This window comes from Eucalyptus grandis, chromosome 3, assembly GCF_016545825.1.
Source record: "Eucalyptus grandis isolate ANBG69807.140 chromosome 3, ASM1654582v1, whole genome shotgun sequence".
NCBI classification, from domain to species: domain Eukaryota; kingdom Viridiplantae; phylum Streptophyta; class Magnoliopsida; order Myrtales; family Myrtaceae; genus Eucalyptus; species Eucalyptus grandis.
Genome location: NC_052614.1, coordinates 1,022,227 through 1,164,188, shown reverse-complemented (window position 1 = coordinate 1,164,188; position 141,962 = coordinate 1,022,227). Strand labels below are relative to the sequence as shown.

General features: G+C 38.4%; 16 protein-coding genes and 1 pseudogene across 17 annotated transcripts; 9 read left to right on the top strand and 8 right to left on the bottom strand.

The window, feature by feature from the left end:
- Positions 1-487: 487 nt before the first annotated feature.
- LOC104435970 lies at positions 488-1,976 on the bottom strand (annotated as a pseudogene).
- Positions 1,977-5,960: 3,984 nt separating this feature from the next.
- On the bottom strand, positions 5,961-7,379 carry LOC104435971 (probable xyloglucan endotransglucosylase/hydrolase protein 23). The gene is made up of 3 exons (XM_010048696.3): positions 6,959-7,379; positions 6,667-6,860; positions 5,961-6,530 (listed from the first exon to the last, which is right to left on the bottom strand). The coding sequence occupies exons 1-3, from the start codon at positions 7,238-7,240 to the stop codon at positions 6,131-6,133; spliced, it is 876 nt and encodes a 291-aa protein (XP_010046998.1). The 5' UTR covers positions 7,241-7,379; the 3' UTR covers positions 5,961-6,130.
- Positions 7,380-11,792: 4,413 nt separating this feature from the next.
- LOC104435966 (probable xyloglucan endotransglucosylase/hydrolase protein 23) lies at positions 11,793-13,175 on the bottom strand. Its single transcript, XM_010048690.3, has 3 exons — positions 12,778-13,175; positions 12,484-12,677; positions 11,793-12,381 (listed from the first exon to the last, which is right to left on the bottom strand). The coding sequence occupies exons 1-3, from the start codon at positions 13,060-13,062 to the stop codon at positions 11,982-11,984; spliced, it is 879 nt and encodes a 292-aa protein (XP_010046992.1). The 5' UTR covers positions 13,063-13,175; the 3' UTR covers positions 11,793-11,981.
- A 1,276-nt stretch (positions 13,176-14,451) lies between these two features.
- LOC104435965 (probable xyloglucan endotransglucosylase/hydrolase protein 25) lies at positions 14,452-16,152 on the bottom strand. The gene is made up of 3 exons (XM_010048689.3): positions 15,628-16,152; positions 15,319-15,512; positions 14,452-14,980 (listed from the first exon to the last, which is right to left on the bottom strand). Exons 1-3 carry the CDS (start codon positions 15,916-15,918, stop codon positions 14,596-14,598), a joined length of 870 nt encoding a protein of 289 aa, XP_010046991.1. The 5' UTR covers positions 15,919-16,152; the 3' UTR covers positions 14,452-14,595.
- Positions 16,153-20,299: 4,147 nt separating this feature from the next.
- Positions 20,300-21,860, top strand: LOC104435963 (probable xyloglucan endotransglucosylase/hydrolase protein 23). Its single transcript, XM_010048688.3, has 3 exons — positions 20,300-20,720; positions 20,985-21,178; positions 21,302-21,860. Exons 1-3 carry the CDS (start codon positions 20,427-20,429, stop codon positions 21,705-21,707), a joined length of 894 nt encoding a protein of 297 aa, XP_010046990.2. The 5' UTR covers positions 20,300-20,426; the 3' UTR covers positions 21,708-21,860.
- Positions 21,861-25,525: 3,665 nt separating this feature from the next.
- LOC104438754 (two-component response regulator ARR12-like) lies at positions 25,526-29,260 on the top strand. The gene is made up of 8 exons (XM_010051935.2): positions 25,526-25,543; positions 26,057-26,216; positions 26,682-26,834; positions 27,224-27,571; positions 27,761-27,837; positions 27,930-28,551; positions 28,804-29,036; positions 29,231-29,260. Exons 1-8 carry the CDS (start codon positions 25,526-25,528, stop codon positions 29,258-29,260), a joined length of 1,641 nt encoding a protein of 546 aa, XP_010050237.2.
- Positions 29,261-33,051: 3,791 nt separating this feature from the next.
- On the top strand, positions 33,052-34,780 carry LOC104435962 (CASP-like protein 2C1). Its single transcript, XM_010048687.3, has 3 exons — positions 33,052-33,371; positions 33,523-33,664; positions 34,420-34,780. Exons 1-3 carry the CDS (start codon positions 33,214-33,216, stop codon positions 34,672-34,674), a joined length of 555 nt encoding a protein of 184 aa, XP_010046989.1. The 5' UTR covers positions 33,052-33,213; the 3' UTR covers positions 34,675-34,780.
- Positions 34,781-54,082: 19,302 nt separating this feature from the next.
- On the bottom strand, positions 54,083-54,586 carry LOC104438753 (zinc finger protein 2). Its single transcript, XM_010051934.2, has one exon. The coding sequence runs from the start codon at positions 54,584-54,586 to the stop codon at positions 54,083-54,085; it is 504 nt and encodes a 167-aa protein (XP_010050236.2).
- Positions 54,587-63,865: 9,279 nt separating this feature from the next.
- On the top strand, positions 63,866-64,815 carry LOC108958082 (aspartic proteinase CDR1-like). The gene is made up of 2 exons (XM_039308523.1): positions 63,866-64,254; positions 64,440-64,815. The coding sequence occupies exons 1-2, from the start codon at positions 63,866-63,868 to the stop codon at positions 64,813-64,815; spliced, it is 765 nt and encodes a 254-aa protein (XP_039164457.1).
- A 1,916-nt stretch (positions 64,816-66,731) lies between these two features.
- On the bottom strand, positions 66,732-71,949 carry LOC104435961 (glycosyltransferase BC10). 2 transcript variants are annotated; one of them, XM_039310305.1, is made up of 12 exons: positions 71,441-71,949; positions 70,867-71,201; positions 70,111-70,161; positions 69,432-69,532; positions 69,256-69,327; positions 69,094-69,184; positions 68,848-68,928; positions 68,511-68,570; positions 68,309-68,431; positions 68,004-68,042; positions 67,783-67,915; positions 66,732-67,155 (listed from the first exon to the last, which is right to left on the bottom strand). In XM_039310305.1, exons 2-12 carry the CDS (start codon positions 71,170-71,172, stop codon positions 67,088-67,090), a joined length of 1,125 nt encoding a protein of 374 aa, XP_039166239.1. In that variant the 5' UTR covers positions 71,173-71,201; positions 71,441-71,949; the 3' UTR covers positions 66,732-67,087. The 2 variants fall into 2 exon arrangements, with proteins under 2 accessions (XP_039166239.1, XP_010046988.2); XM_010048686.3 differs by having other exon boundaries at positions 70,063-70,161; positions 71,441-71,947.
- A 10,570-nt stretch (positions 71,950-82,519) lies between these two features.
- Positions 82,520-82,897, top strand: LOC104438752. The gene has a single exon (XM_010051933.1). It carries the CDS (start codon positions 82,520-82,522, stop codon positions 82,895-82,897), a length of 378 nt encoding a protein of 125 aa, XP_010050235.1.
- A 3,297-nt stretch (positions 82,898-86,194) lies between these two features.
- Positions 86,195-87,034, top strand: LOC104438751 (zinc finger protein ZAT5-like). The gene has a single exon (XM_010051932.2). The coding sequence runs from the start codon at positions 86,195-86,197 to the stop codon at positions 87,032-87,034; it is 840 nt and encodes a 279-aa protein (XP_010050234.2).
- A 777-nt stretch (positions 87,035-87,811) lies between these two features.
- LOC104435960 (mitochondrial outer membrane protein porin 4) lies at positions 87,812-92,781 on the bottom strand. The gene is made up of 7 exons (XM_010048685.3): positions 92,637-92,781; positions 91,813-91,885; positions 90,768-90,835; positions 90,163-90,273; positions 89,932-90,018; positions 89,324-89,532; positions 87,812-88,454 (listed from the first exon to the last, which is right to left on the bottom strand). The coding sequence occupies exons 2-7, from the start codon at positions 91,859-91,861 to the stop codon at positions 88,154-88,156; spliced, it is 825 nt and encodes a 274-aa protein (XP_010046987.1). The 5' UTR covers positions 91,862-91,885; positions 92,637-92,781; the 3' UTR covers positions 87,812-88,153.
- A 1,045-nt stretch (positions 92,782-93,826) lies between these two features.
- On the bottom strand, positions 93,827-94,951 carry LOC104435959 (hydroxyproline O-galactosyltransferase GALT3). Its single transcript, XM_010048684.3, has one exon. The coding sequence runs from the start codon at positions 94,910-94,912 to the stop codon at positions 93,947-93,949; it is 966 nt and encodes a 321-aa protein (XP_010046986.3). The 5' UTR covers positions 94,913-94,951; the 3' UTR covers positions 93,827-93,946.
- Positions 94,952-106,101: 11,150 nt separating this feature from the next.
- On the top strand, positions 106,102-107,967 carry LOC104430429 (glutamate receptor 2.3). The gene is made up of 2 exons (XM_018867109.2): positions 106,102-106,309; positions 106,607-107,967. Exons 1-2 carry the CDS (start codon positions 106,102-106,104, stop codon positions 107,965-107,967), a joined length of 1,569 nt encoding a protein of 522 aa, XP_018722654.2.
- Positions 107,968-108,654: 687 nt separating this feature from the next.
- Positions 108,655-109,601, top strand: LOC120291252 (glutamate receptor 1.4-like). Its single transcript, XM_039308367.1, has 2 exons — positions 108,655-109,031; positions 109,117-109,601. The coding sequence occupies exons 1-2, from the start codon at positions 108,741-108,743 to the stop codon at positions 109,477-109,479; spliced, it is 654 nt and encodes a 217-aa protein (XP_039164301.1). The 5' UTR covers positions 108,655-108,740; the 3' UTR covers positions 109,480-109,601.
- Positions 109,602-126,392: 16,791 nt separating this feature from the next.
- LOC104431262 (glutamate receptor 2.7-like) lies at positions 126,393-128,699 on the top strand. Its single transcript, XM_039308518.1, has 3 exons — positions 126,393-126,471; positions 127,265-127,672; positions 127,954-128,699. The coding sequence occupies exons 1-3, from the start codon at positions 126,393-126,395 to the stop codon at positions 128,697-128,699; spliced, it is 1,233 nt and encodes a 410-aa protein (XP_039164452.1).
- Positions 128,700-141,962: the final 13,263 nt, after the last annotated feature.

Below are 141,962 nucleotides of genomic sequence, written 5' to 3'. Positions count from 1 at the left end.
GTACCAAAATACTATGCCATACACTACTTGTCCAGGTGCACTAAAAGAATAAGTGGTTTATATCTTTTGTACCGGTCATACAAAGTTTACATTCAGGCTTCATTCGTTTTGCGGAAAATAATTTCTAAAAAAATGTTTTCCAAAGTTCCAACGTTTATTTCACAAAAAAATGAATTGCTTGGGGAAAACATTTTCCATGAATGAGGAAAAAAAGTCTTTTAAACTAGGGAAAAATGTTTTCCACTTTTTCTTACTTGGTTTCTCTTATCTCACACTCTTCCAAGCCTTCATTTCCTCCTCCTCCTCTCCCCCTTTTTTATTTTTAAATTCGAATTATTTTTTCTTTTCTTTTTTTCTTTTTTTTTCTTTGTTTTCCCTCTTCTTTGAGGGTGATTTTTTCACTTTACTAAATTAGCCGTGGGAAAATCCTTATAGACAGTAGAAATAGCATTGCTTGGAGTATTTATTGTATAGATTACAAGACTGATTACAAGACTTCGAACCTACACTTCGGGGTCATGTAAAAACATGTGTACTGAGAATCACAGCAATGCTATGAAATCCAAGATGATTTTCTGTTTCATTTAATAAAGACAAGAATGTGACACGTGTCAAAGAATAAAAGAATATCAATTGCTTCTCGACGAGAGAGAGAGAGAGAGAGAGAGAGAGAGAGAGAGAGATTAACAGATTGATAGAATCGGCTCCAAAAAGGGAAAAAAACGAATAGAGAATTTTCTACAAATCCTATGTCTTGTGTAGTTTAGGACATGGAGCACTCAGGAGGGAAGCCCTGGGGGAATCTTTTGGCATCCGTGCAGTAGTTGTAGATCATGTAGTTGCTCTGCACCCACTTGAGCCTCTCTTGGCTTGTCGAGTCAAGCTCTTCTGCTAGCCATGCATTACCATCCGAAGAAGATGAAGACGAAGTGCAAGATGACGACCCAGATGACCAAACGCAGGCGTTATCGGCGTTGAAGTTCCTGTAGGAAGCAGTGAAGGGCGCTTGCGTCCAGTCCGTCTTCACGAGCCCGCCTCTGGTCGCCCAGTCGTCCGCGTTCCAGAGGCTCGAGAATATCCTCATGGGCTGGGCCTTGGGGAAGGGAACACCGATGGACTCTGCGTTCTTGAACTCTCTGATGGGAGTCCCGTCCACTGAGAATCTGCAATGGTCGCGCACAAAGGTTTTTGAGTAAATGCCGCAGAGAATAATGTAGCGCAATGTAAATGCAAGTAAGGTCGCATTTTGAGCTTTTCAGACTCTTACATGATGCGTTGTGGATTCCAGAGGATGGAGTAGGTGTGGAAATCAGCAGTTGGGTCGAACCAGAGATAGAATTGCTGCTCTCGGTTACCCTTGCCTTGGCTGAACACGTTGGTGTGGAGAATGTATGGATCGCCGCTCAAGTTCCCCAAGAACTCGAAGTCTATCTCATCCCACGCCGACCCGTTTGAAGATAACTGTAGAATAACAACATAGCAAAAATTAAAAATCTGATCGAGAAAAAAAGAAGGAAGCTTGAAGATAAAGGGGCACAAACTGATTAAGAAGGAGACTTACATAGTATGCGGTGACGGTGCCAGCGGAGTTGCCGGGAACTAGCTTGAGCTGCATGTCAATCTTGCCGAACAAGTACTCGTTCTTGGACTGGAAGCCGGAGCCGGAGGCCTTGTCGAGGGAGAGAGTGAGGAGGTCGCCGTTGTTGAGGATCTGAGCTCGGCCATCACCCCAGGTTATGTCGAAGTCTTGATAGAAGTTGCGGGCGGAAGCAAACGTCCCCAAGAAACGACCACGAGAAGCAGAGTGGCGATGCAAAGCGAAGAAGTAGAAAGGGAGGCCATATTGGGCGTGTTCTGTCTGCTGCTGCTGCTGCTGTAGTTGAAGAAGAGAAGCAAATCTCAATGAGATGATATGAGAGTGAGGACTGAAGAGGAGAGAGAGATGTGGAGTGTTTGCGTTGATCGATGAAATGGGAGAGATGTGGAGATGGTATTTATAGCTTCGTACCGAAGATGAAGATGGGAGAAAACGTGTGAGAGATGAGGAGAGGCAACGAAGGATTGGTGGGAGTCAACCCCCCACGCTAACTCAGCTGTGGACAGTTGGCTTCCAATATAGAAGTTGCTTTAAAAAAGAAGAGGACAAACAGTGACACTACCACTACCAACGCACGTCCAGCATGCAAATAAATTATGAGGCAACGCGGTTCGAGACGACATGGAGCTTCCCCACACGGAGACGGGCTCTATCGTCTGTTCACCACCAGCTACTAGGGGTGAGCATGGTCCGGGTTGATTCGGGCCATCCTCTAACCCTGTGACTCACCCATACTGATGTCGGTCCTCAATTTTGGGACCGAGGACCGACCCTATTATTGAGGCTGGGGAAGGACCTGGGGACCGACCCAATGGGTTCGGTCCGGTCCGGTCAACCCGAGACCGATCAATAATTTTTTTCGTCTTATTTTTTATACTCCCTAAAAAAGTAAACCTACAAATTCAAATTACACATCCATCGATAATGCGGCATTGTGCAACTAAATTATAAATACCAATACATATTTAGTAAATTTAAGATGACACAATAATAAAAATTCCGTAGCTGTTAACCGCTCATCGAGATATGGGACAAGATGGAAAGTTCTTGTAATCATCTATCTTTAATATTCATAACACCATATGCAAAAGCGTTTTCTTGCATTTGATTGTAGAGTCCACTCAACCAAAAAATGAGCTTCACACCACTTGACTAGCAAATCACCGTAGCAACTACAGTATTACTCTACTCTTAAAAAATTTATACCATTTGACACAAATTGAAAAATAAAGTGCAGCTAAAATTCATTAATAAAATACAATTAAACCATAAAAAGTTCAAAATACTTAATATAAACCATGAATATATAACTTTACATTTTGTTAATTCACTTGAACTTCTAAATACCCGAAAACAAAACAAATGACACATAATTAATACTCAACAAAAGTTTTAAATTGAAATTATTATTAGTTCTATTGATATAACATCTTAATATAATATAATATAACAGACATTTTACTTAGGTTTGAATATATAAAAGAATTATAAATAATATAATATAATATACAGGGTTGGTCCAGGGTTGGACTGACCAAAAACTCTTAGGATCGAGGACCAACCCGCACAGTGTTGGTTCTGGAAATTCAGGATCAAGGACCGACCCGGTCCCCTTGGGAACCGGACCAAGACCGGCAGGGTTGGGCCGGTCTAGGGTCGGTCCAGGGTCGACCCTAGACCGCTGCTCACCCCTACCAGCTACATGCTTCACCATGAGCGGTCGCTGCTTTTCCTTCACCTAATGTCGGTGGATCTCATATGGAGGGGTACGTACCTTCTTCCCGTGCACTATAATTTGCATACATTAGAGATCACGTCGACTATCATCTTCGTGTATCTTAGGCAGAGACATTATAGGAGAAGCATCTAAAAACTTTCATGGAAAGCAAAAGTCCGTTCTCTTTCGACACCAAAGAGCGGACATATTGAAAACTCGTACTCTTTGAGAACCCACATGTCTCCTCCCACTATTCTACATGTACGATTCGGGAATGCGTTCTATCTAGATACATTCCGATTCTATTTTATTTTTCTCATTTCTTACCTTTTCAAATTTAACTTTGCTATTTCACCTCAACTTAACATACAACACCTCAAATCTTTGGAGAGAATATAATAAATTACATTTAAAATTGTTCAGATTATGCATGCTTTTTTGGTTCTAAAATGTAAAAAAAGTTCGGCCGAATGTTGCGTTGGCTCAAGTCAATCAATTTTTGTTAACTTCACTCGGGTTAACCTCTTTATTTGTTCCTCGGGTTTACACCTCGGTTCAATCAAAATTTTTTGACGGAGATTGCAAGTTGAGATCATGAAGAGAATTCCGTGCAGCAAATGTCTGCAGAGGCACCCGAAATCCTCTGTTTCAGATCCTTTCTTATCTTTCCCTCTATTCAATTTTTATTTCCTTTAAATTATTCGTGTATTCGTGTTCTGTCTCTTTGTTCAACTTATATTTCTCTCTGATTTAAAAGAGTCGATTATTATCACCTTTTTTCAGAAATTCCGCATATTGACAATTTGCAAGGATGGTTTGAAAGGATAAGTACAAGGAGTTTTCTTTTACTGGTGATTGGTGCATTCTTTTAGCTGGGAAAAGAAGATGGAAATGGACTTTGTTTGGTTGGAGGAAGGTAATCTTCAGGTTTTGCCTTATATATATGCTTTGACGTCTTGAATTTGCAGCAGCATTATGCCGATGCTTCTTTGGTTGTGCAATTTGTATGGATGACAAACTTAGGATTTGAGTGATTATCAGGAAGATTCTATCTGAAGCTATCTGTTGACGCAATCCACTGCTAACTATTCGAGCTCACACCAGAATCAAATATTATCTCTAGCTCGCATATGACTCACAGTATAATCAAGATATTCGCATGATATCCAATCCGAGATTGATAACGTTACCAGAATCACCACACAATCAGAATCTACGCATAATATGTAATCCTTGATTGATTCAAATATTATCTTCATTGGTGGTTACAAATTTTGTTGTCAATATCTATCTCTAGAGATTCTTTCTATATTTATATATACACACACACTTTTCTTATGTCTTCTATATTCTCTGTTTTCTTTCTGCATCTCTATTTCTGTCTTGGTATCAAAAAGGCAAAAGCCCATCGATCTAAATACGAGTGACTCAAATTCCTCTGCAAATTCCTCCTCTGCCGAACAAACAACTTTACAACAATCCCAGCCTTCCACTACAACCATCACCAGACCCACAACTCCTGCTGCCACAATCTCTGGTCTCCTTTCTTCTCCATCCTTCGGAGAACGCCTAGACGGAACAATTTATGTGATTTGACGTACACAGACCTAGGGCTTCCTCTCTTCAGCTAGTTCATTTTGATGTTTGGGGTCTGCCTCCTGTTTTATAAATATTACGGCTGTTTTATTGATGACTTTTATTGATTTACTTGGCTTTATCCCCTCGCATCTCAAGATCAATTTTTCAACATTTTTAAAGCCTTTCATGCCCTTATGAAGACTCAACTTCAGTGCAAGCTTTAGATGATTTAGTGTGATGGAGCACCCGAGTTCTTATCCTCTACCATGCACTCTTACCTTCTCAGTCATGGCATTCATTGGCGCATTTATTGTGCATAATCTCTATTTCAAAATGGGACCGTTGAATGCAAGCATTGCCAATACAGTGGAAACTGGCCTTGGTCTCATGATGAGTCTGCTCTTCCTTGTCATCTCTGGGAATTTGCTTTTGAGACTGCAGTTCACTTGATCTCCCAACTCCTGTTCTAGACAATTTGTCTCCTCGGAAGGTTCTTTATGATACTACTCCTGTTATATCTCACTTACAAGTGTTCGGTTGTGCAGCATTGCCATTAGAGTCCCCGAAGCTATTTAACATTAGAGTTTGTGAAATCAGCTAAGAGTACCGTCAGTTGCGGGAGGGGTTGCAGGCACACAGTACGATTTTTGGATCCTAGTTTGCGGCACCTTGCTCTTTAAGTTGGGTTGACTTGAGGTTGATCGGCCGTAAATCATGGTTGATTCTGTGTTGGAGTCAAGGATGTTCTTTGAGTTTGCAGATTTGGAAAGCTTGTCTGGTCATGATGGTATTGTGATGATCGGTTTTCTATGTTTGATCCTTCTGTGGAGCACAAGGACCAGGAAGAAAGTCGACCAAATCAGTCCCTCGATGAGGACATCGGAGTTGAATTCAACATAAAAACAGAACTTGTTCAACGTAGCGTTTATCTAATTTTCTGAGCTACGACGGCGTAATCAATTGTGTCATCAGTTTCATATTCAAGGCAGGAGCTGGCCTGTAAAATCCATTTTCATTCCCTTAATTTTGTTCTGTGTTGTATCCACTCACTGAGTCGCAGCAATACTATGAAATCCAAGATGATTTTCTGTTTTATTGAGTAAAGATAGGAATGCTACAATCGTCAAAGAATAAAAAAATATCAATTGCTTCTCGGCCACAAAACAAATTAATAGAATTGGCTCGAAAAAGAAGAAAAAGAACAGCGAATTTTTTACAAAATCAATGTCTTGTGTCGTCTAGGACATGGAGCACTCGGGAGGGAAGCCTTGGGGGAATCTTTTGGCATCCGTGCAGTAGTTGTAGATCATGTAGTTGCTTTGCACCCACTTCAGGCTCTCTTGGCTTGTTGAGTCGAGCTCTTCTGATAGCCATGCATTACCATCCGAAGAAGATGAAGATGAAGTGCAAGATGACGACCCAGATGACCAAACGCAGGCGTTATCGGCATTGAAGTTGCTGTAGGAAGCAGTGAAGGGCGCTTGTGTCCAGTCCGTCTTCACGAGCCCGCCTCTGGTTGCCCAGTCGTCCGCGTTCCAGAGGCTCGAGAATATCCTCATGGGCTGGGCCTTGGGGAAAGGAACGCCGATCGACTCTGCGTTCTTGAACTCTCTGATGGGAGTCCCGTCCACTGAGAATCTGCAATGGTCGCACACACCGGTTTTTGAGTAAATGCTACAGAGAATAGTGTAGCGCAATGTCTTAACCAAAAAAAAATAGTGTAGCGCAATGTAAATGCAAGTAAGCTCGCATTTTGAGCTTTTCAGACTCTTACATGATGCGTTGTGGATTCCAGAGGATGGAGTAGGTGTGGAAATCAGCAGTTGGGTCGAACCAGAGATAGAATTGCTGCTCTCGGTTGCCCTTGCCTTGGCTGAACACGTTGGTGTGAAGAATGTACGGATCGCCACTTAAATTCCCCAAGAACTCGAAATCTATCTCGTCCCACGTCGACCCATTTGAAGATAACTGGGGAATAACAATATAGCATAAGTTAAAATCGAATCAAGAAAAAAGAACGATGCTTGAAGACCAAGGGGCACAAACTAATTACCGAGGAGACTTACATAGTATGCGGTGACGGTGCCAGCAGAGTTGCCAGGAACAAGTTTGAGCTGCATGTCAATCTTGCCGAACAAGTACTCGTTCTTGGACTGGAAGCCGGAGCCGGAGGCCTTGTCAAGGGAGAGAGTGAGGAGGTCGCCATTGTTGAGGATCTGACCTCGGCCATCTCCCCAGGTTATGTCGAAGTCTTGATAGAAGTTGCGGGCGGAAGCAGAAGTCGCCCAAGAAACGACCATGAGAAGAAGCGCAGCTCTACAAAGCGAAGAAGTGGAACGAGAGGCCATATTGGGCGCGTTTTGTTTTCTGTTGTTGCTGCTGCTGTAGTTGCTGAAGAGATGCAAATGCCAATGAGATGATTTGAGAGTGAGGACTGTAGAGGAGAGAGAGAAGTGGGGGTTAGTTTTGCTTGATGAAATGGGAGAGATGGGGAGGTGGTTTTTATAGTTTCGGGGGCAAAGATGGAGAAGGGAGAAAAGCGTGTGAGAGAAGAGGAGATGCAAAGAAGGATCAGTGATGGTCAAACCTCTACACCAACTCAGCTGTGGACAGTTGGCTTCCAATATAAAACTGTTGTCAAAAAGAAGAGGACAAACAGTGACATTACCAACCCACATCCACCACGCAAATAAATTATGAGCGGACGCGGTTTGGGACGACGCGAAGCTTCCACACCCACGCCGACACAGAGATGATCTCTATCATCTCTTGACCGGCAGCTACATGCTTTACCAGGAGCGCCCGCTGCTTTTCCGCCAGCCAATGTCGGCTCTCATAGTCAATTCATTTATTCTGAAAATTCATGAGCTAACCCTACAACAAGGTCATAATGACCCGATTTGATGGAGGCGGAGAGTGGTTGTCAGGGTCAATGGATTCGGATAAGAAGTGGCTATCAGGGTCAAAAGATTCAGATAAGAAGAGGCTGTCAGAATTCTAGAACGGCGACGGAGGTATAAATAAATGGAATTCCACACCTAACATGGGAAGAGTGTGTCTAGAATATAATTGTGAAAACTAGAATTAATTATTTTTGATGTAACGGTATTAGCATTCTTTAATTAACTCACTCGAGGTATTTTCTTTTTAATTTACCCAACTTCAAGTCTTACGGTTTTGTCTTTTATTCTAGGGGGTTAATACTCTGAAAAACCCCAAACTGGTATATTTGTGACAAATTTACTATAAACTATTTTTGTTACCATGAAAAACCTCAAACTGGTATATCTGTAACAAATTTACCCCGACTGACTATAAAAAAACCCTAAAATGGTATATTTATGACAAATGTACCCCAAACTAATTTATTCGACTGCAAAAAATCTCAAAATGGTAAATTTGTGACAAATATACAATTTGCTAAATTGGATTAATACTACAAAAAAAATCACAAAAATTGTAAATTGTGACAAACGAAGCATAAAATCCTAAATTAGTATACTGGTCAACTGTCACGTGTCATTTAAAATAATAATTTGAGAACAAAATTTAATAAAAACTAACAGAGGGTAAATTTGTCACAAGTGTACTAGTTTGGGGTAAATTTGTCAAATGTATACCAGTTTAGGATTTTTGGTGGTAAAAAAAATAGTTTTTGGTAAATTTGTCATAAGTGTACCAGTTTGGGGTTTTTCAGGATATTAACCCTTTTCTAGGAGGTCACACATTTTGATATTGTTCTAAATTAAGTGTGATTAACTTTAAAGTTTCAAAACAAAACTTGCTATTATGTCAAAGGATGTCTCCGTGAGTTAATTCCAAATATATCCCAGGCACACTCTCTCTCTCTTCAGTATGCAATTCAGTTTTTTCTTACCTTCTTCGCCATCCTAGAAGGTTGATAGGAGCTGCTTCTTGTTTGAGCTCTTTGGCCCATGCGGTCACTTCCCATCCTTGTCGGACCAGGTCGTTATAGGCCTACCAACTATTGTGTGGCTTGTCCCCAAACAACACATCCACTAGAGGTGGTTATACTCTAATATTATGTCATCCCTAAATTGAATCACGGAGGCATTTTTTGATGTAACTATAATTTTTGGAGTTTGACCAAGTCAAATGTCAAAAAGTACAAAAGTTGAACAATCAAAAAAGCAAATGAAAAAGAATGGACTCAATTTTATAGGGATCGAGAGCTTATGTAGAAAAGGGAAAGAGAGAGAAAGAAAGAAAGAAAAGAAAGAAAAGAAAGAAGATTGAAAATAGAGGGAAAGGGGAAGAAAAAAACTCATGCGTACACACCTTGGAGATCTCATCAAATTGTATTTACTTCGGTTTGCAACACTCGATAAGTGCACACACCCTTCATTTGTCTAATTGGAGTAGTTTTTAAAATTATGGCACAAATTAAAAGTTTCGAAATTTGAGTCATAAAGTGCAATTTTTGAGTTAGTTGAGTTTTGAGATTTCATAAAAATGATGGATTATGATGTTGTGGAGCCATAGGATTTGATGAGTCATTTTGGAGCAACCGATTTGTTGGAGCAAAATTTTACGACTTCGTTTGCGAGTTCCATGCTACGAATAGCTTAAATAATCGCTGTGGGTGTGCGATTTGTTGACGCGTAAGAGTTGTTTTTGTTAGCATTTAAGCATAGTTTAACTGATTTGTAGTTGTTATAGTATTTTACTTGGTTTTGACGTCAATTCTCATCTAATTGTTAGGATTACGAGATTACCGACGCATATAGTTACGCTTTTGGCATTCTCAAGTGAGTGATGGTATTTCTGTTATGAATTTGTAAACTCATGTCTTGAAAATGATATTGATTTGAGTATTGTATGAGTTATTTAAAGCATGTTTGTTGCATAAAATCTATATAAGATATTTACTATCTTTTGGTATTTGAGAATGTTTTGAAAAATGTTTTAGGAAATAAGTTGCAAAAAGTAATATATATGTTTGATGAATGGAGTTGAGAGTGATTTTGAGTATTAAATTGTGAAATACTTTATAAAATGCATTTTATTTGATAAACGAAGTTGTGAATGGTGATTCGATTTAGTTTATGAAACTAATTTACAAGATGAATTTTGAATGTTGATTATGGTAATAGAGGATAATAATTCGCTGCTTAATATAATTGTGGACTTGGTTAGAGGTTTTTGGGTATGCATATTGATTTTAGGATATCATTCTAGGCCATGGAGAACTTGACAACGGGAATCTTGTTCGCTTTGTCACAGAATGATATGTACGATCATTATTAGATATTTGAGCATGAATATGGTCAATAGAATGGGCCGTTGACATGTGATTTGAGATTAGTTGATGGAATGGACCATCGTCGTTTGATTTGATGTGATATTGATCAATGGAATAGATATCTATGATTTAATGTTTTTTTTTTTGTCAGTCCTACGCTATTCCTACTCTACACTTACTCTTAGATTTTTGCCCTACCTCTTGCAGGGCGTGGGAGTCGAAACCCACTCCTGAAACTTACGCGTCTCCACCCCCATCCCCCTTGAGAAGGTGGGGATTTGAACTCCTTACCTCCCCCTTCCATATTTGAAGGGTGGCCACTAGGGCGAATCCCAGTGGTTATTCAATGTTGTTGATTTAGATGATTTTTGATATGTATGAAGTTTTGTGGAAAGATATAACTTGTTTTTTTGTATTGTACATGTACGAATTAGGGTACTTGAAATTAATGTGTACTTTAGTATTTTATTACTCACATAACCGCATATTTCATTGTTCATTTTGACTATATGAGTACGTATATTCGCTCCGACCAAATTGTTGCTAAAAACAATTCTCAACAAACCCTATGGCTTCATGACACCATAAACTATTATTTTCATGAAATTCCATAACTCAATAACTCAAAAATCAGATTTTGTGGATTAAATCCTACCACCTAAACCCCAAAATCAATCCGATTGGAGGAACGAGGGATGCGAGTACTTACTAAATGCTGTAAATTGGAGTTGAATCATTTTTTTTTTTAACCTGCTCGTGCTCTCGGTCTATTTAAGAACCGAGCGTCCCCTTCTTTTCTCTTTTCTTCTTTGACTTTTCAACCTTTATTTTCTTTTTTCTTTTTTTGGTGCCACCACCCAAATTTTACAATTGTAGCCCGTCTCCACGGGCAATAAGTTTGCAACTTCGTTTGGTCGAATGAGGTGACACGATTATGATGAGTGGGAATAAGGTTCTCTCGTCGCTATTTGAGCTGTAACAGGTAATGTAGTGGAAGGCTGAAAAAGTGCGCAAGGAATTGTGGACTGAAAAACGAATGTGGCTTCAAGTTGGGATGATCATGAGTCAGGAGTTAGAAAAGGACAAACTATTTTTGTTCAGAACTATATATAAATGATTGATATATTTGAAGCTTTAAGTCCCTGAAACTATTTAACATTAGAGTTCGTGAATTCAGCTAAGAATGCCATCGGTTGTCGGAGGGATTGCAGGTTGCCCACTGCACGATCTATGGATCCTAGTTTGCGGCACCATGCTCTTTAAGTTTGGTTGACTTCAGATTTATCAGCCATATATTGCGGTTAATTCTATGTTGGAGTCAATGATATTTTTTGAGTTTGCAGAGTTGGAGAGCTCGTCTGGTCATGAGGGTATGATGATTATCGGTTGTCTACGGTTGGTACTTCCGTGAAACACAAGGACCAGTAAGAAATGTCGGCCAAATCAGTCCCTTGATGAGGATACCTCAGCGTAAAAACAAGACTAGCTCAATGTAGCGCTTATCAAATTTTCTGAGCTACAACAGCGTAATCAATTCTGTCATCAATTTCATGTTCAAGGCAGAAGCTAGTCTGTAAAATCCATTTTCATTCCATTAATTTTGTTCTGCGTTGTATCCACTCACCAAATCGCAGCAATGCTATCAAATCCAAGATGATTTTCTGTTTTATTGAGTACAGACAAGAATGTTACACATGTCAAAGAATAAAAGAATATCAATTGCTTCTCGGTAGCAGAGAGAGATTAACAAATTAATAGAGTTGTCTCGGGAAAAAAACGTAAAAAAAAGAAAGAGAATTTTCTACAAAATCAACGTCTCGTGTCGTCTAGGACATGGTGCACTCAGGAGGGAAGCCCTGGGGGAATCTTTTGGCATCCGAGCAGTAGTTGTAGATCATGTAGTTGCTCTGCACCCACTTGAGCCTCTCTTGGCTTGTCGAGTCAAGCTCTTCTGATAGCCATGCATTACCATCCGAAGAAGATGAAGACGAAGTGCAAGACGATGACCCAGATGACCAAACGCAGGCGTTATCGGCGTTGAAGTTCCTGTAGGAAGCAGTGAAGGGCGCTTGCGTCCAGTCCGTCTTCACTAGGCCGCCTCTGGTCGCCCAGTCGTCTGCGTTCCAGAGGCTCGAGAATATCCTCATGGGCTGGGCCTTGGGGAAAGGAACACCGATGGACTCTGCGTTCTTGAACTCTCTGATCGGAGTCCCGTCCACTGAGAATCTGCAATGGTTGCCACAAAAGTTTTAAGTAAATGCTGCAGAGAAAAGTGCAGTGCAACGTAAATGCAAGTAAGATCGCAGTTTGAGCGTTTCAGACTCTTACATGATGCGTTGTGGATTCCAGAGGATGGAGTAGGTGTGGAAATCAGCAGTTGGGTCGAACCAGAGATAGAATTGCTGCTCTCGGTTGCCCTTGCCTTGGCTGAACACGTTGGTGTGAAGAATGTAGGGATCGCCGCTCAAGTTCCCCAAGAACTCGAAGTCTATCTCGTCCCACGTTGACCCATTTGAAGATAACTGTAGAATCACAACATAGCAAAAGTTCAAAATCTGATCGAGAAGAAAAGAAGGAAGCTTGAAGATAAAGGGGCACAAACTGATTAAGAAGGAGACTTACATAGTATGCGGTGACAGTGCCTGCGGAGTTGCCAGGAACGAGCTTGAGCTGCATGTCAATCTTGCCGAACAAGTACTCGTTCTTGGACTGGAAGCCGGAGCCGGAGGCCTTGTCAAGGGAGAGAGTGAGGAGGTCGCCATTGTTGAGGATCTGAGCTCGGCCATCTCCCCAGGTTATGTCGAAGTCTTGATAAAAGTTGCGGGCGGAAGCGGATGTTGCCCAAGAAACGACCATGATAAGAAGAAGCGCGGCGGTACAAAGAGAAGAAGTGGACCGAGAGGCCATATTGGGCGCGTTTTGTTTTCTGTTGCTGCTGCTGCTGTAGTTGCTGAAGAGATGCAAATGCCAATGAGATGATTTGAGAGCGAAGACTGTAGAGGAGAGAGAGAAGTGGCGGTTAGTGTTGCTTGATGAAATGGGAGAGATGTGGAGGCGGTTTTTATAGCTTCGGGCCAAGGAAGAAAAGCGTGTGAGAGAAGAGGAGAGGCAAAGAAGGATTGATTGGTGGGGGTCAAACCTCTACACCAACTTGGCTGTGGACAGTTGGCTTCCAATATAAAAATGTTTTCGAAAAGAAGAGGGCAAGAAGCGACATTACCAACCCACATCCACCATGCAAAGAAATTATGAAGCGACGCGGTTCGAGACGACACGAAGCTTCCCCACACAGAGACGAGCTTTATCGTCTGTTCACCGCCAGCTACATGCTTTACCGTGAGCGGTCGCTGCTTTTCCCAAAACTCTTTATTGACCGAGAGTTGATGGATTGCCAGCTCTTCTTCTACCACAGATTTACCGGTCAGTGCTGCACCCGGTTCTACTTCCATTTGGATAACTCAACTGTCAAAAAGGTGGTAGGAGGAAACTGGGATTATAGTATTTTGGCCGCCATGGGAGAGAACTTAATTTGAGTTGTCAAAATAGAAGTAGTAGGAAACTAGGCTTATTCTCAATTCCAAAAGGCTTTGGTTGATTAAAAAGGCATGGATAACACAAAACTCATTTGAGCACACTGTTATATCTGATTATCTTCTCGCCTTCAATTTTCTTTTTTCCAGACTAGTTTGTCTAACTCATCAAAATCACCAAGTTAGGATGTTCAATGGCTTCCATTGGAAGTGGTTCCAAGAAAGCTCGTCACCTTCCAGCTTTGTCAACGAAATTCGCCGGATGACGATTTAGGATTTTTCGTGCTTTGAGGGAGACAGAGAATGAGCTCTATTTATTTTCAAATTAGGGCCAATTGAAGAAACCGAATAGAGAGTTATAAATTTCCACGTGGACTTATTGTATCAACTAAGTTAATGCAAGTGTCATTCAGTTAAGCAATTTCAAAGTGAAATTTGATGGCAACCAAGGAGAATCCATGTGTCACGTGTGTATCAGTTTAGAATTTTTTATGAGTCCAAAATGAATTTATCACAAGTGTATTGATTTTGAATTTTTCATAGTATCGATTGTACATCAATTGATTTCCCTTAAATTGTCTTAAATTATATTTGAATGCATATCCTCAATTCCAAAGGGCCTAGGTTGATTAAAAAAAAAACACAATTTATGTTTCTTATCCCAATGCACAAATCGGTGTTCCCTATTTAGGATCGCCTTTTCTTAAGGTACAATTACCATCCCAAATCTCACCAGACATTATTTTGTTGATGAGATTGGTCCTTTCTTTTTCATAAACCAAAGACCACATCACAAAATACATATATTCATATTAAGTGCTACACATCCAATATCAGCACATCTCTCGGGTTGCCATTATTCTTGCACACTATACACGCCACACATATAATACGACACCTCATAAGCTCTTTACATGATAGCACACTCGGGAGCAAATCCACTAGGGAAGCGTTTAGTGTCGGTACAGTAGTTATAGATCATGTATTCCCTTTGCACCGACTTCATTTTCGCTTGTCCATCTGCGTCCATCTTCGCCGTGAACCACCCCGGCTGGTCCATGGGGCCACAGGACGACGACCCGGAGACCCAAACGCAGGCCTCGGCGCTGAAGCTCCGGTAGGAAGCCGTGAACGGAGCTTGTCTCCAATCCGTCTTCACGAGGCCGCCTCTCGTGGCCCAATCGTCGGCGTTCCACAGCGTGGAGTGGAGTCTCATCGGCTGGCTCTTTGGGAAGGCCACGCCGTTTGACCCCAGGTTCCTGAACTCCCTGATGGGTGTGTTGTCCACGGAAAATCTGGAAAAATAGAGAGAAAAAAGCAGCATGCCAACTGTAATTATCTTCGAGGAGAATAAGCAAGAAGTAGCTTATAGCTGCACATAACTTTTTTTACACCAATCTTTGCAAATATTTCGGTCTAGCATTATTCAATTCCTTGAATGGTCGTGCGACTCAAGAGAAATTAGCAAAGCTACAAGTACATATGATTGATTAAAGTCCTTTCATTATGAGTAGATGATGTGATAAGTATATTCATGTTATTCAACAAAACTTGTAATTTTAATCTGTAGAACTTTTGTAAATCGGTCACTATATGATTCTAGCGTCATTTGGTAGATAATAAAATGCATTACATGATGGTCTGTGGATTCCAAAGGATCGAATAGGTGTGGAAATCAGCGGTGGGATCGAACCAAAGGTAGAACTGTTGCTCTCGGTCGCCTTTGCCTTGGGTGTACACATTGGTGTGCATCACATAAGGGTCACCGCTCAAATTCCCCAAGAACTCAAAATCTATTTCATCCCACGATGTCCCCTCCGATTTCAACTGCACAAACCAAAATCCACAACAACGAACTCGTCAGTTAGCGTATACCATCATCGCTAATTTCTTGTAATGATTAATTAAAAGATTGTGCACATATATATGTGCAAAGAGCTACGTAGTAGGAGGTGACGGTGCCGGCTGAATTCCCTGGGACTAGCTTAATTTGCATGTTGATTTTCCCAAACAAGTACTGGTTCTTGGATTGGAAGCCGGAACCGGAGTCCTTGTCGAGAGAGAGCGTGAGAACGTCTCCGGAGTCGAGTATTTTGGCACGTCCATCGCCCCAATTGATGTCAAAGTCCTTGTTGAAGTCACTCGCTCGAGCAACCAGCGATAAGCCTGACCAAGCCACCATGGAAAGTACACATAAAACCAAACCCTTCGCTTCGGATGAGGGAGAACCCATATTGATGGCGAAGTAGCTAGAAACTTATCCAGCGAAAGTGTCACGACGGAGATCTTTCGAGTGCATGTGCTTTGGCTCCTTCTTCCTTCTCTTCGGCTTATGGGTCCCCGCCTTATATATGGGAACGACGGGGATTTAAGAGGTGAGAGAGCGAGGGAGGATTTTAAGAGGGAAATGCCAAGTAGGGAGGAGAAGCAACAGATGGCGAGAGGGAAGGGAAAGAGGCCAGGAAGAAAGGCGAGAGGATGGCGTGGTCCCACGAGCGACCGCTCAGAGAGGAATCAATGGGACAACACTTGTTCGATTCCTGAGCCTGTTTCTGCTTGTCCAGAGCCCTCGCACTTATCTCGTGCCTCTCACTCACCGACACCGGGTTTGTCGGGCCCTGACCGTACGCCTTTGACATCTAATCTGCGGGCTGTTCATCCCGAATCTTCATACTCCACTCGAAGAAAATCCCCTGAAACGCACCAATTAAGCTTGGTATACCCCCCATATTTCCCATCGTATTATACCTAGACTCGATTTAATCTAATGTACATCGCCTAGAACGGTGTTATCGTATTGGAATGAGAACGTTAAGACTCTTAATTCACATCATTTTAGTTTCCTCAACATATAAGAAACTGCCACACAGTGCTTAATGCAAGCACATTAGTGCTATGCTTACTGTGCCAATTTCAAAAGGGAGATGCTTCTTTTATAATTAGAAGGTTTCAGGCAAATGGTAATAGTACGTAAACTCAATGAACTATCTACCACAAAAATATAAGCGAGTGTCGACTAATTTTAGGACTCCTTTCAAGGGGAGGGGGAAGTCCGCCACAGGACAAGAATCCCACTTTCTGAGGATTGGGGGGTGGTGGGCGCGTGTTGTTTTGGGGGGATTCTCTGCACGGTGCGAGACACCACGCGTTGCAATTTAAGCATGTCTTTCTTTCGTCGAATGCACAACATTATTCATCCATAATAAAATAAGTTCTTTTTCGGGGGCCAATTCAACCTACTACCACTACTGGATTATTACTCAATTAAATACAAGCAAGCTAGTGTAGACAAAGGTGGCTTTCTCCTTTACCTGATCAAAGAAAAGGACGACTAAACAAGCTGATCGCTAAAGTGATTGCTAGGTTAAGATTAAATTATTCCTTCCTTCATTGAAAACATCGGAAGGAAGAACGCTTCTTCGAATTAAATATCTTGATCAGTTGCATGTTTTCTTTGCTGTATGCTGCGGTTTGTAGGCCTAAACGCGTGTCGTCCGTAGCCGAACTTAATGTCGAGATGTGGTAATTGATGGTTGACTTGTGCGCCTCTTTCCTTTGCTTTAAGACCGACTCACTTAAGCTAAGACATATCGCATAGACACCTACGTAGGTTAATGCTTTCGCGACAGATGAAATCGGTCGGCGGCTACTTATATTAAAGAGTCAGAGACAGCCAACTACTCAAGAAGGATATGCATTTATAGCTTCAACCTTTTTCCCACTCCAAAACGCTTTTGTGGTGGACTTTGCTTGTTGCTTGCAAAAAGCTTTTTGAGATGATGTGCTTAAGTGGAACCTCGGACCTCTTGAGAAGTATCTTGTACAGTATTCGATGTGGAAAAGTGTAAGAAAAGTCAAATCTACTATATATTTATATGAATTTAGTCCTAAATTTTTTTTTTATTAGTACCAATTTAATCCTAAATCTTTTGATCTGGTGTCAGTTAAGTCATTTTAGCTAATCTTAGTTGGATATAACTGATGTAGATACTGATCGATTTACGTGGTACAAGCAGCGTTGACGTGGATAATTTTAATAATATCTCGATATTTTTTCGATTTTTTAAATTTTCATTTTCCTTTTCATTTGTTTTCATTATTTTCCTTCTTTGTCCGATTGGTTGCCGAGGTTGATGATTGGCAAGGGCCAATGAAGTTGATCTCACTGGCAATAGGCAAGGCCCAACCTTGTGGTCAAGGGGCTCAAGTCTTGCTAGTGGTTGGTCCGACGTTCGGTTGGAGTAAGAAGGAAGAGAAGGAAAAAAGGAAAAAAATAAAAAGGAAAAGGAAAAAGAAAATAAATAAAAAATTCGAAAAAATATTAAAATATTGTTAAAAGTCGTCAATGTTAGCATTGGCCGTGTTATGTAAGTTGGCTGGCATTCACATTAGCTATATCCGGCCAAAATTAGCTGGAATGACTAAAGATTTATGATTAAATTGTCACCACGTCAAAAGATTGAAATTAAATTGGAATCAATACTGGGACTTTTGTAACACTTTTCCCGCATATGATGCGATAGAGATGCACAATGAAATTGACTAGTTAGAAACAGTCGTCTCAAATTTCAAACACAATAATTGATGGGAATATATCGAATATGTCACATTAGCTATAAAACCGATGCATAGAATACTTTTTCCTAAGCCCCTATCGCATTTAATTGTGCTGGAGATTGGTAATGTTTTTAAGTACATCTTTGTATGTTCACAAACCGAGACTTAATTTAATTTGATTTTTTTAATAAGGTGCAATATGATGTCCCTCTCATGTATTTGTAATTTAAATCTTCTATACGAAAAAGGAAATTTAGTAATTTACTAGATAGAATATGTCTCCACACGTAGATCAACTTCGTTATAATTTTCGCGCATGCGAGGTCCATATCAATTACATATAAAAAAAAAAAATGCTAAGTCTCGGCCAATAATGTTGATATTTCTAGAAACCACTTAGATTCTATCTTTTGACGACAAGTCACCTCATAACATGCTCCAAGTCACGAAGATTTCGGTCCTGACATTGGCCTTTACATGGGTAGAGCTTTCTAGAAAGCATTCTGGGCTCTAGCCTTTGAGAACTTATATGCGTGTAATTCACAAAAAGTTATGGGCAATGTTGAAAATATTAAAAACGGTGTAAAACTTTATTTTTTTAGCCCCAAAAAAACTCCAAATTTAGATCCAATTTCAATTCTATCATAAACCTTTACTCCATCTCATAAAAATATCTTCAACTTTTGGTCGGGTAACAATTCTACTCTGAATTTTTTTTGTCTCATAAAAAATTATTAACTTTCACTTGAATCCCATATCAATCCCCATTAACCCTCCGTTCAAAATTTTTCTTAGTTATATGGTATTTTCACATCATTGCTCTGGTTTTTCTTTTTCAAATTTCATATCCAGGAAAATGTTTTTTGGAGATGAATTTCCATGTCAGCCCAAACAACACTTTATATAATATGAAATTTCAGTAAAAACTAGAGCAATTAAAGTTGGTTTTCTTCTATTGCTAGAGTCTTTATTCCATCTTATTTGGGGTTCTTTGATTTTGTGTTCAGTCTTTCATCTCTCATGGTCGGAGAGCTCACGCTTGGGACACTCGGCTCAAGACACTCGAATAGCTCGCTTTAGAGTTTCTCATCTCTCGGTTGTCAAGATAAATTTTGAATAGAGACTCAACATGGGCAATTTTGTGACTCGAGTAAAAATTGATGGTTTTTAATGGGGCAAAAAAATTTAGGACAAAATAGAGATTGGATATAAAATTAGTGATTTTTTATGGGACACAAAAAGATTTAGGATAGAATTGGGATTTCCCCTAAAAAGTTTGGAGTAAAATTGGAACTGGACTTAAAATTGAAAGTTTTTTAGGGTACTAAGCTTGATTTATAAAGTGATGCGCAAAATTGTTAAAGGTGTCTAAATATGATCAACTTATTCAAATATTTATCTATAGATTGGGATGATGATGATGATTATCTAAGACCCCAGCATTATGGAAGTAGTAATCACTGCCTCCATTAACAAATTTGCTAATCTGGCATGTTTTAATTGCGCTCCAGAAGCTGCTGGAGACAGCCCACTGGCCACGGCTCTCATGATTAGTCAGTCAATCGTGTAGCGCTTTCCAGTTTATAGCACGCGGTTTTGCACTAAGAGGAACCAATGAACTCGACGCGCAAGTCCTCATCCACAAAGGAGGACGGCAGGGAAGAAGCACCCGTTCTGCTTCTATAGCCTACCTGGGCCACCGGTTCCCACCACATAACACCCTCCCAGAAGCACCCCCGGAAATACCGGTTCCCACCACATAACACCCTCCCAGAAGCACCCCCGGAAATACCAAAAAGCAAAGGTCTTTTCGGGAGAGGCTCACGAAATGAATTTGTACTGGTTCGTCATCATTGATGATGACGACGGGGACCCTTTTGAAAATTGAAAGATGCGGGATGCTTTTTCGACCTTGGTTTTTGGTGTCCAGCTGTTAACTCTTCACCTCCTCCCCACCAACCAAAAAAGAATTAGCCAAATTGCGTTTTCCCATTTCGCAAATGGAACATTCCCCAACACGCCAAACACCTTCTATATAAATACCATCCCTAGCCTTAGCACCACCACCATCCTTGCGTTCCAAGTTCTTTCGACAACCCAAGAAAGTCCACCACCCACTTTCCCACACCTCCATAGTGTAAAGAAGTCCCACTTCAACTAAACCCGCGACTAAAGCGTTTGCCAATGCCCACCTCAATTTCTTCAAACTCATTTCCTAGGACGACCATGTTGGTCGTGTGCGCGATCCTCATCGGCTCTTCCGTGGTTGCCTTGGCCGGTAACTTTTACCAAGATTTTGATGTCACTTTCGGAGATGGCCGCGTCAAGGTACTGGATAACGGCCAGCTCGTCACCCTTTCCCTGGACAAGGCCTCTGGCTCCGGCTTCAAGTCCAAGAACCAGTACCTCTATGGCAAATTCGACACGCAAATCAAGCTCGTCCCCGGCAACTCCGCGGGCACTGTCACCACCTTATACGTAAGTTCGACCATCCTTTTCGTACAGTTTGGAAAAGACAAAAAAGAAAGAAATCATTATTTAAGCTCGTTTTTCGCTATATTGACGCGAGAAACTCATTCAATTTCGTTATAGAGAAACGCAAGTCTTATACCATAAAGATTCTAGCTCATGAGCACGATTGACTCGCTTTAACTAAAAATCCATCTTGGATCAATACGTAAGTAGCCAAAAGGGATTTCGATGAACAGTGCTAACGCAATTGATGTCATTCTTGTTACGCAGTTACATTCGGACGGGTCGACCTGGGACGAGATAGACTTGGAGTTCTTGGGGAACTTGAGCGGCGACCCTTATATCCTCCACACCAACTTGTACAGCCAAGGCAAAGGCAATAGGGAGCAGCAATTCTATCTCTGGTTCGACCCGACAGCCGATTTCCATACTTACTCTGTCCTTTGGAACCCTTTACACGTCGTGTAAGTACTCCTCGTCCTGATCATGAAAACCTTTGAACAAACAAATTTCCTTCTAAAATAACACCGATTTGAGGTCCTTCGCCACATAATGAATGACGGATCTCTTTCTGCTAAAAAAAACAGGTACTTTGTCGATGGGATTCCAATAAGGGAGTTCAAGAACTTGGATGCGGCGGGGGTCCCCTACCCAAAGAGCCAGCCCATGACCCTCTACTCGACCCTATGGGACGCTGAGGACTGGGCCACCCGGGGCGGCCTCGTGAAGACTGACTGGTCGCAGGCGCCTTTCACCGCCTCCTTCAGCGGCTTCAACGCGAGCGCTTGCGTCTGGTCCAACGGAGCCTCCACTTGCCCTTCTTCCTCGGCCGCCTCGGCGAAATACCCTTGGTTTTCTCAGCAACTTGATGCCGCGAGCCTGCAGACGATGAAGTCGGTCCAGCAGAAGTACATGATCTACGACTATTGCGAGGACACCAAGCGATTCCCTCAGGGCCTACCCCTGGAGTGCACGCTTAAGACCAAGTCATGAGATCATGCACATAAGCAAAAATATGATAATGTTCACACATATGCCTTCATATCATTAATTTGTCAAGTATTGTGATTAATTCGTACGCCGTGGATGTACATGAGACGTGCTCATGGTTTACCAAGTCAATAATATGTTTGATTAATTGGATGATGTGATGGGGTTTGGATGTGATTTATGTTAATAGATGGTGACTTCCGCTTCCAGGTTAGGTTATCTCATCGTCTTATAATTATTGCTTTTTGGACTAAGCATGGTTGCGAGGTTGTTGCGGGGAAGTATGAATTGCTGCCCAAAGGGGGTAGAGACCCGTGTCTTTACGTAAACGAGCGACAAAGAAATGTGGAAAGAGAAGCAACATAGATAGTATATATACCATCTTCTTTAATCGAATCAATAATTATCTAAGCAAGGCCCATAGTCCAAAGGATCTTGATTACGATTGTTTTTGGTATTATACAAGTATGGAAGGAGACGCCTGATCGATGACGATTCCCCTCTTGTCACATCTTGAATCCTACAAGAATAGAGTTAATGACATCTTTTGATGTGAGAGTGGGACCATCTCCAGATGTATGGTTTATGGACGAACTATGCAAAAACTGGCGAGCTTGTAGCAACAGAGTCCGACGAGGGCGGGGAAAAATAGTCGAGGCCAGAGGACTTGAACAAGGAATGGTTCCCGGCAGGATTCTAGGTTGGTGAAGGAGGCAGAAATGAATTGAAGTATGCATCAAAAAGGGAAAGAGCGATTCTAGAACATATATGTAAAAGTTGAAATTAACTAAAGGAAACGTAAACTTATCTTTGGAACTCTAACTTAAGCGTACTCAAGTGGAGGCAACTCTAGGATGGGTCACGCCAAGAGCCAAAATCATGAGACTCGGTATGGAACTGGTCAAATTGGATAGTACCTTGGTGAGATAATCTAGGGATGTCACATCTCTAGTCTCTATCCAAAGCAGCTCAAGAATTACTCCTTAACTTCCTCAACCTAGCTAATATCATTGATGAACTGCCTATTATTCCTCGATTCGTTTCAATCTCATGGTTGTAAAAAGTAAGGACTTATTTCCTGGTGATCTCCAAGGTCCATGTTATGGGACCTCCAATTAGTTAGGTAGCTGTAGATGGTTCTTGATTAATTATGTCCATTATGATCAATGGAACTTTTCCAAGCAAAGGTTGTAATGTAATGAAATAAAAAAAGAAAAGAAAAAGAAAATTATTTCACGTCTGTTCGGAGTGAATAGGATCTATTTATGCATCATTAGGTAATTTTGGTTTTATTTACCGAAACAAAAAACAATTCCAGTTTTGACTTAATTTCAACTAACTTTGATTATCAATGTTCCTTGGCTTATCTCTTAATCTTTTCAATATGTTGATTATTTGAAAATACTATATAGTGTAGATTTATGTATTATACCCAAAGATATATATGTAAACACTTGCTTTTCTTAAATTAACATACTTCTGTAACTTTAATAGCTGTAATGATATAGGCAATATGATAGTGCATCAAGGATATGTCCAGAAACTTTGTCGCGAAAAGACTCATTTTTATGCTTTCTATAAAAAAAAATGTTCAACTTATTCTTACGTTTCGACAAAACAAATTTATCCTCACATCAGTAGTTAGTTACTTTTTGATATTCATATACATAAGTCATTTATTATGAAATGGGTTAATACCATAAAAAAAAATTAAATCAATATACCTGTAACAAATTTACTTCAAACTAATTTTTTGACCACAAAAAATCTCAAATTGATACACATATGATAAATTTACTCTCAGTTAATTTCCATTAAGTTTTACTATCAAATTATTGAGTTAGATAACATATGAAGGGAGTACTAGTTTGAGGTTTTATTTTCTATTTGTCACAGATATATTAGTTTGTGGTTTTTCATGATATTAATTTAATTAAATGGAAACTAACATAAGGTAGATTTATCGCATATATATTAATTTGGGATTTTTTATGGTCAAAAAATTAATATAGACTAAATTTGTCAAATGTATACTAGTTTGGGGGTTTTTAGTGGTAAAAAAACTAACTTAAAGTAAATTTGTTATAAATGTATCGGTTTGAGATTTTTTATAGTTTCAGCCTTTATGGAATTGTGTAGTTCTTTTTCATGCACTCTCCAATTTATTGAATTAGATTGAAGGGATAATTACACAAATAGTTTCTAGAACTTTGGGGTAATGTAAAATGTTGTCCTTGAATTTTTAATTTATTCAATATGGTTATTGAACCTTGGCCTAATGTGAAATATCATCCCTTAACTTTTTATTTTTTCAATGTGGTCAATGAACTTTGGTACATGTTCAATCTAGTTCTTATATTATATGAAAATGTTCAATATTATCCCTGAACTTGAATTACTGAAACGACAACATTGAATATTTTCATAGATTCAAGGAAATAATTGAACATATTTCAAAAATTCAGGAGTTAACAAATTAAAAATTTAGGGACAAAATTATATATTAAGCTGCAATTTAGGTACGTTACACATGTATAGCGTCAGTTAGGAAATTGAAGGGGTAAAACATTTTTTTGTTATGATTTTCAAAATAAAGAAGCAATTCGAACAACTTTTTTTTTCTTCTATCTGTAATATTGATAGTAGCATGAGTACGTCATCAACAAGTTACTAAAAAAATTAGTTGATTGGTAAATTTTGTAAAATTAAGTTTGTTATACTAACTATTTAAGAAATCTATCAGAAATCTATCAACATAGTAAAAATTCATTTTTTGGAAACGGATCCGTAGAATTGTCCCCTCGAAAACAGAATTGCACGTCCATTATAGTTATATGCACCTATAGCCAAAAAAAAAAAAATTATCTTTAGTTAATGGCAAAATTGTTGGAACGCTTTCATTTGTCAAGCCAAGCATTTTTTTTTTTTTTTTTTTTGGCGTAAAATCTAACAAAATAATTATTCACCCTTACATGTGGGAAATTGAAGTGGGATAATTTCAAATAATAATGATAATAATAATAATAATAATAATAATAATAATAATAATAATAATAATAATAATAATAATAATAATAATAATAATAATAATAATAATAATAATAATAATAATAATAATCTATTACACTTATGCTAATTCGGTCATAAAAATTTTAATTATGTGAATTTAGTTGTAAAACTTTTCATGTTTTGTTAGTTGAGTCTATCCGGCCAATTTTGGCCTGAAATCATTAACATGAATATCAGCCATTTTATGTGGTATGCCTAGTGTTAACGTGAATAATTTGTTAGTTTTTATTAATTTTTATTTTATTTTTCCTTTTCTTATCTTCTATTTTCCTTCTTTTTAAAAAAAAAATTGTGGTGAGCTCAAGCTGGCCGCTAGTGAGGGTCACGGCCCTTGCCTAGATTTGAGTGAGGCCATCGTGGCTATGGTAGAGGCTAGTCTAGCCATGGCCTCACCCAAAATAAATTCGCCCACTCATTATCATTATATGCACCTATAGTAAAAAAAAAAAATGAATTTCTTTAGTAATGGAAGAATTAATTGTTAAGTCAACCATTTTTTTTGCAGCTAAAAGAAAAGTACTATAGAAATTGTTCTTTTTTGGGCAAAATCTAACAAAATTTCGTGTTTGACACTGACGGTGAGGTTTTAATCTATAACTCTTCAAGAATTTGAAGTATGCGCAGAAACAGAAAACAGAATTGGTTGAAATGGTACGAGTAAAAGAGTACTCGAATTCTAACAAAAGATAACAAGTTTATTTCATTTTGAAATAAGTTGGGTTAATTTCAAACTAAATCATCGACGAATAAGCATGCGTGGGCGGTTGAAGGTAAGTAATTTTTGTTACAATCTTCGAACTGAAGAAACCATTTGAACAACTTTGCTTGTTATCTCTATCTTCAATCTGAATAGTTTTCAGATTATCCTGTAATTGTGAGTTTTTCCTGGAAGTAACCATTTCAGTCATTTTCTCTCTCCAACTCTCTACGGAATCAAGTTTCCAAGATTTACTTTCTCTGAGTTCTCACACTTGCCTGTTCTTTGACCACTAAACACTTATGGCGAGATCTTCCCTGTATTGCGTTTTCATTCGTTTGCTCGATTACACTTGATATGCTGTATCTCCTCTAGTCCCATCTTTCCATTCTTGTGGACTTGAAACCAGATTCCATATGAGCAACGAAATCTTGCTCGATTAGTATCCATCACTATAGTCTAGATCTCCTTGTTTCCCTGTTACTAAAACCCTAACCACATATCTTGGTTTTTTAAAATCTTTTGCAGAATTTTTGTGATCTACCCGGATGATCCCACTATTTTTTTGATAGATGCTCGTATTCAGGGTCTAGATATGCTAAAGATTGGTGAAAAGGGTACGTGTTTGGCCTCGGAGGAAGCGGATGGAGTTCCATATTCCGAGGGTCTGCGAGTCATGGCCATTGACGGCGACCGTGCTTGTCTCAAGATTCTCGCCACTGCGCTAAAGAAGTGCAAATATGAAGGTTTGTCGATCATCGCGTTCATCGTGTCATGAAATTTACTTCTCTTCTTTTTAGCGAGTGAAGTGCCAAGTAAAAGGTCATGCATTAATTTTGTTCTTTGAAGGTTGGATTGCTAATTGCTAAACGCAGTCTTTCTAGGATTTGAGAAGATTGATTAAGATGCTATGTTCCATTGATGGAATCTTGTAATGGGATCCTGCGACACATCTCCGATTTTGGTATAATTGGGCTTTGACTTGTTCACAATCATGGTTTTCTAGAGATGGTTACAGTCAGTATTCTTGAAATAATGTATTAGTCTCGTTTGATTTGTATAGAGAGTACGCATGCATCAATTAAGAATTCAACCTAACCGTCTTTGGCAAAAGGAAGTGAATCCCTGTAATTGACATATGAGAGACAGTTCTGCACCAAAAATAGAATCTAAGTTATGATTGTGCAGTTTTCACTTGTATGCATGTGCAGTCACAGCGCAAGAAAAAGCGACTGAAGCCTTAGAGACGCTGAGAGGGGAAAAAGACAAGTATGACATCGTCATCACTGCCATTGTAGGGCTCGACATGGACGGTTTCAATCTCGTGGAGGTTATCGGCCTTGAACTGGACATACCAGTCGTTAGTAAGCAACAAAACTTTGTTTAGAAATGTCTTAAATCTCGATCCCTTGTTCCATTTATTGCGGCGGAAGTGATATTAGATTACACAAACTTTTGCATTAACTAGTATTCTAGGGACTCGAGAAATACAAATATTTATCTTTCTGGACATACGAACTCCTACACTGTTGAGTGCTGCAATTTTGAGTCTAATCTTTTTACGTTGATTCTTTTGGCTATACAGATATTACTTTTAATATTCTTGTACGTTTCCTTCACCAATACTTCTTGCCTCGGTTCTCTTTCTCTCTCTAGAGAAAAAGATTTTAGATGTAGACATCTGTACTGGTGCGATTCCTCTTCAGCATGGCAATGATGCATCTTCTCACGATTGAAAGTTACTATTGCTCAGTGGTATCGGCGAGCGATGATCGGAAGATCGTAATGAAGGCTATATTGCATGGGGCTCGGGACTTCCTAATGAAGCCGGTTAGGATTCAAGAGCTGAAAAACATTTGGCAGCATGTGCTAAGGAAGCAATTACGCAAACAAGAAAAATCTAGGCTTGCAGTCGAAAAGACAGCTCCACAAGCAACAGGGATGAAGCGACCAGTACTCACGGACGAAGAAGCAAACGCCAAGGATGAAAGCAATTGCCAAGCTGACGACAATGCTTCTGTGCGTAAGAGAACGAGGGTCAGTTGGTCCCCCGAGCTTCATCTCAAATTCGTTAATGCAGTTCAGCAGCTAGGAATCAATTGTAAGTTCTCTTCTACTTACTTGACTATAAGGAATTGATGGTAATTAATTACAATATTTAGGGCGGATGGAATTCTATACAAATTATGAAGATAGAGGATTAATTGTAAGGTTAGTGTCTGGAAAATGCATTTTGCAAATGCAAGTCAATTAATTAACATTCTCGAGGTTTTATACTGCAATTCATCAGCAGCATATCCAAAACAAATACTGGAAATCATGAACGTGCAGGGACTCACTAGAGAAAACGTGGCAAGTCATCTTCAGGTGAGCATTATATGCTAGTCTCTTCCACTATGAGTGATTCTGATTTTTTCGATCCCACATCAATAATCGACTAATCCAGTGTCACATTATAGAAGTACAGAAACATGCTGAAGAAGCACGATGCAGCTCGGAACCAAGAAAGCCCAAGCGAAGCCAATTTGAGCCTTAACACTAGGCGTGGCCGCTACCGAAAGAACATCGACAGTGCCTACAGAGTAGGAAGTGCCCAGCAGCCTCTCGACATCAAGGAAGTTAACAGCTACACTATCACATCCAACATGATAATGAATAAACTCTCAGGCGTTAATCAGAATGTTATTCCGAGTCATCACAAAGCTCCTCAAGTGTATAGACCGCATCAGTGTCTTACTGATCAAGTGCAGCATGTGCAGACTCCTTGGCTTGAGCACCAACCTTCAGCTAATTTTTTTCCAATGACCAATAAAATCGCCGTGCCCGAGTTTCAAAGATCAAACTTCTCGACTTTGCAATTTGGACATATGCAACCGGAGAATCAGACGGGAAGTCAGTCTCAGAACTTTCAATTCCAGATTCCTCAGATTGGAGGCAACTTCAGCAGCAGGCCAATCAATCATCCTCATGGGTTCCCGACTGGCTTCAATCAACATCCTCCGTTAATTCAAAGTGGAGTTTCTACCGTGAAGGATACGTGCATGGACCCCACGACCACCCATGTTCATAAATCCGAATCTGGTATAAACAATGTGAATGTTTTCTTTTGTTCTTGGTGCTAACATATATCTGGAAACAATCATAATGCTGCCACTGAAATTAACAGCGTTCTTCTAAGCCTTTGACATGTTCATTGTGTTTACTGTAATCATGTGAACTTATAAATGTGTGTTTATCCTACTCAACCTTGCAATACTGTCAATGTGCTAATGATTTATGCTCTTCTGATATTAATCTTTTGCATAAACTCATTGGTATAATTTTGCTTTCAAGGACCAGACAGAGGGACAAGTATTTGCTATCAGGGCAATGGCGGAAGCTCTAGCTTGAGGAATCAGATTGCTTGTGGCAAAAGCAATGAGAGAAATCTGTCATCAGTACGATCATTTGAAAGTGACAATGTGCAGCTTGAGCATCAATTGCTCGAAAAATCAGAAGAAGGAAGAGATTTGTACCACCACAAGTTGAGTTTCCTTGATGATGAACTTACTATCATGATCAACCAGGTACGGATCCATAAATTTTTTATACCCGTTTTTTCTGGTCAGGCAGTTCAGTGGGCTTAAAGTCCATAAAGAATCAAACTGCCGAACAATAAAGGGCAATTTGCAGCAGCTAAACAATCTGATCTGATCTTTGTCAAAGTGTCTATTTATTATGTTCAATATTGATTGATTAAAGGAACTGCATGGTGGTGCAGTTTAATGTTGATGGAGCTCCGAAGCTGTAATCTATATCAAATTATATATTCACACGAGGCATTGTGATCTGAAGGCGGCACGGGAATCTGATCTCTCATCTGTCAAACTAAGGGCTTGTTTTGGACAACCAACGAAGATACATATTGCTGTTACCAAGTGATCACTATGTTACCTTATCTGTTTGTTCCTTTTCTTCTACCTAGTCATTTTCTGATATTTTCAATTATTCCACTTCCTAGGATTATATTCTATAGACTAGGGCTTTATCCTAGCATGAGGTTGGATTTGAATCTAATATATGAAAGCTTTGCAGTATCGACAATAATGGGTTTATTTCTCTGTCATGTGACATAATTGTCTATTCTTTAATTTTCTGTTGGAAGGTGGAGCTAGCCATTGGAGATATGTAAAACTTGCGAGCATAATTTATGATGTTTATTTAGGTGAAAATTTATGATAAAAGCAAATATTTTTCGGGAAATCAATTTTTAAGAAAATAGTTTCATCTTTTCAAGTTAGGGAATTCATTTTCTTGACTTTAAGCAAGCATATTTTCTTTGACTGTAAATAATTTCCTATTGTCTCTCATAAGTCAATTGAAGTCGTACTCAATTTTGTTAAAGCTTTCAAAGTAGTGAAAAATTAGCAAGTTAGCTTAGTGGGTGATCGACCGCGTCAACTAGGAATCAAACATGTCAAAACCACACATGCAGCTAACTCCTCCCACCCATCTCTGAGAATATTTAATAGCTCTTATCAATCAATAAAAGATCAATCAATTTGCCTCAATGAAATTTGATGGAATTGGACATAATATTAGCCATTCAGTTCAATATTGATTAGGTATTAATGGCAACATAAAGATAAAAGAGTTTAACTTAGTATCGGATCGATCGATTGAACAAATGATAGGTCAAGTTTATGTTGTTTATTGGACATTCAAAAGGGGAGAACGAGCATACATCAAACGATTAATTTCTATTTCTTGTTATCAAGGAATTCATCATCAAAAGATGGATCACCCCACACATACATATAATCTATGATCCTTTGTAGTATAACTCATGTTCAAATCATTATCTTGTATTTCAAGAAAAAAAAAAAGAGTTCAATTTCCAAGCACAATGCAAACAATTTCATGTTTGGATGGACCCCCGCATCTTGACTCCAATCCTATAACTAATTATTATGTTAGGTGTGTGATGGATCTATTAAAATGAGTTATAAACTCACTTCTTAATCTATATTTGATGGGCTAGATTATTATATAGGTTAATTATATTCCATAAATAGGTTATAAATGGGTTTAGAATGGTAAAACTCAAAAAAAAAAAAAAATATGAGTTAAAATATATTCATAACTTACTTAGATCAAATTCATCTTTATGACTCTTTTTTCACTATCTTTCGCCTTCACTCGATGTTGCCCTTGCTCACTTTGATGCTTTCACCTTAGTTTTGGATATGATATGTAAGTGTTTTTGTAATATGGGTCGAGTCAGGTATGAGTTATTAGATTTATATTACATAGAAAATAGAACATTAGGTGGATCCACTGTTCATGTGTGTGAAAAGAAAAGAGATGCTTGAGATGGTACCTTAACTTGAAGGCACTTTCTTAGTCAAGTATTGAATAGTGTATCCAATTTTTTTTCCAAAATTCACTGGCACCGCAAGCGCTATTGCCATTGTAGTTGTTCGGCCCCGCCAGGACATTGGCAGGGGACTAGACTATTTTCTGATGATAGACTCCAAAAATGGCTTTCTAAGCCATGTCGGAAACCCGCCCAAACATAGAAAACGAAGTCATTTTTTCTTAGAAACAACTTGTTTGGACAACCTCTTGAAGTGACATCGGATCTTCTGCGAAATAATTGAATGACCTTAAGCGATCTCACGGGAATTTATCGCAGCGCCTTATTCATTGTTTGGTTATTCTATGCATGATTCAAGTGGGTTGTCCTTGTATTTCCACATTCATCCGCGTCCCATTAGGTGAGTACGTAATAAATGCAACAAATTGAACCAGTGGTTGAGAGAAGGACTGGTTTTTTTTTTTTGTCCTATTTTATAAAGGTGAGTATTCACAGCACATCGCTTGGAAGCGCGTTTCATACTTTATACGGACCAGAGGCTGCGCTGTCGTCTCTCTCGAGCATTGCATGATTGATTTGTCCATTCGCTCGTTCCCCAAATCACCAAGTTGGCCCCGTCACGAGCAAAGCTTCATGCAACTTGGAGTCGAGCATTTGATGTCCTGTCCCATTATTACCGCAAAAAGTTCTGAAAAATATTTAATTCATCTTTCGGGGTCCTCAACTGTGCCACTGCAAATTACCGCCCATTTAAAGTGGATGCAGGAAAAAAAAGTCTTGCTTTATTCATGTTCTGCTTTCCCCCGGGGTAAAGAATTATGAACGAGGTATCCTTCCATACGTCCGGTTGAGTTTGGAAGATTCTGAAATTTTTTACCCGAAAAAAGGAAATGCTATAAGAATTCCTCCTTATAAACTCTTGATGAGAGAGTTCGGTACCGCTTTACGTCTACAACAATGAAAAGAAACGTAATGGACATAAATATCCTCAAATATAAAAAATACATGCTGCGCCGCTCTCTAAGAGGCTTAACCTTTCAGAGTAAATGATCGCATAGGTAATTTTAAATTGGTATTCAAGTCATAGGTCTCGAGTTTAATCCCTCATACATTTTTACTCATTTACTTTTTTCGTTTATACTATATGGAATGGGTTTTCAAAACTTTTTCGCTCAAATATTTAGAGTAAACAGTAGTGTGCCAATATGTAATCAAAAGAAAACAAAAACAGGATTAATTTTATAATCAAACTATCCATTGTTTGAGCAGTAATGGAGTGGTGAAACCCTGTGCGATGGTGTAGCCATATATCCCTCGTTATACTTAAATTGACCGAGATGATTACATATATGGAGTTACAAACAAAATATGCCTTCAATAAGAAACCGGCAAGTCGACTTTGATAAAAAAAAAAAAAATGAAAATCAACCTATACGACATGATATCGATGATTCTCTAACTACTAAGATAGCAAAAACCCAACCTTGTCTCAAGAGACAGTGCTCTGTGATTTTTCAAAGCTTGAACCCGAAAATCCCCCAAACCGTGCGTCCACTTTTTGTACTAGCTGGAATAGATATGGATAAATGCCGAAGTCGCGCCTTTGCTACGACTCCTCGCCACAATGAAGGCTTCTACGACAATTATAGCTTTAGAATATGAATTACCAAACATACAGAGTTATACCACTATCGTATGGCACAGCAAATGAAATTAGTTCTCAACCTTTGAGTGTCACTTCCAGTGTTGCTTTAAAGAAGCGAAACCTATACTTTTAAATTTTTTTTTTGCTAATGACCAAATGCTCAATAAGGTAGGAGTGCTACAATCCATGTGAAACGATTGACGAAACTTGGCAGCGATTTGACAAACCAACAGAAACGAAGCGACCTCCACGGAACAAAGAAGGGACGAGAAGAGAAAGAGGAAAAAGATTCGTCAGCCGAACAATATGTCAACATGGCTCTGGTCACGACTAAGCTCCAAAATCGCTCGCTCATAGGTCAAGCCCAGCTCCAAGATTAGCATCTACGGCGAGCACGGCAATAAGGTTTTCTTCAGAAAGGCAAATCAAGAATACTAGGATAAAAAAGTCTCTGGCGGCATGCAACGGACGAGGGCCCTAGTACCATTTTTAGGTGGGTGACATTTAATAGCTTTAATTGACCTGGAAGTTACGTTCGAACCCTGTTAAAGCGTGAGGACAGAGGAGGGACAGAGGAGACGCTAAGTTGAAAGGGAGCTGTGGAGACGACTTTGAACTCGGCGGACATTTCCACGCCAATTACTTAATATTTTCTCGGCACAAATAAAATTTCGAGTCCCTACATAAAAGGGCGGTCGTGGAAGTCCCTGGAGAGAAGTTTAGCCAGCAAAGAAAGACAATCATGGGGTATTGGGCAGCGGAAACTGAAGTTTTCCTGAGAGTTTGTGCGATCTTGCTCTTGGTCTTGACCGCATGCTTGGTCGCCATGGCCACACAGACCAAGCTCATTATGTATACTTATGCCAGGAAAGCCACTTTCAGGGACTTGAATGCGCTCCCGTATACCCTCTCTCTCTCTCTCTCTCTCTCACTCACACACACCCACACACACACACACACGCCCACATACCTATTGAAGTTTCTCTTTGTGTCTCTATTTTGTGAATTATGTTGCTAGAAATGATGGGAAACTGTGTTGTTTCTTTGGTAGAGTTTTGGTGTATATTGATGGTGTGGTTGCTGGCTATAATCTGCTTCAGCTGAGCAGATGTTCCGTTTCAGCTTACTGCAAGAGAGAGATACAGTGTCCACTTTTGAAAAATCTGTCTTGGGTCCATTTCTTGTTGGATCAGGTATATTCTCAACCTCTTCCTCTGGTTCCTAGGTTTATAGCTAGCTAAAGAATTCTACAAATTGATGATTTTTTTTCTTTGAAAAAAATAACTTGATCAGTTAATTCGTACTGATTTGTTTAATTTTTTAGGAAATAATAGGATTGGACAAACAGTTTGATGATGATGAAGTTACTCTACCATTCAATCTTTATCAAATAGGAAATGACGCTTTGGAAGGTTCATCATTTACATAATATAAACAGAATTTCATCTTTTGTTTGCTGAAAACTTAGGGCTACTTGACTGCATAAATGGCCAAATCATGCAACGAATCAACGTAAACTAAGTAGATCAGAAAGTCACAATATTCACAATAGAAGAAACAATATAGCATCCACTTTTCGCGAAATTTTTTCTTCCTAGAGGGAAGAAAAGAAAAAAAGAAAAGAAAGAGAGAGTGATTGTATTTTTGCATAATTATGAAACTTATATCTTTCAGAGTAGCTGCACCAAAACTCCAAGCATGCTACACCAAACGATCTTACAGGTTTTGCGACAAGCATTAGTATGTAAAGGATTTAGCTATTAGCTGAGTACTCGCATTCTACATCTTGTACATGTGTTTTTCCAATAGTATTATTAGTAAATTTCTGTCAAATGTTTTCCCTCTCATGATACATGTACTTAGTACTAGGAATTAATGATGATTGGTGATAAATTATTCATCGGACTTAATTGTTTTGAACTGCTATTTGGTCCCCATAATGGTATAGGTTGCCGTCTACACTGTATTTGCTACCACTGTGGCCGCGACACAGGCGTCGCTTCTGGCAGTGACGGGGTCTAAGGCCATGCAATGGATGAAATTGTGCAACAGATACACAAGATTCTGCATCCAAGTCGGGGGGGCGCTCCTCTGTGGTTACGCTGCGTCCATAGTCCTAGTGCTCATGTCGTTCCTCTCAGTATATAATCTCTTCAGACGCTATTCACCGACTAAGTTCTTGCAGTTAAAGAGCAAGCAGTAACACTGTAATGACTTTAATGGTGACCTAATTACTCCATAATGCTTCTTGTGATGTAAAAATTATGTGAGTTTTCTGTTAAATGGAAGTCTTGGTTTTATGCAGAAAAGCAAAGGGTTGCATAAATTCATTCCATTTCCCCATCATAAATAGACAGCAACTACTCAGCGACATTGGTGATCTGTCTTTGTCGCCTAATTAATGATCTTGGCGACCTCCCAAAAACACAACATTGGTATCTTGATATTATTTTCTTAATTTTCTTCATGTTTTTAAAGAATTTCACATGAATTTGTGGAAATACTTCATCAGATTTCATATATGACAAATCCTCCAAAACGCGCATTCAATGTTCTGAGTTGCCTAAAAAATGCAGCAAGTCGTGATCACGTTATGAACATGCATTGCTCACCTTGGGTTTCAGACTTTCTGATCTCTCCTCTCTTTTCTGTCTCATTTTGTTGTGTATTGAACTCTTTGCATCGAGCGTCCTTTTATTGGTCTATGACAACGTAAATCTATAGAAGTTATTAATGACTACTTAATATACTCAATAGCATAGCCTAAGAAACCATTGTCTTTTATGACAAAAATCAAAACAACGTATTGAAAATTATTTTCGTCCAATAGTCAATTTGAATAGCCAACGAAGAACTAAATATGGCCATCAATGGTTTCCTTCCAACTTCAATGGACGGTAAGAAAGAGATATAATTACTATCATACTTATGACATCTACTTTGAAAATGAGTTTGCTTAATGAGTATCGATCTACTCTTGTTGAGGTAACAAGCATCTGTGTGGGACCATTTGGAATGTCTAATTTATGTTAAGATGAGTAGGTACTAATCTTGACCAAGCAATTCTATATCTTCAACAAATTGCAATTTCACCGGAAGAGTTTGAAATTATTGATCGAAGTCCTTCCATCGACCGATAGCTCATATATACTCGCAGAGATGGACTATCATATGATTCTCTACTGGCCGTTGAGTTTATATGCGCACTCCTATTCCTCTAAAACGTCAAAGAATTCAGGAGAAAAAAACTTGCAAATAGTTTAGTATGCTGCAAAATGAGTTTCAAATAGAGCGGCTGATTTATACTTTTTAGCCGTGCCCTCTATCAGGTTATAAGGATATTAGAGTATCATCCTCTCTCAGAAAGATCGCTATCATTATAATGATCGTTAACAATATAACCATGGCAATTTTCATAAATATAATTCCCAAATAAGCATGTAACCAATTATTTGGCTTTCTAAAGAACACAAAGCATTCAGAGTCAACCAAAAGAAAATCTCATGATGTTTAAGAATTTTCAAAATGGGGATGGTGTCTCCTAATTTCTTTGCTAAAAAGTGAACTCCATCAAACGATTGCCCGTTAGACAGGGAAGATGCGAAATAATGTCACAGGAACCATCACTTTCCTTCACGGTCGAAAATTTTTCCTTTTCGAGCGTTCAATGCATGATGCTCTTGTTAACAAACTTCTCATCATGGCAATTACGAGACCACAACTCATGGACACGTATCATGTCGACGACAATGTTTGCTGTTACTAACGTTGACACTTTTGCCCGAGAAGCATCGATATGCGACAATCAAGATGAAGATTTCTTCTTAAGAAGGTTTTCGAATCATTTAAGTCAACTGAAGCTAACAAATTGGCACAAGTATGTGGACCTAAAATCGATTGTTTAGTTCAAACATTCCCACGCACCTATCCAGTTTACCATCTCACCTTGCGAGTCATTGTCTTTCTCTGTCTTTCTACAAAGAGAGTGAAATAACAATCTCGACAATCTGACGACTTTGACGTAGTTGGTTAGGTCGTCCAGAAATTTTTAGCACAAAAGCTGAAGATTTCCCGTTCAACTTCCATTGAATTCAGGCAAACTGCTCTAGTCAAGCCACATACTCAGGCCAAAAGGCTGGAATTAACCGATTTATGAGTTTTGTAGAGTATCCACTAGGCCTATACGCCTATGCCTTGAATTACTGAAAAGAAGGAAAAAATAAAAAATAAATAACAGTCTTGACCCATCAGTTATGGACTGGGTCAAAAGAATAGGAGGAAAATAACACTAGAAGTGTCACAAGTGACGCTTATTTTGATACCAAAATTTTTCATTGGATAAGTTAAGTGTGGCTTTAAAAAAAAAAAAATCACTTAAGTGATATTTCTGATTTGGGTCACTAGATATTCAATGTGATAATATTATAACATTTTTTTCCAATTGACGTGACTTGCCAGCATGCCTAGACGATGCCATTTAACACATGATTGTCCCAAGTTCAACCTTTCTTTCAAACCCTAACCTTACAATAGATGAGTTGGGGGAAAATTTAAACTCTCCCTTAAACCCTAACCTCACAACCGTGGATTTCGGGCAAAACTAGTAATTGAAACTTGCAATAGAGGTCTGTTTCTTCATTTGTGTGATTTGTCTCCTTGGAATTGCATTTTTTACGGTGGGATATTGAGGAAGGAGATGGAGTTGGGGGAAAGGAGGAGGAGGACATTGCCCTTGCGGATGCCCATGGTGGAGAGGTGGGAGGCAAGGGAGTCGACGGAGTGCAAGAGCTTGCGAAAGGGAACATGGAGGCCGGAGGAGGCGTCAACGAAGGCGGTAGAGCCACGGCGGTAATAGGTGGAAATGAATATGAATGTGATGATATTGAGAGGGAGGGGGGAGGGAAGAGAATGGGTTGGGCTTGTTGTAGAAGCTTGACTTGGAGCTATAGAAACCGCTTTTTGCGCCGATTTGGAGTGGGTTGGTTGCCATTGAAGATGAACCCTTCTTGAAAGCTTGAGCTTCAAGCAAGCAATCTATGTTCGGGGATTAAAAAGAGAAGAGAAGACGTGAGAGAGAATGAGTTTTAAGGCCAGGTCATCATCCACGTTGGACTTCCTTTTTTATAAGAAAGTCACATACACAATAAAATTTCATAATCATGTGGGATGAATTGCAGGAATTTATTGCTAGAGGAACTTAAGTAATCACTTTTTCTTCGATTTGGCACTTAAGTGATATGGCGAAAAGTAATAGACATTAAAATGAGCATTGTATAAAAGTTATTGTAGTAATGTCTTTTTCCAAAACAAAATAGATCTAGGTATCAGAGCAAGAGTTGAGATGACATCCAAATGGGCTTACGTCTCTTGATAGTTGCATACCTTAAAAGTTGAGTACTCTGCCGTTGAGTTAGCAACCCGGAAGGAAAATTTGTTGGAATTAGTGAAATTATAACTTTGTGCTTGGAGATAATTTTAGAGGCAAATGATTGAGATTTCTAGAAATTCACTCCATACTTGTCAGGTGAAAAGCCCAATGAATTTTGATGGACCTGAATAAGCCCAAAATCTTCTGAATCCACGCCCTTACCAAGCTATTGCATTGACGATGCAAACTGGGTAGGGTGCAAATTCACCTGACATTCTACCACTAGTTATTGTACTTTTCTCGGCTCAAATGGTCTTTCAAGCTGTGCCAAAAAAACAACTTACTATGGCCAGCTTCAAAAATGAATCTAAATATAGGCTCTTGCTTATGCAAATGGTGAAAATGGTGAACTTACATGGATTTCATATATATTGCGTGACATTGGGATCTCAAACATCAACCTTCATTATTTTTCTCAAATATCTCCTAGTTTTTTCATAGACAAAGTACATTGAGATCGATTATCATTTTGTTCAGGAAAAAGGTTGCTCTTGGTTCTATTGTAACATGCTATGTTGTCTTCCTCATAAAATGCTGATATTTTCACCAAATTATCAACTCCCGATAGGTTTGTCGGTTCATGGATCAAACTTGGTCTCTGGTCCTCTCCATTGACCAGTTTGAAGGAGAGTATTAAAGTAACAAATCAAAAGGAAAAAAAATCATAATGGTTATAGGGCAGAAATATCTACAAATCAACATAAAGATAGCACATCAAGCAAGTATCTACGAGTTGATTATTTGTAGATTTTTTCTGATTTGTTTTTAATTCAGTTTCCATGTAGATAAAATTGTTATTTTTTTTTTTTTTTTTTTTGATTTAGGGAACCCGCGCACCGTAATCTTTTATCTTTGACTTTCACCATAATTATAGTTGGTGATATCTCTATTTATACTATACAGCACATCAATGAAAAGCAATGCTTCATCGACTCTATTACCCGTTTTCTTTATATAAATGTTACGGAAAATCTCTCAACACTGATGACTAGATTTGTCATTTGCTGTTAGAAAGAGACAATGCATGAAACTCGTAGGGCAAGGCTTTCGCTGAAAATGATGATCACCTTAAAATTTATAATTTCCATTTTTTCGCAAAAGAAAAAAAAGAGAGTCTAGACTTAAGACCCTTTTGACATGAAAACCGCTCGATTTGAATTAATATACTATTTACTTGAAACAATTTACCGTGGGCTTATCACGGAGAGAGTCTAACCGAAAAGATGTGTGGTGGGTCCCCTTGGTTGTTTATTACGTGTGGAATTTGCTTAATTGCTTCGTTTTATTGAACAGGGCTTAAGTCATGTCTACTTCAATTAAATCGAACTCGATGGACTGTTGCTGAAAGTCTGATATGAGCTAAAAATGAAAAACGTTATTTAAGAGGAGCTATTATGATGGTTCGCCCTAAACCGATGCAATATTGTTGACTAGTGCCTAATCTTGTGGACAAACATGGCTTGTTTGGACTTTTCTAGCGAGAGTTAATGGCCAGAAGAGGAAAGCTGAATATTCAGTATGACACACGTAACACAATCTCTCGTTTTCATCTTCAGTGCAAAGACCGATAGGATCTTGATGGAACCGTAAAGAAAGAAAAAGTTTCCAAAAATTCACAATGCGAGATCACAGAATTTGGGCTAAAAGTGTGATTGGGCAAATATATTCGGTAATTGGTATTAGTGATCTTCTTAACATCCATAACGTGTTGCTTTCATAATAATCATATGGAGTTTCATGTTAAACTCAGTGTAGAAAATTTGTGGAGGCAGGTTCATGTAAATGAAACCTAATTTAAGATTGTCCTAATAGGTGAATTAGTTGAGGAGCCAACAAATTAGCCCGGAAAGTATAGGGAAATATTTTTGTAATATCTCACATGGGAATCATGAGATTATGGCCAAATAAGTACGTCTCAAAATTTGAGCTTATACATAGAGGCATGGTTGAATATATAAATGCTAACTAAGGCAACTAGTGATGAAATCTAGCTCCATCCAGGTCTTTGCTTGTAGTAAAAATGAATGTTGACTCACGACACAAAAATAGCTTCTTTTTATTTTCTCACAAGATGGGGAAAGCCGGGAAAATCATCTCAAGTAAGAGATTGGACGGGTCTACTTGAACTGTCAGTTCTCTATGTGAAGCATTCTAACATCGCTGATGATACATGTCATGTTGACATGATGATAGAGTTACAGCACTCCCCTTTACGTGTCGTGTTGGGGAGCATCAAAATGTAAACGAGTATTCGTGCTCCTTGCTAAGTATACTTGAACCATGCCCGGAAGAGAGTACATAGATGGGGGCTTTCTCATAATTTATCTTGAACATTGGATTGACCCATAAAAAGTAATTCAAGTCACATTTGTAGATCTACTTATTCACGGGTCCAGAGAGGATGGAAATCTTCTGTCCTGCCACGGTGTTTTCATTAGTGTCTCAATAGATCTCAGCTGTTGATTAAACTCTCCTTTCCGTGAATCAATGATTGGACTCATTGAGGTATTAATAGGATTATTGTGCAGGTTAGAGCATTCGGCGCCCTCAAGCTCTTCTTCGTTTAGGCAATGACAAGGTTGACCTAGGCTGATGTACTCGAAGAGAACAAAAAACCCAGTGATGAGCTCCTACCTCAAAATTCGCGGAGTAAATCGAAATTGTTATCTGAGTAGAACATACACAAATTTCGAAGTGCATAAACCAAATGCGTTTAGGTAAGCGAAACTCTAATCACATAATCCCGCCTTATCTCCACCCTTCTGTCAACTCTGCCTCAATGCCTCCACCAACAATCATTAATTAAGACCGCCAATTCCATTCTCTCTCTCTCTCTCTCTCTCTGCCTGCGCTGCACGTACGTGTGTGGGAAGAGGTGGGCTATCTCCACTAGGGATGTCTATTGTGGAGCTTAAAGAAGGGAAGAGAGGAATGGGTTAGGGTTTGCTTCAAATCATTGAATAGCAATCACTTGTTCTTCGCAACGGAAATGCAGGATCAAATAGGCAGCAGAAAACATGATTGACCAATCCAAGATGTAGCATCATTTGTTCGTGTAGATTACATACTACAAGTATATATGCAGTATGCACTAGACAATATTGATGATATGACCAAAAGCATGTTGTGAAACGTGTGAACTGATGAAATTTGATTTTCAAGCACTATCGTAGGGCTATGATTTTGCTTTCGTTGCAAGATACATGTTTATTTCAGAAATTTGAATTATCAAAATTGGAGTCTTCTATAAGACGATGATATACTTCATAACTCCTTCTATGGCCAAGTGTGTGCATGAATCGCCAATGTAGTAACAAACCACGAGTCACCCAAAACATTTGTAAACTATAGACATGAGTCACCCATATGTTAATGGACTATGACTAAAATTGATGATATCATACATGATGCCAAAGTTACCAAGTTCAATATCTCAAACCAAAGCATCATTCTAGAGATTTTGGTTGAGAAAAGAGAAGTGTCATTCCAAATGAAGAGATGCAGGTTTTTTGGAAACCAATATTCATTCTAAACATTTGATTATGAACATCGGTGTGTTTGAAAATATTTTGAATCCACTAAAATCATAAATGAAAGTTATGAAAAATTAGGAATATCTAAATTCAATAAATTTAAATCTTTTTTTTTTCTTTTGATGCCCAGGATTAGCCGAGCCCATCGGGGTGAGCGAACGAACAAAATATAGACGGAAGAAGAAAAATAAATCGGACACCGGATTTACGTGGTTCAGTCGTAAAGACCTACGTCCACGGGAGAGAGAGAGACGATTTCTTATTTGAGCGTATGTCAAGAGTACAAGGTACAATGCTGAAATAAATAGATCTTTAGATCCCCACTTTCCTAAACCTAGTAGGAAAGGAATTCCACCATAAAGATACTATCAAATTTAAAACCCAAATCTAGGAAATATATTAGGAAACAAATAGTTCAAAATCTTCAAGCCTTCCTAGATTTCCCAATGAGAAAAGTAAACAAGAATAATTAAGAACACGGAGATTTACGTGGTTCGGCGAAAGATCCACCTACGTCCATGGGAGAGAGAGAGACGATTTCTTATTTGAGCGTTTATCAAGAGTACAAGGTACAATGCTGAAATAAATAGATCTTTAGATCCCCACTTTACTAAACCTAGTAGGAAAGCTTACGCTGGGTAGCCCATGGCCCATAGAGTGTGTGGTGCACCCTGGACCAAGCGTCAATACCTGGGGAAAAGCTAGCACATGACTCTACCACCATGACCCCTCACTTAAAATGTGTTAGTAATTGCGGAGTTTCGACCCTGTGACCTCTGTGGTGAAGTGCCTGAAGCCCAACCAACTTAGCTGTCCACCAGTGGATAATACATTTAAATCTTTACTATCATCAAATATCATCAACTATGAATTTCAGAACATATCGGCCATTTTCTATAAATAATATGGCGGCAAGTTAAGTATCATTGTCCTACACTACTAACTACACGTCAGAATCTATCAACTTAGCCTTGACGCCTCAGACTCTTAGTGATCCAGTTGTGAAATTAATCCTAAATATTATTGTTAAAACATGGGAATTTTTGGATGTCATAGAGAGGCTTGTACAAATTTGTTGAATACCGCCAATTGATTTTAAAGTTTAAATTGTTAGAAGAATGTATGTTTTAACATTTGCATATTCTAGCAAGGACTGATTGAGTATGAACTTATATGGCTACACTAAATGAGAAATTGAGAAGATTGGTGCTCTCGGTAAAATCTAATGAAAATTTTTAAGGTTTTCTTGACTCTCTTGAGTTAGATTCCTTCATCTCTCTTTATTCCAGAGGACCTCGAAGACTTGAAAAGGAAATTTTAGGCGTCATTACATCTATGAGTGTTAACGAATGCGCAGACTTTAAGTAGGAGGGAAGGCACGGAAACTCCAACATGATTGATGATGTTCGTGGAGAGCTATTTTTAAGTTTGGTTTGGGAAATTACTAAAAAAAGTCATAAATTTGTAGTAGTTGTGCTAATTTAGTACTAGGCTTTTTAATTATGTTAATTTAGTCCTTTTTTTTTTTTCTTCATATTTTGTCAATTGAATCAATTCAATCAATTTTGGTTGGAAATTGTTAACGTAGATGCTAGCCGTCTTAGGTGGCACGACCGGCACTAACGTAGACATTTTTAAATAATACTTTAATTTTTTTGGCATTTTAATTTTAATTTTATTTTCTTTACTCTTTTTTTTTTTGGATTGAGGCCGTGATGGTGGGGGCGGCGGAAGCCCTCACTTAAGTTTTGCTTCTTCTTTTTTCTTTGTTAAGTTAGCTTTTTTTTTTTTAATAAATATAATTTAAATAAAATCTATATTATAAAATCATACTTGAACCAAAACCACATCATGCTTTAGCCACGTCAACATCATGTAGGATAATAATAATAATAATAATAATAATAATAATAATAATAATAATAATAATAATAATAATAATAATAATAATAATAATAATAATAGTCACATTAGCATTTTCATTAATCAAGTTGGATGGAGTTAATGGAATGATTTAATTATATGAATCTAATAAGTTCTATGATTCAAATGCATTTTTTTTAAAATTTTAGGATTTTATTGTACTTTCATCATGAGTTTTAGAAATTTTAATGCACTTATCCCAAAATTAAAGGATGAAGTCTAGGCGGCTAAGACCGAAACCTCATGCCAAATGACGGACCAAAGCCTCATTCGAGAAACCTGTGCATCGTTTTATTGCACACTAATCAACTAAATGGCTATGTTAAGAAGATTTCTCAATGTGACCGCTCAACAAGAAAGAAGATGATGACATTTTCGAGCATCTCATGGGACCTTGGAAGATCTAATCACGGACATGGACGTCGCTTGCTCTTTCTGGAATGAGATTGCTTTCGAGCTAAACCCGGCTGCCTCGACTAATTAAACAAGTTCACTTTAACTAATCTATCCCTAATCTTATCGCGTTGAAAGCCTCTTCCTCGACCCTTCATGCGTTCCTTGAATTGTTTGGTTTTTGCCGGTGTGCGAACTTACAGTAAAAAGGGAAGTTGATCAATCTGACGACCATGCTCACTGATTGCGATTTTCTCGTTTTATTTGGTGAACGGGAATGAACAACTAATACAAAAAGGCAACTTTATACATTTAGACCAAACGATTTCATCGTTCCTCTCGCGAAAAAAACAAAAGCAAGGATTTTTTTCACAGGATAAAAGATTTTTTTTTGAAAGAAATTATGAGTATTAAACATCTAATTACTGAATAAATCACCACTCGCCTGATTCTTGCTAACTTGTTGGTGACTTACTTTTGATATCAAAAAATGTCCAAGGTGTTTAGTCAACATTCTCATATGCAAGAAACGAAGAAGTAACCGTCAGGTAAGTAGAGGCAATATAACGGTCAAGGAATGGAGTTGACAATATCAGACACAACCATCAAAGAGGCAACTGTCAAGATAGTGGAGTCGATGTAACCGTCTATGTAATTGTTGCTTGCAAGATTTAGATATCCCAATTGTACTTCTTGTAAAGCACCCTCACTCAATAATGAGATTCAACGTTATTCTGCAAATTTATTTTTGCCTTTATTTTCTTGTAATTTATATCACTGGCAACAATTCTTCATAATATTGTATTTTAAATTATTTGTCATTTACTTTCCTATTTAAAATCAATAAAGTGACATTCACAATTTTTGTTGATTTACTCATTAATCCATCCATATTTTAAAAGGTATTTTGTTTGACCTTTCGGTGAAGTACTTACCAACGGTTTAATAAAATTACAAATCTTTTTTTTTTTTTTTAGTTCACAAAGTACCTATCTTCGTGGAAAGCTTTCTTCCTTGCAGATCCCATTTTTCATTCGAAGGAGCCAATTTACAAGCCTCTTCAAAGGACAATTTCTTTGTTCCTTTGGCCAAGAACCGCATGACACAGCAACTAGGTAGCAAGGTAGGGATCTCAAATGCATTTTTGTTCAATTTTGACCATGGAAAATCAAGAGTTAGGAAACTTATATCTGAGGCTGGTTTTCTAAGTGTTGAACTAGCTTCAAGAGTGGTGCATACTTGACTTGCTACACTTGTTTACATGAGTTATCTGTCTTTGTGAGCTTGATGAATGTTATATGGGATTACAAATGATACAGGTCAGCTTGATTTGGTTTTTAAATCTCTATATGAGCCATGGAGTGCTTAGAACTTGAACAAAAAACTGAACCGATTCACGCTAGATGGCCAGCCTGTGTGGATCATGCATGAAGGCCACTTTGAGGGGTCATTTTGACCTTTGTAGTTGATCATTATCTGGGATATTTGTTGCATTTGAAATCTCGTAATACATACATTCATTTAGATTGAGTGAATTTTTCTCAAAGTCTTTAGTATATTAGATATAAGCACTTGAATCAGGGTAGGCGACCTAAAAGTTTTAGTATAACTCTGATGTCTTGTTTGAGCTTAAGATCACTTTCGAGTCAAGATTGAAGGTCACAAACTGGTCTGGGTAATCTAATGCACACTGGTTGTTCGACGAAATGTCCAAACGACATTCCAATTTTGAATAGGTTGATTCGAGCTTTATTAATGTGATATTCATGTTATGAATTGGTCCATGTTTATTTGAATTAAGCATACTTGAGTCTAATGAATTGATATTATTTTTCAATTTTTTTTTTTAAAAATAATAATTAAAAAATCTGGAAGAAAACCAAAAAGTATAGATAACTGTTAAATAAAGTAGAGCATAAATGACAGGTTTGGAATTTCTCTAATTTTCTAAAGTCATCCCCTAATTTAGTGCTTTTTTGGGTATTCTATAAATAACTTTTATTATAAATAATCCGTTTGGCATGGATTAGAATAGTGTAATGTCACACGTTTAGAATAATTTCATGAATACTTAAATTTCCATTTTACTCAAGGTGGATCCTGTCCTAAAGCTCTAAAACATGGCCATGTATATTCTTTGGTCGACTACTGTCAGGTTTTCATTTTTGCACTTTTTTTTAAAATTGTAAATATGCGAATATCATTAATCATATGAGGTACTAAGCTTAGGGCGATCCCCTAACATTATAAAGAGTATTAATGTGAGAAGATGGAAGGAGGAAGGCTCCATACAGGAGCCAATAAAACATTTGCCTAAAAAGGCCTACATTTTTAGTAGAGTGATGTCTTACCTCTTACAATCTTTTGACTCCTAGCCAACAGAACATGAGTCTCAATCGACTTGTTTTGAAATCGTTTGCGATTGTGTTCCATCCAGATTTAATAGATTGTCGCTAAAAAAGATAGCTTGAGGAGTCTCATCTTCAATTTTTTACCCTTGGTGTCCCCGATCATTCATTGAAGTTCTAAGTTCCAACCTCCTACATAATGCCAAATTCCATTTTGTACCAAAATACTATGCCATACACTACTTGTCCAGGTGCACTAAAAGAATAAGTGGTTTATATCTTCTGTACCAGTCATACAAAGTTTACATTCGGGCTCCATTCGTTTTGCGGAAAACAATTTCTAGAAAAATGTTTTCCAAAGTTCCGACGTTCATTTCACAGAAAATTAATTGCTTGGGGAAAACATTTTCCATGAATGAGGAAAAAAAGTCTTTTAAACTGGGGGAAAATGTTTTCCACTTTTTCTCACTTGATCTCTCTTATCTCGCACCCTTCCAAGCCTTTACTTCCTCCTCCTCCTCCCCCCTTTTTATTTTTAAATTCAAATTATTTTTTCTTTTTCTTTTCTTTGTTTTCCCTCTTCTTCTTTATTGGCCAGTTGTTGGCCATAGCAACGACTGGTGACTGGCCACAGGTGAGATTCGAGCTCGCTAGTGAGCATGAGGCTCACCCATCTCTAGCGAGCTTAGGCTAGCCGCTCACTAGATTAGCGAGGGTGAGCATCGAGCTCGAGGCTTGCCGATTTGGTGAGGCCCAAGACCGACGACCCCAAAGCTCACCGATCAAGCGAGACTCAAGGTTGGTGAGCTCAAGCCTTGCCAAATCGGCAAGCGCGAGCCTCACTACAAGCTCAAGCTCGTTGACCTCGGGCCTCGCTAGATTGGCGAGCTTCAAGCTTGCTTACCTTACCATATCGACTATTACTAAGTAAGGCAGTCGTACGAGCTGTAGCCGGCGACTGGCCAAGAAGAAGAAGAGGAAAACAAACAAGAAAAAGAAAAAAAATTTAATGATCGGTTTTTTTAAAAATAAAATAATTAAAAATCGATTTTAAAAAATAAAAATAATGAGAAATCGATTTTAAAAATAAAATAAATGGAAAAGAGTGTGTGGAGGAAAAAAATTTCTTTATTAAACAACATAAAATATTTTCCACTTCATTTTCAGGTTTCACTCAACCATAAAAAAATAATTACATTTTCTTGGAAGATGGCTTTCTAGAAAATATTTTTCAAAAATGCCACATTTCTGAAAAACGAACAAAGCGTTAGTATCTACTGAAGACAACCACTGCAATATGGCTATTGTTGTTGGTAGTCTATCTCTACAAACAAGCTAGCCGATGAAATTATGCTTGCTAATACCATCGATCCAAATTAATTGATACTATTCCATGACCGATCCCTCTTGTTTGAATTCCTTGTATCTCTTTGCAACAGTATGTTTGGCTAGAGATTATAGATGTTAGAGCAAGTTTTAGCTTGAGAATACATTGCCAACTCCAAGCCATACCACTTTTTATGTCGAGTTGCATGATGGTAGTACCTCTGCATTTAATATAATGAACCCAAGTAGTCTAAAGGAATGAAGATGAAAGGTTGATGAGGCGTCAAAGCGTGCAACCCATCAATACTTTATTCCAAAGTTTTAGATCGAGTAGGCCTAGTCCTCCCTTTTTTTGGTGAGCATACTACATTCCATATAACTTTGTGGGATCTGTTGAGTTTCAGCATTTTCTGCCCATAAAAATGGTCTAATTTTCTTTTTAATCTCGTAGATAGTTTGCTTTGGGAGGAGAAACATTTGCATCTAGTAAGTGCAAATAGAAGAAAGTACCGATTTGGCCAATTCAAGTCCTCTTGCGTAACTAATATGATTCCCACCCCATCCACATATTTTCTAGAATATCTATTAGGCCCTTACAGTCCACGTGCATGAGCTTACGAGTAAGGGACACTGAGGTATCTAATGGGGAGGGTGCTTGTGGAGAAAGGCGTGTGATCCAATATAAAGAGTTTTTCATCCTCAGACAACCCAGAGAAAAAGATGTGCATTTGTTTGGGTTAAACCTAAGTCCTATAAGAGGTACAAAATCATTTAGTGCATCAACAAGGTAAAGGACGAAGTTCACATCCCCATGAGCAAATAAGAATAGGTCATCAGTAAAACATAAATGAGTAATCCTTAGATGCTTTTGATAGTTGGTGCTTACTTTAAAATCATTTCAATAGCTTGTTTGTTAATTTATTTTTATAGAATGGTTAGGTCTAGTTTAGGATCGTAATGAACTCCTCAAAAACATTTCCATGATCACTTAGTGGCTTTGATACCTTTAAGATTATAATTGGTAATCAAGATTGCATGACCACTTAGTTAACAACTTTCTAAGTTAGTGATATTGAATATGCAATTATTAGAATATTAACGTAGTTAAGTCTCCGATCCTATATAATCTCTGATTTTGTAGGAAGTGAAATAATCTCCGTGTCTCATTTGGTTTTTAATCAACCCCAATAGGTTGCTGAAAACTCTCATTCTACAGAAAATATCCCCAACCCTTGTCGGATAGAAAAGGGAGGTCGCAACACAACTATGGACAGTCGACAAAGATGATGTGGAATTGCCGACAAGTTACGTAAAGGAAAATTGCTAAGTGTTGAGCCACAACGTGTCGGCATATAAAACTTGGTCAATCGACAAAATAATTGAAGCTGAGACAAAGATTGATGGATTAAGAGCAAGATAAGTTCTTGAGTGATGGGGCCAACGATTTTGGTCCACACGATGACCAATTCATAAAAGCCATGAATCTCGAAAGTCATTACTGATGACGACCGAGAGATCGGTTGTTATAACCACTAGGAAGAGGGTCTGCAAGACGTGAAAAAATCGTCAACGTGAAGGAAGTGATGAGGGCATGAGTAGTTGGTCTTTTTATGACCGTTTGTAAATACTTATTACTGAATTTTAGGATTCACGTAGGCTGTTGTATGCTTTCTTTGTAATTGTTGTTAATCATTTATAGGAACCACAGATATTAGGATTATAATTTGAGCAAAGCACCACTAATCAATTAATCATTACTGTATGTTCTATTTTATCTTGCTGTTATCTTTATATTTTAGTACCCTTTTACGGGGCTCATCAAGATTGCTTCCAATCTCGATACCATTAATTTTCTCCTTTATTCGCATTTTCTATCCAAGAATCAACAAAGAATCATTACATCCTTCATTAATTTTCATATCAACTAACATTTCGAAAGGTGTTGTCAACTCTTTTCAACGAAACACTAATAAATCGTTTGAGTTCAAGATCGTATTATCATATTGCTGATCATATTTATAAACCGTGTCATTGATGTAGGTACTAGATGGCATGATGATTGCATATATATTAGCCTTGTATTTTTTCCATGCAACCAAAGGGAAAGATTAAATACGGTGATACCCTTACACGTGTAAATGATACGAAACCATTAAAATAAAGATTCGTCTTAAACGTTGAGAATGATTAATATGGTCGGAGATATCACACTAATTAAGGAATTTCATCCTAATTATTTTTAATCAAAAGGGCTAAAGATGAATACAAAAATTTAGCACCATAGATCTAATATCCATATTTTATCACCTAATAAACATGAAGTGAATATGTAGTAGGTAATGAAAAGAAGCTAGTAATCAAATGCTTGCTGATTCCAAGATGTGCAAGTCAATCAATAGAGCAATTTCCTTCCTGAAAGATATGTTCCACTTTAAATCCAAACTAAAAAAGCAACAGTATCACTGCTTCTCTTTTGACTTAAAGCCGGCCACAGATAGGTGGCCTTTAGTCTTTCTGTTTGAAGTGATGCAGTGTTTATTCAATATATCATTTGCTTGTGCTGTTGTTAATTCAACATTAGCATGCAACATATTTGAGGTACACTTTGTTAGGAATTTCTTTTGTTATCTTTAAGCAAAGTAGGACTAGCATCATCAATCATAAGCTCTAATTCTAAACTAAGAAGATCAATAATGGCTTTAAAGTCAATCTCAATAATGATCTTATGAAATCCAAATTGTTTTGTGAAAAAATGTCCTAACCATAAATCCCAAAGTTCTGGTTGCGTAACATAGCAAAACCACCAATCCAATCACCAACTTCGTTTCTAAATAAACCCTCTAGACTAGTAAGTCCTAGGTGGCCTTCAGAGGCCCCATCAATATTTAGTTTAATGATCCCATCTAACCAAAATCAAAGAGGTGCATGATCCACCTAATGTTGAGTTATTCGCAAATGAAGCTTTAATGATTTCCTTCATTTATGACCGAATTATGTACTAGATTTGAAGGGAAAACAAAATTGTCCTAGAAAAGTGACTTGTTTCTTCATTGCCAAAAAAGCCACACAACTACAAAAATTATGCTCCAATCGTAATTAAAATTCGGCTGCCCTTACTAACAAGATTTGAATTCAACCATTACGACATATTCATTGAGAAAAATTCTCCGAAATATTGTGTGGGACAAACTCAAGCCATATCCTATGGACAATTGGACAATCCCTTAGAATAGTAAAGTCATATCCATATGAGACTCACATCTCAAGCAATATAAATTTCCTCTCAAGTTGCTAGACATCTTCAATTCATTAGTTAGTAGTTGCTCATGAGTGGCTAGCCAAAGGAAAGTTCTAATATGTCAAGGTCCATTTCACTTCCAAATTGTAGACCATATACCATCAAATTCTTGATTTTCCGCCCCATTGATTATCTCGCACGCTGACCTGTACCCTCCCACAAAAGAGTATCGTCCCATCAAAGGTTGAAGGAGGTTTGACAGCTCTAATGCTAAAGATTACATCTTGTGGTATAATTTCCCAAGATATTCGAAAATTCCACTTTCCATTCAATGCATAATCACAAACTTTTTTGTCCATCTAAGAAGGAGATAATTGGGTACTAACAATATTATAGAGCAATTCCATATTTGATATTCATCTATATGTCCAAAACCTAACATGTTTGACATTTCTCAAATTCCATAAAGTTCCTTTTTGTAAGACCGGTTATACGTTCATAATTGCCTTCCATAAGATCGAGTCACCATTCTGATACAATCTTCACCCTAAAATTTAACCCTTTAGGAAAAGAAATAGAAGTATATATACATACACACGCACACACTTCCATACGATCTTAAAGTTTTTCATCAAAATGTTTGAGAATTTTTAGGTAGAGCACCGATGAAATTTAATGGAACATTTGTGGGAGAGCATTTTGTTTGACGTCTTATGAAGCATATGCTAAATCACATGGGAATCAATTAACCATATAATTCTATCAATTTCAGAGTAAACCGTAGTTGCAATCAGGAAAGGTAATAGCTGTCACGCAAAATCTTCCATCACTGGTGACTAGATTCACCATATGGTGTTAAGAAATAGACATGAAAACTCTTAGTGCGAGGCTTTCGCTGAAAATAATGATTCGCCTTAAAACTTATCCTTCCATATTTCTTTACAAAAGGAAAAAAAGAAAAAAAGAAAAAAAGCCATCCTCTAGACTAAGACCCTCTTGAAATGAAACCCCCCCGCTTGAATTACTTTGCGTAAAATACTCTTCAATTGAAACAATTTATCGTGGGCTTATCACAGAGGGTCTAATCGAAAAGATGTGTGATGCGTCCCCCTCGCTGTTTATTACGTGTGGAACTTGCTTGATCGCTTTGTTTCATCGAACAGAGCTTAAAGTCATGTCCACGCCTAATAAATTGAACCCAATAGACTGTCGCTTAAAGTCTGGTGTGAGCTAAAAGCGAAAAACATTATCTAAAAGGAGCTATCATCATGACTCGCCCTAAACAGATGCAACATTGTTGATTAGTGCTCCATCTTGTTTGATTAATGGGGCTTGGTCGAACTTTTCTAGCGAGACCTAATGCCCAAAAAAGGAAAGCTGACTAGTCGGTGTGACACGCATATCGCAAACTCTCGTTTTCACCTTCAGTGCAAAGAACCATAATGCTTTTATTCGAAACTGTGGAGAAAAAGGAAATTTCAACTCATGATTTGACAAATAAATCCGATGGTTTAATTAATGACCTTCTTAACATCCAAACATATTGCTCTCATAATCGGGAGATGGGGGTGTCTACCTTAAACTCGATGTAAAATGTTTGTGAAGGCGGTTTTGTGTTAACAAAACATGATTTGAGATTGCATGGATAGATGGATTAGTTGATGTGCGTGAAAGTTAGTCCAAACACCGCCGGACCGCTAAACCAAAAGAAGAAAACAAAGAAATTACTAAGAATATTTTTTTGTAACATACCACATAGAAATCGTGGGACTATGGCCAACTAAGTAAATCTCAAAATTGGAGCTTATACATAGAGGCATGTTCATATATATACTTATACTTGAATGTAAATGAGTATTCGACTTGCTCGTAAGTGTACGAGAATCATACACGCAAGAGTCTATTAATGGGTTTTTCCTCATCATTTGTCTTGACGACTGAAATGACCGAAAAAGAGAAACTCATTTCAGATTTGATGATCTACATAGTCATGAATCTTGAGCGTGTCTATGCTGCCATAGTACTTCCATCGATGTATCGACAAATGTCAACTATGGATAGAAGTCTCATTCTCATATATCAAAGGTTGAATTCATTGAAGTACTAAAGAAAGTATCGTGTCGGTTAATAGGATTCGCCCGTCTCCAGCTCTTCTTAATTTTTGGCCATGACAAGTTTCACCTAGGCTGATTTACTTGTAGAGAACAAAAAACACAATGATTAGATCCGACATCTCAATTCATGAGGTAAACCGAAATTGTCATTTGAGAAGACAATACGCAACTTTCAAAGTGCATATTCCAAAGGCGTTTTGACAAACAAAACTCTCTATCACATAATTCCGCCTTGTCTCTACCCTCATGTCAACTCTGCCTCAATGCCTCCACCAACCATCATCAATTGAGACCGCCACTTCCATTTACTCTCTCTCTCTCTCTCTCTCTCTCTCTCTCTCTCTCTCTGTGCGCGTGTGGGGAGAGGTGAAAGATCTCCAGTAGGGGATGTCAATTATGGGGCTTAAAGGAGGGAAGAGAGAGATGGGGTTAGGGTTTCCTTCACATCATTGAATAGCAATCACTACTTGTTATTTGCATTGGAAATACCGGATCAAATAGGCAGCAGAAAATATGATTGACCAAACATATAAATCATTGGTTCGTCTAGATTGAATGCACTAAATAATATTGATGACATGATCAAGAGCATGTCGTGAAATGTAAGAATTGATAAGATTTGATTTCAAGCAGTATCATAGGGCTACAATTCTGCATTCGTTTCGAGATGTATTCATATAGAGTAATCAGAATAATCAAAATTGGAGAGTCTCTTATGCCACGATGACACACTACCTTTCTTGCTTATCTGGAATCACTCAACCTTAATCACTTTCAGAATTCATAAATTACATGGTCACTGCATCAGAGAACTAAACTGTTTTGATTGTCTACGCAGTATGATCATCACGTATAATATTTTCCCTCAGTCAAAAATAGCTGTAGCATAGGAAGTGTAATTAAGAATCATTGCGCAAGAGTTCGTACACTTTTACCTGAATCTTATCAAGAGTGAGAACGCCAAACGAAAAGCGGGGCAAATAGTATTCTAAAATCAAGCGAGCTGGACATTAAGTATTAAACATTAAAGAACGACATACCCATATACCATATCTATAATTCTTTTTGCTAGAAACCATATCTATGATTCTACAACAATTACCATGTGAATTAAGGGAATTAGACCGGAATTAAGTCTATGTAGAACTCTAACTTCTCAGTAAATGAGATCTGCACATATGTAAAATCTGGTCAAAAAATATGCTTAAAACCCTGCAAACCTCCAATCCTCAAACGAGACTTCACTTATATATCTCAAGATGTGTTGATCGGCGTTCTTGAATTATTACGCATCTCTGATCTTGCATATCAAAGCCTTAACGACAAATCGAGCTGGCTAAAATCCTCCCGGAGATCACCATCATGATCAGGAACTTCGATGTATCCTTGAGACCAAGATGAACCATACAGCGGATTAGTCCCAGCATACCTCATATCATCCCCAACATGCCTGGCCAAGCGTGGCTGATTCTCATAAACCACAGATTGAAAAGATGGCCGTACATGGTGACCATTCGAGATCGCCGCAGGAGGTTTTGCGGCAGAGCACAAGTCCCTGCTCTTCTTCGCTAGGGTTCGCTCGAGCTTGTGAGCATTCTGGTGACCCCCAAGTGCTTGCGAGCTATAGAACTTCTTTTGGCAGAAGTTGCATGAGTAAAGCTTGTTGTCTTTTGCAGGAACTGCAAGAGGATGGAGTGATGCTGGTGATGATGACGAGGATGGTGAACATGGCTCAAGTGCGAGCTCTAGGTTGAGCTGCCTGTGATTAGCGGCTGAGGAGCTCTGATGCCATGGATTCGATTGATGTTCCATTGAAGAAGAGAGAGAGAGAGAGAGAGAGAGAGAGAGAGAGAGAGAGAGAGAGGGAGGGAGGGAGGGAGGGAGCGAGGGAGGGAGGGGGAGAGATGACTTAGAAGTACATATATGAAGTGAAATGATGACTGTTCTAGCAACGGAAAGCACTTGGAAGGAGAGAGCAAGATGAAAGAAAAGGACAGATATGTAGGTTAGGGACTGTGATAGAGAATCTCTTAGATTTCTCACAAGAGAAATGTCAACATGCCAACAAGTTTCCATAAAAGAAAACCTGTTAGTATTCCATAGATTCGTCCTACTAGATCAAGTTAATCGCAATACGATTCCTATAACATGAATGATCATGTGTACTGCATCATCTAGGGAATGAGGCTATATGACATCGTTGTATGAAAAACCACACTTTAATAATCATGTGTTGCAAGTGAAACGAATGAAGATGAAGTTACTTTGTCTTTAGGAATCTTGTTTTAAAAAAATCAAACAAATATTGCCTTGTATGTTGCACATTATCTCTAGTATTTTGAAGCTAAATCTCATTAAAAATTTAATATCCATTCATGTCGCCCTTTTCAAAATGATAATAATTTACGGTGATACATAATTTAGCAATTATCCAATCAATCATCACTTTCTTTTACGATTCGAAATATCCGATTGTGTGTTGTTTATTGGCCTCTCGCTTTGGAGGTTCCTACTCTATACAAATAGCAAGCAAGCAAAGCAAAGGTAGCTTCAAATGAAATCCTGCCTTAGAAAGGTAGCTTGAAATCTTGATTTTCACTCGGATTGCATCTGGCGCTCGGGACAATGGAACGCGTGGTTTCCAGTTGGTCGATGAGAGTGATATCATTCGAATCTCTCTCTCTCTCTCTCGCATAGTCCGCATCAAATTTCCATACATGCTTCTGTTGTCCTCCGTAAATCCTGTAAACTTGCGAGCATGTATGGTGCAGGTGTGAACACCAGTCAAAAAACTCTCGCGGGTCAAATCACGCTTCTTGTCGGTCCCCCCATCCTGACCTTGAATGCGAGCACGTAATGATCAGCTTTGCCATTCACGAGAAAGTTTGCGCTGAGCGCCCCGTCAGACTCTCTCGTGATTAGGTCAAGCATATGTGCAGTATGCAGGATTAGGACTAGGCGTCTGCCTCCATGTTTTGCTCGAGAAGCTCTCCTCCTTTAGTTAGCGGTTGCCATCTTTGCTCTGTGGTCCTGCCAAATGAAGGGATTAGCAATTCAATCATCCTGGAGTCCAGATTTTTTGGTAAAGTACGGATTATCTTATGGCTCAATTATGGGATTCTATCTTTCGACTGGTGCTCAGATTGTGACCTTAAGCGTGGTTGTATCATTGAGATACTTCAGTTTATTCCTTACACTGAACGGAGAGCCACTGATTGATTGCGCACCATGCGATTTCTAGGGAAAGAGTACCTAATTTGGACATGGCAAATGAGCCTGCTTATAAAGGAATGTATACGTGTCAGGGTGCTAGCGCAAACATGCGAATTGAAGACTTAGAGGGAGATCGACAGAAAAGACTGGATAAAGATACTTTTTTCTTTACTCAAGAAGTTGAAGCTTCTCTTTAGGATATTTTCAGTACAATTTTATTTATTATTATTATTATTATTATTATTATTATTATTATTATTATTATTATTTACGCAGGTAGATTTGACATGGGAATTTACAATCTGCTTATAGGAAGAACATGGGTACTACGATAGAACAAAAAAAAATAAAAAATTACATGTCAATATTTCAACCCTTTCAGTGGAATAGTTTTTTAACGTGGTCGACGTCCCAAAATAAAAGAGGCTTTGTTTTTTAATGAAGTCTATTTTGCTTACTTTCAGTAAATCTCGTGAGTTCTTCTCTTCTTTATTAATTCTTCAGAGTTGTTTCTTCCAGTGTAATTTTGCTAGTTTTTAGTGTATGCAATTTGAAAACTCTAAAGTGACGCATGTCATCACAGAGTAGTTTTCTTTTTTTCTTCGCTTATACGTTTTGCTCGAACCTCATATGCATCTTTCTGTCATAGAAACCCTTATATGAAAGTTTAAGACGTTACTAGTGAAGTCCAATGAAATTTAGATTAAGTAGAAAAATAAAACGCAGGTACCTATCCAGACATCCCTTTTTTGTCATCAATTGAATTTAATAATATGTACCTACACACAATTTAATTGGTTAAATGATAAAATATTCGATGGAAGTTAAAATCTTGCAAATTACATTGTGTACCTACACACAATTTAATTGGTTAAATGATAAAATATTCAATGGAAGTTAAAATCTTGCAAATTACATTGTCAAAACCTTCTAATAATGCTCAGCAATATCCGGTAAGAAAGTGACCAAATTTTATAATTTAATTTACACCTCTTATCAGACCACTTTTTATTTTGATCTTCGGTACCCGAAAACTTCATCACTAAACATTGAAAGTATTTAAATTTTCGACACTTATGTTCAATTATGTGGACTTATACATCGCGAGCAAATGAAGAGAGACGAAGCCTTTCTGATCGGTCGCAAACGTCCGGGCGATAGAAATAAATGTCGACCCCATGAGCTAGACAAAATGCTCCGAACCTCAAGATGGATTTCTCCTCTCTCTCTCTCTCGATGGAACGTGGAAAGTCACGACACATCCAAAAACACCATTTGAAGTAACATCCACGCCTTCTTTGTCCGGCAGACCACGCACTCTTAAGAAAAAAAAATTCAGAAAATTTAGAAGAAAATTGTAAATTTTTTACATCAATACCAACTGTGCCATATAAAATGGTTGACATCTATTTCAGCAATTTCCACTCAAAATTGGCCGAAATGACTACATTGATAAATTATCAAAATGTTTATAACTAAATTAACCAAACTGAAAACCTTATGACTGAATTGAGATAAAAAAAAAGTACTAAAAAAGTCTTAAACCTATTGTATTTGTACCAGTTCAATCATAAACGTTTTCACATTGGTATCAATTTAATCCAGCGGGCCAATTTAGGCAATAAATTACTGAAATGAACACTAACCATCTTACGTGGCACAACTGGTGCTAACTTGAACATTTTTATAATTGTTTAATAATTTTTTATTATTATTTTCTTTCTCTTTTCTTTTTGTTGGTGGCTGGCCACCAACCATAGTCCATGGCCAATAAGGTTTGGCCTTGCCCAGCTGCACTTGAGGGAGGGCGAGCACTAGCGAGGCCCCCTCATTAGATCAAGGGCGAGGGTCGACCCCATTTGATCTTGCAAGGGGGACCTTGTTGACTCTCATGCAAACATGGCCTGGCGAGGCCAACCCTCACTAGCCATGGCTCATAGCCAATGGATTATTATATATATGTGTGTGTGTGTGTGTGTGTGTGTGTGTGTGTGTGTGTGTGTGGATTAATATATGTGTGTGTGTGTGTGTGTGTGTGTGTGTGTGTGTGTGTGGATTAATATGTGTGTGTGTGTGTGTGTGGATTAATATATATGTGTGTGCGCGCGCGTGTGTGTGCGCATCACATAAGATAGTTAATGTCCATGTCAGCGATTTCCGATATAATTGGCTAATCAATTGAATCTGTATTAATGTGAAAAAATTTAGAATTAAATTGTTTCAATTAAAATATTTAAAATTGCATTGATATCAATGTAATAAATTTATGACGTTTTTTTATACTTGTGTGCTGAATTAAGAATATTTTTGGCAATTTTCCCGGTTTCGATTCACCTTGCTCTCTATAGGAGGGCTTGCAAAAACCAAATCATGTATGTGTGCTTCAATCAAAGAATCGATCTGTCGATGTTGTATGGGGTAAGATATGATTTCCTGTCGTTAGGAATGACTAAGAATATGACAATTCATCTGCAAAACTTAAGACAAGAAACGTGTCCCAGCTATAAATGGATAAACGTGTAGGGCGCATCAGATGCATGAATCTACACGCTTGCCAAATACCATTTGAGCGCTAATGAATGATGAGATATCTCATTACATGATCTGAGAGGAACTTATCAATGAAAATTGCATGGTGTCTTTAAAAACATATCAAGACTCAACTACCCTAAACATACTTACCAATTCTTCAAATCTGAAAGGAATAATTATTGCATTTCAACAGAACCTAGCTAAAGTTCTTAAAGTTCTTATCCAATTACTGTTGGATAGTGTTAGCTTGAGGCATCTTTAAAGATCGACTTAAATGTTGTGGGTCATGCTTGAGTTTAGAAATGTGCATACAATAATGCAACGCGCACCGTGCTACAACATAGTCTCCTTTCTCAGCAATACAGGTGTGATCCGTTGAGTCGGTCCCTGCATTACATTTACCGACTGGCCGATCGGGATTCCGTACCCTTCACGCCTCAGTAACGACAATTTAGCCTCGCTCGGTGCAGCTGATAAATCTCTTATTTGGATAGATGGCAACCATTGATCATCTAGACCCATGTGCGCTCCATTTGCGTGATAAAAAAAAAAAAAAAAAACAAATGAAGGGCCGTGATCGCGCCCACAAACTCCAATCCAAGCAAGAAATTGCGGCGGGGCTGACTAGTGGTTGGACCGAGTCGGATTCTTTGTATGTTGCGTATGTGTTAGATCCATCCTCCTTTTCAATGTGCAACCCATTTGACGAAGCCCATAATGCCTATGTATGGAAATATTCCTTCCACGAGCCCAAAATTATGGAGAGCTTGTGATTCCCCGGTCAAACATTGAAAAAAAGGCATGTGTCATTTGAGGCAAATTATCAAAATTTGTCACGGAGCATACGTCCGGACCGGATAGATGCAACATTAGGCCACCTACTCCATTCCACCATCTTTGACAAAAATGACGGATCTTGCTTGCCGAGAAATAATTATAAAACATCCAGTATTTAATGAAAATTATAAATATTCGAAATTTATGATTACCATATCAGAAGTCATGATGATGTTTACATATGTCATTGGTCTAATTATTAGAAATCATAGCCATTTTTTTCTTATATATATTTACTATTTTTGCAATTCTAGACAAATGAATAGCAATAAAGAATGAGTTCTATTCACGCGCAAGGCACGTGGGGACAATTTCAAAAAATTCTAACCTTATTTTATAGTGATTAATTAAGTACTAAACTTCCTGATTTAACCAAACTTAATCCTAAAATTTTTTACAAGCTTTCAATGTAATACATTTAGTCAATTGTGGCTGAAAATTGCTAACTTGTACATTGACATCCTTACATGGCACGGTCGGAAGATTTTTGTAATCTTTTAACTTTTTAAGGGAAAATCTCAAATAAATACCCAAAGTGAGCCTATTTTCTCAAATAAGGATCCGAAGTGGCCATTGTCCCAAATAATGACCTAAAGTGGCTAACAAGTCTCAAATAAGGACTTGAACATGCAGGCCAGCCAAAATTTTCATCGGCTGGCGAGCGTGTAACATTTCAGGAATTTTGTCCAAAAAAAAAAATATAGATAGAAATTAACAAACCCTAAAAACAAAACCCCCCCAAACTCTTCACGTTCTTTTGACCTAAAAAAACTCTTCATGTTCTCACGTTTTTCTTCTTTTGCTCTTCATCTTCTCTGTTCTTTGTCCTCTCTTGCTTGGAGCACCGAAATTTTCTATTAATGGAACAAGAATTGAAACACAAGAAACCCCTACGTTCATTTCTTCACATCTTCTTATTTTGTTTTCTATCTCCGTTTCTTTCCGACAAAGAAGACAAATCTCGAGTAAAGCCACATTTTCGTTATTGAGACACTCGTGTGTAACACGAGAGCCTTGATTCTTCATTATCTTTTCCTAGGTTAACCATTCACTTTGATCCACACTCCCGTTCAACCGAGGTCAATTTCGTTCAAATTGATGCAATCGATCCTTCGTTCGTTCAAAGTGGTTGTAACTTGTTGAAGCAACATGTTGACAAGGCGGTAGTACAAGGAAAGTGCTTGCATTACCTACAAGTAAAGGGTAGATGAACTATAAGATTTGCGTCAGTTCTTCAAGGTATATCTAGGAGACTCGTAGAAATGAGAGAATGTGAAGTTTTTGCATTACCTTATACCTCAAGTTCACTAAAACCGAATGATTTTCAGTCCCCCTAGAAACAAGTTCAATAAAAAAATAAAAATAAAAATAAAAAAACAAACAAACAAACAAACAAAGGTAAGAAAGTAATACATTGTATTCCACAAACATCTCAATTCTCGAGCACAATTTGAATCCACTTCCACAGACCCAACCATGAGACAGAGAACATCTCCATCTTGAGTACCCACATCTCGGGCACAATTCGAATCCACTTTCACAGACCCAAGCATGAGACAGAGAACATCTCCATCTCGAGTACCCACATGTCGAGCACAATTCGAATCCACTTCCATGGACCCAGGCGAGAGAGAGGAGGGAGGGAGGGAGGGAGGGAGGGCATGTACCTTTGGAACTCAAGGAGCCAAGGATCTTGCTCCATTAACAGACAATTTGGGTTCTCGAAACAAAAGGGGATAAAGAACGTAAAAGATGAAGAGCAGAAGAAGAAAAATGTGAAAATGTTGGGGTTTTGTTTTTAGAGTTTGTTAATTTCTATCTATGTTTTTTTTTGGACAAAATTGCCCATATTCCGGCCACTGGAAATGTCACATGCTCGCCAGCTGGTGAACATTTTGGTCGGCCAGCGAGTTCAAGTCCTTATTTGAGACTTGTTAGCCACTTCAGTCTTTATTTGGAACAACGGTCGCTCCGAGTCCTTATTTGAGAAAGTAGGCTCATTTTGGATTCTTATTTGAATTTTTCCCACTTTTTAAAATCTAGCCATCATTGAGGCCGAGTGGATGGGAGAGGAAGAAGGAAAAAAATAAAAATAAAAAGAAGAAAAGGAAAAAAATCTTTAAAAAATTGTAAAATTTTTTTATGTTAACTCCAACTATACTACATAAGATGGTCGGCACTAATTGAGCTATATCGTCAGCAATTTCTAGCCAAAATTAGTCGAAATGACTATTGAAAATTTATCAAAAGATTTGGGACTAAATTGGTTCAATTAAAAAATTTATGACTAATGATCATTATCCATTAGACCTATGATTTTTTGAAGCCTTTATTTCCCGGATCACCCATAATAAATTTTGAAAAATAATGAGACTAGAATATATTATTCTTAAAAGTGTCTAATCCAAACCCATTTACAACCCATTTTCATTTCAATGAAAAGCCTAGCTAGATCACACGCCACGTTCTTCTCTCCCTCTTTGCTTCCACGAACCTAATTTGTTGCCACCTCTATCGCCAACTTCGCGCCACCGATCTCTGGTGGCCAAGGTTCTCTGACAACTCAATCATCATGATATCGTCCCGTCCTTCACTCCTCGCAAATCTTGACCTTCGTTTCCAGCAGATAAATCTCTATGGTGGCCACGGAAATCCTAAGGACTATCCGAGCCTACGACTCCGCCACCACCGCCTCAGCTCCTGCCACCCCAAGCGCCACCGACTTGTGCTCACGAAGTCCGCTCCCCCGATGACGATCAGTTCCTTCATCTTCCTCTCGTTTGGCTCGACGAAACAAGTCTCGTAGCTCAAAGGGAGGTCAATCAGCGCGTACGAGCCGAGCTTCTCGTACTCCACGGTGTTCGAAGGGGCCGGTGTTTTTGTCTCCGGGTATTGAGTTTTCTCTATTTCCTTACTTTTTTGTTGAGTTTGCCTAGAAGTTTTGTTTTTAAGGAGTGAGTTGGTGCTTTCAGCTGGCTAGATTGTTGAATTTGGATTTCGATATAAAATCAGAAAGGGTTATGTCCTTTATGTTGTTATTGGTGGATTGTCGATGTACTAGAACTGCTTTTGGCTGATTATAGTATTGGGGCTTGAAGAATGGTTGTTAATTGCATCTGCTACAATGAATCTGTCTCTACTGGAGTTTAGAAATAGCTTATTGATTCTGTTCATTCATGGGCCTTGTGATCCCCGCATTTTGACATTATACATAAGATAGGCCATTATGTTTTATAAATTGTTCTCAAGGTGAGATATGGCGCAAGTTCGATGTGCGTTCATGCTTGGGAAGTTTCGTAATTTCTTCAGCTTTGTAGTGAATTGAATCACCGGATCTGGCGAGTGCTATCCTTGCCGGCCCCTGGCTAAGGCCGAGGAACGCTCGCCCTCGTCGGGGTGAGGTCGCCTCGAGCAAGGCTGGACCTCCCCCGATTGCCAGGGGTCGGCGGGCGTCGACGGTGTGGCAATGAACGAACCAGCAGGAGCGAGTAGAACGAAGCAGTGGGAGGGAACAGTGAACAGCATCTCACCCTTCCCCCTTGTGAAATCTTTCTTTTGATTTCCATCAAATCCTCATTTTCCATTTCTTCACCACCAGACTTTCCTTATTTTGTCTTCATCAAATCTTTCCTGCCAACTTATTCCACGATCTCTGCATTTTTCTTTTTGGTCAAAATCCCACGACATTTTTCAGAGGTCTTTGCATTTTTCTTTCCATAACCTCTCCCATTTGGCCGAGATCTTTGCGGGCCACCTCGCCTTCACCCTTGACATTGTCGAGTGTCACCAAGATTGGGCGAAGCCGCCTTGGCCTCGGCCCCTAGGCCTCACCCAGATCTAGGGGAGGCCACCTGCGAGGGTGGGTGAAGTCGGGCGAAGGCCATGACCCTCGCCGACGGCTAATGAGGGCTTCACAGCCCTCGCCCAATGGAGGCGACTGCAGGAAAAGAAGTCAAAGAGGGAAGAATAGAAAAAGAAAAGAAAAATAAGGAAATTAAAAAAAAAAAAAAAAAAAATATTATTAATAAATTGTCACATCAATATCATCCCGATAGCCTATTCCATATCAACATCAGTGGGCCAAATTTGGCCAGATAAATTGCATTGGCACAATTATAAAAGATTTTAAAATGAATTTACAAAAAAAAAGTTTAGAATTAAATTGATAAAATTATAATAGGTTTAGGACTTTTTTGGTAATTTTTCAACAATAAAATGGATTACCAAAATTTAGGTGTCAATAAATAGGCTAAATCTGATTATACAAAAAATCTGATGATACAAAAAAGGAAATCAAAGATAGAAAAGGAAACCAACTATCTAAATTTTCTCCCTGAACTAGTTGCTTAAATTATAAATACAAAGATCTTCTATTGCTTAGTTAGGGAGATAATCTTTTATTTGTGCAACCGAGAACGTAAATCCGGGTGCATTAATTGCAACGCCAAGAAGTACGATTATGTGAGAAAAGGACATCAAAACTCATTCGAAGAAAATTAGATTATGGTAATGGCTACTACAATGAAATCGTCTTATTTAATTTTCCTTGTAATCTACATTATCATATTCATTTCGTCATACCCGGCTAATGTTGCTACGTCCAAGACTACCCCTGCTAAACCTCGGGGATTAGCCATCAAGCTCATCCACCGCGATTCTATTCAATCTCCATATTACAATCCAAATGCCACCATCTCTGAGCGAGCTGAACGTGCCATTAACGGTTCGCTCGCCCGCATCCGCTCCCTGAGCAAAAGAGTCGCTACTCCAAATGACGACGACGCTAGGGCCGGTCTCATCCCAGCCGGTAGCATACATGGTTTCCTTGCCAAAATATCCATCGGCACGCCGCCCGTCCCACAACTTGTGTTTATCGACACGGGAAGCGACCTCCTTTGGTTTCAGTGCCTACCCTGCACTACTTGCTTCAAACAATCTCCTCCTTTGTTCTATCCTACCAAATCGTCGACGTATTCCAATATTCGTTGCAATTCCATTGCTTGTTTAAAATCCGGTGACAAGTGCCATCCTAATTATGAATATTGCATTTATGAAAGGTCGTATTTGGACAAAGACTCCACAGCGGTAACCTTGCCTCCGAACAAGTGACCTTTGAGACATCCGACGAGGGTACAGTAAAGGTGCCGATTGAGGTGCTCGGATGCGGGCATGTAAATAAATACGATGTAGATGGGCAAGAAAGCGGGGTATTAGGACTAGGCTATGGTGATGGTCGTTTCCCAACTGTGGTTAAACAATTAGGCTCCAAATTTTCCTATTGCATAGGCAACATACACGACCTCCAATACCAATACAATCAACTCAGCTTGGGAAATGGGGTGATTATGGAAGGTGATTCTACGACCCTGGAGATTTACAATGGTTTATACTATTTGGACCTCCAAGGTATAAGTGTCGGAGAGAAGAAGCTACAAATCGACCCCTTGAAGGAGGAGTGATCATAGACTTGGGAACCACGTTCGCGTTCTTAAAGGAAGAGGGGTACGTTCCATTGCAAAATGAGGTCGAGAGTTTGATGGCGGGAAAGCTGAACAAGGTGAGTCATCCGGAGTTCTTGTGCTACGCCGGGAGTGTGGAGAGAGATTTGACGGGTTTTTCCCAGTGGTCACCTTGCAATTCTTGGGCGGTGCACAACTCGGCTTAGACATCAACATCATGTTTTTCCAGTCAACGGCATGCGTCTTTTGCTTGGCCATCAGTAAGTCATTACCTGACACAAATGGCGAATCCTTGATTGGAGTGCTAGCACAATGGTCTTATAATATAGGGTACGACATCAGACGAGGCAAGATTTTCTTCCAAAAGATTGACTGTAGTGCTCTCTAATCACTTGTATGATCACATGTAATAAAAAATTATCCATCGGTTCAATATCAATTTCTTTGGTATTTTCTTGAGTGGAAATGAGAGGGGATATGAATGAGGTCACCAACAGAATCGGTTCCTCTCATCTACCTATCTTAATTCCTTCATATATAGATGGCTTCAAGATAGACCTAGGGAAGGGAACGGTTCAAAAAAAAAAAAAAATTTGTGCGGATGGAGAAAGATGGAATATGAGAACTGAAGAAGTGCACTTCGAGGCTGAGCACGTTATACGTACAATGAGCATGATGGAGTTTGAACTCTTCTTTGCTCTCCTTCCTCTAGAATCGAGATCAACTCAGCTCTTTTTCGCATTACCTTCTCTGTGGTCACAACTTAATTAAACTTTGGATTCAAGCTTTGTATCGTTCAATCGCATGCGATAGGATTGGCAACCATCTATTTGTAGACTTAGGGCCTGCATGGTTGCACCCTGTTTCTGTTTTTGTTCTTGGGAACAAAAAGGAACAAACGCGTTTGTGCGTTTCTGTTCCTTTTTGTTCTTTTGTTCCAAGGAACAAAAAAAAGAAAGTAAACAAGAAACACAAATTTTGTGTTTCTTGTTTCTGGAACACAAATTAGAAACACTTTTTTTTTCTTTTTTTTTTTCTCTTATTTTTGTTCTTCTTTCTTTTGGCCGTGGCCGGCGACCGGCCGACGAGGGCCGGCGGCCTCTCCCAGCCACGGCGAGGCTCGCCAAGGCCGACGCTCGCCGTCCCCCGGCGAGGCCGAGGATCGTCGTAGCCGGGCGAGGCCGACCTCGCGCCGGCCCGGGCGAGCTCGATCTCGCCCAGATCCGCCTCGAGCTCGCCAGGCCGGCGAGGCGAGCTCGCCCCCGGCGGCGAGCCTCGGCCTCGCCTGGCGGTGGCCGGCGAGCCGCGCCTCACCGCCACCAGGCGAGCTCGGCCAAAAGAAGAAAAAAAAAATGAAAAAGAAAAAAGAAAAAAATAGAAAAAATAAAAGAAACAAAAAAATTATCCAAATTTACCAAACATGTTTCGTTTATTTTTATTTTAGAACAAGTTTACCAAACGCGTATTTTGTTCAAAAATTATTCCCGGAACAGAAATACTTTTTTCTATTTCTGTTCCCTGGAACAATTTTTAAACAGAAACACAACCAAACGCGCCCTTACTTTTTCATGTAATTAGCAAGAAGCAATTACCAAAATGTAACTTGTGCCATGTCATAACGTGGTGACCAGACACCGGGCCCTTGTGCGCAATGCACATATGGTACATGATAGCCGCAATCTAAGTAACTGTCAATGAAAACCTACGAGAATGAACAATGTCAATCAGCTGCCTGAGAATCGACGTTGAGATATGGACTGGGAATTTCTTTGTCAAGATTTGAAATTTACATCTACTTTAAAGAATTTTACACAGATGGTCAAATGATTTTAAAAGCTCATAATATGATCTCCGTTGAAAATCGAAGCAGGAAAGGCAATTAAAAATTACACTATACAGACCAGAACCAAGGATACTGATTAAAACACGATAAGAGGCAGCATATTGAAATCAAAATGAGGATAGATCGATGCAGTTACACTAAAGGGTGTATTCACGTTTACAAAGACAAGTTAGTGATGGTTCAATGCAGTTATTGCCCACAACATCTACACAGCTACCAGTCCATTCCTTTGCTGCTATGTAACTTTCAATTTCCTGATCAGGACAAACTCAAAATTGAGAAGAACAAATGAGCCCCAAGTAGCTATTTTAGTGGTACGAGCCCAAACTTTGGCATCATACAGCCGCAAGAAACCTCATTATAATATCATTTGAAAATGCTACACAACAAGAGGAATGAGATGTAAGTAACAATTGCCTGCCTTTTACATCAAAGTTCTGGATTCCTCCGATTCTCATTGCTCTGAGAAGGGCTCCATTCAGCACCTAAGTCCACCCCTGCAGAAGAAAGCAACATAAGTTGGTGTGCAGATCACACGGTATAAATAGAATTACCATCACAAAGCTTGTATTTAGTTGTTAGTCTCCTCAATGACGCAAGGTATTCAAACTTCAAAGCGAAGTTGAACAAGAAATAGCAAGTGAAAAACATAGACTTAAAAGCATTCCTGTAATGCATCAGCCCAAACAATCTACAAAATCTTTGAATACTTTTTTCATGGGTGGATTGCAGGTCTTTTCGGTTGTAAATACATTCCGATTGTTTTAATATCATAATAATGGAAAGAATCTGCTACAAATCTATTACCTCTTTTTTTTGGCACGATACAAATCTATTACCTTCACCCAGCATATTTTCTCTCAAACTCAACCGCTATGTGACGCGTTCATCAATAATCAAGTCAGGATAAAAAGTGACATGACCTTGCTTTAAAATCTCAAGATATAGATCATAATAGGAAAATCTGGTATTCCAATGTGCTATTAATATCTAAAATATTCAAAGCGATCTTCAACAATGCTCCTCTGTAAGCATTTATAATTTGAGTTGCAGCACAATGAGATGCATTCCAAACAAGATCGAGTAGGGCTTTGCTTGAGACAGGCCATTTTACTAGGTTCTACCTGCTTGGAATGTCGTGTAGTTGGGGAAGAGATGCAACAGATGGTGCAAAGTTTCCGGGGAGAACTTCCTCGCAAACAAGTAACATGGCCTCCCCACCCCATTCCACAAACAAGGTTTTGTCAGCTCTTTATGCTGCACAAATCCAAGCAACGAAATTTTCATTCAGGCTATCTATGTATGTTTCGAGATCATCAATTGAGAGGATACGAACACTGCATACCTTATTGTCACTCGTTTCATGTATGCTCACATCAATTGACTGCACAAATGACATAATAAGCACAGTCAAACTCATGACAGGAAAATAGGAACAGCAATTTACATACATTAACACCATGTTTCATACAAGACAGGAAAAGCCACAATTTTGCAGTTTCCTACTTCACAGAGTGATAGTTTTTTACTTTCTTTCTTTCTTCTTTTTTTTTTTTTTTTTTTGGAGTCTGATGATAGTTAAAACTGAGTAAGGAACCCATATCCCATCTTGTCTCTGTAAAAAGTACAAAGGAAAATTGTCATGCATACCGTTATATTTTTCAGAAGATAAAATGTGACATCTTGAGCCTTGTAGGATTTGGGGTGACATTTTTTCTCAGACCAATCAACATGTGTCACCGACCATGTTGAGATTCCACTAGGATCCACCATCTAAGAAGAAACTTGTCAAGTTGGAGATTGCTCAGATGACATCACAAACCAAGGTTGCAACACAAAGGAGGATCCTTACATTGAGAAAGGTTGGAATGTAATGTTCGTCAGGAATGCAATCTTTACCATCTAAACCTGGCTGTAGGTGTAAAGAATATCTAAATTAACAACTTGCTATATCGCAGAATGTTCAAGAATCATGGCTCCAACGATAGTGGGAGAATTTTGGCCAAAAATGTCCAGAATGAAAAATTGATGAACAGACGAAACTGAAACAACCATTTTGAAAGCAAAATATCTTGATGGGGTACATGCAGGCGATGTTCGCAATATGGGGCATAAACTATGATCCACAAACCCAACACTAACAAGATGATACACAATAGGATAGAAAGCGACTAAACAAGCACATTCACCTGACAATGGTCCCTGAATTTCGAGTAATATAGATTGTCGGCTATGACAATTAAAGCATGCTGCCGCTTCATTGTGACCCACTGCAGAGAACTCAACCATTAATTCGAAATACGTGCCAGAAAAGTTCTTGTGTTCATAAGCGAATATGCAAAGTTTAAAACCACTAAAACACATGGCAACAAGACCAAAAGAAAAAAAAAAAAAAAAAAAAACCACGTAACAAATTTAGATTTTACAAGGCATACCTGGGCACCTTTCCGAAAATCTATCTTCTTGACTTCAGGTAACATGTGTTCTGAGAATCTGCCATTCCCATGTGGACCAGGATCCACGAAGCTATATGGGAAATAGAAAATAGTTTAAATAAGTAAGAAGCGTAATACAATAAAAAAATAATATGTGCTTACCAATCAACGTAGCTGATATTTGTGTGCATAAGATAATCATACACATAGTCAAAAGTACGCAACGGCACACAGCTGCAATGACACAAGATGAGAAATCAGAACTCAGAAGCAAGCTACTTCAATTTTTTTCATTATAAAAGATGGGAAGATTTTAAAATTTTGTTTTGCCTCATTACCTTTCAGAGAGTAACACAAAATGTTGGTTATCAGGATCTCGAAGTGCCTCTACCAATAACCGTCTCTCAGCATCAACCATGGACATTTTTCCCCACACCACCTGCATAGGTAAATATAACATCAATTTCATGAAATTCTTTAAATAAACAACTATATGGCAACAAGGGGATCCAAACCCACATAGAAAAGAGCTCAGTTACAATACGAAGCATCAATTCATAAAATTGTGCTGTCAATGGCACTTGCACTGTGTTTTAAGAGCATTAACTCCAAAATGCACTAGGCACATAGCCACAAAATTCTTACCCAATTATCTCTTCTTCTTTTTTCTTTTTTCTTTTTTTTGGCTTTTGCATAGAACTTAGCAGATTTTGGCTTACATGAAAAAACTTGAACTCCACAAACATAAATTGCCCCCATCGAAACAACTTTCTGCATCAACAGAATACTATGCTTCGGCCAAAAAAGCAGAGACAGGGTATAAAAATGAACAAACATATTTTACTGGTTTGTTGCAAAGTGCAAACTTCTAAAATGGAAAAATTGTGCAGTCAGGTTCAACACACGATTATCAGAATACAGATATGAACTTTCAAGGACGGACCGATTTTGCCAAGTAAGTTACTGAACCTGGTCACTACATATGTCTCGGTCAATGAAGTAATGGCTCACACGTACAGGTTTTTCTCCCGATGCATGAACATAGACTGTGAACCTTCCTTCGTGACCCTAATAGCAAAGACAAAGATATGGTTAGTTGAGGAAGACAAAATTAAGCAACAGTAGAATTGTGCTTGCATCTGCTGAGCTACTATTCTTTCTTCAACTACATTGATGTCCGCTCATACATAAGTATACTATGGTTTACGAAAAGTGAGTGCATTAAGAATAACATTGGTCAGTAATCTCAAGCAATGTCCTGCAGCAAAAGTTATCCTCTGTTTTATCAGACTTTTCTAGGAGAGTAGAATAAAGAGAACAAGAGGAAGTTACACTTTGATTAAATGTGACAAGCATTAGATGGTCAAGAAACTTAGAAATATTTTTTCCACCGATGGGACTTCAAAAGACTTCAGAATGCACGAACTAGATGCATCCACTGAAACAATAGTGATAATCGCTGCAGGAAGCATCATCTCTTATTCATTCAGTCGTGTGCAAGCAGTGATTGTCAGAGCCACAAAAGGAAGACTCCATCAATCTTTGAAGGTACAAAGGCTTGAGATACAACTATAGTGTTGGAAATTGGTGATCCATTTTCAACAAAAAACACACTTTCTTCATCAAGAAGTAGTCGAATGAGAGCAGCAAGTTTACACCAGCTGATGAAGCAAGTCACGACAACATGAGAAGCAAAGTGTGAAAGCAAGCAAGCAGCAGCCAAAATAAACAAAAAACCAGTAAGAATGGTCCAAGTTGAAGATGACATCTTACCTGGAAAAACTTATCCCAGAGCGGCTCAAAAGGAAGCGAACCACGAGTCAAGAACATAAATGCGACTTTGGGATTCGTTGGTTTCAAGAGAGGCGTGTTTAGTATGTGCTTGATCACAACATCTGATGCACTCTCTTTATCATTGCATTTCCTCGCAGGAGGCCGATCTGGACCATTGCAGGTGGACACCCAAATCACGAACACCACCAACATCGCAAGCACCACTATAATCGACATCATCTTCATCAATGGAGGAGGACGAGGGCGATAGTCCACCGAAATCCCGAGATAATCCATACCCGCCATTAAAACAACAACGTACCCGACAACTAAATCTGTAACAATAACACTTGTCTTAAACCATAAGCTGCCCAAAGTTGTATGCTGCGTCTCCCATATTTGCCACTACTCGTCTACTATATATCTGTCGAGCCCCTAATTTCTATCCAAGGATTTCGATTTTTCAATCGGGCAAGTCGATGGCGCCGGGCGTAAAAACCCAAAACTTCAAACGACACACTCAACCACAAGAGAGAAAGAGAAAAAGGGGGGGAGAGAGAGAGAGAGGGCTCACGAATTCGCCCAGAAGCTGAAGCTCGTCCTCGAAGAGATGACCTCCCTTTTCCCCCTTCTTTGACCTTCGCTGAAACCTCCACCCGCGCCGAACAAAGAAAGAACGACACGAAGACGAGGAGGAAGGAGGAGGAGGAGCTGAGGAGGAGCTGCAGTGTAGAAAATGATGTGGGATCGCATGCGGAATCCAGGTTGTATCCTCCATCGTTGACCGAACCGACCCTATGGTCCGGCCGTGGGATTCAGTCGAGGCTCCACAGATTCGGGATGCAACCCCATTTTTTGACACCAACCAAAACCTTCCGCGAAGAACACTGCCATGGTTGGAAGCAAACGAGGAATCCCTCCGATCATCTCCAACGCCTTCGATGTTGCTGATGACGATACAGAACCCAGTGACCACTCCAGCTCCCCCTTCTTGGCATGGAAATGGCACCCCGAAAGAAGCCATTTTTTTTTTTTTTTTTTTTTTTAAGGAAGAGGAGTTCTTGAGACTCAATTTTGTTTCTTACCAATCTGGGTAGATGCTCTTCCTTTTTTATTGGGTCCTTGGCCAGTAGCCTTCCACCCCTTGATCTTGAATTGCAGAATCCCGCACCGCCGTCCGATTTAACCTCTTTTTAGGCTTTGTGGTCCAAGTCCAATATAACTATTAAGGATGCGTAAAATGGACCACTCTAAGTAAAAATAGCCTGAATTGAACCCTACTGGCTAGTTCTTCTTTAAAACTAGAAATGTTTCGATCAATCCTTATAATATGCTTTGCACTTATGTAGAACCTATGCATTCAGAATTCTACTATTCTAAAAAAAAATTATGATATGGCTCAAAAATTAAGAATGAATTTGGAGGCTAACGGACAATCTCTATTCTAAGGCCAAGGAAAGGCTGCGAGCATGAAATATTACTTGCAACAAATTCTATGCACATTTTCTAGTATTGTTGGTCCAGTTCTCAATTTATAAAATTGGAACCGGTGTCCGAACAATCCTGTTCCCAATTTCAAGAGAGAGCCAGATCGAATCAAACCGAACTAACTACAAATACCTTTTTTTTTTATTATTATTATTTCTTCAAAAAAGTTAGTAAAATGTGAACTAAATACCATCTTGTCCAGAATTGGATCGAACCAAATCGAACCGACTACAAATACTTTTTTAAATTATTTTTTCAAAAAAATTAATAAATTGTGGACTAAATATTGTCTCGTCTAATAATACCATAAATTACGGCTCAATAACTCTTCACTCATCGTCATTTTCATTAATATCTTAAGATTTGTCACTCTCTCATTATGCATGACCACCCTTTAGAGGGGAAAAAGGAGAATCGATGGTTCAATCCAATTCCCGATCTTAGGACCAAACAATCCAGTCTTCGATTCCCAAAATAATTGATAATTGGAACCGATCACCCCTAATATATATGAATATGTGTGTGTATGTGTGTGTGTGTGAATGGGCATCGACAAATTGGTTACCCTTTGAGCTTTCGCTTAAGATTCTTGGATTGATTTAATGATGGTGAATTGTGCTGTCTTCATTTCCTAAAATTCAGAAAATTTACGTCAAATGGGTTACAATTGAAGCAGGCCTAATTCCCTCCAATTTTAGGTTAAATCCCAAATCTATTCCGAACTTCTTTTTGTCCGAGAAAAAAACCCCAATTTTAAGTCTAGTCCCAAATTTGTCCCAAATTTTGTAAAATTGAATTCTGTGCTCCCTATAATCTCAAATTCTATTATTATCCGAAGGGCTTATGGAAAAATAATATTGTATTGAAGACATAGATGTCCTGCCCATGACAATGTTGAGATGATGATGTCAATTAGTGCACAAAGGTTTATTTAAGTAACTCTTCTTTGATTTTTATGGAAATGGCCTTTTCTACTATAATATATGTGATTATTAAGAAGTTCGACCTAAAAGCTTAAATTTAAAGATTGAGGCAGCCCATATAAATACAAAAAGCACATAAACCTCATAGACAAGCTTTCCCCCTCTTATGTATGGGCTGGCTTGGAAATGACATGTGAAGTTCGATGAATGAGGGGTCACACCTGTGAAATAATTAGGAAGCAGAATTGGTTTTGATACCATGTTAATTTATTTAACTCAAATCTTAAGCTTACAATTTATGTAAATATGAAGAGCATATGGTTCCTATTGAATTACTTTTTCTTCACTTATACATTTCACTCAGACTCATATGTATGTTTCTGTCATAGAATTACTTGGAGGAAAGTTTTAGATGTTTCAAGCTAAGTCAAATTTCATCCATAGTATAATTTAGATTAAGTAGAAAAGCAAAACGCAGGAACCTATCTAGCATCCCTTTACTGTCATCAATTGCATTTAATAATCTCTACCTGCACAATTCAACTGGTTAAATGGTAAAATATTCTATCGAAGTTAAAATCTTGCCAATTACATTGTCAAAACCTTCTAATAATGCTCAGCAATATCCAGTAAGAAAATAACCAAATTTTATGATTTAATTTACATCTCTCGTCACACCACTTTTTCATTTTGATTTGCAGTACCCGAAAACTTCACCACTAAACATTCAAAATATTTAAATTTTGAACACTTATGTTATTACGTGGACTTGTATATTGCGAGCAAATGGAGAGAGGTGAAGCCTTTCTGATAGGTCGGCGATTGCAATAAATGTCGACCCCATGAGCGAGACAAAATGCTCTCAACCTCAAGATGGATTCCTTCTCTCTCTCTCTCTCGGTGGAACGTGGAAAGTCACGACGCACCCAAAAACGCCATGTAAAAAAAAAAGAGTAAGATCCACACCTACTATATCCGGCAAACCACGCACGCTTGATTAAAAATATTCAGAAAATTTTAAAAACATTTTAAAAATTATTCATATTAATGTCAACTGTTTCACGTAAGACGGAAAGCATCTATATCAACGATTTTCGGTCAAATTTGGCTTGAAGAACTATATTGGCAAATTATCATAATGTTTATGATTAAATTGATTAGATTGAAAACCTTATGATTGAATTGAGGGAAAAGTATTAAAAAAACGTCTTAAATCTTTAATATTTGTATTATATTAGTTCTAAACTTTTTCATATTGATATTAGTTCAGTTCATTAAGCCAATTTAGGTCAAAACTTATTGACATCGACACTTGTCATATTACATAATACAGCTAACCTTAACTTTGACCCTTTTTTTAATAGTTCTTTTAATAATTTCCTCTTTTTTCTTTCCTTTTCTTTTTCTCTCTTTTTGCCGGGCCACCAACCCAATCTGTGACATCCCGATTTTCTAATTTTATTTTCAATAAATTGAGACGGGTATTTCGTTGGCACGCATATAGTTCTTTTCCCTAAATTGATCACTCATGAGATAACTAATCTATCGGGTGAAGCCGTTAAGACTCGAGAATTTGACCAGGAAGCGACCTTTTGACCGAGCTAATCTGCAAAGATCATTACGGCACAATTAAAAATCGATTAAAGATCGGAGATAGGTCGAATCAACAGAGGCATGTGATCGAGTGTGGATGATTCCACCAGATCACACAAATTCTTGTCGATCGACACTAGACCGACTTTTCTATCAATTGGATACCCTGTGTCTGTATTTGAAATCTTGAAATCACCCCGACAACTGAAAGTCGCCAATGTATCAAAGATGTACATTGTGACTTGAATTGATCAACCATAGGTCAAATGCACGAAAATTTCCAAAAGCTACCTAGTAGATCAGGACGCGCTAGTATCATGCCTAAGTGAAATTAATCGTGAAATTGAGATCGAATTCAGAAATTGGAAGTCATGGTGTGTCACAAATCATTTTAGGATCATTGACTCGTCTTCGGAAGATTTTTCATACAATCAGAGTTTTTCAGCAAATTAATCAAGGAATGGCTAATTTGGCTCGAGAAATTAGTAGGCCCGCCTTTGGTCGTGCTTTTAGGACTTAAGTTGGTTCTATGGTCAAGTGATTATGTGAATTGAAGTGTGGTAACATTGGATTAATTTTATAGACTTCAATTGGAATCAATTGGAAGAGAATTAAATGGAATTGAAGAAATTAATGTACAAGATTTCATACCTCGGCGGAAAATGAATTACAACAATCGGAATAAGATTGTGAGAGATTAGAGATAGTGGAAGATGACATCATGTGATATCATGGTGGTTGGGCCAAATTGAATGAAATCTTGACAAGTGGACGGTGGGGATTGACTCTTGAAAAGATGACCCATCAACATCATCTTCTTCATTTTGAAATTGGGAAGAGAGAGGGGAGAGAAGAAAGCTGCGTGCGGAACCAGCAGCCCGACGCCAACCGAATGCCGCCCCTTTGCCGCTTGGCCGCTCATCGCCGCCGGTGCCGTCACCGTCGCTGCTCGTCCGCACGGATTGCCCGCGCGCGCCTCGCCGGTTAGCTCGCCGTTCGGTCGTCCACAGCCCAAGTTTCCAGCCCTCCATCCACTGCTTGTCGCCGTCCACCGGAGCCTCCATCACCGCCGTTCGTCGCCGCCAGCCACCACCTAAGTTGCTGCCGCCCATCCCCCCCGGTTTCGCGCTCGAACCGCCGCCGTGCAGCCCTCCGTCGGCCTCAACCAGCAGCCAAGAAAAATGGGTATGGTAGCCCGGTTTTGGCCCGTTTTGGTCGGCTTCCCGACCCCAGATGCTTGGCCCACTTTGAAGAAAGTTGTTCCCCTCGGCGTCCTCGTCGTTTTGGTCCGCTCGGCTTGCTAATCCGGTGAGTTTAACTCACTAAATCTTGATTAGACGGTTAATGATGCCTTAAGTGTGCTTAGTCTAAGTTAAGTAAGCTTATGTGGCTAGTTTAGTTTATTTAATTGTGATTTAGATTAAGATGTTTGTTTAATTTAAAGTACATTTAATTAAAGGCTAAGAGAGCTTATTTAATAATAAACCTTGATGGGACATAATAGGATTTTAATTTTGAATTATTTAATTGTTTTGAAATTCTGGAATTTATAATATTATATTATATTCCGAAATTATTAAAAAAAATGGAAAAATTATTTTTGACCCCGATTGCTCAGAATTTTGTGTCGATCGCTACTGTGTATTTAAAATTTGAATTTGATGATTGATTGTGGCAAATGGAGTGTGATTGCGATAAATATGGATTCTTTTTATAAAATCCCAAGTGTCAAAATTTGATGGAAGAACGACCGTGATTGACCACCTATTAAAGGTCGTGCCCAATAGGGCCGTGATTGACCACCTATTAGAGGTCATGCCCATCAAGCCGAAATCTATAACCTAATCAAAGGTCATGCCGAGTGGGGCCGTGATTGCCACTAGTTGTTAAACCTTCCTATAGGGTTGTGATTGGAAGCAATGGTTTATTTGCTAGAATGACATGTAATCGACCGAGTCAATTGATCGTTGAGACGATCCAAGTGGTTGAATTGTTCTGATAATGTGATTGTGCCATAGTTGTTTGGTTATCATAATTGCACGTGGTTGGATTATATAAATTGTGCTAACCTACAGATGAAGACTAATGCGATGTAAGTCTTTTTTATGTTGTGGCTAGGCCACTCTAGGGCGTATTTACTTTCTATAGGGGTTTAGGAGGGTTGAACTTGCTTAGACATTGTCTCATCTCGGTTGTGGGATTAAAATTTCAAGTCCCTGGTGGACGGAGCAAGCATATAACTTTGGTTGGCCTTGAGGAGTTGCAGAGGTGAAGTCATAAGGATTGGAAAACGTGTCCAACTTGTAGGTCGTATGACAATTCATTTTTAAGAACCAGTCTTTTGTAGACTTTTGGCTGTGGGCCTTCGTTTGTAACTCCGTTGGTTTATGTAAGTGATTGGTTGTGAATTTGCTTCCTGCTTTTCTATCTCGTATTTCATTGTCAGGGGTTTTATAATACGTTCCGCTTGCAAAATAATAAATGAATGGGGTCAGCGACACTACCTGGGAATGTTGCATTTATATGACCATGGTGGGATGTTGGCACGCTCGAGGTTCGGGGCATGACACAATCCATGACCGGCAAGGTTTGGTCTAGCCAAGCCACACTTGGGAGAGGGCAAGCGCCAACAAGGCCCCCCTCATCAAATCGACAACAAGGATGGCCTCATTGGATTTGCCCGCAAGGGGAAGGGGAAGGCCTCACCAGTGCTCGCCCTTACCCAAACGCGGCTTGGCGAGGTTGACCATCGCTAGCCATGGCTTGTAGCCTGTGGCCAGCCACTGGTAACATGAAAAGGGAAAGCAAAAAGAGAAAGGAAAAAAAGAAAAAAAATATTCAAACAAATTATTTAAAATAATATTATATATATTCACATCAATGCCATACGTGCAACATAAAATAGTTGATTTATGTGTCAATGATTTCTAGTATAAATTGATCGATGGATTGAATTTCTATGAATGTGGAAAATTTAAAATTAAATTATTTCAATTAAAAAGTTTGAGATTGAATTAATACCAATACAATAAGTTTAAGACTTTTTTAATACTTATCCCTTAAATTGGGCTAAGCCGCCGTACCAGAGGTTTAATACTATTTTTGGTAATTTTCCTAGGTTTCAATTCACCTTGCTCTCTATAGGAGGGCTTGCGGAAAACAAATCACGTATGGGTGCATCAATTAGCGAACCGAATTGTCCATGTTGCACGGGGTAAGATATGATCTCAAGAATACGACAATTCATTTGCAAATCTTGAGGAACGTGGCCCAACTATAAATTAATAAATGTGTGGGGCGCATCGGATGCATGAATCTACACGCTTGCCAAATGCCATTTGAGCACAATGAATGATGAGATATCTAATTTTATGATCTGAGAGGAACTTATCAATGAAAATTGGATATTGTCTTTAGAAACATATTAAGACTCAACCACTCTAAACATACTAATTCTTCGTATCTGAATGATATTATCATTGTATTTAGACAGAGCGTAGCAAAACTTATCCAATTACCGTCGGATAATTTTAGTCGGATAATTTTAGCTTGAGACATCTTGAAAGATTGACCTGAACGTTTTGAGTCGTGCTTGAGTTTACAAATGTGCACACAATAATGCAATGCGTACCGTGCCACAACATAGTCTCCTTTCTCAGCAGTACAGGTGAGATCCATTGAACCGGATAAAAATCACCTGAACTAGGCAGCTCGCCCAATTTCTGCATTACCGGCTGCCCGATGGGGATTCCATTCCCTTCACGCCTCAGAAACAGCAAGTCAGCCACGCTCGGTGGAGCTGATAAATCTCTTGTTTGGATCGATCGTGATCATTGATCATGTGGACTCATGTGAGTTCCATTTGCGCAATTAAAAAATCAAGGGCTGTGATCGTGCTTGATTCACAAACTCCGATCCGGGGAAGAATTTGCAGCGGGCCGACTAGTGGTTGGACCGAGTCGGATTCTTTGTACGTTGCGTATGTGCTAGATCCTCCGTTAGTAATGTGCATCCCGTTTGACGAAGCCCATTTTGCCTTTGTATGGAATATTCCTTCCCCGAGCCCAAAATTATCGACAGCTTGCGATTCCCCAGTCAAATTTAGGAAAAGGGCATGTGTTATTTAGGGCAAATTATCATAATTTTGTCATCGAGCATACGACCGGACCGGATACATGCAACATTAGGCCACCAACTCCATTCCACTATCTTTGACAAAAATGACGCATCTTGCTTGTCGAGAAATAATTATAACAACATCCAGTATTTGATGAAAATTATAAATATGCGAAATTCATGATTACCATGTCAGAAGTAAACAGGATATTTACATATATCGTTGGTTTAATTATTAGAAATCATAGCTATTTACGTGCAAGGCACACAGGTTAATTGTACAAAATATCTTATACATATTGCATAATTATCAATTCAGCACTAAAACTTTCAATTTAGCCAAATTTAATCCTAAATATTTTGATAATTTTTCAATGTATTACTAACTTGAACATAAAGAGTCTTCATCGCATGACCAGTTAATTTTGTAATTTTTTTTTTTGAACTTTTTAAAATCTAGCCATCATTGAGGCCATGTGATTAGCAAAGGAAGAAGGAAAAAAATCTTTAAAAATTGCACAAATTGTTTACGTTAGCGTCGGTTGTGTCACTTAGGACAGTAACTGGACTATTGTATTAGCGATTTCTAGTCAAAATTAATAGGAATGATTATATTAAAAATTTATCAAAAGATTTAAGATAAATTTGCTATATTGAAAAGTTCATTAACTAATGGCTGTTGTATAATAAATTTATGATTCTTTGATCAATTTTCCCAACACACATGTTTAGTTGATAATAACTTGTTTATTTCATATAAACCACATTGAAATTTTAACTATTTATAAGTTAAAAGTTACTTTATCTTATGGGCTAATTTTCTCCAAATTAAGTCCATCCAAAAAAGAAGTTGCATCTATCTTCGCCATGGAAAAGAATTGGTCAATCGGTGCGTGAAAGGTGAAACCAGAAGTAACAGCTTATGTTCACAAATGGTCAAAAATGAACAAAACGCAAAAACTTATTGGGGAGATAAGAAAGCCTAATTTTGAAGAGGTCTGGGGAGTTCAAGTATAAAAAATAAATACAAAATAAAAGAGGACTGATTATCCAAGCTATCGCTATCTGTCTAAGTCAATTGTAGATAACTTGATTACCAAGTAAACAAGTACAGCACGTGTTTGCAAATATATCGTGGGAACCTACGTGGAAAAGACAAGGAAAATAAAAAAACAAAAAAGGATGCATGGATGAACTACCATGTTATATACATTAGATAGTTATATGCATTGCATATAAGTAAAATAGGTACTTTAATCATGCTTTCAGTTACGAATTTTTATCTTCAAGGTTGAGATAAAACAACATTAGTTTTTTTTATGCTCTATTTTTTTTCGCAAAAAATGAATAATTTTGAAATCATATTCAAAATAATGATTGATTGAATAGCTTTGAAATAATTTATCAACAAAAAATGTCTTAATTATCGATAATAATTTATATCTAAATAATTTTGACGGGCGATAAAAGTACTTTTATTCATTCCATTCTTGTAAGCGATACAATTATTTTTAAACTAGCAACCGAATCTTAAAAGGTGAATAGTTTTTACGTTGAGGATGAGCTTTTAAAGAACCGGTAAGCAAATGCCTCATTGGTTTTCACCTCCTGGCAAGAGTTCGGTTAAAAATGAATTAAATTTTGATATATGGAGAACGGACTACAGGCAGAAACGGTGAGATGAAACTGCGACGCCATGCACACACGTCTAACGTGGGGAATTGAAGCTTGACGAGGAAGAAGATGGCTCTTTTAAGAATCGTGCGGTGTCATTAGCTGTCTTACCCATATATAAATATGGTCAAATCCTTTGCGTGACGATAGACCAAGTTCCACCTTTCCAATTAAGCAACTGGCGAATTTAACCGAACCACCAACGTACTTGAAAGTTCCATTCACGTGGTCCAATTACTAATTTAATCTTTTGTTTGTATAAGATTGAAACCGAACAAAAAAAAACAGTTGTTCTTTTGGCATAATTTTGATTGTGCAACTTGTTAGAGATAATTAGGATAATTCTCTAAGGTTTTTTTTTTTTTTTTCTATTAGAGATAATTATGATATTTCTTTAGATTTTTTTTTATTTCTTAAGATTATGCGAATATCTCCTTTTGATTGTGTATATCTCAATTGATATATGTTGTATATCTCAATTGATATATGTTATCTCATTTTGATATACTCTCACTCACATGAGTTGAGATTTTACCGAATGAAATTTGTAACCCTTTGATACCTCCATAAATTGTACCTGCATAGCTACGATACATAAGTAATGTCTTTTATCCAAAAAAATACGGAGAGATTTATTTGGTGCTATATTGGACACATTATTAGCATGTGATTTAGGTGGGAAAATTACCAAAAATTCATAAACCTATCTATGTCATTTCAATCTTAATGAATTTTTTTTTTACTAATTTAATCATAAACATTTTAACAATTTACCGAGAAATCGTCAACGTAGATGTTGGTCATCTTACATAGTGTTGATATAGATGATTTTTAATAAATGAATATATATATATATATATATTTCATTATGGCCGACGAGCCTTGTTGTCATTGGGCAATGTTGACATCGCTAGGGACTGGGCTAGTAAGGCTCAACCTTTATGTCACTAGGGCAAGTCGACCTTGCCCGGCCCTAGGCTCGAGCCCTCGTCAGAAGCCGAGAGGTTGATCCTCATGGCCTTAGCCCCTCGAGTTCTCTAGCAAGGATTAGACCCTTGAGGCCTCTAGCGAGGGATTAAGCCTCACTAGGGGTTATGTGAGGCCGACCTCTCACCCAATGACAATGAGGTTCATTGGCGACCTTGTCAGCCATAGTGAAATAATAGAGGAAAAATGTTAAAAATTATTATAAATTGTTCACATTAGTGACGGTGGTGCAATGAAGGACAACCAACATCCGCATCAGAGATTTCAATCATAATTGGCCGGATGAACTGAATTAGCAAATTGTCAAAAGATTTATGACTAAATTGGCCACAAAAAAAAATTGAGATTGAATTGACACAATTGCAAAATGTTTAGGACTTTTGGTCATATTTCTGATTTAGGAAGAGAACTTTCTTATAAAATTTTCCTTATAAAGTATATGATCCCCCGAATATATTGTCTGCTGCAAATCCCATATTTTAGCTCTATATGGTCCATTCTGAAGCTAAACATAGAGAATTAATTGAATTTCTTTCACCTAAAAGTACATATGTTATCAAACAGAATCCTTCGACCGAAGAACCTGTCAAACGGTTTGACCATTCTAAAATTTCTAGACGACTTGCACAGGGTTCAACCCTCGCACGTCACCAGACGACACGCTCTCCTATCGCCTCACGCATCGTGTTTCTTAATTGCCTCGCAACTTCTAGTCGCATGCTTCCACGCATAAAATAATTCAGGCCACTCTCCTTATAAATACGCAACCTTAGAGCCCACTCCTCATCAAAATTTCCTAAACATTCCCTTCGCAAAGCCGAAGAAAAGTTGCGATCCTCGGCGGCCCTTTCGGTCTCCAGCACAAAAGGCACATGGATAACTGGCCGTTGCTCGGCCGCCTAAGAAGAGCAGTCCACAAGGTGAGGTTTCTATTGAATTTCGACCTCCACCGGTGGATTTCCAACTCCGCGACGGGGCGGGGCCCTTCAAGCAAGCGGCTCCTGAGCTTCAGCAACCCCTCGGGCTTGCGGGCATGCGCGTCAATGGACGATAAAGAGTACCAAGACTCACCGGGCTCTTCGAGAGGGTCAGGGCTTCAGAGAACGATAAGTTATCCCTCCGAGGACGATGTCGACAGTAGAGCTGAGATGTTCATTACTAACTTCCATCGCCAGCTTCAGCTGGAGAGGCAGATTTCTATGGATCTCCACTATTGCCGGGGAAATAGCTTCGGGTCGAGGTCGCCGTGACGATGTAAATACTTGAGTCAGGCGTGCATTTGATGGAAGAGGTTTGGTTACTTCATAACATCCTTTGTCCGAGTCCAGGTTTGGGGTCTTGTGGTCTCCCCGGGCAAACTCGCCTTTTCTATGCTTTTCGCGCCGCGGAAAGGCGGTCCCAGTCGAGTCGATGAAGTTCATCAAAGCTCAGTTTTCATAGAGCTACGTCCGCTAGTTGACGTGGATGAACTAGGGTTTTTGATTTCTTTCCTTTGTCATCGTTTACCGGAATGTCTGAACCTGAAGCTGTCAAGCCAATTCTTTGAATTTTTGTGTAGATATGAGTTTTGAGATTGATGCGTGTGAATAAGGAATTTTTTTCCTTTTGTATAGGCCATTTTTCGTTTCAAGTTACGGAATAAATATACTCGTTTGTGCTGCTAATTGGATGCTCGATCTCCGTTGATGATACATTTATTTACTTATTGCACAAGAGTTCATGGATATGCTTCCTCCTTTTTTCATACAGCGCCTGCTTTTTGAACGAAGCTTTGGCCATCATCATTAGCTTTTGAACGGATTTAGGACTTTTCTCTGGCCGCCTTCACCGTCATTATTAGTCAAAAGGAATACGCTGGTCAAGATGAACATTACACGAAAGAATAATAAGTATGAATAATTCTTACTTCTATTAATTCTCATACTAGTAAGAAGATGGCCTAAAGGGACCATATTCAATGAATTAAGGAAACGCAATGAAAGAAGCTAAGCAAATCCTGAACAGTTTCACCTCGAAGAGGAAGTAGAGTGAGAATCGATCAAGTGCGTATGTTGTATATGACAGATAGAGAGGGAAAGAGATGTGATGGGGAATCAATAAAAAAGGCTGGATTGGAGAAAACTATCTCTAACCATACATGTAATTGGCGGATCATAAATTGTGGACATTCCTTACATGTAAACTTAATCGAAATAGTTGTGGGCGATGCTCATATTTGTAATTCATCAATTGAAGATATAATCGAATTGACTTTCCTTCTCTTAGGATGGTAAGAAAGCATCCCTCAAAATAAATAAATAAAATCAGTAGGGGTTGAAATCTCCCTTGTTGCCAGATATATAGCAGTCACCATCTTGATTTGTCACTTCTAATCACCGTTGTTAGCTCACCCTCGTTGAAAACTCCTTTATTGATACTTTCATCGGTCGCCCTCCAGATGAGAACTATTTCAACATAGTGTGGTTTGATTAGCGCCCTTATAATATCAATATACTTCTCACGACACGCTCATGTGCAGATTCTTCGTAACTAATATTAGAGTCACGCTTCCATACTTAAACAAATACTTATGCCACATGGTGAAACTACGGGAGTTTTTCTCTTTTCTTTTTTGGGTCGTTACGTCAGGTTCGAAATAGTTTTATAACCCGACGCCCCTTCCCCATCTCCCACATGAAGGAAAAATTATATAATCAATCATAAACCTAACCTATTTTACGAATGTTAATTAAATCTGAAACTTTCTAACTTTATTAGTTTAGTCTCAAACCTTTATACTAAATTCCAAAATAGTAACATAACAATTCAATTATTGTTGGTTATACTACATGGCATATCGCTACGTTAATAATTTTTGGGGAAAATTGGAATTTCGTGTAAAGGTTTATGATTCAATTGGCAAAATTGAAAATTTTTAAATTAAATTGAGATCCATACAATATGTTTAGGATTGGTTAGATATTATTTTCCTGAATACCTAATCCAATTCTATGCTTCGAAATTGTAACAGGCCTATCAAATTCTGTTAATGTTAACTTTGTCATGAAAACGAGAGTGATTTTAATTAGAATGTGCCGCATATTGCTTGTTTTTAATTGCTTATATAAAGAACGGATGTTTGGCCAAACAAAGGTAAAACAAATAGTATGTTAAAAAACATTACATTGTTAATGAACGTCCCAAGGGCATTAATTAAAATGGCAAAACATAACAAGAACACATGACGACATATCTCGAAAACTGAAGAAGCAATAAATTTCGAGAAAGCCACCTATTTCAGATGGAAATATTTACATTTCCACAACAAAATCAATGACCCTTAGCGAGTGGATTAAGATCAATTTTTGTAATTTCCATTCTTAAAGTAGCAAGAGAGAATGTGATAGTTATTAAACTAAATTAAGAGGAAAAGGTTTACCTACGCTGGCTTAAGATATTGTTGACAGCTAAAAGTGACTATTTATTTATTTATTTATTATTATCAACAAGTGGCAAACTTAGCAGATAACAACAGTTTGGTTAGAATAGTTTACAACTTGAAGAATTGACAACCCACCAATGAAGTTATTGATAAAGTGAAAGTTATTGATGAAGGCCTTCACTAATCAATAAATGAAGTGTTGGAACTCAAAGGCAATGATGATGAATCGACACAAGAACATAAGTGCTGGGTAGTTATGCTTGTGGAATTCTTATAACTTATTGCAAACGAGTGTTGTTAGATAATAGGGGAAATCACTGATAAGCTTATGAAGTTACTTCTTTATTCAAATTCAATAATTGTTGTATGTAGCCATGAATAGAGGGTTATAAATGCTCCAAGTGCGTTCATCGTAAAAGAACCCAAATCAATCACAGAATTCAATGTTCTTATGTAATTCATCTCTATTTTTCACTTTCCTGCAATTTACATTGGTAGATAGGATTGTCTCCAGTTTTTGTACCTTTAATTTTTTTGCTAGTTACTTTCATGTCCAAAATCAACAAAAAGAACTTTTCATCCTTTCTTGATTTATATTGATCCATCCATATTCTTGAAGGATATTCCATTACTTTTGGAGAAACGGATATTTATCTCAGCCAAAGGTTCTATAAACCATATCGGTTTACAAAAGGTGAATTATCTCAATGGGGCCCTAAGCAGATCATTAACTCAAGTAAATATAATGAGCTATCATTAAGAGCCAATCAAGGACTACGATTTGAAGCATTTAATCCAACTTGAGGGGAAAATGGGGGACAGGGTAATGCTAGCCTAATTTAGAGCTCAAGACAGTTTTTGGTTCCACAAGCAAAAAAATAAAATATAAAAATTAAAGTCGAAGAAAGTAACTCCAATGTTGATGTTGTCCAATTAGGATCTGGGACAATAAATGGTCCGATTATGTGTACAAAGGCCGTTTCCGGAGATCTTCTAACCTCAAAATCTCCCCGAATTCAACCGAATTTAAATGCGGCTATTAAACCTAGCTAACAATGATACATGTATGAACAAACACTCTGTTCAAGCAAGCTTCAAACTTTCTGTCACGCAGTTTGGAGACAGCATGGATCAGTTTGTGGGCTTAGACAACCGCGCGCAAATTGTCAAAGGCAAGCGTACGAAACGCCACCAGAAGTTGTCATCGACACACGTCGAATCTGCCACGGGGACCATCACTGTGTCGGGTGGCGGCATCGGCGATAGCAGCTCGATTTTGTCGTCCCCAACGTCCTCGATTGACATGGAAGAGAGCAGCACCGGCGAACATCGCGAGGAAGACATGGCGAATTGCCTCATTCTTTTGGCACGAGGCAATGTCCCAATACAAGTAGAAGACGAGAAAGGTGGCCAAGAAGTTTATGATTGCGACGCCAAAGGGAAAAGCAAAGGTTGTGTTCAACTGTATAAATGCAAGACATGCGGTCGTACGTTTGCATCGTTCCAAGCTCTAGGAGGCCACAGGTCCAGCCACATGAAGAAGCCGAAGTCCATGGGACAACAGAAGCTAGTGAGGTCATCTCCCATGAAAGATTGCGACAATGATCCAGGCCACGTACTTGGCCAGGACAAGGTCAACATGAAGATGCGCGAGTGCTCGATATGCGGGATGCGGTTCAAGTCGGGTCAAGCACTTGGAGGTCACATGAGGCGACACCGGGCGCTCAATGCGGGTGCCCGTCATGTCTCGGTTACGAGCCTCGAGATAACACTGCGCACCGATCAGAAAAAGTTGGGCACCGTTCTTCCTCTGGATCTTAACCTTCCGGCACTGGATCTTAACCTTCCGGCACCGGAGGACGACGATCAATATAGTCCCCAAATTCATCATTTCTCTCCAGCAGCAAGCCAACAGACGCCGCCGATGGCGTCGGCTGCTGCAACCCTAGTCGAGTGCCTTTTCTAGAAAAGGCATGAAGGCTCTTGATAAGGAATTATTGTTTGATTTTATGACATTACAGTCGAAACTATACCATTCGGCATTATAGAATTATTGTTCGAGTCTCCAATGGAGGGTTTCAAATCCTGAGCACAATGAATCGAACTTTGAATTCTTCCATGAACTATTGTCTCGGCCGTCGTTCAAAATCTTCAAGCATGATTGCACTCTTGGCAGCGCAGGAAGAGCGAGAACAAATCAGATGACACCATGACTAAGTTAATAACGTGAAATATCATTTGAATTTACTTGACCAACTGATATGTTAACATCGAAGAAGCATTAACAGAAACGCCAATATTCTTTACTCCCAAAACCATTCATTGGCATTGACAGTACCCCTTTTCAATCCGAACTTTACGACTTGACTAATTGGCATGTGTGAATACCGGCCGAAGTTCCATCCACAGAATATTTGGCTAGATTCCCTGAGGTCATCTCTCGTTTATGACACCTTTAACCTCTTCGTTTGTGCAGCTTCTTTTCAGAAGAATCACTCAAAAGTCAAAACCCTCCTACCAATACTAAATCTGGAAACACCTTAGCTCGCAATTCGCAATTCTGAAGCTAAAACCAGTACAGTGAAGTGTAATCATCTCATTGCAGATGAACAAGAAAGCCTGAACTAGATGGAAGTTAACCGCATGCTAAACTACTAACAGATAGATGAACAAAGGGAGGACATAGACAGGTAATGTGAACTCAACGAAGCAACTAGAGAAATGCAGCGACAAGATAAGAATATTATCCGAGCCAAAAGAAGATTGATCATGTCATAACCAAATGATCCAGCACAAGAGAGACAAATGTGAAGAGGTAAATGAATTGAATTGTGAATAGTCTTCCCGGGCTTTGTATGATGCCCTGACACTCCAATGGAAAAATATAATCTGTGATTATGAACCTTTTCCAAAATTGGGTTACTGTTTCCCTATAGTTCTTTTAGAAGCTTTTATGCATTATCCCTCGTCAGTTTCCCAGCACGAACTGGGCAGAACAAAATCGTTACTGGCTCGAAAGAATGGGCAAAACAACAATTTTTTTAATTTCAACTAGCTAAGCAGCACCAACATGTTTTGTCTGCTTTTAAGGTTTGAGAGCAAGAGCCAGACCGAGCTTGGGGGCTGCATTGATTGCCTTTGAGTCATACTCAGCAGACACAGTAATGAAGGATTTTGGCCTCCATTCTCGCTGGCTCAATAAGGCCAACTTTCCATTGTCTGAGAACCGCGTCTTCACAACAGTGCATGGATCAACTGTGTGAGAGCTTCCAATGCTAAAGCTGTTCTCATAAGTGGAGAATCTATGCGTCAATTCAGCAGCAACTGCATGGAAAGGGTCCACCGAGTGGATGTAGGAGGCCTTCAGAGTTTGCCCCTTGTCACTCCTATTAGAATTTAACAAACAATAGATCAGTTTAAGGCTATATAAAGCATCATCTAAATGCACAAATATATAAACTCTGAGAATGTTCAATACAGACCACACAAAATTCTTTGTCTGCTTATTTATTTATAACAAATAAAATTAAGTCTTACTGCACATAATACACATCACCAGGAGAACGCGTTGGAAACTCACTGTCGATTCCACATCTCATCCATTGCAGGTACATATTGATTTAAAACTAATTCTGCAAGTAAACCTCCCCCTTCTTTCCTTTGTTATTGCTATTGTTATATCTCCATTTGACTATAAACTGTTATGGCCTGCTTCACTGAGGAATACATCTTTCTACACTAGCAGATTATGCACAAATAACAAAGCCTTCTTTCAAAGAGTAGGGTGGGCCACAATTTTAGGGTATTTTGCTGGTTAAATATTCTGCGAGTAATTAATATAAGCAAACCAAACACCATCGCAAACTTATGGAAACACATTGGCAAAACAGAAAGGAGTAATGAAAGCAGAAAATGAAACTAAAACAGTACGATAATCTATTGCATGAAGACAATGAAACCAAATCAACTCTCACTTGTGCTTTCTTTTGAGTTGCAGGAATACTAACCTCATCTAGATGTATTATCATAACAATTTAAAGTATTTGAGTTATTCGGCTTGCTTACTATGTCTAAAGTAATCACCCATTGATACCCCACATATATAATAAAGACCAATTCATCTAGTGATGGAGACATATGACAACAACATTGGAGCATTTAAAGTAGCAGTACTCTATGTGCATCATATTTGATAGTAGAACACTTAATAGTAAATACCTAATGTAGCAAAATATGTTCTCCTAACCATACTTACAGAAGAAGTGCAGCAGAAAAATCTGGCCTGTTCAAGCCAATCCCAGCATTATATTTGGTTAAAGAAGCAGAAGCAGTATCGAATCCAACTTCACCACCGAGACTGAGGTCCTTGCTGCCAATTGCTGCAGAAACCTCCAAAAGAGGAGTTGGGTTCAGACCTATGCTTGAATCAATTGCCGCATGATGATGGAGGTACTGCAGGTCCAGCTGATGTACAATAATGGAGTTAGTGATTCATGTCTGACAATAATCTACCCCCAACATATACAGCTCCTCCCAATCAGCATATTTTCCCAATTTATGCCCCACAATGATGTTCATAAGGATACAAGCTTAGAACAATATTTGGGCAATCTAATCTTGTATGACCATAGAGGTAGCTACACAATAGTAAACGTCATGTAATACATTCAGAACAATCAAAGGACGCGGGACAACCATAGATTCTGCCTCAGAAGCAGATAACCAACAAACCAGACACAAGGCCATATATTTGAAAAACATAACTGGAGGAAAGATGCTAGTCCGCAAGAAATAAAGATATATGCAAGGTTGCAAAGTCTCACATGATGCTAGTCAATATCATATAGCTGACATATCACTGACCTTGCCAGACTTGTGATCCGGTATTTTGAAGCTAAGGGCAACTTTGGTACTTGGCAGGACACCAGAAACTGTCACTTTTGTCGACACCTGATGAAATGCAGATCCATAAACAAAGACATTCAATCATTCCAGAATATAAAAGAAGCGTTTATGCATGGTTGTTTAACTAGCTATAATAAAAGGAGTAAAAGGGTTAAAAAAAGGTTCCGGGAGCAACATCAATGTTCTTACATTCGAATATGAGTCCACTTTCACATCCACTGTAGTATTTTCACCCTTGTAAACTGTATTTATGTCACCTACAAAAATTTGATCCTTTTTCAAGCCTGTAGCTGTAAGTCCCTGCAATGCACAAATTTAACTCCATAAGAGCATTCAATAGTTTAATGATTAAGATAGGTGAAATTGCAACACCAATTCCCAGGAACAAAGGACTCAAAATCGATTCAATGCAAATATGTTCAGAATTTGAAATCAACTAAGGCATGTATTTCTAAAATGTTCAGATATCATGATTTTCTGTATAAGCACAAATAACAAGCATGCGAAGATGAAAAGAGTTATTAAGACGATAGCTAGTCCAAATTACTTAAACTAGAATTTGGGATCTCCAAATTTCAGTTTTCTACAAGCATTGTACAGACGTGTAAGAAAGTTGTGCACAGAAAGTAATTGCAGTTAGATGGTCCTCATAAGATGATATTGTTCAAGCTATACACTGTGTCTAGCTTAGGAAAAAGGCAAAACAAAGAGCATGTGTCCAGCACCCCCTCCCCTTCCACCCTACCCCACACACAGAGAGAGAGAGAGAGAGAGAGAGTAAGTTGAGAGTGCACCATCCCAGTTGAGCTTGGAAGAGTCAGGGTAAACTTGTGATCAAAGGTATAATCTTTAGTCAACAGATCTGCATTTAAAACTAACAATGTTAACCATATCCAAAACACAGAAAAGATTAGGGAAGATTAAAAGCTGAACACCACTAGGAGTTATTGGCAGCATTTTGGGGGATTAGGCATGAATTTAATGGCATTGCAATAGGTCATCAAGTCCTATGTGAACCAACTTGTGGTGCATCAAGTAATTTCAACATGTTTCTATCAAAACATTTGGTTTTCCTGGGCCTCTCGTCTTCTTGTCTGCTAGTTAATTATGTATTATTGGTATGAAGGTTTGCACAACAAATTTTCACAGCAAGACAGTAATAATTTTGGTTTTGGACAGGCTGAGAAGAGACGTGGAGCACATAATAATAATCATCGGGTGTACCTCTTGATTGTTCAAAACATGACCTTTCGGCCAATGATGATAGGGAAACTAAAGTAAATATTAGACAAGTTGGCAATATAGATGCACACTGAATGAGCAGGAAAAACCTGTTGTTATAGTTATTCGACTGTAGTATCAATCATATAAGTGGTGATTCATAAACGGAAAATTCAGAGTAGTTGTTAAGTATCATTTGACTGTAATTATTGATGTTTAGGTATGATGCATCAAGAGATTTCTCTAAATCAATGAACTTGGTCAACATGTAGCAAACACTATTACTTAAAATCGCATTCCTGATCTCACCAACCCCTTAAAAAATTGTGACAGAAAATAGTACCTCCATCCACCTTAGTTCCACGAGGAACAGAAGTACAAATACAAAAAATAGATCAATTATTTAATAGCAGATCATTTAGCCTTAACAACAAAAAATGAGGAAGCGAAACAATATCGTGAATCAATTCTTTTTCCTTTCAGAGCATCTGTCTCAAATATGAACTGGGACATCAGAAGACAATGAAGGACCGACAAGCTGATGCTTATTGCATCTACTAGTTAAAGATACGTTAGGATGTCAATATCAATACAATGTTTGCGAAAAAATAATTGTACCTCTTGCCCTTTTCCCAATATCTGAAAATGGTGCTGGACCACTGGCCATCTTTATTAAGCAAGAAAGCACAACCTGCTCCAAAAAAACCATGATAAGAAACATATGCCAGTCACAAAACATCAAAAAACCTCAATAAAGGCATTGGATTATGAGTAGCAACCGTTAGATTATCGTTAGGATTGAATGATAACACGCACGAAAAAAGATATCCCACATCAAAAGTCACAATTGTGATGACTGCTCCACCAAACAGAAATGTAGAAATTTTACCCTGCAATCTGAAATATCTATTACTTCACATGCTTTGATACTTATCCACTATGACAACTTTTTCCTTCACTCCCTAACAATACCAAATGGGCACGAAATTGACCTCGACACCCGATTTCACTATAGCTTCCTTTTCTTTCCGGACATCAAAACACCGATTTCATTGAAGTACATGAGGAACCCATTCATCATCAATTAGTCTACGACCGGTTATCAACTAAATCAGATGAAGAGGAGTCGACAAAACCAACTTCCGCTCGCTCACTAACTTTCAGCCAAAACCAATCAAAAGACCACACCTTGCATCTGATGTCCGCAAGACCCATTTGGCCAAGACCGACGACACCAACGCCAATTGACAAGAGAAGTAGAAAAACCAAAAACCCATCATCGGAAAAGCAAGAACAAGCCCCCTTCATCAGACGGAGCAACGCTAACAGCAACCATTGACTTCATTCGTGCGCTCCAATGCATTCTCATTTCTAGGTGAACGACAAAACCCGACGATGAAAACAAAAGACGAATCCGACCCACGCGGCCGCTTCGACCTAACCTGTTTCTTCGGAGCGGCGGCGGCCGGCGGCGGAGGAGGAGAGGGGGCGCACCGTCGGAGAAGAAGCCGCCTCGGCAAGATCTGACAGGGGCTGGTGAGCTTCCTCTGTCGACGTCTCCGCTCCTGCTCTTCACTTATATCAGATCGTCCTTTACAGGTTTTGCTAAAATGCCCCTCGTCTTTTGTTTATTCGCGTCGGAGCCCGGCCTTGTGCGCAACAGGCCACAAATTTTCTGCCAGGCCAGAAATTTGGCACCCAATAATAATAATAATAAAATGTGGCTTACCTTACCTTAAGCATGTGAATCAGGAAAAGAAAAATTGGAAAAGTTCAAAAAAAATTGGGGAAAGAGACTGACTTAATTAATAACATAAGACACCGATGAATAAGGAAATAGACGAATGGTGACTATTAGGTACAATAACTTGCTCCATCTAGAAAAATTTAACATCGAATGCAAATTTCGGATTGAGAGAAAATCAAACTTAATTTGTTTTATCTCCATTATCGAAATATGAATCGTATTGTTAGTTCAGTTTAAATAAGAATTCCAGCATAAACAGAAAGTGGAGGGGACTAACAATAATTTATATATTCGCGCTATTCGATATATAAGTATCTTCAAGAAACGGAAATGTGGTACTTGGAGAACTTCTTGTTATAACTCTAACCTATACATTTCGACGATCCCGATCAAATGTTCAACCGATCTGCTCGGAGGCTCCTGAATTGGGGCCGGAGCTAGCTGTCGGAGACTTCGTTTGAGGCCTCCCGCGACCATATCCGATCGGTCAGCCGGAAAAATACTGAGAAGTGGTTCTGAAATTGATGTCTGGAATAAAAGATTCACAGATTCAAACTGTCCTTAAGCTATGCGTTTTCTACTGCTGATGTGAAAGACATTAGCTTCTTCACAAAGATGAAAGATCAAATCCAAGCCTCTTTCAGTCCAATCAATCCCTCAACTCTCCTGAAACTTTCATGACAGTAGTTGGATACTTGTATTTTAAAACTTTGTGTGCGCATACCTCCCCTACACATTAAAATGCCAGAAATTGCGATCTCAAATCTTCCACTTGATCGCCGTTGCCAATTGAAATAAGGATGGCGAGCCTGCTTACGAGTACGATTTTCGTGTTCTTCTCCGATTGATCTAAGAAGTAAGTATTTGAGCAGGAAGAGATGACAGTTTCGCCAAAATAGGATTTGTATTGATCATCAAGTAACCAAAAAAAAGAAAAAGAAAAAGAAAAAAGAATGAACTCAAAAATGGAAATGGTGATGGCGAGCATGAGCAAGCATGACTTGCCTAAGGAATATGATATAATTTAGAGGGTTTCAAGTTACTTGTGAAGTTGAAGTACTTCAATGCCCGGATCCACTTCTCCGGCGTCTTCACCGTGTGGACAGCGATCGTGTCTGGCCAGAACTCGTGCTGGCATGGGTCCTTCGGCTCCGGATAATTGTACATGGCCCACTTGGCATTGTACCGGTTCTTGGCTCGGCGCCCGTCCCGCAACCATGAGCCGAAGACGAGATCCTCGGCCCCCTCCGTGTGGTTCCTCGCGATGTCCGTCTCGCTGATCCACTCGACCAAGTCCCACGAAACCATGTAGCCCATCCCGGACATGTAGTGAACGAAAGGGTCCATGCTGTGGCATGGTATCACGAAGCCGTAGTACAAGTCCTCCCTCGGCAACGGCCTCAGCGACGCCACGAGCTTCTCCAGCCTAAAGAAAGTGTCGTCATCGGCCTTCATCACGTAATGGTAAGGCGGGTACGGCTGGCCCTCGCCCTTGAGCATCTCCGGCAGGCTAGAGAAGTACGAGTACGTCTTCCCGTTGTTCATGTTCTCCGTGCAATTCATAATGATGATGTCGTTGTACCGCATGATCTCCAGCGCCACCAAGACGTGCTGGTCTTCCTTGGTCAAGTTGCAGAACACGAACTTCACGTCGATCCGCGCCCCGGCGGGAGACTGACTCCCGTAGATCATGCGGAGGAAGTGGCGCTTGTGGTACATGTCAGGGAGCGTAAGGATGCCTATGAGTATCCGGATCTCGTCGTCGGACGAGGAGGAGTCTGCAACCGAGAGGTTGGCTGAAGAATAATCGTTGAACTGGGGGATGTTGGAGAGGGCGCACCGGCCGAACTTCGACAGCGTCTCGTACCGGAACTCATTGATCGAAGCCAAGACGCAGAGGAAGAAGATCAAGAAGAGGGAGACGATCATGAAGCGTTGGCCCCCAAAGGATTTTGCGGCGTCCATGGCCATAATCGATTTTGGAGAAGAATTCCAACTCGGCTGAGCCTCATATTGTGTTGAGCGCCTCTCGCATGTGACTGAAGACTTTACTTCTTAGGTACGCCCCCCATATTTTTAGGTCAATATCTTGCTATTGAGTCTACCGTGTTGTTTGACTTTTCTTCTTCTTTAAGAAAGAAGGGTGCGTGCGAAAATATTAAAGCAGGAACAAAATTATTCATTTTTACCACCACGCCCTCTTGAATTGCACTAAGGTAGACAACTTACGAGGCGAAGAAGATGGTGGAAGTGAGGAGTTTTTGGTCATTTTGATACTTTGAGGCTGCCAACTTTTTGTTTGACTTGATTTATGGGGGTCCAAGTTAGGCAATTCAGATTTTGCGCATAAATAAGGCAGTGGTGGAATTGAGCCTAATATTGGATTCAATGCATTTTATTTTTCCTCCCTTTTTAGACTTACATAATCAACAAGGTCATCTTAGAAATGTTTCCGTAGAACACCTTACAAGTATATGTGATGATAACTTGTTGACATTGTCATAATTCAATATAGTAAGGTATTGTAGCATTAAAATTATTCACGGACATGAATTTTTTCATTATATAAAAGGCTCCAATTTATTTTTATTTTTATTTTTTTCCATGTGAACTATTATTATTGATGAAATCTTCTTGATAGTAATGTTTGGATGGATCTGAAGTAACGAAGACTATTTTGTCGGAGTTTTAGGTGAGATTTAGCACGAACTTTTGGAGGTGGTGTTGTAATTTGAAGGAAATGTTCCATAAAATCCGGCTTACGTAGGGCTCAACCTACTTGAGAATGAAGCCAACCCATTGACGCGTAGACGATGCTTCTCAGTGAATCCCGATGGTAGTCACATGATGAGAATTTGATTTAAATTATGGAAAAGGCTAATGGCCTCTTAATCAAAACTAAGCTGACCCTTGACATGTTTTTTTTTTTTTCATTTGTGAGCAATAAAAAGTAATGTTTGCAGTAGAACGGAAATTTCAGAAAATTAAACAACACAGCATTATTAATAAATCTTTTCTAGTCAAATCATCGGTTGTAACACGTTGTGACACATAGGTTGGCCAATGATGACTGTATTGCCACGTAAGAAATTTCATATAAGACTTGGCTACGAGGACTTAATTGCAATCTTACTCAAAGATTTAGGACTACATTAGATCAAATGAAGTTTTAAGACCGAATTCAAATTCGTATAATAAATTAATGACTGCTCGTTTTCTCTCTACCATGCTAGAAAGGGTTTTTAGAGGAAGAGAAGCTCTATCAAACTCTTAGGGGGTGTTTGGTTATTTGGGAGTGAAGCCATTCGAATGGAAATGGAAACCTTGTTCCCTTTCATGGCAATGCTCTCAAAAGAATGACAATGGAAGTTGAGGGGCAATGATAATAAAAATAGTAGAGAGAGTTTGATGGAGGACAAAGATATCACAAGTGTTATAACTTTTATACAACGCTCACTTGAATACTATAACTTTTATTCTAATCACTTATGTGATATATAACTTTTCAGTCGATTTTTTAAGTGCTGTAACTTTTTAAAAAACATTTACGAGTTTTTACTATCTTCAAAGTGGACAGTCACAAGTTCAACTACTGCAATCTCATCGACAGTGACAGAGTTAGACCAAGAAGGCAATGACCAGTGCAATTAGGGCACCTATATGAGAGGAGCATGAATATTGTGAATGGAGTATTCTGTGTGAGTAGCGACTTGAAAAGCTAGGCTTGGTGAACATTGTTCGGTCGACAAAAAGCACAGGCTACATTTTATTAGGACAATCTAACGAAATAGGGGTATGGTTGACTAGATATTTGTCGAGGCCATCTCAGGTGCACTTGAAGGGGGGGTGCCAAATAGATGTTGACCTTACTTGATGCCTACTCGAGGAAAGTTTAGGCTTATTTCATTAAACACAAGAACTCGGTGTTTGGTCAGCATAGAGAGTGAAAGGCAATGATCGACTACCAAACAAGAAGGAACTTCAAGGTCTTAAGGACCGACATAGGATTAAAGTTATGTTTTGTAGAGTTTGATCAACTTTGCGCGAAGGATGGCATATATGAAGGAGGGAGAGCATCTCCCCCATGCTTCATATGGTAGTACAACTGGCAGTTTGAGATAAGTTATAAGTAATACTAGATTTGATCCTTCACGTGCTTTTAGTATAATGTATAAGATTAACTCAGATATGCATCGGGGAGCTATAATATGGATCCTTTGAATTTTATTTGGCAGTTTGAGATATATTATGGGTAGTATTTGATTTGATCCATCACATGCTACTAGTAGAATGTACTCGGCTAATCAGTATGTATTAAGAAGCTGTGAAATTGATTCTTCGAATTTTGTTTGGGATAACAAATGTTCGATTGTGTTATGAGGATGATAATTCAGGTAGTGTAGCAATAACTGGATATGTGAATCCATGACTTGCAAGTGTCCTGGTGGAGGGTCATTCTTAGAGCCTTTATGACATTGCTTTTGTGTATTGTGCTGTGAATTTAAGAGATCCGTTCCAAGATCGGTGGTTTCAGTGATGATTGAGGCTAGACATCTAGAGACAACGGAAGATGCAGTAGAAGTAGAGTGGTCGAGCCAGTTGGTTTGTGACTACGGCTTGGAACAATGGTTTGTTTCAGTGTTTAGGTGGAAACAGAAGTGTCAAAGGAAAATCGAGTACTATATGAGCAATATATGTGACCTTGGAGAAATTTCACATGGTGGAGATTCATATGGGCGTGGTGACCAATCCTATTCCTCTTGAAAGCTCGAGCATTGCTGGAGCCTCATAGATGTCTTTGGTGGTTGAGCGTGGCTCGGAGAGGGCTCCAGAGAGACGACAATTGATAAGGAATCAGACTTCTGATCAAGGTGGTGATTTATTGAATATGGCTTGAAGATAGATCTAATTCAATTTGGAACCAACTTGAATTAAATTTAGAGATATCTAAGGTGAATGAAATTGGTTTAGAGTGCGCGAATATTTTCATACAGTTCAAGGATTGTATTGAACATATTTCAAAAGTTCATAGATTACATTAAACAAATTAAAAGTTCATGAACCAAATTGCATATTGACCCAAAATTCTAGGATTGTTTGTGTTATTATCCCTAGAATTTGCATCAGAATCAGGAAAGCTTTTTTGTTATTTAATTAGGGGACAAACATATATTAAATTATTTCAGAAGATAGCGATAAAAAGTTTGCCACAACAATTAGTGAAACCTTACGTCTAATATGTTACGCATATTAAGGCCAGCATCTCACATTAATTTATTATTGAGTGTGGTAGATTTTAACTAGACTTTCAAACAACTAAATCATATTTGACGAACTATCGAAATTCTACCATATAACTCAATACACTAATTTTATAAATCAGTTTTAGTGTGCCTGTCGTAATTTGGAATCTAAATGCCAATTCCTATCAAAATATCATGTCTTATAATATTTCATCGTTGGTGTAACGACCCCAACTCCATCTCCAAGGTCTTCAACAATAGGGGTTATTTTCGCAACATCCCAAACTCATCGTCGTCCCGATTCTTTTTATCTTGTTAAAACACATGCGGAAACGTGAACAAATAAACTCTCCAAACAAACAGCAACCGGAAGACAGAGACATACATGAAATAGAACACGTTACTTTATATTTCAACAATTCATTTACAAACCCTTTTTCTACGGGCTCTTTTTCCTTTTTACATCATACTACAAGTTTCCACATAGGCCAGGGGAAACTCCTATCTCCTTTAACATGACTGCAGCTTCCAAAAGTAACGTGATGTGACGTTTTCCTGCCTACAAGTTTGAAAAATAAGGCATGAGTCCAAGACTCAGTAAGTACAAACCCATAACAGATCTAGCATGAATAGTACTTGTATTAAGTCTGAAAAATAAGGCATGAGTCCAAGACTCAGCAACTCGTCATCAAATCTAGCATGAACAGTACTTGTATTACAATATTGATGACTGATCAATAGTAATATTACTATTTCACCTTGACTACACATATCTATCCCTTTGGTATACCTTCCATGCATGCTTACCTTCAGTTTATTGATGAACACATCAAGTCAAGTAGTAATAAATATACAAGCATGCATAAAAGGTTTATTAACATACATCATGGCTCAACCATGGCATCTCAGCTCAAACAAAGCATTCAGCTTCAAGCTAGGCATCTAAGTTCGACCAAAGCATCTTAGCTTAACTGAGACATCCTAGGGGCTAACTCATCCGAGGCATCCAAGCTCAACCAAGCATCTTAGCTCAACTAAGACATCCCATTCTCATGAATGAGGCATCGTCGCCAACGTTATGTGACGAAGGTCTTCTTCTTTCATTTAATAATCACATATCATGTGTTGCACAAGCTAGTTTATTATCTTCCATCTTAACCCACACATGAGTAAACCATACAAAATTTTGGGGACACCTAAACCATATGACTTACCTCTTCATTAAATACATACTGTTGACACCTAAATTTTGGCTACCCGTATAGTCATTTATCAGATTAAAAATTAGGGGTTAATTTAATTCCTGAAAAAATATTAATTGCATAGCATATAGATTTAAGTTGCATTTATTTTGTTATTTGCATTTTTTGCATTTTATTGGACCGGTGGCGGATGAGTTCGAATGAGATGGATCAGGCTCACGAAGCGAGCAGGCTGGCCCAAGCCCGTGTTTGTTTAATAATTAAAAATTATCTCGTGGGAATATAATATTTTAAATTTTTTTTCCGAGATATGAATCTTTTTTGGATAGGGTATATGAGTAAAAAAATATTGCGATTTGTCTTTAAAAGATTTGGATTTAGAAAAATTTCATCTTGATCTCGAATCCTTATCAATATGAGATGAATTTTGTTAAAAAGATTTGCGAAGGTTGATTCAAGGAAGAATTTGAAAATCCAATTCCCTTCACTATAAAAGGCCGTGCGTGCGAGGGGTTTTTGGGGGCTCTTTCCTTTGGTGAAAAAAAGAGTCAAAATCCACATAAGGGGAGAAGAGTGTTCGTGCTTTAGGGGGCTTCTTTTCGATAAAAAAGAGAGCAAAAAGCAGAAGCAAAGAGTACAAGTCTGCAGAGGAGAGGAGAGAGAAGACACAGTAAAAAGCAAATTTACTGTGCTTCTTCTCCGTGGAATTGTCCTCACCGGCGCACCACTGTGCCCGCACCTTCGCCATCAAGTTCACCCAGCCGTGCTACCGCACCCCTGTGCCGACGCCTCCACCTGCCGCCTCCGACGATTGTGCCCGCGCAGCCGCGCTCGCATTGCTTGCGCCTCCCTCTCGCCGCGTCTGCACCACCGCTTGTCCCCGAAGCCCTGCATCAACGATCACAGCAGACTACCTCCTCGCCGGACACCACGCCGTGCCATCACCGCCCTCCGGCAGCCCGCACCAGCTCTCCGCCGAGCCGATCTGCCCTCTGCTGCAGCCCACTGCACCCGACGACCACTCCAGCTCTCCCCCGACACTGAGCCCCGCCTTGCGCCGCCTGTCCCCGATCCGCCCGCGAAGCCGCTCCGCCTGCAGATCTGTGACCCAGACGCCCGTGAAGCCTCTCCGCCTGCAGATCCGAGCCCACCGCAACACCGCGAACAGATTCCCCGATTTGCCGTCCCATTCGCTGCCCTGCCGTCGGAGCCGAGCACCTGCGCCCGCGACGCCGGCCGAGATCTCGCCTGCCGCTGCTCCTCGCGACGTCACCGCTCGCTGCCGATCCGCTCGCTGATGGTCCTCATCGCCGGAGCTCCGACGATTAACTCCCGGTGGACCTCCACGAAGCTGCCAAATCGTGGAAGGAAAGAAGAAAAAAAAAAAAAGGAAAAGGGAAAAGGGAAAATTAGTTAGTTTTTATTTATTTATTTACTTACTGTTTTTTTCTTTCCTTTTTATTTTATTAGTGAAATTGTTCCCTTTAAATGTTGATTGAGATTCCAACATGAAATAGTCCCTCAAGCTAGGGATTCTTAGTCGGATTTTCGCGTCCAAATCCGACTCATGATCACTTCAAAAATCGACAATCCGTCTCAGAAATTCGATTTGCGATTTAATTTAAAATTTGGCTAATTCGATCAAATGCGAGATATGGTTCGTCGATTTTGGATATCAATCTTATCTTTTGTTTGATTTCTTTATCGTCGAGTTGGTTGAGTCAAATTTTATTTTCGTAAAATAAAAAATAAAAAAATCTCAATTAGGATTAGGTTTGTTGTCATCTTGCATATAAGATTGCAATCTTCTTATGAATTTTTAAATAAAAAATCCAAAAAAAGAAAGCGCAATCATTTAGGTTGTTAGTTTTTATTTGAATTGCATGTTTAATTATGTGTTAGTTTTAATTTCAATTTCTTAAAGAAAAACACAAAAAAATCATTGTGCATATTAGATTAGAATTGCATGTTTCATTTTAAATTTAGATCATCTTTTTTAGATAAATTTCATTTTAGATTTAGATAATGTCTTAGTTTAAATTAGGATTTAATATGACTTAATCCCTAGTTTAAATTAGATAGAATCTTAATCTAGCTAGATCATTTCAAATTTCATAAAATTTGTCATAGGATAAATTAGTTGCAATTTCTAGGATAGATCGCATTTTTAAAATAAAAAAATGTCATTTGCATGTCATATAGAATTAGGTTCATAAAATGTATGTCATTTTAGTGATTATTGTTAGGTTCATTTCTAATTAGAAATTGCCCATCATTAGACTAGGTCATTTAATAAATGTCGCGTGACATATACTTCGCATATTAAATTGCATGTTGCATGTCATTTTAGTTGAAATAATTTTGTACGTCATTGCATTGCATTGCATTGCACGTCATTAGAATTAAGTCATTTAGATTGCATATTTAATTATTGCATGTTCATTAAGAAATCACAAAAATTCTTATTCATTCATATAGTTTATGACGCCATATCATTTCATATTAGATTAGAAGCATTGCATTGCATATGGATTCATTGAAAAAAAGGAAACAAAAATTGAGTAATTGCTTGTTAATTAGAAACCATATCTAGGGTTATTGATATGGATTTTAATTTAACATTGCAGATGCTTTCGTAGCTTTGGAGGTAAGTCCTGCATTATTTAATTGATTTCTTGGGTGTTAAATTGGTGGTTTGCGCACCTGCATGAACACCTCACATGTTATGGAGATAGTTTAAAATCAATTCAAGTTGCCTGCCAAACATTTTTCAAAATAAAAAGAAAGGTACCGAAATGGTGTTAGAGAAATCTAACATAACCAAGTCCCCGTATCCCTAATCTCTGGTTCGTAGGAGTAAAGTGAATCTCTCATTATTTTACTTGGGTTTCTAATCGACTGACCAAAAATATATTAGTGGTGACTCCTAATTAAAAAAATTGCATGTTAACAATTCAAACCTAAGTCGCGAATTGGTATGGGCTTGGGAGGGCCCGAGTTAAGTCTAGGCTTAACAATCCATTAGCTAAACCTTAGGTGGTTCACACCCCGAAAAATTGGTCGCGACACATACAATCATTTTTTTTTTGTCAGTCCTACTTTATTCCTATTCTACACTCACTCTCAGACGTTCACTTTGCCTCTTGCAAGACGCGGGAGTCGAAACTCACTCCTGAAACTTACGAGTCCCCACCCCATCCCTCCTGAGAAGGTGGAGATTTGAACCCCTCACCTCCCCCTTCTATGTTGGAAGGGGGACCACTGGGACGAATCCCAGTGGTTTACATACAATCATTAGAAGGACATCTAAGCGTATGACTTAATTAAGCATTGACGCACGAAAGTTCAAGAGCATTTAATGTATCCTCATCTTCAAGCAAAAAAAGCTCTAGATTGGCTTACTCCTCAAGTTGGGCATGCAGCCCTTTCCCCTCCAAATTTGGATGTGTGGCCCTCCAATTCTAAGGTGAAAACAATTTAAAATAACTTTTGAAATCAATGTCATTACCTTATCAAATGGCTCGAAAAATTACAAAACTTTAATATGTTGTCGAAAAGATCTTAAATAACATTTTTTTTATGAAGAAAGCTAAGTCTAATTCAGCCGTGGAAAGAGTAGCAAATTACTGAACATAATCCAACAATTCGTTAGTTGAGCAGATCCAATGACTATAGAGAAAAACTCATTTCGACATACAAATCCTGATAACTCTATAAAAATAGAGTTATTTTACCTATTTTAGGCAACAATTAATGCATTATCTATGAGAAAAAATTTGGATTTACTTCTGATTATTTGAATTTTCCTTGTTTATGCAGAATAATGAGATATGGAGAATATAAGGAAAAGAATGACAACTATCAGGATTTTAAATAAAAGCAACAGTGGAAGATGGATATTAAATCGGGAAATTCTTGATTTTGTTCCCTAATGTTATCTGCAAGCGTTGAGATATAGATATTTTGGATATATCCTATAAATATGAGAACATGGAAAGGGAGAGAGAAGCTAGGTTTTTGGGGTTAGATCATTTTTTCATTTTTTTGAGAGTTTTTCAAGTATTTTGAAGAGAAGACAAAAGTGGTGACATAATTCTTGTTCTTTGGTTCAAGATGCTGGGTTTGATCTATATTTTTATTTATTCTTATACTATGTTCTAATTTTCTTTTGTTAGGGCTACGATATAATATAACTATGATGATATGAATTTCATGATTTTTTTGTTTTACAATTGATTTCATTCATGTGAGTTATATATTATTGTGTTTAATGCTTTTGAGTGACTGGCCACCACTTGAATGATCCGATGTGCATGTTTGAGACTGAGAAGTGATAATACGCAATTGCCCATAATAATGTATAACCATGAATTAAACGTGGATAGAAATATACCGCGTTATTTGTGTAGTTTTCGATGATAAGGTGATCCAAAAGACTCATAGTAAACTGGGAATATTCATAATTTTTAAGGCACTCATGTTTATTTTAATTTACATAGAGATATAGTAGATTAATAAGCTGAGTATGTTTGCTATACCTAGAGATATGATAGTAAATAGATTAGGAAATTCCGCTATCACATGTTTGATATCGTTCTTGTATTCACAATAATATGAAATTCATATCTAGTGATTATGGTGAAATCAGATGCTCTAACATATTTATCTGATTGATTTTACTGTATTTAGTCTTCAAGTTTTGTTTTTAATTTATTCTAAATTATATTTTGATTTGTTAGATAAATTTTAGAATTAATCTATTTTAGTATTTAATTAGTTTATTAATCATCGATCTCAGTGGGACGATACTTTTTCTCATCATTAAATCCTTACAAAAAAATTTAAAATTTTAATATATTGTAGGCATGTATGTCCTCTAAAGTTTTATGAAAAAATATGTCCAAATTCAAAAGGGAAAATTTTATAAAAAAATCGAGAAGATAATATGTTTATTGTTTCTATTACTCCGAGCAGATTTCAGATGGTAAATGATTGGGCCTTTGTCCTAACCATTTTACCTCAAAAAATATGAAATTTAAGTATATTGTAGGCCAAAAGTGTTTTGAAAAACTTTCATTAAGGAAGTTTCTCAAATTCAAACTAGAAAGAGCTCTATAAAATTAGAAAGTGGGAAAGGTCCAGCGGTTTCAAAAAACTGGGAAGTCAAAACCTATGAAATTCAATGTGGCAAGTCTATAAAGGAGAGGTGATGCCCTACTTTGCTTGCAAGACTTGCTATCATTCTCTTAGGTCATGAGTCACCCCCTTCATTAATTACTTGTGACACATCATAAGAATCTATACTCATTATCTTCATTTAATGTTTTTCACACTTGTTCACACTCATTCTAGAAGGTTTGACTAATTTAAGGCCAAGATGTCTCTTTCATTAAATTACAGACTTCCAAAAGTTATTTTGGCAATCCTAAGAGTTAAGCTAATATGGACACTTCTGCTATTGTGTGAAGATTTTTCGCGTTCATCCACGATCAACTATCTTATTCGGGTCGAGGTTCGCTACTAACACATGGCCGAGTTTATAATTGGTTCAATGGCTATTTTCTTAGGCTGATCAAGGCCCAAATCATGGATGTCACAATTGGAATGAAATGCAACAAATCTCAATCATTCAACAACACCATATGATAAGTAGCACCGATACTAACACTCGACACGTGACACGACCCGATACATCAATATGTCATTTCTAAAAAAATAGAGAATTTTGACACGTTATGACACATTGTATATTAAATATATAATTTTATAGAAACACAATAAATTATTATAAATGCACAAACAAATAAATAATAAAGAGCCTAAAATGATTTTACATTAAAAAAATTAATCTACCATTTGTTAATATTATTAATTATTTCAATTTGACAAATTTAACTCCACTCCAATAATCCAGAAAACTTGGAGGAATAAAAAAAAAAATCCACATTTTGGACTCATGTGTTAGAGCGTGTTGAAAGAAAAGAAGAAAAAAATACAAACTTGAGAATTGAATTGTGTGTAATGAGAAGTGAGAGCTGGAAGAGAAGAGAGGACTAAGTTTTTCTTTTTTTCTCCTTTATTATTTTTATTTTCTTATATATTTACATTTTAACCCATCATTTATTAAAAAAATTTAAAATTGACCTTATGCGTGTTGAAATCATGTTGCGGAATTCCAAAGTGTCGGGAGAGTTAATCAAGTGTCGGATTTTTCAACATGTATTAATCGAGTGTCAAAGAATGTCAAACACTGTTGGATACGTGTTGGAATGTCTAACCCAACACAAAGACTCCTGGAAAGTATTGGTATTTCCTATGCAGTATGAACGGTTGTCTTTTTTATTTTAAGTTCGATGGTGAAAAGTCCATGAGGCTAGATCCTTCTAGGGTGGAAACCATAGACACGCCCATACATACGCCGACTGCCGTGGAAACACGACTTTAACCGTACCACTATATGCCAACAAGCTAAGACCTTGAAGATATTTGTCGACCCTTTCCCATGGCTTCAGTCATTTTCTAACAATACCCGCCGAAGACGCAAGACGACTTTGAAAAAACACGATTACCGTCACCGTTATGAAGAACGCTTGTTGGAGATATTAGGCTCCAAACTTGGTTCGGAAGCATGCAGCTGACGATGGAGTTGGAGAGATTGATGCGCATCTTCTTTTTGTCGGCAATGTTACCCGCCTTCAACTCCATCGATTGGTCGATGGCTAAAAACAGCCATCACCCTGATCATCATATGCATGTTGGAGTGATTCTTGATATGGAGTCACCAGTTGGGGAGATGGCCCAAAAATGCATGACCATGGCCATCTCTGACTTGAATGCCACGCCCTCGCAAAATAACCATCCCCTGAAGTTGATTCTGCATCCTAGGAATTCCATGGGACAGCCTCTTAAAGCTCTATCTTCAGGTGAGTTCTCATCGATTCTCTGCCCCTCATTCTTTGTACGTATCTGCGCTCAAGCCACACAGTGCGGAGAAAATGGAGATTATATTGTACTCTCATTCTGCCGTTAAATAAAACCAGTCCAGTACTGAAAAACATAACGAGGTTCACAATCACATATTCGTGTGTAAAGAAGCGACTGGCGGTCTGTATGAGCCAGCGATATATTCATTTTGTGATTAGGCACTCAGCTAAATGAGAGAAGACTTGCCATCTACTACTTGTGATTAGATTTGATCTGTTTATTACCATTTGGAGCAGCTATGGAGCTTTTGGAGAATGAACAAGTTGAGGCACTTATAGGCCCGCAAACATCTGAAGAAGCCGAGCTTCTGGGAGAACTGGGAGATAGAGTGCCTATCATCTCGTTTTCTGCCAGTTGCCCATCCTTGTCCAGAGAGAAAAATCCAAACTTTATCCGAATGACAACTAATGATAACTCCCAGGTTGGAGCCATTGCTGCTCTGGTTAAAAAATTCGGGTGGAGAGAATTGGTCATAATACATGAGGACAGTTCCTATGGAAATGGAATCATACCCGATCTTCTTCTCGCATTACATGAAGGCAATGCTCGTGTAGCGCATCGAACCGTCATTCCACCACAAGCCAGGGACATATATGTAGAAGCCCAACTTTATCGACTGATGGCTCTGTCTGCCAATATATTCATCGTCCACATGTCTCCTTCCCTCGCATCTCGGTTTTTTATTAAGGTTAATGAGTTGGGAATGATGAGTACAGGCTATGGTTGGATTGTGACTGATGGGATAGCAAACGAGCTGTCTGTGATGGATCAGTCGGCTTTAGACTCGATGCAAGGAGTCATTGGAATTAGACCTTATATTCCACCCTCAAAGCGGCTTCATAACTTCTCATTGAAGTGGAGGAACAGCTTTTTCACAAACCAGCATCATCAAATTCCTGAAGTAAATGTGTATTGCTTATGGGCTTATGATTCTGTCTGGGCTTTAGCCACAGCAGCACATCATTTAGGTGCTACAACTTCTATAGAGAACAAAGATTCTGCAAATAAGTTTGCTCATCTGGCTGCCATTCCCCCGAGACCAACAGGATCCGATCTCGTCCGCACAATTCTACGTGCCAAGTTCACAGGTTTGAGTGGGGAAATTCAACTTAAGAATGGACAGATGCAACAACCGCTAGCATTTGAAATAGTGAATGTTTTTGGAAGAGTCAAGCGAATCGGATTTTGGACCCAATTTAATGAGATAACAACGAAGCTAGATAGGTCTACTGTTGCAGTTCAATCACCCTCTGTGAGAGACATGGGCTCTATTGGATGGCCTGGATCATCCTTGGCCATACCAAAAGTTCAACGGATTATGCCAAAGGCTGGGAAGAGATTGAGAATTGGAGTTCCAATTAAAGTAGGTTTTAAAGAATTGGTGGGAGTGGAACTTGATCCTGTGACAAATGCGACAACGGTAACAGGCTTCTGCATAGATGTGTTCAAGGCTGCAATTGATATGTTGCCCTATGGAGTAACTTTGGACTTCATCCCGTTTACAAATTCAAACATATTGATGGGTGGAAGCTATTATGACAATCTGATATACCAAGTTTACCGTCAGGTGATCTTACATGAACCTAGTATACCTTGAGGATTGTCTGCTTTTCAAGTATTGTCTGCTTTTCAAGTATGCAACCACAAAATGACATGCTCTGCTTCCGTGCATGAATGGCACCACACAAACGCCACATCCAAGTACATAGACATGACAGTTTAATCATTGAACAAAACATGACATTTGCAAGTGCATGTGTTTGTGTGCTTCTATCCTTTGTTTATGATATCTACTTACCATTTCTTTTGGGTCCTTGGGAATTTGTACTAGCACTATGATGCAGCGGTGGGTGATATAACCATCACAGCAAATAGATCGTTGTATGTGGACTTCACAATGCCTTTCACAGAAACTGGAGTAGCGATGATTGTGCCTATTGAGACATCACGAAGCACAAACACGTGGATATTTTTTAAGCCTCTCACAGTGGATCTATGGTTAGTCATAGGTGCTTTCTTTGTCTTCACTGGATTTGTAGTGTGGACAATTGAGCACAATGACAACGATGAATTCAAGGGACCATTAGCTCGACAAATTGGGATAGTAATGTGGTTTTCGTTCTCGACACTATTTTTTGCACAGAGTACGATCTCTCTCCATACGTTTTCAATGTTCAAGTGGACCATTATCTCTCAGACATTTACACCTGTTGTACAATGACGGTGTGACTTGATATAGTATGAAGCTAAATTGTAATCTCATGATTTGCAGGGGAAAAATTAATCAGCAACTGGTCCAAAGTTGTGGTGATTGTATGGCTGTTTGTAGTTCTAATATTAACTTCCAGTTACACTGCAAACCTAAGCTCAATGCTAACAGTTCATCAGCTTCAGTCCATGCCCAAAGGTGAATCTATCGTTCTCCCTTTCAACAGTCCAGCTGACCAGAAATTTCTGATCGATCTACCCTTCAAAAAGCACTCTTCTTACCCTTTGAGAAAGGTGGAAGATTATGCAAATGCTCTGAGAGATGAAAGCCAAAAAGGTGGTATCTCAGCAATTATTGATGAAATTCCTTATGTAAAGCTCTTTCTTTCCAAGTACTCTGATCAATACACCACGGTTGAGACCTCACTCTATGGCACCGAAGGATTTGGCTTTGTAAGTCTCTTTCTTTTTTCTCTATACATTTGAGTGAACTTATTGGGATCGATCCAATTAATGATTCTTAGGCCCTTTTATGCAGGCTTTTCCCAAGGGGTCACCTTTAGTCCCTGACATTTCTGCAGCAATAGCAAAAATGAGAGAAGAGGGAAAACTCTACTTGATAAGCCAAAACTGGTTTCAAAATCATTCTTTATACACAAATCAAGATTCTGCAGCAAAAGTTGCCAGACTTGACTCATACAGCTTCCGTGGTCTCTTCCTTATCACAGGCATCACTTCAGCTTTAGCTGCGATAGCATCCCGTAAATATATGAAGAAAGAATCAACCACTTTGCAAAAACACGATGTTGCTGATAAACCTGTTGAAGAGAAGTTCTCGCTAGTTAGTGATATCCCATCAAGAAGAACTGGTTCGAAACACATCAGAAGATATTCCTATTGACTTGGAAGAAAATGTGAGGTCCTTAAGTGATGTAGATGCCGACCAATATCGTGGTGCTTATATGTGGCAACATACCAGGAACTTTGAAGCTTCTTAGGATTTTTTAGCTGTAGGGATGAAGAGAGAAATCTTGTTTGAACTCTGAAGGTGTGTAAAATTAGAATAAGTCCCTCTTGTAACTACTTCCGCAAAATTAACAGTCGGAAATGTCAGTAATCTTACGTATGTTTTTGCTTTATTTTTGTCAATACAGGTGCAAAAGAAATGACGAGAACATATGCTTATTGTTTTATCATTTCAACTAAGGGTTGGTTTCTATTCAGCAAACATTTAAGAGACCAATCTAAAATGAAATTTCTGTGCATCCTATGCCAGACAAAAAGCCTACAAGCCCAACCTAGGATCTCAGAAATGGTAAATCGGTTAAAACAGAGTAAAGTGACAAGCAATCTTATTTATACTACAACCTATCACGTTTTGGATACATATAAATCAGCAATAAGAGTACAATTTTCATGTTGCTCAAACTAAGACAATTAGTATTAAAATATGTCTTGAGTTTGAATCCATCAGATGAATCCCGACCCTAATAAAGTATGTAGATAAACTCGGAAATTTTTTCTAGGTTGAAAGGACGATAAATAATGGAAAGTCAATCTTGGACCTTGTATTTGGATAGAAGTTTGTTGAAGCTGGCGGCAATTATTTCAGGATATTGGAGTCTTTGTTCTCTAACTGGATAGTCCAACATGGACTTTGACTGGAACATGCATTCGGTCAACTTGGATATTCTTATGCATGGACTTTGACTTGAACATTGATTCGGTCAACTTGGGTTGATTCGGTCAATTTGGATTTTCTTTCATACACATCTTGGAAGTTGTGTTTCTTTCATAGAACCAATTTTTGGCCGCAGGAATTGGTTGAAGCGCCATTTCACCGAGTGCTTGGCAATAAGTTATATTTGTTTAGGAATTGTATGGTTAAATACTATGTGAATTATTTAGTATAATGGGAGGTTGACCAAAATTGAGTGCTTGAATAATCTCGAATATGATTGTGATTTCCATTATATCTATTTCACTAGTTTTGATTCAAGTGAATAACTTTTTACCAAACACTACGTTTTGGTTTTATTATAGAAGACTCAAGTTCTGTGTTAAATTTGGACAGAGAATGTCAAATGCCAAATGGAGTTTTATTCTCAACTTGTATATCTAACTCTAACAACTTATGCCCAAATGACTCAAAGACAAATAGGTCCAAAATTTAATCAATGACGTAATCTGAGCACAAATAGTTAGGTAGCCTATGCTCTGGAATCAAATTATGACGGAATTTAATTAACATCATAGCTTACTTTAGGTGTAAAGATGGAACCAAATCAACAACAATACTTCTAGATATAAGCACAACACCAGAATCTAATAAATGATGCTGTGGAATAGCACCATAATTTAATCAACAATGCTGGACCAAATAGAGATACACGTTAGAATCTAATCAACGATAGGAATCTTGAAAGCTACAACTAAGAAGCAATAAAATAAAGATAAAATAAAGATGATTGTTGTGTTTTTCACAAGAGGGCTTCTCAGTGGAAAAACTGTGGTATTTATAGGGAGCCGACGTTACTTAGTTGGTTGTCCCTTCTTGGGCACCACTCTTTACAATCTCCACGTGTTTCTTTCCCCCCCTGAAGGTCCTTATACTTTAGCAACTACTCCTTGACTTGCTGATGATGCTCATGTAGCTTACCCTTCAAGCAAATAATCATTTCCTATTTCTACGCACATTTCTCGCAGCAGTTATTTTTGTTTGGATTTTAGTGTTAATCCTACTTAATCTTCAAATTCAACACATCATCCTTATAGCCTGACTCATGGTAATTAATTTCTCAGCCATTAACTGTGAGTTTAGCTCCTATAATTCCATCGAGGCTTAGCTTAAGTAGCCTTCACGAGAACTGCTTTACAATAATTTCACAAATCAAAATGGGACGTTTCATTTAAAACTTCTTCGTGATCAATACGTGCTTCGGGGGGTAAACTTGGGTATCAACAATATTGTTCGACTTATGGTGCAATTCTATGCTGCTGTCCCATAGATGTAGGTCATATTTATTGAATTATGTAAATTCAATGTCTGAATTGTTTTCTTATTTTGTTTATTTATTATTCGGTTGCTTGTTTTCACAATGATTAGGATGACAAAATGCTGATACTTCTGCAAGTAACTCCAAAGTCACGCCTGAGTTTTGGCGCCATAGTCCTTAGCGGCCCTCAAGTTTCGAAGTAAAGACGAGCCTAAAGAGAGCATACCGCATACAGTACAAAATTGTATTTTGTAAGTCCTTCTCCGTCCCCTCAAGCCAATTATTACTTAGCACATATGACTATTTTAAATGGATGGAGATTCTGTGACACGAGAGCTCAAAAAAATCTTTCTTAAAAAAAAAGAAAAGAAAAGAAAGTGAGCTCTATACGTAGAATTTAATTTCATTGAAGCATTTAGCTTGTTGATATCTTAACTGCTCGATTGGTCGATTTGATCTCTAACGTTGCATTGCTCTATATTCTAGTCCAATGCTTAAACTTAATCAATCAGTAGAAGAGGAAAGAAACCTTTGTTGATAATTTCTCACTGTTGTAAAATTTTCGACCTCACGTTCCTATTATTAAGTTCTAATTAAGCTCATACATCCTATAAAATAGATATTGACAATACACTACTAAATAACGAACAATATGAAATAACTTTCAGTCCATAAGTCTTTTGGAAAGTATACTTCAAATTAAGATTAAACTTTTTTATCTTGCAACAATTTACATTCATCCAAACTAAATTTCTAACGGTCTATGGTGATTAGTAGTTGATTTGTTTCCTCATTTTGGAATCTTCTTGAAGAAGTTTAAGAATTAATTTTGGGTTAGAGAGTAAAGCAGATTTAGGCTAAGAGGATTTTGGACAGCCAGTCCCTTCAGGGGGGTCGCGCACGGACCAAATTAACCATGATTTTTTTTAATTATTTGGATTGTAACGTTAAGCCTAACTCAAGTGAGAGCTTTGCAGAGCTTTGGTCAGGAAACACTTCAATGAGTGTGTGATCCAAGCGATTACGTTCTCTTCACCTTGATCGTAGTTGGACATCTCCTTGATCGTAGTGGAACATCTCCTCGATCTTTTCTTTATGTCTAGTTCTGCATTTATTTCTCGCTTAGATTACTTGGCTTTGTCTGTGCTTCCTCCCTTCTGCATGACAAACTGGTCTTAAAAATAGGGTAGTTGTGACAATGTTAATATTCATTTACCAACGGCTCAATAAATGTTGATAGGTCACTCAAATGAGTTGTGGTAACATCAAGTTAGTTGGTAATTTAATACGAGAAAAATTATTAAATCACTCAAATAAAGGTTAGTAATTTGATATTATGGTTGGTAGATTTACAAAAATTGATTGACTGTGCACATAAATGTTAGTAATTTATCAAAAAATTTAGTAATTTACAAACAACCACAATATATATATATATATATATATATATATATATATGTGTGTGTGTGTGTGTGTGTGTGTGTGTGTGTGTGTGTGTGTGTGTAAGTGACTCAAATAAAGATTGGCGAAGCAGGTTCATAACCTAATAGGAGACAAGTCGGTAAGTCACTTAAATTAAGGTTGCTAAATTGATAGGAGTTGATAAACTTAAAAGGAGGTAAGTTACGCAAATAGAAATAAGTTATTAGAAAGGTTGGTAATCTTCAAACAACCTTATAAACGTTGGTAAAGTACTTAATAATAGTAGATTGCATACAACTAATTAGTGATTTAATTGTAGAAAAATTGTTTAGTCACTTAAATTAATGTTGGTAATTTCATATAAGAAAAGATAATATAAAGCGTTGATAATTTACGTAAATAAAAGTTGGAAAGTTATTAGAGAAGTTGGAAATTGACCAAAAAATCAAATAAGCCTCGGTGAATTCGTATGAAAGTTGGTAAATTATTAACTAACAAGTCTTCAAAGAAGTTGCTATTTGCTGGTCACTTTTTTGACCATCAATTATAGAAACTTGCAATTCTTATAGAAATTATCAACTACAGAATAGCTACGTTGGAAGCAAGATTTGATTGGATGGCAAATATACATTCAAGCTTTGTTTGTTTGCGAAAAATGAATAATTTGGAATATATATATATATTTTTAACAAGATTGCTTATATAATCCAATAAATATGTATGTTGTCCATGAATAAATTTAATCATAAATTGTTATCAATAATGAAACGCTTTTGTGGGTGAATTATTTCAAGCGATAAAGAAGATCATTTTTAGAAAAAAAAAATTAAATCATTCATTTTTCATAAAACAAATAGAGCCTTAAATGAGTTCAAGAAATAGACATTGAAAAAGTTAGCCACGATAATTAGTGAAACCTAATGTATTGAGAGTAATGCTAGACATATGAGATCAGTATCTTGAATTAACTTATTAAAAATGGCGTAGCGGACTTTAATCAAGCTTTCAAACAACTAACTGTCGAGACCTTGACAATCCAACTTTTCCATTTGGCTTCAGAAATTTCGAAGAAAATTGCTGGACACGTAAGACTCGACTTTCCTGAAGACGACTTGTCAACATTACCACCATCAAATTTGCTGGACTTTGTGGTAATATGCAGCCGCCAATCAAATTGGAGGGATAGGCGCACATTTTCATATTGGGTCAAAATTTAAGAATCATTTGTGTTATTATCCGATACGGAATTTAAATGCCAATTGCTTCGAGGGCTCTATTTAGAATTCCCAAGAAGTACCGTGTCCTAATTTTCGATTGTTGAATTGAAATGTAACAGATTTCAGTCAGTCAACATAGAAGTCCATAAGCCGCGATGCCTTCTGGATACCATAGAGTCACCCATTCACACACTGACGGTGGAAACACGACTCTGACCGTACCTCTATTTGCCGACAAGCTGAGACCTTGAAGATATTTGTCAACTCTTTCCCATTTGGCTTCAGATATTTCGAAGAATACTCGCTGGAGACGTAACACTCCTTTTGGAAAACGATTATCATCACCATTTTCAAGAACACTTGCTGGAGATCTTAGGCTCCATACTTTGTGGAACTATGAAGTTGACAATGGCCTCGGTGAAAATGGTGAGTATGTTCATTTTGCCGGCGATGTTACACGCCTTCAGTTCCTTTGGTTGGTCGATGGCTCAAAACAGTCATCATCGTCCTCATCATATCCATGTTGGAGCGATTCTTGATATGGAGTCACCAGTTGGGGAGATGGCCCAATAATGCATGACCATGGCCATCTCTAACTTGAATGCCTCGCCGTCGCACATTAACCATCCCCTGAAGTTGATTCTGCATCCTAGGAATTCCATGGGGCAGCCTCTGAAAGCTCTATCTTCAGGTGAGTTCTCGTTGATTCTCCAGTGCTGTCATTCATTGCACACGCCCTCAAGCCACACGATGCGGGGAAGTACACTCACTCTGCCACTACATAAAACCATTCACAGTGCTGACAAATATGATGAGGTTCACAATCACATATTAGTATGTAAAAAGGCAACAAACGGTTCATATGAGCTAGCGATATTTTTAATTTTGTGAGTTGGGGCTCGGCTAAAAAAGCGAAGACTTGCCATATAGTACTTGTGATTAGAATTGGTCTGTCTATTGCCATTTGGAGCAGCTGCGGAGCTCTTGGAGAATGAACGAGTTGACGCACTGATAGGCCCACAAACATCTGAAGAAGCCGAGCTTCTGGGAGAACTGGGAGATAGAGTGCCTATCATCTCCTTTTCTGCTAGTAGCCCTTTCTTGTCCACAGAGAAATGTCCAAACTTTATCCGAATGACAACTAATGATAACTCCCAGGTTGGAGCCATTGCTGCTCTAGTTCAAAAATTCGGGTGGAGAGAATTGGTTATAATACATGAGGACAGTTCCTATGGAAACGGAATCATACCTGATCTTCTTCTCGCGTTGCATGAAGGCAATGCTCGCGTGGCGCATCGGACCGTCCTTCCACCACAAGCCAGGGACATATATGTCGAAGCCCAACTCTATAAACTGATGGCTCTGTCTGCCAATATATTCATTGTCCATATGTTTGCTTCCCTCGCATCTCGGTTTTTTATTAAGGTTAATGAGTTGGGATTGATGAGTACAGGCTATGGTTGGATTGTGACTGATGGGATAGTAAACGAGCTGCCTGTGATGGATCAGTCGGTTTTAGACTCGATGCAAGGAGTCATAGGAATTAGACCTTCTATTCCACCCTCAGAGCGGCTTCACAACTTCTCAATGAAGTGGAGGAACAACTTCTTCACAAACCAGCATCATCAAATTCCTGAAGTAAATGCGTATTGCTTATGGGCTTATGATTCTGTCTGGGCTTTGGCCGAAGCAGCATATCATTTAGGTCCAAAAACTTCTATGCAGAAGAATGATTCTGCAAATGAGCTTTCTCATCTTGCTGCCATTCACTCAAGACGAACAGGGTCCGATCTAGTCCACACAATTCTACGTGGCAAGTTCACGGGTTTAAGTGGGGAAATTCAACTTAAGAATGGACAGCTGCAACAACCGCTAGCATTTGAAATAGTTAATGTTATTGGAAGAGTCAAGAGAATCGGATTTTGGACCCAATGGAATGGGATGACGCAAGGGCTAAATAGGTCTAACGTTGCAACTCAATCACCCTCTCTAAGAAAAATGGGCTCTATTGGATGGCCTAAATCATCCTCGGCTGTACCAAAAGGTCAAAGGGTTATGCCAAAGACTGGGAAGAGAATGAGAATCGGAGTTCCGATTAAAAAAGGTTATAAAGAACTGGTGGGAGTGGAACTTGATCCCGAGACATATGCGACAATTGTAACGGGCTTGTGCATAGATGTGTTCAAGGCTGCAATTGATTTGTTGCCTTATGAAGTAAAATTTGACTTCATTCCCTTTCCAAATTCAACGACAGGAAGCTATTATGAGGATCTGATCTACCATGTATACCTTCAGATGATCTTGAATGAACCCAGTACACCTTGAGGATTGTCTTTTCTTCTAGTGTTTGCAACAGAATAATATGTGCTGCTTCCATGCAAAAAATAGCACCAGATAAATAGCACAGCCAAGTACATAAACATGGTATATTGTTAATTAAACATAAGTTTTTAAAAGTAGTTGATAAAACTTTTAGTACTACATTTTATTTAGGGAATTAATAGCCAGTCAAGATGCAGCATTGAGATGAGACCAGGCAAAATGAATCTCTGTTCACGTAATTGTGCAGGCAAAAACTACTATCCTTGGAGCGAAATTTCTTTCACATGTATTTGCAACTGTATGTGCCTGTATGCTCATATACATTGTTTATGAAATGTACTCACCATTTTTGGGTCCTTGGCAATATGTACTAGCAATATGATGCAGCAGTGGGTGATATAACCATCGCAGCAAATAGATCGTCATATGTGGACTTCACAATGCCTTCCACAGAAACTGAAGTAGTGATGATCGTGCCTATCGAGACATCACGAGGCACAAACATGTGGATATTTCTACAGCCTCTCACTGTGGATCTGTGGCTAGTCATAGGCGCTTCCTTTGTCTTCACAGGATGCGTAGTGTGGACAATTGAGCACGGTGACAACAATGAGTTCAAGGGACCATTAGCTCAACAAATTGGGATGGTGATGTGGTATCATTCTCAACACTATTTTTGCACAAAGTACTGACTCTCTCTATATGTTTTCGATGTTCATATCCTGGTTTAACATTTCTTATGATGAGTGGATTAACTGGGTACAAGATCAAGGTTTCCTCAGCGATGTACAGTTCTTAGATTTAAACCCAGAATTCAGGGCAAAAGCAGTACAGAATAGTACCCATTGAGAAGGCAGAAAGAATATGCCCAGTTCTTTCTCTGGATTTTTATACCTTGCTGCACAATAACGGTGTGAGTTGATATAGTACGAACTAAATTGTCATCTCGTGGTTTGCAGGGGAAAAATTAATCAGCAACTTGTCCAAAGTTGTGGTGATTGTCTGGCTGTTTGTAGTTCTCATACTGACTTCCAGTTACACTGCAAACCTGAGCTCAATGCTAACAGTTCATCAGCTTCAGTCCTCAACAAAGGGTGAATCTATCGGTTTCACTGTTGACAGTAAACTTATTCAGACAGATCTGATCAATCTACCATTCAAACTTCCTTTCCAAGTACTCTGCTCAATACACCATGTTTGAGACCTCATACAACAGCACCAATGGATTTGGCTTTGTAAGTCTCTTTTTCTATATACAGTTGAGTCAGTATATTGGGATCGATCCGATCAATGATTCTCAGTCCCTTTCTATGCAGGTTTTTCCTAAGGGGTCGCCTTTAGTCCCTGACATTTCTGCATTGATAGCAAAATTGAGAGAAGATGGAAAACTTCACTTGATAAGCCAAAATTGGTTTCAAAATCCTTACTTATTCACAAATCAAGATTCTGCAACAAAAGTTGCTAGACTTGACTTATACAGCTTTTGCGGTCGCTTTCTTATCACAGGCATCACTTCGACTGGAGCTGTGACAGTATCCTATAGATTTCGGAAGAAAGAATCAACAACTGCACAGCAGCATGAGGTTGCCGATCCACCTGTTGAAGAGACGTTCTCACCGGTTGGTGATATCCCATCAAGAAGAACCAAAGACTATTTCAAAAATCCGAAAACTATATTGAACAAATTAAAAGTTCAGGGATCAAATTGCACATTGATCCAAAGTTTCGGGCTATGTGTCATTATCCCTAAAATTTGCATCATAATCAGGAAATCTTTTCAGTCATTTGATTAGGGGACAAACATATATTAAATTATTTCAAAAGATACGCATAAAAAGTTTGCCACAATAATTAGTGAAACCTTAAATCTAATATGTTACGCATAATAAGGCCGACATCTTTATTACTAGATTATAACCAGACTTTCAAACAACCGAACCATATTTGACGAACCAACGAAATTTTACCATATAACTCAATATACTAATTTTATAAATCAGGTTTAGTGTGCCCATCAAAGTTCGGAATCTAAATGCCAATTCCTATCGAACTATTAATGCAACAGATCTCCGTCATTCAATGAAAGCAGTATGAATGGTTGTCTTTTTCGCTTTTGAATTCAATGGTGAAAAGTCATGGTTGTCCATCTTTGCTTAAAAGTTCAACGGTGACAAGTCCACGAGGCTAGAGCCTTCTGAAGACCATAGACTCGCCCATCCTCACACCGACTCCGGTGGAAACACGACTCTGACCATAACTCTATTTGCCGAGAAGCTGAGACCTTGAAGATATTTGTCGACTCTTTCCCGTTTGGCTTCAGACATTTCGAAGAATACTCGCCAGAGACGCAAGACGACTTTGAAAAAACACGATTATCGTCACCGTTATGAAGAACGCTCGTTGGAGATATTAGGCTCCAATCTTGGTGGAACCATGCAGCTGACGATGGAGTTGGAGAGGTTGGCGCGCATCTTCTTTTTGTTGGCGTTGTTATCTGCCTTCAACTCCATCGATTGGTCGATGGCTAAAAACAACCGTCACCCTGATCATCATATGCATGTCGGAGTGATTCTTGATATGGAGTCACCAGTTGGGGAGATGGCCCAAAAATGCATGACCATGGCCATCTCTGACTTGAATGCTACGCCCTCGCAAAATAACCATCCCCTGAAGTTGATTCTGCATCCTAGGAATTCCAAGGGACAGCCTCTGAAAGCTCTATCTTCAGGTGAGTTCTCATCGATTCTCTGCCCCTCATTCTTTGTACGTATCTGCGCTCAAGCCACACAGTGCGGAGAAAATGGAGATTATATTGTACTCTCATTCTGCCGTTAAATAAAACCAGTCCAGTACTGAAAAACATAACGAGGTTCACAATCACATATTCGTGTGTAAAGAAGCGACTGGCGGTCTGTATGAGCCAGCGATATATTCATTTTGTGATTAGGCGCTCAGCTAAAAGAGAAGACTTGCCATCTACTACTTGTGATTAGATTTGATCTGTTTGTTGCCATTTGGAGCAGCTGTGGAGCTCTTGGAGAATGAACAAGTTGAGGCACTTATCGGACCACAAACATCTGAAGAAGCCGAGCTTCTGGGAGAACTGGGAGATAGAGTGCCTATCATCTCGTTTTCTGCCAGTTGCCCATCCTTGTCCAGAGAGAAAAATCCAAACTTTATCCGAATGACTACTAATGATAACTCCCAGGTTGGAGCCATTGCTGCTCTAGTTCAAAAATTCGGGTGGGGAGAATTGGTCATAATACATGAGGACAGTTCCTATGGAAATGGAATCATACCCGATCTTCTTCTCGCATTACACGAAGGCAATGCTCGTGTAGTGCATCGAACCGTCATTCCACCAAGAGCCAGGGACATATATGTAGAAGCCCAACTCTATCGACTGATGGCTCTGTCTGCCAATATATTCGTCGTCCACATGTCTCCTTCCCTCGCATCTCAGTTTTTTATTAAGGTTAATGAGTTGGGAATGATGAGTACAGGTTATGGTTGGATTGTGACTGATGGGATAGCGAACGAGCTGTCCGTGATGGATCAGTCGGCTTTAGACTCGATGCAAGGAGTCATTGGAATTAGACCTTATATTCCACCCTCAAAGCGGCTTCATAACTTCTCATTGAAGTGGAGGAACAGCTTTTTCACAAACCAGCATCATCAAATTCCTGAAGTAAATCTGTATTGCTTATGGGCTTATGATTCTGTCTGGGCTTTAGCCACAGCAGCACACCATTCAGGTGCTACAACTTCTATAGAGAAGAAAGATTCTGCAAATAAGTCTGCTCATCTGGCCGCCATTCCCACGAGACCAACAGGATCCGATCTAGTCCACACAATTCTACGTGGCAAGTTCACTGGTTTGAGTGGGGAAATTCAACTTAAGAATGGACAGCTGCAACAACCGCAAGCATTTGAAATGGTGAATGTTTTTAGAGGAGTCAAGAGAATCGGATTTTGGACCCAATTCAATGGGATGACGACGAGGCTAAATAGGTCTACTGTTGCAGTTCAATCACCCTCTGTGAGAGACATGGGTTCTATTGGATGGCCTGGATCATCCTTGGTTATACCAAAAGTTCAACGGATTATGCCAAAGGCTGGGAAGAGATTGAGAATTGGAGTTCCAATTAAAGTAGGTTTTAAAGAATTCGTGGGAGTGGAACTTGATCCTGTGACTAATGCGACAACGGTAACAGGCTTTTGCATAGACGTGTTCAAGGCTGCAATTGATATGTTGCCATACGAAGTAAAATTTGACTTTATTCCGTTTACAAATTCAAACACATTCATGGCTGGAAGCTATTATGACGATCTGATATACCAAGTATACCTTCAGGTGATCTTGAGTGAACCCAGTATACCATGAGGATTGTCTTTTCTTTTTTCAAGTGTGCGCAACCACAAAATAACAAGTTATGCTTCCATGCAAGAACAACACCAGATAAACAGCTCATCCATGTAAATAAACATGACATTTTATTCATCGAACGAAAGAAGATAAAATTAATTGATAAGACTTGTAGTCCCTCCATGTGGAAATCGCCACTGGAGAAGCAGCAGTGATATTAGATCTGGCAAGATGAATATCTGTTTGCATAATTCTGCATACAAAAATACCTCTTGGAGTCGCATATCTTTCACATGATTACTCTCTGACAGTACTTGTCTGATATGTTTCACATTGTAGTTAGCATAGTCCGGATCATGACTATCAAGTTCATTCCTGAAACAGCGCCAGTACCCTATATATATCAGGGAAGAAATGTCAACAAAGGAAATTGAGTGATGTAGATTGAAGGAAGTGCCTAAGTTTATTTGCAAGTGTAGGTGCTTGCATGCTTACATTCATCGTTTATTATACGTACTTACCAATTTCTTTTGGATCCTTGGCAATATGTACTAGCAATATGATGCAGCGGTGGGCGACATAACCATCAAAGCGAATAGATCGTTGTATGTGGACTTCACAATGCCTTTCACAGAAGCTGGAGTAGGGATGATTGTGCCTATTGAGACAACACGAAGCAAAAACATGTGGATATTTCTGCAGCCTCTCAAGGTGGACCTGTGGTTAGTCATAGGCGCTTTCTTCGTTTTCACAGGGTGGGTAGTGTGGACAATTGAGCACAATGACAACAATGAGTTCAAGGGACCATTAGCTCAACAAATTGGGACAATGATGTGGTATTCGCTCTCGACACTATTTTTTGCACAAAGTACGGACTCTCTCTGTGTTTTGTGATGTTCATGTTTTGCTTATGATGAGTAAATTAACTGAGTAGAAGATCAAGGTTTCTCCAGCAATAGACAATTCATAGAATAAAACCCAAATTTCAGGGAAAAAAGAAGTAAAGAGATAGTACCCATTGACAGAAGGCAGAAAGAATATGCCCAGTCGTTTCTCTTGGACATTTATACCGTGCTCTAAAATAACAGTCTGACTTGATATAGTATGAAGCTAAATTGTAATCTCGTGATATGCAGGGGAAAAATTAATCAGCAACTGGTCCAAAGTTGTGGTGATTGTATGGCTGTTTGTAGTTCTAATACTAACTTCCAGTTACACTGCAAACCTGAGCTCAATGCTGACAGTTCATCAGCTTCAGACCTTGCCAAACGGTAAAGCTATCGGTTTCCCTTTCAACAGTACAGTTGATCAGACAGCTCTTATCAATCTACCCTTCAAAAACCCCTATTTTCACCTTGTTGCAACGGTTGAAGATTATGCGAATGCTCTGAGAAACGGAAGCCAGAAAGGAGGTGTCTCAGCAATTATTGACGAAATTCCTTATGTAAAGCTCTTTCTTTCCAAGTACTCTTCTCAATACACCATGGTTGAGCCCTCATACAACAGCACCAATGGATTTGGCTTTGTGAGTCTCTTTCTTCTTCTTTTTTTCCTACGCAGTTGAGAATTTATTGGGATTGATCAGTTTAGTGATTCGTAGGCCCTTTTATGCAGGCTTTTCCTAAGGGGTCACCTCTAGTACCTGACATTTCTGCATCAATAGCAAAATTGAGAGAAAATGGAAAACTTTACTTGATAAGCCAATATTGGTTTCAAGATCATTTCTTATTCACAAATCAAGATTCTGCAACAAAAGTTGCTAGGCTTGACTTATACAGTTTTCGCGGTCTCTTTCTTATCACAGGCATCACTTCGACTGTTGCTGTGATAGTATCCTATAAATTTAGGAAGAAAGAATCAACAACTGCACAACGACATGAGGATGCTGATCAACCTGTTGAAGAGACATTCTCACCGGTTGGTGATATCACATGGAGAAGAACCAGTTCCAAACACATCAGAAGATACTCCTATTGAATCAGAATAAAGTGTGAGGTCCCCAGATGATGTAGATACTGACTAAGATCGTGGTGCTTATATGTGGCAATATACCAGAAACTTTGAAGCTTCTTATGATTTTCTAGCTGTAGGGATGAAGAGTGAAGTCTTCTTAAAACTTTGAAGATGTTTCAAATAAGAATACCCTACTCTTGTACCTTCTGCTCTATTTCTACTGCTACTGTAAAAGGAGCCATAAGAAATCCCAATATTCTTATTTATGCCTGCATTTTTACTGATTTATTTTTCTCAATACAGGGGCACATAATGGCGACAGACCTTTATTGTTTTATCAGTTCAACTAGGGATTGGTTGCTTTTTAGAAAACATTTAAGGGACCAATCTAACAAGAGAATTCTATGCATCCCATAGCAGGCAAAAAGTCTACAAGACCAATCCAGTGGGTAAAGCCCTTAACAATCTCAGAAATGGCAAATCAATTGGAACAGTGTAGCTATCACACTTTTATTTGGTCAGAACAACTATCACATTTGGGTTACACACAAATTAGTCATTGACTGTACAATCCTCATTTCTCTCAAACTAAGATAATTAGGATTAACAAAAGGCTGAAGCTTCTGCAAGTACCTCCACAATCAATGCAACTCTGAACAAAATTGATAATAAATTGCAAAGCCACCACTAATTACAAGGGCACTGCAGCAAAATGGAATCCACCATTCCTAACTGGAAAAAAAAAAAAAAAAAGAACCAATCTTTCTGAAAGATTAAGCATGTCCGCATATGGTTTGTTAGTGAGAATAGTTGAACCAGTGCCAACCATGACGAGAAGGAAGCATCTGTATCAGCTTCTCAAAATGCTAGTTTGGGTTGGCCTAAAAACAGAACAGAAAAAACCAGTTGGGCATCCTTACCGTGAATGCCAGCATCCTTCTAAGCAGCATCGTCTGTCAAAATTTCACAAATACCATTCACGAATTTAACATGCAAGTCTTACCAGGAAAAAGGAGCAGATACCCAATATTGATCATTTCGATTTTCTCCATCTCCACAGATTGGCAACAAAGCAACACACATGGTTTAATTGCAACTTCTCTTCGCCAACTTTTGACAACAAATGCCCCATTGGCCAAGAGCCTGAGAATTACAGTGCAAGAAGATAATCCAGTCTGAATTTAATAGGAGAAGACAAAGTCATGGACAACTATTAGCTAGTACAAAAGATGCAATACATCAAATTGCTAGTAAAGGCAACAATCCATTACTAGAATTTTTTTATCAAAGGCAACAATTGCTCAACAACGGAAAGGCCGGTTTAATTCAGATTTTACAATAGTTGAAGGGATACTATGGATTAGAGCTCTCTAACTACTACACACGGTAACTGTACTTATCACCACTCAGTGAGCATGGCAAAACAAAACAGGGTAAAAGAACTTTAGAAGAGCTATAACTTTCTTGCTTACTTCGGTGCCACTACATTTCCAGCGACCTTAGGCAACAAATTCTGTCAATTCGTTCCACGTGGCCTTATTTATAAGATTGTAATGTCTGCGTGGCTTTCTTATAAATTAGAAAAGAAAAAAGAAAAAAACGGCGGCCCTTTATAGTAAAACTCATTATTCTCTCGATTCCGGCAGTCATCGTGAAGCTCCTTCTGTCGAGAGAGCGAAAATCACACGACTAGAAGACGAAACCATTACAACAGGAATATCGAATCTTGAAAGCACGCCCGGTTCAGCAAGAAATGGAATCCGCAGGAGATCCGAGACGAAACATTACAAAAGGCAGCTGAACTGAGCAAGGCTGAAGGAGAAGGCGGGCTCGTGATTTACCTGGAGGGTGATAAGAACGTGAGGGAGGTTGAGGATGGCACTCGAGGAGAGTTTTGCCGCAGAAAGTTACGATTTTCAAGGTGAAATCAGCAGAAAGTTTCATTTTTTTTTCTTCTCCATATGGGAAAGAATGAGTGGCACAAGGGAAAATGAGGCAGGGACCTGGGAAGCTGTTTTCCAGTTTTCAGCTCCAATTGTTTTCATCTTCCTTTTGGGCATGGAATAATAGAATTTGGAAATAAATGAACACAAACAGTTCCAATGTGCAATTTAATCCATGAACTTTTAATTTATTCAATATGATTTATGAGTTTTTAATTTGTTCAATACAATCCCTAAATTTTTTATACATGTTAAATAGAGTCCTTGAACTGTATGAAAATGTTCAGTGTAATCTCTAATCTTGAATTAATGAAAAGATTACATTGAATATTTTCATACAATACAAAGATTGTATTGAACATATTCCAAAAGTTTAGAAATTAAAAATGTATGAATCAAATTGCACATCGATCCAAAGTTCCGGGATTTTTGTGTCATTATTTCTAGAATTTGCATCAAAATCAGCAAAGCTTTTTGCTTATTTGCTCAGGGGACAAACATATATTAAATTATTTCAAAAGATAGGCATAAAAAGTTTGCCACAACAATTAGTGAAACCGTAAGTCCAATATGTTACGCATATTAAGGCCAACATCTCACATTAATTTATTATACGGTGTGGTAGATTTTGACTAGACTTTCAAACAACCAAACCATTTTGGATTGATGTTCGATCAATCCAAAATGTATGGGACATTTTTATATAGTTTTGGGATTGTATTGACATATTTCAAAAATCCAAAGACTATATTAAACAAATTAAAAGTTCAATGATCAAATTGCACATTGATCCAAAGTTTCGGGGTTGTGTGTCATTATCCCTAAAATTTGCATCATAATCAGGAAAGCTTTTTTGTCATTTGATTAGGGGACAAACAAATATTATATTATATCAAAAGATAGGCATAAAAAGTTTGCCACAATAATTAGTGAAACATTAAGTCTAATATGTTACGCATAATAAGGCCAACATTTCACATTAATTTATTACTAGATTATAACTAGACTTTCAAACAACCGAACCATATTTGACGAACCAACGAAATTTTACCATATAACTCAATACACTAATTTTATAAATCAGTTTTAGTGAGCCCATCAAAGTTCGGAATCTAAATGACAATTCCTATCGAAATATTAATGCAACAGATCTCCGTCATTCAATGACCGCGGTATGAATGGTTGTCTTTTTCGCTTTTGAATTCAATGGTGAAAAGTCATAGTTGTCCATTTTTGCTTGTAAGTTCAATGATGACAAGTCCACGAGGCTAGAGCCTTCTGGATACCATCTATGAAGCCAGACACTTTGCCGAGCTTCCGTATCTTGTTCGACACGCTCAGACACGTGCTCAACATGTGTCGGATTTTTCGACTCGTGGTCAACTTTTCTCGACATGTTCCGATGCGCATATCAAGAGAGGATCGTTGAAGAAGACGATGGAGGGCGGAGGCGAGGCCGAGACGGCGAGGGAGGGCCGGCGGTGAGGCTGCAGCTGCAAAAGAGGAAGGGCCAAAGGCCCTTAGGCGAGCAACTGTGATGGAGAGAGCGCCCACGAAGCTCACCACCAGCTGCAGCAACGGCAAGGCCCCCCCTCATGGCGTCGGCGTGCTTCAACGAGGGCTCGAGCGACTTTCGCAGGGGCGTCGACAATGAGTTCATCAACCTGCCCCATGGTGCGACGAGGAGGAAGAAGTGGGGAGGGTGGTGGGGGACGATGTAAAGAAACCGGGGCCGGAGAGGAGGGTGGGGGAGAGGAGCAGGGAAGAAATCGACGAGGGGGAGGCCTCGGGGGAGAGAGAGAGCAGTAAGAAATCTAGGGAAGATTTGGGGGTGACGTGGGGGATAGGGGAGAGAGAAACGGGGAGGGAAATAATTTTGGGAACTTTTTCAGGAGTATAATTTTGAGCGGTAAATTATTTTTGTTATAAAAATGAATAAATGAGCTAAAAATTGATTTTAAAAAATAAAAATATTAGATGTTAAATATTAATAAATTTTGATGATTATAGAATATCATATATTTATTTAAATAAAGTTGATTCTATTGTTTTTTTAGTCATTAATTTCATTCATAATTTTTATTAAAGTTAAAACATGTTCCCAAATATGGGTACGCATTAATTATGAATATATCTTTCAAATTTTCTATGAATATATTTATTAATATTATTAGTGTAAATTCATTGTAAACTCTTTTTATTTATTTATTTATGAATTTAAATCAAATTAATTAAAAATACATATATTTATTTAATAATAACGTGTCTCAATGTGTCGGAATTTTTATTTTTAAAAAATGATGTGTCGGTGTGTCGTGTCGTATCGTGTGTTCGTTTTACTTAGGATACCATAGATTCGCCCATCCTCACACCGATTCCGGTGCAAACACGACTCTGACCATACCTCTATTTGCCGAGAAGCTGAGACCTTGAAGATATTTTTCGACTCTTTCCCGTTTGGCTTCAGATATTTCGAAGAATACTCGCCAGAGACGCAAGACGACTTTGAAAAAACACGATTATCGTCACCGTTATGAAGAACGCTCGTTGGAGATATTAGGCTCCAATCTTGGTGGAACCATGCAGCTGACGATGGAGTTGGAGAGGTTGGCGCGCATCTTCTTTTTGTTGGCGTTGTTATCTGCCTTCAACTCCATCGATTGGTCGATGGCTAAAAACATCCGTCACCCTGATCATCATATGCATGTCGGAGTGATTCTTGATATGGAGTCGCCAGTTGGGGAGATGGCCCAAAAATGCATGACCATGGCCATCTCTGACTTGAATGCTACGCCCTCGCAAAATAACCATCCCCTGAAGTTGATTCTGCATCCTAGGAATTCCATGGGACAGCCTCTTAAAGCTCTATCTTCAGGTGAGTTCTCATCGATTCTCTGCCCCTCATTCTTTGTACGTATCCACGCTCTAGCCACACAGTGCATATTGTACTCTCATTCTGCCGTTAAATAAAACCAGTCCAGTGCTGAAAAACATGACGAGGTTCACGATCACATATTCGTGTGTAAAGAAGCAACTAGCGGTCTGTATGAGCCAGCGATATATTCATTTTGTGATTAGGCGCTCAGCTAAATGAGAGAAGACTTGCCATCTACTACTTGTGATTAGATTTGATCTGTTTATTGCCATTTGGAGCAGCTGTGGAGCTTTTGGAGAATGAACAAGTTGAGGCACTTATAGGCCCGCAAACATCTGAAGAAGCCGAGCTTCTGGGAGAACTGGGAGATAGAGTGCCTATCATCTCCTTTTCTGCCAGTTGCCCATCCTTGTCCAGAGAGAAAAATCCAAACTTCATCCGAATGACTACTAATGATAACTCCCAGGTTGGAGCCATTGCTGCTCTAGTTCAAAAATTCGGGTGGAGAGAATTGGTCATAATACATGAGGACAGTTCCTATGGAAATGGAATCATACCCGATCTTCTTCTCGCATTACATGAAGGCAATGCTCGTGTAGCGCATCGAACCGTCATTCCACCACAAGCCAGGGACATATATGTAGAAGCCCAACTTTATAGACTGATGGCTCTGTCTGCCAATATATTCATCATCCACATGTCTCCTTCCCTCGCATCTCGGTTTTTTATTAAGGTTAATGAGTTGGGAATGATGAGTACAGGCTATGGTTGGATTGTGACTGATGGGATAGCAAACGAGCTGTCTGTGATGGATCAGTCGGCTTTAGACTCGATGCAAGGAGTCATTGGAATTAGACCTTATATTCCACCCTCAAAGCGGCTTCATAACTTCTCGCTGAAGTGGAGGAACAGCTTTTTCACAAACCAGCATCATCAAATTCCTGAAGTAAATGTGTATTGCTTATGGGCTTATGATTCTGTCTGGGCTTTAGCCACAGCAGCACATCATTTAGGTGTTAGTATATAATTCATATAAAACTTAATGCGGAAATTCATAACAAATCAATGATCTTTGATCTTCATGATTTTCACAAATAGATTCAGACAAACCTTTATCCATAACGCTACGCTTGATGATGATCGTTGTAGAAAACCCAATGATCTCGAACCAAAAGGAGAAATCCGATTTCTCTCCCTTAACCCACTAAACCTTAATGTATTCAATTGATGGAGGAGAGAATACGTTCTTTTCTGTTATTGTTGTTCGTATGTGGGTGGAGAGAGGACCGGACTCTATTTATATGTTCTTTGAAAAGGTGCCTTCCATCAAAGCGATATACCCTTTCGTTTTATTAGAGTCGTACCTTCTCATAACCAATATTATTTATAGCATTTCAATCATTATTAAACCATATAATAAATCACATAATATGGGCCACAATAATTCTTACATTCTCCCACTTGGCCCATATGATTCTCCTTTCATGGTTTAATGAAGACTATAATGTGCACAATAAGATTATGCTATAAAATTTCATTAAATTGGCAATCACATAATAATCACAATTAAGTAAAGAAAACTAATGCGAGTCATAGCGGTTATATGTCATTAATCGACATAGTCCCTTCTATGTACTACAACTATAGCACTTTACTTAACATGATCCATAAATGAGAAGTACAAGTAATAGTCTAACCATAATGTTTCTTTAGAAACTATCCTGTTTAACATTCATCTATTTCCATAATGTATACTAAATAGAAAACAGGAAATATCAGAAACATGTAAGTGAGCTCAAAGTGTCAAATACATAAACTTAATACAATCATAATACAAACATTAATGACGTCCAATAATGCCCATCCTTTCAACATGCTCATTAAATGTTTTGGGCAGCAATCCTTTTGTTAAGGGATCTGCTATCATAAGATTGGTGCTAATGTGCTCAATTGACACTCTTTGTTTCTGAACTTCTTCTTTGACAGATAAGTATTTAATCTCCATATGCTTAGCACCCTTAGAATACTTATCGTTCTTAGAGAAGAAAACTGATGCAGAGTTATCACAATAGATTTTCAGCGGCTTGGCAATACTGTCGACGATCACAAGCCCTGAAATAAAATTCCGCAGCCATAATCCATGAATTGTGGCCTCAAAGCATGCCACAAATTCAGCTTCCATAGTGGATGCAGCAATAACCGACTCGCTTCGCACTCTTCCATGAAATTGCCCCTCCAGCCAGAAGAAACAAGTAACCAAATGTTGATTTTCTTGTATCGGCACATCCGGCTAAGTCTGAATCTGAATATCCAATCACCTCGAGATGATCAGATCTTTTATAAGTGAGCATATGATTCTTCGTTCCTTGCAAGTATCTAAGAACTTTCTTTGTAGCTTTCCAATGATCCATTCCAGGATTACTTTGATACCTACCTAGCATTCCGACAGCAAAACTGATGTCTGGTCTGGTGCAAGTTTGTGCATACATTAAGCTTCCCACAATAGATGCATAAGGAATATTATTCATTTGTTCTCGTTCCAATTCACTTTTTGGACATTGCATAAGGCTAAATTTATCACCTTTCTGAATTGGAACTATTCCCGCTGAACATTTACTCATATTAAATCTCTCTAAAAAATTTTCAATGTAGGCTTTCTGAGACAATCCTAATAATCCTTGTGATCTATCACGGAATATTTCTATTCCTATCACATATGTTGCCTCTCCCATATCCTTCATTTCAAAATTCTTAGAGAGAAATTTCTTGGTTTCATGTAACAAACCAAGATCATTAGCAGCAAGCAAAATATCATCAACATACGAACTAGAAAAATAAACTTGCTCCCACTAATCTTCATATATATACACCGATCAACGGTGTTTTCCTTAAATCCAAATGAAGTTATGGTATCGTTAAACTTAAGATATCATTGTCGGGAAGCTTGTTTAAGTCCATATATTGACTTCTTTAATTTACATACCATGTGTTCATTTCCTTTAACTGAAAAGCCTTCGGGTTGGTCCATATAAACCTCTTCCTCTAAATTCCCATTAAGAAATGCGGTTTTTACATCCATTTGGTGTAACTCCAAATCATAATGAGCCACCAAAGCCATGATGATTCTAAGTGAGTCCTTTTTAGAGACCGGTGAAAATGTCTCTTTATAGTCAATGCCTTCTTTCTGAGTAAAACCCTTTGCAACAAGTCTGGCTTTATGTCGTTCAATATTGCCTTTTGAGTCGCGCTTGGTCTTAAAGACCCATTTACACCCGACCTTCTTACATCCTTTAGGCAATTCAACAATATCCCAAACTTGATTTTGATGCATGGATTTTAACTCTTCTTCCATGGCATTAAACCATTCATTAGAATCTTCACATTCCATGGCTTGGGAAAATGAATCTGGATCATTTCCAATTCCTAAGTCAATTTCTGACTCTTGTAGATAAACCATATAGTCATCAGAAATAGCCGACCTCTTTTCTCTTTGAGATCTCCTTAATGTTATTTCTTGTAACTCGGCTATTGGAGGTTCATTATTGACATCTCCATTATTGAGTGTTTGTTGTTCTCGATTATTATTAAATTGTACTACAATATCAAAAACAACAACTTTAGAAGCTTTAGGCATAGGAACTTCTACCCTTACTTCTTGAATGCAAGCATCACGCATTCTTTCACTCCCATTGATGTTACCATTCTCAATGAACCTAGCATTTCCAGATTCAACAATTCTTGAACTATGATTAGGACAATAAAATTTATACCCTTTGGATTTCTCTACATAACCAATGAAATAACCACTGGTCGTTCTTGAATCCAATTTCCTTTCATGTGGATTGTAAATTCTTACTTCTGCTTGACAACCCCAAACATGCAGGTGTCGTAAACTAGGTTTCCTTCCCGTCCACAGTTCAAATGGAGTCTTTAGAACTACCTTACTAGGAACCCTATTTAATAAGTACATAGAAGTTTTTAAAGCATACATCCACAAAGACAAGGGTAAAGATGAATGACTCATCATACTCCTAACCATTTCCATTAAAGTACGGTTACGCTTTTCTGCTACACCATTTTGTTGTGGTGTACCTGGCATTGTGTATTGAGCACAAATGCCATGTTTTTCAAGGAATTTAGCAAATGGACCTGGACATTGTCCTGATTCATCATACTTTCCATAATATTCACCACCTCTATCCGATCTTACTATTTTCACATTTCTATCTAATTGCCTCTCAACCTCTTTAATATACACTTCAAGTGCATTTAATGATTGAGACTTATCATGCAATAGATAAATGTAACCATAACGTGAAAAATCATCAATAAAGGTTATGAAATAGCTTTCCTTACTAAAAGATGGAACATCGAAAGGACCACATATGTCAGTATGTATAATCTCAAGAAGCTCTGTGCTTCTTGTGGCACCTTTCTTAGTGTGCTTTGTTTGTTTACCTTTAATACAATCAATACACACTCCAAGGTCAGTAAAATCCAAATTTGGAAAAATTTCATTCTTCACTAATCTTTGCATTCTTTCTTTGGATATATGACCCAGACGTTTATGCCACAAGTAAGCAGAATTTTCATTCACCAAACTTCGTTTAGTGCCAACATTATGATGTAAGGTCATTAATGTCTCAACAAAAGTATTATCAAGTCTAAATTTGTAGAGACCATCACATAAAGTTCCAGTTTCAATAAGAGTATCACTCTTAAATAGACTGAAAGATTCAGATCCAAACTTACAATAAAATCCCGCCACATCAAGTCTTGGCAAAGAAACTAAATTGCGAGAAAATGTAGGTACATAAAGGGTTGAAACAAATCCAAATAATGCCCAGTATCTAAGATCAAACGATAAGTGCCAATGCCTTCAACTGGAGCTTTGTCTCTGTTCCCCGTAATCACATAACTTTCATTTGGCTTTATAGTTTGGATCGTAAGAAATCCCTACATCGTATTTGACACATGAGTGGTGGCACCAGAATCAATCCACCAAGTATTATAAGGAACTTCAGTAAAGTTTGATTCAAAACATACTAAAGCACAAGGCTTACCTTTCTTTTCGAACCAAGCCTTACATTTTAGACAATCTTTCTTCAGGTGTCCAATTTTGTTGCAAAAATGACACTTAATAAGATTGTGTTCCTTCTTGTGGATTTGAGAAGCCTTTGAAGAGTCATTCGGGACGTGTAGTCCTTTCTTCTTGCTCCTTCCACCTTTCCTCTTAAAATTCTTTCGAACTTCTTGATGACTTGAGAGATGAACAGAATGAGCCTTTTGATTCTTTATCCTTATTTCCTCTTGAACTAGCATCTTTGGTCAATTCGTTTACATTCAACTTATCCTTTATAGTGTTGTAATTCATTTGAAATGGCCCATATTGCTCATGAGGTAAGGAATTAAGTATAAATTGTACTAAAAGTACTCATCCACATTCATTCCCAAAGTCCTTAACTTTGCTGCTAAATTAGTCATCTCAAGTATATGCTCATGCATGGTACGCGAACCATCATGTTTCATGGTGGTCAGTGTGCTCATCAGTGTACCGGCAAGTGACTTATCAGCAGTTTGAGAACGCTCTTCCACAAATTTCATAAATTCCTTAGCATTGTTAGTCTTGGGAAGAGAAGTCTTTAAGTTGTTTGCAACTGTCATTCGCATGAATATTAAGCTCAGTCTGTTCGATCTTTCCCAAGCTTTATGGAAAGACTTTTCATCATTGCTACTTTCATCAGTAATAGCAGCTGGTTTCTTAGCTTGAAGTGCTAAATCAAGATCCATGACACCTAAGTGAAACTGGACTTGTTCACTCCAATCAGGAAAATTTACCCCATTGAATAAGGGAACAGATGAGGCGTGCGAATGGAGTGAAACAGGTACAGATACTGCAAATGTGTAAGAAAATACTCATACATTAATGCTTTGAGAATATCACCTAATCAGATTCAAACTAAACTACACATGCACATCATAGTTCTCCTTTGGGCGATCCTATGATATACAAATATATATAAACCATAACGATGCTAATAAATTTTATTTGATAATTGTAAATATATCTTATTAAAATTTATTTGTTATCTTTGGTTATACAAACAAATTTAATAAGTCATATTAATTATCAACCATCATGTTCATGAATTATAAGAAAATAATTAACCCAGGTTAATCCCTAAGTTCTTATAATAAATGAACTTCAATATACCCATAACTCCAATAATAATATAAAACATATCAATTTCATACATAGCATCAATTAATCATGGGTAATTGAATAAAATAATTTACAATATCAAAAATTCAAAAAACTTCAAGGTTCGGCCACTTTGGTGACTAACAAACCTTTCATAATATGAATTTTTTTTTTAACATTGTAAAATACAAATATTTACCAAATTTGCACACAAAGACAAAACTTAATCAAAGCATAAGGGCAAAATCGTAAAATCATAATTTCATAAGGGCAGAATCATAAATTTAATATCCAAGGGCAAAATGGTAAATAATCAGCAATGGCAGAATTGTAATTATTAATTAAACAGGGGCATAACAATAAATAAATTGCGAGAAGACAAAATTGGAATTTTAAAAATGGCATAAGGGCAAAAACGTAAATAAGGCCGCGCGGGGACATCAGGCGCGTGCCTCGCACGCGCGCGTCCAACGCGCGGGTGCGTGCGTTGCACGCGCTTGCAACCGCGCGGGAAGCCCCGCGCGCATGAAGGCGCGTGGTGCGTGGGTTCCACGCGCCTACAACCGCAGCGCGCGCGTGGAGCCCACGGGCCTTCTTCCTCGTGCACAGACGCGATTCTTCGCCGTTTTTCGCCGTTCCGCCGCGGTTTCGCCGGCCGTTTCTTCTCCGGTAGCCCATCCCAGACACAAATAAAATAATGGGTTTTCTTGAGTATGCCGGCAAGATCACATGGGTCCAAGTTTCGGCGAAAATGACCAAGAAATTGGCCCCAAATCAAACCAAAGTTTCAGAACACAAAACCTCCACCACCGCCGCTTCCGCCGCTTGATTAGCCTCCGGCGAACACCAATATACCGGAAAAACTCATGGCTAATGTTCCTCATGGCAGTGCGACGGTATGGGTCCGAAATCTAGCGGTGGGTTGCCGGATTTTCCCCGGAACCGGTGAGTTTCTTACTTGCCCTCAAAATTCCGAATTTTTCCATTTTTCATCCTTTTCCACTCGTGTACAGTAACTTTTCTTCACCATTTTAGTCCATGAAAAACGTTCCATCATTCGGATTTTCTTTAACAGAACCTTCTAAAACATTTCAACAACAACAAATGCTACGAACATGATCATTCAACAAATTATCATGCATAAATCATAATATTTCTTTAAACGGAAAAATCATGAGATCATAAACCAAATGCTCTGATACCAACTGTTAAAATATAATTCATATAAAACTTAATGCGGAAATTCATAACAAATCAATGATCTTTGATCTTCATGATTTTCACAAATAGATTCAGACAAACCTTTATCCATAACGCTACGCTTGATGATGATCGTTGTAGAAAACCCAATGATCTCGAACCAAAAGGAGAAATCCGATTTCTCTCCCTTAACCCACTAAACCTTAATGTATTCAATTGATGGAGGAGAGAATACGTTCTTTTCTGTTATTGTTGTTCGTATGTGGGTAGAGAGAGGACCGGACTCTATTTATACGTTCATTGAAAAGGTGCCTTCCATCAAAGCGATATACCCTTTCGTTTTATTAGAGTCGTACCTTCTCATAACCAATATTATTTATAGCATTTCAATCATTATTAAACCATATAATAAATCACATAATATGGGCCACAATAATTCTTACATTAGGTGCTACAACTTCTATAGAGAAGAAAGATTCTGCAAATAAGTTTGCTCATCTGGCTGCCATTCCCCCGAGACCAACAGGATCCAATCTCGTCCGCACAATTCTACGTGCCAAGTTCACAGGTTTGAGTGGGGAAATTCAACTTAAGAATGGACAGCTGCAACAACCGCTAGCATTTGAAATAGTGAATGTTTTTGGAAGAGTCAAGAGAATCGGATTTTGGACCCAATTTAATGAGATAACGACGAAGCTAGATAGGTCTACTGTTGCTCAATCACCCTCTGTGAGAGACATGGGCTCTATTGGATGGTCTGGATCATCCTTGGCCATACCAAAAGTTCAACGGATTATGCCAAAGGCTGGGAAGAGATTGAGAATTGGAGTTCCAATTAAAGTAGGTTTTAAAGAATTGGTGGGAGTGGAACTTGATCCTGTGACAAATGCAACAACGGTAACAGGCTTTTGCATAGATGTGTTCAAGGCTGCAATTGATATGTTGCCCTATGGAGTAATTTTGGACTTCATCCCGTTTACAAATTCAAACATATTGATGGGTGGAAGCTACTATGACAATCTGATATACCAAGTCTACCGTCAGGTGATCTTACATGAACCTAGTATACCTTGAGGATTGTCTGCTTTTCAAGTATGCAACCACAAAATGACATGCTCTGCTTCCGTGCATGAATGACACCACACAAACACCACATCCAAGTACATAGACGTGACAGTTTAATCATTGAACAAAACATGACATTTGCAAGTGCATGTGTTTGTGTGCTTCTATCCTTTGTTTATGATATCTACTTACCATTTCTTTTGGGTCCTTGGGAATTTGTACTAGCAATATGATGCAGCGGTGGGTGATATAACCATCACAGCAAAGAGATCGTCGTATGTGGACTTCACAATGCCTTTCACAGAAACTGGAGTAGCGATGATTGTGCCTATCGAGACATCACAAAGCACAAACATGTGGATATTTGTTAAGCCTCTCACAGTGGATCTATGGTTAGTCATAGGTGCTTTCTTTGTCTTCACTGGATTTGTAGTGTGGACAATTGAGCACAATGACAACGATGAATTCAAGGGACCATTAGCTCGACAAATTGGGATAGTAATGTGGTTTTCGTTCTCGACACTATTTTTTGCACAAAGTACGATCTCTCTCCATATGTTTTCAATGTTCAAGTGGACCATTATCTCTCAGACATTTACACCTGCTGTACAATGACGGTGTGACTTGATATAGTATGAAGCTAAATTGTAATCTCATGATTTGCAGGGGAAAAATTAATCAGCAACTTGTCCAAAGTTGTGGTGATTATATGGCTGTTTGTAGTTCTAATATTAACTTCCAGTTACACTGCGAACCTGAGCTCAATTCTAACAGTTCATCAGCTTCAGTCCATCCCCAAAGGTGAATCTATCGTTCTCCCTTTCAACAGTCCAGCTGACCAGAAATTTCTGATCGATCTACCCTTCAAAATGCACTCTTCTTACCCTTTGAGAAAGGTGGAAGATTATGCAAATGCTCTGAGAGATGAAAGCCGAAAAGGTGGTATCTCAGCAATTATTGATGAAATTCCTTATGTAAAGCTCTTTCTTTCCAAGTACTCTGATCAATACACCACGGTTGAGACCTCACTCTACGGCACCGAAGGATTTGGTTTTGTAAGTCTCTTTCTTTTTTCTCTATACATTTGAGTGAACTTATTGGGATCGATCCAATTAATGATTCTTAGGCCCTTTTATGCAGGCTTTTCCCAAGGGGTCACCTTTAGTCCCTGACATTTCTGCAGCAATAGCAAAAATGAGAGAAGAGGGAAAACTCTACTTGATAAGCCAAAACTGGTTTCAAAATCATTCTTTATACACAAATCAAGATTCTGCAGCAAAAGTTGCCAGACTTGACTCATACAGCTTCCGTGGTCTCTTCCTTATCACAGGCATCACTTCAGCTGCAGCTGCGATAGCATCCCGTAAATATATGAAGAAAGAATCAACCACTTCGCAACAACACGATGTTGCTGATAAACCTGTTGAAGAGAAGTTCTCGCCAGTTAGTGATATCCCATCAAGAAGAACCGGTTCGAAACACATCAGAAGATATTCCTATTGACTTGGAAGAAAATGTGAGGTCCTTAAGTGATGTAGATGCCGACCAATATCGTGGTGCTTATATGTGGCAACATACCAGGAACTTTGAAGCTTCTTAGGATTTTTTAGCTGTAGGGATGAAGAGAGAAATCTTGTTTGAACTCTGAAGATGTGTAAAATTACAATAAGTCCCTCTTGTAACTACTTCCGTAAAATTAACAGTAGGAAATGTCAATAATCTTATGTATGTTTTTCCTTTATTTTTGTCAATACAGGTGCAAAAGAAATGACGAGAACATATGCTTATTGTTTTATCATTTCAACTAAGGGTTGGTTTCTATTCAGCAAACATTTAAGAGACCAATCTAACATGAAAGTTCTGTGCATCCTATGCCAGACAAAAAGCCTACAAGCCCAATCTAGGATCTCAGAAATGGTAAATCAGTTAAAACAGAGTATAGTGACAAGCAATCTTATTTATACTGCAACCTATCACGTTTTGGATACATATAAATCAGCCATAAGAGTACAATTTTCATGTTGCTCAAACTAAGACAATTAGTATTAAAATATGTCTTGAGTTTGAATCCATCATATGAATCCCAACCCAAATAAAGTATGTAGATAAACTCGGAAATTTTTTCTAGGTTGAAAGGACGATAAATAATGGAAAGTCAATCTTGGACCTTGTATTTGGATAGAAGTTTGTTGAAGCTGGCGGCAATTTCAGAATATTGGAGTCTTTGTTCTCAAACTGGATAGTCCAACATGGACTTTGACTGGAACATGCATTCGGTCGACTTGGATATTTCTTATGCATGGACTTTGACTTGAACGTTGATTCGGTCAACTTGGGTTGATTCGGTCAATTTGGATTTTCTTTCATACACATCTTGGAAGTTGTGTTTCTTTCATAGAACCAATTTTTGGCCGCAGGAATTGGTTGAAGCGCCATTTCACCGAGTGCTTGGCAATAAGTTCTATTTGTTTAGGAATTGTATGGTTAAATACTATGTGAATTATTTAGTATAATGGGAGGTTGACAAAAATTGAGTGCTTGAATATCTCGAATATGATGTAATTTCCATTATCTTTTTCACTAGTTTTGATTCAAGTGAATAACTTTTTACCAAACGCTACGTTTTGATTTTATTATAGAAGACTCAAGTTCTGTGTTGAATTTGGACAGAGAATGTCAAATGCGAAATGGAGTTTTATTCTCAACTTGTATATATAACTCTAACAACTTATGCCCAAATGACTCAAAGACAAATAGGTCCAGAATTTAATCAATGACGTAATCTAAGCACAAATAGATAGGTAGCCTATGCTCTGGACTCAAATGATGACAGAAGATAATTAACATCATAGCTTACTTTAGGTGTAAAGATGGAACCAAATCAACAACAATACTTCTGGATATAAGCACAACGCCAAAATCTAATAAACAACGCTATGGAATAGCACCATAATTTAATCAACAATGCTGGACCAAATGGAGATACACATCAGAATCTAATCAACGACAGGAATCTTGAAAGCTACAACTAAGAAGCAATAAAATAAAGATAAAATAAAGATGATTGTTGTGTTTTTCACAAGAGGGCTTCTCAGTGGAAAAACTATGGTATTTATAAGGAGCCGACGTTACTTAGTCGGTTGTCCCTTCTTGGGCACCACTCTTTACAATCTCCACGTGTTTCTTTCCCCCCTGGAGGTCCTTATACTTTAGCAACTGCTTCTTGACCTGCTGATGATGCTCATGTAGCTTGCCCTTCAAGCAAATAACCGTTTCCTATTTCTACGCACATTTCTCGCAATAGTTATTTTTGTTTGGATTCTAGTGTTAATCCTACTTAATCTTCAAATTCAACACATCATCCTTATAGCTTGACTCGTGGTAATTAATTTCTCAGCCATTAACTGTGAGTTTAGCTCCTATAATTCCGTCAAGGCTTAGTTAAGTAGCCTTCACGAGAACTGCTTTACAATAATTTCATGAATCAAAATGGGACGTTTCATTTAAAACTTCTTCGTGATCAGTACGTGCTTCGGGGGGTAAACTTGGGTATCAACAATATTGTTTGACTTATGGTGCAATTCTACTCTGCTGTCCAATAGATGTAGGTCATATCTATTGAATTATATAAATCCAATGTCTGAATTATTTTCTTATTTTGTTTATTTTATTATTCGATTGCTTGTTTTCACAATGATTAGGATGACAAAATGCTGATACTTCTGCAAGCAACTCCAAAGTCATGCCTGAGTTTTGGCGCCATAGTCCTTAGCGGCCCTCAAGTTTGGGAGTAAAGACGAGCCTAAAGAGAGCATACCGCATACAGTACAAAATTGTATTTTGTAAGTCCTTCTCCGTCCCCTCAGGCCAATTATTACTTAGCACATGCCACATATGACTATTTTAAATGGATGGAGATTCTGTGACACGAGAGCTCAAAAAAATCTTTCAAAAAAAAAAGTAAAAGAAAGTGAGCTCTATACGTAGAATTTAATTTCATTGAAGCATTTAGCTTGTTGATATCTTAACTGCTCGGTCGGTTGATTTGATCTCTAACGTTGCGTTGCTTTATATTCTAGTCCAATGCTTAAACTTAATCGATCAGTAGAAGAGGAAAGAAACCTTCGTTGATGATTTCTCACTGTTGTAAAATTTTCAACCTCAAGTTCCTGTTATTAATTTCTAATTAAGCTCATACATCCTATAAAATAGATATTGACAATACACTACTAAATAACGAACAATATGAAATAACTTTCAGTCCATGAGTCTTTTGGAAAGTATATTCCAAATTTAGATTAAACTTTTTTATCTTGCAACAATTTACATTCATTCAAACTAAATTTCTAACGGTCTAAGGTGATTAGTAGTGGATTTGTTTCCTCATTTTGGAATCTTCTTGAAGAAGTTTAAGAATTAATTTTGGGTTAGAGAGTAAAGCAGATTTAGGCTAAGAGGATTTTGGACAGCCAGTCCCTTCAGTGGGGTCGTGCATGGACCAAATTAAACATGATTTTTTTTTTAATTATTTGGATTGTAACGTTAAGCCTGACTCAAGTAAGAGCTTTGTAGAGCCGTGGTCAGGAAACACTTGAATGAGTGTGTGATCCGAGCGATTACATTATCTTCACCTTGATCGTAGTGGAACATCTCCTTGATCTTTCCTCTATGTCTAGTTCTGCATTTACTTCTCGCTTAGATTACTTGGCTTTGTCTGCGCTTCCTCCCTTCTGCATGACAAACTGGTCTTAAAAATAGGGTAGTTGTGACAATGTTAATATCCATTTACCAGCGGCTCAATAAATGTTGATAGGTCACTCAAATAAGTTGTGGTGACATCCAGTTAGTTGGTAATTTAATACGAGAAAAATTATTAAATCACTCAAATAAAGGTCAGTAATTTGATATTATGGTTGGTAGATTTTTTTTTTTTAAAAAAAAACTGATTGACTATGCACATAAATGTTAGTAAGTTATCAAAAAATTTGGTAATTTACAAACAACCAAAAAAAAAAATATATATATATATATATATATATATATGTATGTATGTATTTGTAAGTGACTCAAATAAAGATTGGTAAAGCAGGTTCGTAACCTAATAGGAGACAAATGAGTAAGTCACTTAAATTAAGGTTGCTAAATTGATAGGAGTTGGTAAACTTAAAAGGAGGTAAGTTACACAAATAGAAATAAGTTATTAGAAAGGTTTGTAATTTTCAAACAACCTTATAAACGTTGGTAAAGTACTTAATAATAGTAGATCACATAAAACTAATTGTAAATTTAATTGTAGATAAATTGTTTTGTCACTTAAATTAATGTTGGTAATTTCATATAAGAAAAGATAAATATAAAGTGTTGATAAGTTACGTAAATAAAAGTCGGAAAGTTATTAGAGAAGTTGGAAATTGACAAAAAAAAAAATCAAATAAGCATCGGTGAATTCGTATGAAAGTTGGTAAATCACTAACAAGTCTTCGAAGAAATTGCTATTTGCTAGTCACTTTTTTTTACCATAAATTATAGAAACTTACAATTCTTATAGAAATTATCAACTACAGAATAGCTACGTTGGAAGCAAGATTTGATTAGATGGCAAATATACATTCAAGCTCTATTTGTTTCATAAAAAATGAATGATTTGGAATACATTTTTTTTAAACATGATTGCTTATATAATCCAATAAATATTTCCGTTGTCCCTGAATAAATTTAAACATAAATTGTTATCAATAATGAAAACGCTTTTGTAGGTTAATTATTTCAAGCGATACATAATATTATTTTTAGAAAAATATTTTAAATCATTCATTTTTCATA

What these genes read in the sequence shown, in the direction of transcription:
- LOC104435971 (XM_010048696.3), bottom strand. Translation starts at nt 7,240, where the DNA reads ATGGCCTCTCGTTCCACTTCTTCGCTTTGTAGAGCTGCGCTTCTTCTC. An exon ending in GCACCGTCACCGCATACTAT is followed by an intron (nt 6,861 to 6,958) that starts GTAAGTCTCCTC and finishes GTTATTCCCCAG; the next exon opens with TTATCTTCAAATGGGTCGAC. An exon ending in TGGAATCCACAACGCATCAT is followed by an intron (nt 6,531 to 6,666) that starts GTAAGAGTCTGA and finishes CGACCATTGCAG; the next exon opens with ATTCTCAGTGGACGGGACTC.
- LOC104435966 (XM_010048690.3), bottom strand. Translation starts at nt 13,062, where the DNA reads ATGGCCTCTCGGTCCACTTCTTCTCTTTGTACCGCCGCGCTTCTTCTT. An exon ending in GCACTGTCACCGCATACTAT is followed by an intron (nt 12,678 to 12,777) that starts GTAAGTCTCCTT and finishes GTGATTCTACAG; the next exon opens with TTATCTTCAAATGGGTCAAC. An exon ending in TGGAATCCACAACGCATCAT is followed by an intron (nt 12,382 to 12,483) that starts GTAAGAGTCTGA and finishes CAACCATTGCAG; the next exon opens with ATTCTCAGTGGACGGGACTC.
- LOC104435965 (XM_010048689.3), bottom strand. Translation starts at nt 15,918, where the DNA reads ATGGGTTCTCCCTCATCCGAAGCGAAGGGTTTGGTTTTATGTGTACTT. An exon ending in GCACCGTCACCTCCTACTAC is followed by an intron (nt 15,513 to 15,627) that starts GTAGCTCTTTGC and finishes TGGTTTGTGCAG; the next exon opens with TTGAAATCGGAGGGGACATC. An exon ending in TGGAATCCACAGACCATCAT is followed by an intron (nt 14,981 to 15,318) that starts GTAATGCATTTT and finishes CTATTTTTCCAG; the next exon opens with ATTTTCCGTGGACAACACAC.
- LOC104435963 (XM_010048688.3), top strand. Translation starts at nt 20,427, where the DNA reads ATGCCCACCTCAATTTCTTCAAACTCATTTCCTAGGACGACCATGTTG. An exon ending in GCACTGTCACCACCTTATAC is followed by an intron (nt 20,721 to 20,984) that starts GTAAGTTCGACC and finishes CTTGTTACGCAG; the next exon opens with TTACATTCGGACGGGTCGAC. An exon ending in TGGAACCCTTTACACGTCGT is followed by an intron (nt 21,179 to 21,301) that starts GTAAGTACTCCT and finishes TAAAAAAAACAG; the next exon opens with GTACTTTGTCGATGGGATTC.
- LOC104438754 (XM_010051935.2), top strand. An exon ending in ACGTGGCAAGTCATCTTCAG is followed by an intron (nt 27,838 to 27,929) that starts GTGAGCATTATA and finishes GTCACATTATAG; the next exon opens with AAGTACAGAAACATGCTGAA. An exon ending in TGTTCATAAATCCGAATCTG is followed by an intron (nt 28,552 to 28,803) that starts GTATAAACAATG and finishes TTTGCTTTCAAG; the next exon opens with GACCAGACAGAGGGACAAGT.
- LOC104435962 (XM_010048687.3), top strand. Translation starts at nt 33,214, where the DNA reads ATGGGGTATTGGGCAGCGGAAACTGAAGTTTTCCTGAGAGTTTGTGCG. An exon ending in AGGGACTTGAATGCGCTCCC is followed by an intron (nt 33,372 to 33,522) that starts GTATACCCTCTC and finishes TTTCTTTGGTAG; the next exon opens with AGTTTTGGTGTATATTGATG. An exon ending in TCCATTTCTTGTTGGATCAG is followed by an intron (nt 33,665 to 34,419) that starts GTATATTCTCAA and finishes ATAATGGTATAG; the next exon opens with GTTGCCGTCTACACTGTATT.
- LOC104438753 (XM_010051934.2), bottom strand. Translation starts at nt 54,586, where the DNA reads ATGGAACATCAATCGAATCCATGGCATCAGAGCTCCTCAGCCGCTAAT.
- LOC108958082 (XM_039308523.1), top strand. Translation starts at nt 63,866, where the DNA reads ATGGCTACTACAATGAAATCGTCTTATTTAATTTTCCTTGTAATCTAC. An exon ending in ACGGGAAGCGACCTCCTTTG is followed by an intron (nt 64,255 to 64,439) that starts GTTTCAGTGCCT and finishes AAGACTCCACAG; the next exon opens with CGGTAACCTTGCCTCCGAAC.
- LOC104435961 (XM_010048686.3), bottom strand. Translation starts at nt 71,172, where the DNA reads ATGGCGGGTATGGATTATCTCGGGATTTCGGTGGACTATCGCCCTCGT. An exon ending in ATTTTCGGAAAGGTGCCCAG is followed by an intron (nt 68,929 to 69,093) that starts GTATGCCTTGTA and finishes AGTTCTCTGCAG; the next exon opens with TGGGTCACAATGAAGCGGCA. An exon ending in ATGAAACGAGTGACAATAAG is followed by an intron (nt 67,916 to 68,003) that starts GTATGCAGTGTT and finishes GGATTTGTGCAG; the next exon opens with CATAAAGAGCTGACAAAACC.
- LOC104438752 (XM_010051933.1), top strand. Translation starts at nt 82,520, where the DNA reads ATGGATAACTGGCCGTTGCTCGGCCGCCTAAGAAGAGCAGTCCACAAG.
- LOC104438751 (XM_010051932.2), top strand. Translation starts at nt 86,195, where the DNA reads ATGGATCAGTTTGTGGGCTTAGACAACCGCGCGCAAATTGTCAAAGGC.
- LOC104435960 (XM_010048685.3), bottom strand. Translation starts at nt 91,861, where the DNA reads ATGGCCAGTGGTCCAGCACCATTTTCAGATATTGGGAAAAGGGCAAGA. An exon ending in AAGTGGACTCATATTCGAAT is followed by an intron (nt 90,019 to 90,162) that starts GTAAGAACATTG and finishes GCATTTCATCAG; the next exon opens with GTGTCGACAAAAGTGACAGT. An exon ending in TTTTCTGCTGCACTTCTTCT is followed by an intron (nt 88,455 to 89,323) that starts GTAAGTATGGTT and finishes AAATTCTAATAG; the next exon opens with GAGTGACAAGGGGCAAACTC.
- LOC104435959 (XM_010048684.3), bottom strand. Translation starts at nt 94,912, where the DNA reads ATGGCCATGGACGCCGCAAAATCCTTTGGGGGCCAACGCTTCATGATC.
- LOC104430429 (XM_018867109.2), top strand. Translation starts at nt 106,102, where the DNA reads ATGGCTAAAAACAGCCATCACCCTGATCATCATATGCATGTTGGAGTG. An exon ending in TCTTAAAGCTCTATCTTCAG is followed by an intron (nt 106,310 to 106,606) that starts GTGAGTTCTCAT and finishes CATTTGGAGCAG; the next exon opens with CTATGGAGCTTTTGGAGAAT.
- LOC120291252 (XM_039308367.1), top strand. Translation starts at nt 108,741, where the DNA reads ATGCTAACAGTTCATCAGCTTCAGTCCATGCCCAAAGGTGAATCTATC. An exon ending in GCACCGAAGGATTTGGCTTT is followed by an intron (nt 109,032 to 109,116) that starts GTAAGTCTCTTT and finishes CCTTTTATGCAG; the next exon opens with GCTTTTCCCAAGGGGTCACC.
- LOC104431262 (XM_039308518.1), top strand. Translation starts at nt 126,393, where the DNA reads ATGGCGTCGGCGTGCTTCAACGAGGGCTCGAGCGACTTTCGCAGGGGC. An exon ending in GTTCATCAACCTGCCCCATG is followed by an intron (nt 126,472 to 127,264) that starts GTGCGACGAGGA and finishes GTTTGGCTTCAG; the next exon opens with ATATTTCGAAGAATACTCGC. An exon ending in TCTTAAAGCTCTATCTTCAG is followed by an intron (nt 127,673 to 127,953) that starts GTGAGTTCTCAT and finishes CATTTGGAGCAG; the next exon opens with CTGTGGAGCTTTTGGAGAAT.